The sequence below is a fragment of the Rattus norvegicus genome, chromosome 1 (assembly GCF_036323735.1).
Source record: "Rattus norvegicus strain BN/NHsdMcwi chromosome 1, GRCr8, whole genome shotgun sequence".
NCBI classification, from domain to species: domain Eukaryota; kingdom Metazoa; phylum Chordata; class Mammalia; order Rodentia; family Muridae; genus Rattus; species Rattus norvegicus.
In genome coordinates this window covers 8,001,833-8,146,011 of record NC_086019.1, presented here as the reverse complement: position 1 = coordinate 8,146,011, position 144,179 = coordinate 8,001,833, and the positions used below count along the sequence as shown (strand labels likewise).

Sequence of the window (144,179 nt, the reverse complement as noted above, 5' to 3'; positions counted from 1 at the left end):
GTTCTTACTGTCATGATGCCTCTATTGACTTTACTTTCCCCTTTCCTTCCTCCTCTTTCCATCTCCTCAACCCTCCCATCTTCTTTTAGCTTTCTTCCATATTTGGGACATCTGTGTTCCAAATCGCATATAGTGGCCAAGTTATGAATCAAATCTCTTCTTCAGGTTTAACATATGTGGTCCATAAACATACACTCTCAAAGTGATAGTGAGTTTTGTAAATGAGCCAGTGAGTTTGAGTCACAGAAGAGCAACGGGGAATGTAAGTATGGATGTCTACTGTCCTCTTCCAAGAGACTTAATTTTCTTATTTTCCTTCTTATGATTCCACACAATTTCTATTTCTTTTTGGGCAAAAATCCCACCAATTGCTCATTTTTTTCAGACAAACCAATTATAATGTCCTTCATTACTTTCTATGTTTTCAGATAACATCTTTCTTAAAAGTAAATGTAGTCACTTTGAGTACCATTTCCTAAGAGAAATGTGGTTGGTGGAGAATACTGGGGCTTAAAGGACTCCAAATCTTTTCTAAATTGTTCTAAGCAAATAATAAACCAAATCCCCTGAACCACTTCCTCCCATCATGCCAGCAAATGACTCCATTAGCCCAAACTTGCCTGTTGACCGTCAAATTGCAGATAAATATTTCAATTTGAGTTTCTATATTTGCATGACATTTAGGATAGTAGGCTGAGAACTTGAACATTATATGGCACCATGTCTCATAAGTAATATTTTTAAATGAAATATTTATTAGAATGAGATTCCTTCCTTCTACAATAAATTCCACAGGAGCCCAGCATCTATTTTTATCTTGTCCTTTATCTGGTCCTTGCTAATGATGACTAACTTTCTCTTCTTTTCTGGGGGGGGGGATCTACAGGCCCAATGTTGCTGCAGGCCTGTGGTCTGGAAATTGCTTCCTAGGAGTATTTGACCATGTTAGTTGGTCTAAGTTTAAATAGAAGCACTTTGACTGGGAATCAGAAATATCACATATAGAAAATGCTCCTCTTAACCAAACTTCTTTTACAAAGTCTGTGCTAAATAGACAGTTATTGTGTGGCATAAGAATTTACTTCATCATTATAGCGGCCAAATGCACCATTTTAGAACAGTTGCTATTTTGTTTGGTCATGTTCCCAAATTCATTTTATAACTGAATTAATTCAAGATATAAAAACCTGAAAAACAAGAAAAATGAATGAAATAGTCAGTATCTTAGCATAAAAATACACGATTATATAATATGCCCTGTAAATGCAATATACAATTCAACTATAGAAGTATATTAGAAAAAAAGATTTAATTTCTGTTGGGGGCCCTTTTTGGAGAGTTTAAATATCTCAAACAATCGACATATGGTTTTATATTTGTAGCCTCTGAACCTGGGAGATTGTCTGGCTTAAATTGTCATAACATCATAAATGAAAGGTGAATATAAAATGGAACTGCTCAGCCTTGTGGGTGACACACGGAACACTTTCAGTCAAGTGCTGTGGTAGTTCTGTAAGCACAAAAGCAATTCTTTTCTGTTGGCAATTATGTTCTGTTCATTGGTTGATTCACTGCTGGAAAACATTATGAAACTGTTTCCCCTAAGATCCTCACATATTAAATAGAAGAAAATATGAATTAGGTGGTGGTGGGTGATTGTAAGACAAACCACTATCAGTGGTTGAACATGATTAGTCATGCATATTTTTTCTTATCACCTTTCAACAAAACAGAGAAAATGATGATGAAGAGGAAGAAGAAGAAGAAGAAGAAGAAGAAGAAGAAGAAGAAGGAGAAAAAGAAGAAGAAGATAAAGGAAGAAGAAGAAGAAAAAGGAAGAAGAAGAAGAAAAAGGAAGAAGAAGAAGAAGAAGAAGAAGGAGAAGAAGAAGAAGAAAAAGGAAGAAGAAGAAGAAAAAGGAAGAAGAAGAAGAAGAAGGAGAAGAAGAAGAAGAAGAAGAAGAAGAAGAAGAAGAAGAAGAAGAAGAAGAAGAAGAAGAAGAAGAAGAAGAAGAAATTTCATCCTATTACAATATTCTGGAGACTCCTCTAGAGAAGAAACAAACAAAGCAGGACACCAGCTAAGATAGTGAGGCTGCTTTTTTTTCTTCCCTGTAGAAAGAGACCATAACACCTACTCTATGAGTGGGTGACAATGAGGAATCCCTATACAGGTGCCATTCCTCTGGGAGCCAAAGGTGTTGGTCAGCCTCAGCAATGTCAACGGGGAGTTTTTCTCAATGTCAAGTGACTGCCGTCCCCTACTCTCCTTCCTCTCCTTCTCCTCTCCTCTTTCTTTCTTCTCTAGTCCTTCCTCTTTTTTCCTACCTTCTTTCTCAATCCTCACTACTTTCTTCCCTTCTTGTTTCCTTTCATTCTCTTCCTGCTCTTATTGCTTTGAGCAGGGCTTCCTGTAGCTCAAGATAGCCTCAGACTCTGTGCAATCTAGGATGCCCTTGGGCACTTTTATTTAAGGCCTATGTGTATGGGTGATGAGAATCAAGCCCAGGGCCTGATGGATGCTAAACAGACCCCATCCCAACCCACCCCACCCCACCCCACCCCACCCCATGATCCTTCCCTGTCTGATTCTGAATAAGAAATGAAGACTCAAACTGATGCAGGGCACTAACTGCTTGAAGAGTTCTGAGAGATAAGCAGGAAGAAGAGAGGCCCAAGAGCTTCAGTGCTCTAAGCCTTTAGCTGAGTCCTTGGCACTGGTCTCTCCTTCTGCAGCAAGGCAGGAAGTAGCAAAAAAGCACTCTTGGTAGAAACACAACTGGTTTTGTGTCTGTCTTTGAAGTTGAGGCAGATGGTCTTAAGGAGCCTGTGCTCAGCCATGGCATAATACTGTTAATAAGACAGGTTCTTAGCAGAACCATTATACAAAAGAATTAATGTCCTCTGCTCCCTTGTTCCCTAGCTTCTCGTTTTTCTGCCATAGCATGACTCAACAGGAAGTGGCTAAGTAGACGCTGAGCCCTGGACCTTGGACCCCCCCCCCCCGTCTCAATAACTTTAAGAAACAAATAGATCTCCTTTAAATCAACCTATCTTGGCATTTTTGCATTGGTATAAGAGAGGCTGAAAGAGGTGCTTCAATACTCCTTGGTGTCTTCAAAGCCTTTGAATACCCATGTTTCTCATTTTGAGCATTTCAGAATGGACTGAGGGCTCTGGAGTCTGAGTGGCAAATGGACAAGCAAGTAGCTACACCAGGGTTGTATCTGCAGACAACTATACCTTCAATACAGCTGCTCTTGTGCTACCTTAACATCCTATGTAAATATACTGATAACAATTTAAGGGAGAATAAGGAAAGGGTGCGGAAGAAACTAGGGTACAGTAGTAAAGGTGTGTTTTTCGGTTGTCCTATAGTCTGAGGAAAACAATCTACTCCCTCTTCCTATGTCCGGATTGCATTTCTTAAGAAAACCCTAGTGTGCCATAGTTAAGTATGAAGTCTCTTTCTTATTACTGAAGTCAATATGTCCTACCTTTTCAGCTTGGAATGCAAAATAAAAGCATTCTGCTCTTATTCAAGTTAGGTGGTAACCTTCTGTCTGAGTTGCGAGCATCTCTTCTGCTGTCCACAGTCTTCATGTTACCAAAGCTGCAACAACCTCGGGGTGATTTTGTTTTTTCTTAGCTCAAGTTAATCCCAAGACCTGTTTACTCTTCTGTTTTTCCCTGTATTTTTGCTGTTGGGCTCACCATAACTCAACTGGTGCTGACATCTCAATAGCTATTCTGTTCATTGAAATAAAGAATGCTTCAAGCAGGGCCCCTACATCAAGGCTGACCTAGTAACCCAGGAGAATGGTGTAGCATCTCTCCTCTGAAGTGCATTCTCTGCTAAAGCACTTCCTCAAATAGAAATCTGGTATAACATAGACTCTGGAATGTTAGTTTCCAGGGGGCTGCCATCAGTACTGCGCACTAAGAGGCTTAAAACAACAGAAACTCCTGGTTTTAGAGGCTAGAAATCTAAAACAAGGTATTGGCTTTAGGGAATCTTCCTTCTTCGATGCTGATAATCCTTCGTATCTCTTAGCAAAGTGCATTTATCCACGTTAACACCATCTGAAGCCTTAACGCTTCAAGTGTTGGGTGGTTTGGTTCCCTCTCTCTATGGAGTTTTCAATCTTTCCATGGCGTGGGATCAAACTTGCTTTGGTGTTTCTTATGGCTTCGCACCTAAACACAGACACACAAACACATGAGATAGAGAGACAGACGACACAAGGACAGGCAGACAAGCACACACACACACACACACACACACACACACACACACACAGAGAGAGAGAGACAGACAGACAGACAGACAGAGAGAGAGACAGAGAGAGAGATTGTTTTCCCACTAGTGTATTTTAGTGTAAACTGAGATTGATACAAACCAAATCCTTGTTCTTTAACCTTTTGGTTTTCATACCACAGAATCTAAGCAGATTGTACTTGTCACTGTCACATGCCTATTCTCTGCCCACCATGAGTATCTGCTCAGAGGAAACTTCCTCTGTGTAACATCACCTACTTAACGTATTTGTGTATTTATGGCTATGCTCCTATTTTTGTGTTTATTAATTGATTTAGTGGCTATTTACTGATAGGTTTCAAAAACTTGTCCCACAATCACAACAGAAACATCACTTCAATATATGTTAAGTCTCCATAAGTGCTATAAGAAGAATAATGAAATGCCTGGGTAAAATCTTATTAAAGCTTTACATTACTCCCAAGATGTAGACAGTGAATTTCAAATTGAATTGTCTGATAACCTCAAAATCTCCCTAACCTTTTTCCTTCTTGGCATTTCCATGGCAACACATAAGCCCTCAGCTTCTCTGTATCATATCTCTATGATCCCAATGAAATTGGCTATTCAGTTTATGTCCATTCCCATCTCTGCACTTGCTTCTTTAGTTCATAGTCACGTGTCCAAAGTATGGCAGTGGAGACACAAGGGGTGATGTGGTGGGACCTACAGAGATGCGAGTCATGAAGTTTTCTTCTTGTTCATCCATGAGATCAGAGACATAGGTTGGGTGCATAGGGCAGTGTATTGCTTGTAGGGTTGGGGCAGAAGCCTCATACTCATGTCATCAGGGATTTGGAGCTATCGGCCAGAGTATGAGGAACCATATCTATCCCTGGGAGGAGAACACTATGCACCATTTGCCAATCTTAATAGAGGATTCTAAGTACCTGCCCACTTCTGTTTAGCAAATATTCTGTACCAGCCCTGGAGAACTTCATGCACCAATGATAGGTCCAAAGGAAAGTCTCTAAGCGTCTCTTCAATTTCTTTTAAGATTCTTAGACCTTGAGGTTTGTATCTCTGGCAGGAAGTTTTGCATAGACTCAGCTACTACATTACTTGTCAGGTGAGATGACAACTCAGGCGGACCACTTTTATTACTCACAGATAGGCTGCAAAAATCAACAGAAGCGTAGGCTTTGTGGCAAAGCAGTTTCTGGAGGCTCAAGAGAGCTTTCTACGACATATGGACTGTCATGCGCTCACAATCCGGTTTGCTCTGCAGCCGAGGGACTCTAAAAGCAATCCAATCTGAGTTGTATTCCCTGGCATCGCTGGGTGGCTGAATTGAAGCAGAGCAGAGCAGATAGTTCTGTCCTAGGAGAGATGAGAACAGATGAGGCTACGTTGTTCCCAACATTTCTTCCCTACCTCTGCCTTTAAACTTTTGCTGCTTTATGCCAGAGAATTATAAGTAAAAGAGAGATCGCTTCTCGGCCTTTTGGCTAAGATCAAGTATATAAGTAAAAGAGAGAAGACTCAAATTTGCTGATGTTAGGGTCTGTTGGGTTTTGTTTTGTTTGTTGTTATTGTTTTGTTTTGAGGAAGAAGATGAAATGTGAGGTCACAAAGAGAGGAGATACAAAATGCAAATGAAATCATTAAGTTCTTCTAGGAAACAGAAACAGGAAACAATAGACCTAGCTTAGTGAGTGATTGGTTCCTATATGAGAAGGATGGCAAAGAAAATTACACGAAAGATACAAAGAAAAAAGTATAAGTATTCAGAAAATTGGAATAAAGCAAGATCTTGGAAATTCACCAGATGGGCTACAAATAATTTGGGCAATTTATGCTTAAAAGAGTCTTAAACTACATACCTCTTTCCTCTTGATTTGCTTTTTTCTTTTTTGTTTCATCGACTGTATAAAAATATGTATGTTTTTGGCTATGCAAAGTTTTGGCAAAACTAGTACAAATTTTAAAAAAGCTTAAATGTGAAATTACACGAAACTGGAAAAAGGCTATACTATTTATCTACATTTCTAAAATAGCTGATGGGACACAAAAATTATAATCTCTCAAGTATTGATTCACATATTTAATATAGTATTATGGTCAGTAAACTAATAGGAATCCTTAACAATACTTGGGAACCCATTAGGCATTAGGATTAATTACTTTTCTCATCGTCGTGATGAAATAGCTAATAAAAGAAGTTTAAGGAAGGAAGGGTTTGTTTTTGCTTATGATTTTAGGTAGAGTTTACTCTGGTGGGAAAGGCATGTCAGCAGGGGTTCAAGGCAACTGGTCCATTGCATGTAGAATCAGGAAGCAAAGAGTAATAAATTCTGGTGCTCAGCTCACTTACGCGTATTTGTTGAGTATGGTACTCCAACCCACGAAACAGTGCCACCCATATTCATAATGGGTCTACCTACCTTAGTTAAGTAGCAGAGGAATAATGCTTTTGTACTGTGTAAAGGTTATCCTTGTGTTATTCAGACCTTGATTTCTCTGCATTCATATCTTGTTTTCAAGCCAGACATGGCTTTGTAGTGCTTACATCAAGAATCTCCTGTCTCAAGTTTGAGTAAACAATTCTTACCATTTATTCTCTGTCTTGTCAATTAATGTTGACTAACCAATGACTGGACAAAAGAGAATAGGGCAGAAATACCCACTAGTCAGGGGCAGGAGAGAAAAAGGGAGGGAGATTTAGGTAAGCCATGAGGAGAGGGTCCGAGAAGATACCATGGTAAAAGACATCCTAAGTAGACAGAGCTAGAGCAATACTGAACTGCAAGTATTATTTGGGATCAAGACTGGGAGGTAGCCAGATTAGGATAGGGGTTAATATAAATCAATATTGCCAAGATATGGAGGTATGGCTTGAAATAAATCTTGGTTTCTCTGTGTGGTTACTGGGGACTAGCAAAGGTAAAAGAATACAGCCACTGTATTAATTTGCAAATTATACTTACATTAAAAGAGTTCATTTTACAAAGTACTTCTGGAAGGTTCCTCACAGACATATCTTGCCTTGTAGCTTCTAGGTGATTTTAAATCTTGGCAAGTTAACAAGATTAATAATCATAACTGGGCTGGTTCTAGTATCTTGAGTTGCTAGACTCCAATTCAGTGACAAGAATCAAAAGGAACACTTCAATCAATCGTAAACCACCATACTAAACTCTTCACTAGAAGCTCCACGTTTCTCCATCAGATAGGTTTGCTTTGCCTTGCTTATGTGAGCACATTATATGTCTGTTCCCTCTAGACCTCCTTGATGCCAACCAAGAGCTAGAGCTTGGTTACTGTTTGATTCACGTATCACTGTCTGTGTGAATAAGCTCTTTAAAATGTTAATGTTGATATATTTATCTTTTAACAAAAGCAAAGCATCACTGAGCGTCATCTACTTTAATCCCATTCAGTCAGTGCCCAAGGGCAAAATGCTAAATGGCTGAGAAAAGAACAACAGAAGAACAGCTTTTGAGTCAATGCCATGGCTAAGTATTGAGTCAACAGATTTTCCTGTGACCACAGCGGAAGCCTAGCATTTGGAACTTAATACGTGTGTGAACAATTTCCTCTTGACATAAACAATTGAAAAAGCTTGTGAAATATGGAATATCACAGAGTGATTAGAAAAAGAGATTGTGAGGAAAGAGACAAAGTAGGATGACCTACAAGTGTCTTTTCCCCCGATGATATTGGGAAACACACACACACACACACACACACACACACACACACACACACACCTGCTTTAACACAGTTCCTCATGTTGTGGTGACCCCAAAAATAAAATTATTTTCATTACTATTTCATATCTGTAAGTTTGCTATTGTTATGAATTGTAATGTAAACACCTGATATGTCGATGGTTTTAGGTGATCTGTGTAAAAATATGATTTGAACTCGCAGGTTGAGAAGCATTTTGCTCAATGATCATGTTGTTGTTTTCTAAGTATTTGTGTTTATACCTGTATATTTGGGCTGCTCTCAACCTTGGTCAAAGAAGCTTTTGTATAAAGTTGATAGCAGTCAAGGCTGAGACATGTAGCTAGTCAAAGTACTAAAAATGACAGGCCAAGTTGTTCAGCCCTAAATGGGATAGCTGAATGATCTCCATTACCACCCACACTCAGGGAACACTGCACAAGAAGAAAGGGACAGTGTATGTTGATGTCATTATGCAGGGGAAGGCAAACACAAGATAAAACAAGGCCTGTAATTGGACAAGAAGAAAGGGTAGAAGGGAACAGAGGAGAGAGAGAAGCATAAAGGAGGAGAGGCAACATGGAGGCAGTCATAAATGATCCATCAACCTGCATCTCTACATAGATACAAGTTGTTATGAATATTTCTTAAGGGATGTATTTCTATAGGTCAATTTCTCTTATCTAGGTGGACAGTTTATATCTTTATCACTTGGTTGACTTTATTGTGTGGACTGAGAATTTAACATATAAATCTGATTGTTAAATTACAGTTTATTGAGTCCTGATTTCACTGGGTAGTTGGTACCCTAACTACCAGGGGGCAGTTGCAGAGAGTGTGGGCAGAGTCCTTGGCAGGGAGAAGCAATGGGCTAGCCCTATGCTGGACTTCTTAGCATGGCACGTTGCCATGGTGAAATGGCTTGTGGTCCACATGGGTCTGAGAGTACTTGGGGGCAGCATGAAGCCGCTGAGATAAAAATACCCTCTAGTGCCATGTGGCCCCACAGTTGCCGACACTAGATGAAAGACCAAATATTGTTAAATATTTACCACAACAGGACAGAATGTAAGAGACAGAAGATTTGAAAGAGTACTGTGAAATTCTGTCTTCTGTAGGTGGATGGCATGGTTATCAGATCCATAGGCTCACAGCTGCCGAGGTTTCCCACACAAGACCTGTACACGACCAAGCCAGCCCAACTTCCAGCTTATATTGGGTAGACAGGCTCTAGGTCCCACCCTGTACTAAAGAGCTGTCATCAGTGAATAATGCTGGGGAAAGAAGAACCATTCATTGCTGAGATAGAGTTCCAATGGGTTGTCTACACCCATGCACACAGAGACAGTAGTAACTAAATTCAGTGGCTAAACAAAACAAAACAAAAACATTAACAACAATAATCCAAACAACAACAAGAACAACAACAACAAACAGGATATAAAATTAGTATGTGAACAAATTAGAGCAACACTAGGTAATTAGGGGTAGAAATGGTGTCAGACATGTCACCATATCATCAGATCTCCATATATATATACATATATATATATATATACAATTCTCACATATAAAAATTTAAATTTGATTACTCTAGTGTGTGTGTGTGTGTGTGTGTGTGTGTGTGTGTGTGTGTGTATGTGTGTGTTGTACACATGCCAAGGCACATTTGGGGAGGTCAGAGGACAACCTGAGAGAGTAGGCTCCCTCTTCCCACCATGTATGTCCCAGAAATGAAACTCAGAATATCAGGCTTGGCAGCAAGCACCTTTACCTGCTGAGTTTCTGGCCACTTTGAAATTAAATTGTATTTAATCAAAATTTAATTTTATTTAGCAACTTGTGCCTTGGATCTATTGGATCAAATTAGTGCTCCACACATCTATATCCTGTGACAGAACAACTTTTAAGCCGTTGGAAGCAAAGGATCAAATTGAATTCATTTGTAATAGTAAAACTTCAAGAGGATAAGAATATAAAGACAAAAGGAAACAAAATGCAGATGAACTCAGAGGAGGGAATTTATCCAAGTAGTTGATGGGCAATCAGAAGAGGTGCTCGTTATCAACTATAGATTTTGGTTTAATGTCCGTCTTTCTACTTCTGGCCATCTACGTAAGTACAGAAAACCTGAGGACATTTGAAATTATTGAACTAACATTTGCAGAAGGTACGAGGGATATTGAAGAAGCCAGAGGCTTTCTGTGAGCACCTCAGATAATGCTTTCATTTGAAGACTTTATGGAACAAGTACAGATTAAGGGCTATCTTAACATTTTTCCAATTGTCTCTTTCAATTTCTCTGAGTCCCATTTAGTGTTTACTTCAATTTAATTGCTTCATTAGAGTGCCCGTGTAACATGAATTCAAACTTTAAAAATAGAAGATATCAAAGTAGAAATGATGTGTCTGATTTAGAGACCATCTTGCAGCTGAAGTATAATGCCAAATGAAACAAAAGCACAATAAAATGAAATAAACAGAGAAGGCACTTCAGCAATGGGACACAGTGACTCCAAGGACTAGAGGACTACTCCCCTGAAGGGTGGGGAGTAGGGAGGAGGTTCATAGGGTATATGAAGGAAAATAACTCCATGGAGGATAATCAGCCCAGTTCAGCCTTGAGATGTTGGGGACCTAGGTTTTATTAGCCTCTGTAGTCATTAAGCAATGATTTAACAGTAACATTTTCCACCAGCTAAATTAGGATTAGAACAATTTGTGTTGCCATCTGATGGAGTGATTCTACAAAAGATAAAACAAAAAAATGCAGAAAACACAGGACAAAGAAAATAGTGAACTGAGAAACACTGTAACAACACAAACATCCCAATGTGCAAACCTGATGGAAAATAAGCTAATATACACTCGGATCCCTCCAATGCCTTCTAAACATCCCCCCAAGAAACCAAGTCATCTGTGGCTCCTGTGGTTTTGACTTCATACCCACACAGTGGCTTCCAGTCTTAGTCTGTGATTTCTTATGTTCATTAAATGAAAATCAGCTTCATTGAAACACATTTTAGTCAACTTGCTTTATTAAATAGAATACTGGGTGTGCATATCTTTAGAGCAAAGTAACATTGGCTCTCTCTGCCCGACTTCCTCTCCTTTCGTCTCTTCGCCCTACCTACTCCCATTTCTCTTCCCTTCTTTCCCTTGGTTTGCTGGGTATGGATGGCAATTATAAGACCACCTGAAAAAACTATTATTGTAAGCCTTTGGCTTTCATCGGATTTGTGAACCCTCCTGTTCCCAAGCCAGGCTTTATTTGAAGCATTTGAGGTTTCCAAGGTAAGCTGATATCATGTGATGAACCACCCCCACCTCCAGCCCCTACTCCTATCACCTCTCTGTATCTCCCTTAAACACAGAACAATTTTCTTCTTTCATTCTCAAGCACTTCCTTTACTCATCTTATTGAATCCTTTATAGTTGCATAGAAATGAGGAGACATCTTACTGTTCCCATCTCTGTCACCAGCCAGGCAGCTGATTTATCATAGGTGACAAAAGAAAAAAAAATCACACTAATTTATTTTCATGGTGTTACTATTTGTGCTCTCCAGATATAATATAACCTGTCTAACCTCTCCTGGAAGCTCCAGGGCCCAGTCATTTGGTAACATTTCCTCTCCATTGTAAGGAAAAAAATCATTTATAAGAGGCAAAAATAGACAGACAGACAGATAGAGAGACAGACAGGTAGATAGATAGATGATAGATAGATAGATAGACAGACAGATAGATAGATAGATAGAGAATAGATAAAGCAAATACGTCAAGGGTAAATGAAAAGAAGGAAGAATTGCTAATTAGTGTTTTAGCAATGTAGGGTCTTGAACCTAATTTCATAACACTAAAGATGTAAAGGCAAACGTGGATCTGAAGTGGAAGAATGATCTCAAGTCCCAGTCCGTATCTATTTCAGTCAATGAGCCAAGACAGACCAAAAGACAGCCACCAATAACTCATGTACATCGCTTCTCAGCCCTTTGGCTAAGATCAAGAGATATCTCATGCACAGAGGCTGACCTGTCAGTTCATAACTCACTGAACTTCTTGTTTTTCTTTTCAGAACATCTGCAGATTCTTACCATATCACACTCTAAATAAAAAGAAACTGGAAAAGATAGTGTTTGCTTCTGTTATCTTTTTTAAAGGCATTCCATATCTTCAATTAATATTTTAGCATACAAGATCTCATGGTGACCACACAGATAGGTTAAGAGTTTCAGGACTCAGTTTAATACTTTCTGTTAAGAGCAAGCCTTCTAAGTTCCCAAGTATGGCAAAATTTTCCTCTTAAATAGTTATGCTGCCCTCCTAGAGCATTGGACAGTAGCACTGTAGGCTGCTGTCTTGAAACTTAGTTTCCTGGCCACTAGTAGACTGAATTCCAGGAAAATAGCCACTGTATCAATTCCATTTCCCATGTGACTCAGAACTAGACCCAGTCTCTGGGATATTTTCACCATATTGAATTCATAAGGTGGGTTTTCAAAGTATTTCATCATTTGAAGTTTTTTTTTTTGAGTTGCTGTGCATTATGGTCTGGAGGGGACAGGTTTTAGACTCAACCTAGAAGGCTGGCTTGCACATCACAATATGGTATTCTTTATGGGTCTCTGTTTGCAGCTTATGTCTTGAAAATGCAAACACAGTTGCATGTGGTCAGTGTACACATGCAGTAATGCCATGGTTAGAGTTAGACTGTGAGTAAGGAACTCTTCCTGCAGAAGTTATAGCTGAGGGAAATGAACAAGGTCTAAAATAGAGATGAAGCCATGACTAACCACAGGTTAGAAGGTATGGGGAGTTTCTGTGTTGGAATCCAGCACCAGATAATGTCCAGTCTCAGCAGGTTACAGTCAACAAATTGGAATACATCAAGAACCTTTGGTGGAGAGAGAGGCTGAAAAACAGCTTGCTGGAAAACATTCCTACTAAGTCATTGATGGGTTGGGAGTTTTGGAGTATTGAAAGCTGTCTGGCTTCTTCACTCCCACTGAAATCCCTGACGACAAGATGGATCATATCATTAAGAAGGGATAGGGGTTAGAAGGTATGGGGTTAGGGGCTTTCAGGGTCTAGTTTAAGAGTTAAAGTCAGACCTCCGTTTTATTTTTTCCAGTGTTGAGAATTGAACTCAGGAACTTACATTTGCTAGGTAAGCAATCCACCACTGAGTTAAATAGCCACCACTCAAAAACAAAACAAAACCAAAAAAAAAAAAAAACCAAAAACAAACAAAAAAAGCAACAACAACAACAACAACAACAACAACAACAACAACAACAACAAAAAAACCTTGGAAGAATCATGTAACATTAAGAATTTGTGGTAAGGTTTCCAAGAGTCTCAAAGTGCTGAATCATTTGATACTCTCTGCTGAAAAGCCACGTGGTAGGATGTGAGCAGAATTCAGATCTCTGGAAGTTTCTACAAGGAGTAACGAAATGATCATTAGCTGTTGCCTTCACAGGCCAGAGTTCTCCATAAGGACTGTGGAATATGAGCTCCTGCTGTGGGTCGACAGGGAGCCGGAGCATGGGCAGCCACATTCTTCTGTTGTAGTTAAAAGGGCAGCACTTGGGGGAAATAAACATCAACTTTAGCATGAAATGTAAACAAAAATCAGCGTTGAGGGCTGTTGAGATGTCTCAATGCATAAAGCTGCTTGTTGTGTACACCTGGAGACTGAGGTTTAATCTCTAGGACTCCTGCAAAGGTGAGAGGAGAGAACTGACTCCACAAAGTCATTCCTTGACCGCCATCTTGACCGCCGTAGAAATACTGTGGTCCAAATACACATCACACACACAAACACACACACACACACACACACACACACACCCCACTCAGGGATGGGGCAGACACACATATACACGCTAAATCAATATATAAACAAACAAATAAATAATAATATGTCATCATTGGGATAGAGGTATGCAATCTTTCAGCCTTTAATGAGCAAGACCAATCTCTCAAACTTTATTTTAAAGTGACTATTGGGATTTATGGATCTAAATCCCTTCAGAAATAAACATAGAGCAACGCACAGGTGCCTAAGAAAACCGGTGGGAAAGGACAGATGCTAGAATGGTTTGTTTGATTCTTTTGCTTAGACACTTGCAGAAATATTTGATAAGGTCATTTGATAAGGTCATTTCTAATGGGGGTGGGTAACATGAATTTTTAATGTTAGCTATCAAAGTATTATGTATACTACAATAATAGTATAAGCAGTAAAATATTTCTGATATGTGCAAGGGGGAAATACTATTAAATGGACCAGCTATAATTCGTTTTTGTCTTATTATATGCTTGGTTAAAAATGGCCACTCACATAATCAAATGAATACGAAATGAAGCGAACATTGTGATTCAATTTTAAACATGAAAAATGCTTCCAATAAAATACTTTATTTAAGTTTTTGGGAAAAGATACTGCAACTTGACAAAATGCATTAGCATATTAAACAGAATCTTCTGGAAAGGAAGTCACTATGTCAAGGACTTTCCATGGAATGAAATCAATCCTTCGAATCTGGCTGAACAGACAGGAAAAGCTCATCAAGATGTCCACAGATTATAAAGATCCATATGAACCCACACCCACAGTGATGTCATCTTCATTGTTTTTGTTTTTGTTGTTCGTATTCTGTTGTTTGTATTTATTTGTACAAGAAATTACTGTGTAACTCATACTGGCCTCAAATTCTCAGCATCCTGTCTTATCCTCCCAAGTTCTGGGATCACATGTGTTTAAGTCCTTGCCCACCTTAGTAACATCATAGTTTTCAGTCACTTAGGGAGAAATGGACAATGTAGGATATGTTAATTCCGAAGACTTGAGGAAAAAGACCACTGACTCAAATTGTTACAGCCAAATTAATGGAAGCATGCTTTTTTATTTGTATACTTGGGACATCTCTCCCTAAACCTACAAGTTAAGAAATCTGCATTGGGCATAAGTAAGACAAGTTTGTTTTTGTTTTTTTATATCTCAGGGGTAGAGGGTTTCCAAATGTGGGATTTGGCAGGCAAAATAGGTAGTGTTAAAGGAGCAGAAAGAACATAAGCTTAACAAATTAGTCATAAAGACCTTCTGAAAAGAAAGACACAGTTTCAAGATGGATATAACAAGGCTGGCATGACAACAGGTAGCCATGGCAATGTAGTCATAGGCGGCAATCTAACCTTTTCAAACAAAAGATGGTTATAAACAAGCTTTTTGAAACAAAGGCCTGGAATATGCCGGTAGATCAGGAGACTTCAATTTTTGAAGAAACACAATTCAAAATTCTATATTCCATGTGTTTATTTACAATGTTCTCATGATCAAAAATAACTCCACTTATCTGACAGGTGAGTATGGACTGAGGACTTCATCTTTGTTAAGATCTAAATTCTAAACACAAAATAGTCAATGAACAACCCACTTCTTGTCTGACCCCTCTCTTTGTGTCAGATAGGAGGCCACTGAAACTGTTTGATCTGAAAAGGAACACACTCCTAGAAGCAACTTTATCTATCTATCTATCTATCTATCTATCTATCTATCTATCTATCTATCTATCATCTATCTTTCTATGTATCATCTATCTACCTATCTACTATCTATCTATCTATCTATCTATCTATCTATCTATCTACCTATCTATCTATCTTTCATTCTATCTAACAATATAGCTATCATTCTATCAATAATCTATGTATACATTATCTATCCATCATTCTATCTATCTATCAATCTATCTATCATCTATCTATCTATCTATCTATCTATCTATCTATCTATCCATCCATCATCTATCTTTCTCTCATCTATCTATTTAATTTTTCCAGCTGGACCTAAATGTTGATCCTTATCATTGCTTTTATTTAATCCCTCATTAAACATTAAAAAAATCATTGGGATGATAAAAAACCTAATCACGTAAAATCCTCTGCTGAAACTCATCAACTGATAGATGACAGAAAGAAATGAATGCTCCCAGAAGAGGAGAAGTCTACAGTGTGAAAGAATGAAGACTCCCTGTATTCACGGAAGGAGGGCTTGTCTCAGTCCAGACTGACTCCACTCAGAGTTTCTTACTGAAATGGGGCTGAGACTTCCATTTCTAGCAGGTGATGCTGCTGGTCTTTGAGTACTGCTGTTCTGAGAAATCTGCACATGAAGGCTGTCCTGAATGAGCCATGGACTCTGATAAGCCATGTAGGAGCCAGGACTGGAGAGCCCACAGTATTTTCACTGCTGTGTGATGTTGCCTTGGCTCTAGTGAATGAGCCTGACCCTGAATAACATTTCATACTTTCTGCCAGTTTACACTCATAAAGGATGTATTGACACTTGCTATGTGCCAGCTATTGGGTTAGTCATAGACCCATAAATTAATTAGCTCTTAAACCATCACAGAGCCATTTAAACAAGTATTTATTGAGCACCTAATAGTGGTCACACCAGGCACCAATGGGAAGAAGCTATGACTGGGAAGAGGTGGTCTCCAAGGTAGTGGATCAAGAGAGTTGTTGGCTCTTGGCTTCTCTGGTGTCATTCATATTCAGAAGAGGCCTTGAAGGAAACCTGGGTTGTCTGTGTGTAGGTCAAAGAACACACAAAAGAGCAGGTGGTTGTACTGTCCTGGGGGAGGGGTGTGATGCTCTGCTTACCACTGAAGCACAGCTGCAGAGCTGTCTGTCTCAACTTTGCTGACAGCTTTGTCTCCTCAGGGAACAATGAGTACTTACTTGTTAGTAGAAAGCAGGTTGCACTTTCTCCATAGTTGCCTCTGTGTTTGGCAGCAGGGCTCCAGACATGCTTTTGCTAGAAACAGTGCCTTTCCAATAAAGACAAAAAAGAATGTATGTAAGGCAGCCTGTCAAAGCTACCCTGAGGCAGCTCTCCTGCAGTGTTTTCACCAAAATTATCCTGTGTGCTCTGCAGACATCTGCCCTTTTTTGGGTCTGCAGACAGTGGTTAATAGAGGGTGAAATGTCCTAAACATATCTACTTGCCCAGTCCCCATAATGTCCATATTATACCTGATGACAAATAATTTTTTTCTTCTCTATTTTCTTTTCTTTTTCATTTCATTTCTTTCTTTCTTTCTTTCTTTCTTTCTTTCTTTCTTTCTTTTTTTCTTTGTGGTAAAAGCTAAGCCTGCAGGAGACCTAGACTCTGCTAGTAGTTCTCTATTTTTTCTTGGGTTCTGATCTCTTTTTACTACTGTGATATGATCATACTGAATACCAAATGGGACTCTCGGTGTGGTTTTTGTTGCTTTGCTTTTCTGAGTCTGTCAACTTTTTTTTTAAACCCTAGAGTTTAACTCTATACATCAATCTGGACCACAAAGACAGAAAGGAAGCGCCAGGAGTGGTTTCCTCTGCATCCTAGTGCAGACAACAAGAACAGCCACAAACCATTCTAGGTCTATCAGTGGATGTAGGAGTCTGCTGTGTTGTTTTTATTTTGTTTGGAAGAAAGTTTGAATGATTACTCTCTCTGGCTAGGAGCAGTGGTACACATCTATAATCCCAATATTTAGAAGACCAAGACATGATGATCACAGAAAATTCGAGGCCAGAATCAGTTACACAGTGAATTCCAGGCAGATCCAGAAACAGCGATACCATCTCTCTCTCTCTCTCTCTCTCTCTCTCTCTCTCTATATATATATATATATATATATATATGTATATATATATATACATATATATGAATATGAATGAAACAAATATTGGCAATGCGTTTTAATGGTTGTAAGGTGAAGGTCATGTTGAAACATTATTGGTTTTTGAGTCATTGTACTGATTTTTAAAATAAAAGTTGTCAAGTTTACAATTCTTAAACCTAAAATTCCTTGAGACATGGTTGTAGCTAATTCCTTCTAGTAGCTTTCCAAGAATTCAAATTGTGAACTCAGTGTATACTATTAGATACACAATGAAAGAACATTAGCAAGTGCTTGATATTCCCTCTTCTTTTCTGGATAAAGAAATAGTCTCTGAGAGTCGGTGACATCCTCCAGTTCTTAGGAAGGAAGCAAGAAGAACCCTTCTCTTGCCTTCCAGGACTGTGTTCATCACTATACCTTCAGGGTCCTCCCTGATGCTTCCTGTTGTATACAGCAGAGATTAGAAGAATACAGGAAAAATAAGCTGATGCCGGTGAGTATATATTCCAATAGATCAAGATGCAATTAAAAATAACTCCATAAAAATATAGGTCCCAGAGGACAAATAACAGGAAATTTTGATAGAAATTTTATTAGACTCAGGTAAAATTCTCCATAAAACCTATAAAACCCATTAAGCAGTTTCGGGGAAATATATGCGCATCTTTTACTGCAGTAATCTTAATGAGATTGATAAATTGAGTTCACCAATAGATGCTGAAATCTCTGGCTGGAAGGGAGAACATTTCATTTTCATATGTGCTCAGGAAACTGTTGAAATTTATATTTCTTATCTTTGTTGCTGACAATAAAGATCATTTGACATCAGTGAATATAAAAATGAAATTGGTGGCAATAATTCTCAGTGCTCATCTACCTCTTACTGCATCTCACTGAGAAGAAGACTTGGATCTTCCCCTCTCATGACCTTAGGTACTGCTGCTTGAATTTTCTCACATCCACCCAATGCCTTTTTAATTCTTTCCAGAAAAAATGAAGGCAGTCGTCATTCACTCCGTCTCCTCTTCACTGTGCTCTTGGTTCTTATTTTGAAACTAGAGACATATTGTGTCATTTTCTCAAGTGCCTTCAAAGAAATGTCCTGAACCGAGAGCAAAGTGCTCAAAGCCTTTACAGCTACACTCCTCAGACACTTTGAAACTCATCTGTTACTAACTCTGTCCTCATAAATTCTGTTATACACCTCTAATATGTCCTGTTCACACAGAAATAAAAAACTGGTAGACTGAGGACTCACACTGTCTGCTTTCAAAATCCAGCTCTGCCCTGAACTCAGTGACTTTTCTGAGTCTTAGGACTTTGTGTGTGTGTGTGTGTGTGTGTGTGTGTGTGTGTGAGAGAGAGAGAGAGAGAGAGAGAGAGAGAGAGAGAGAGAGAGAGAGAGAGTTCTGGAGAATATCGCTCACAAGATCAAGAGCTGGGTGATCTGACACAGGCCCAGACTTCCAGCATACAACTTCTTTTGGTCCTGAAGCAAGCTCTCCAATGTTTCATTCGGGCCACTGTTCCTGAGCCCAAGGGGCCATACTCAGCCTACAGACTTGCTCTTGAACTTTCGATTAGAAGCTAACAAGATTGTATTCTGGATTCATGAAGTGCTTGCTCCTCATTTTGTTCCCACTTAAATTTCTCATAGATTTTACAGTCTTCTTCAAGAAGAAGAAATCCCTCAGAGCAGAGGCTGTTTTTGATGGTTTTTCCATCTGTTTCACAGGTGCAGTGCCCAACACTTGACAAGCACCCATATCCACAAAAATACAAGAAAGTGTAGCCCTGCTAATTAAGATAGAAGTCTACCATGGTCCCGGTAGCCTTCTGGGCTCGGTGCAAAATGGTGGACCTCCTTTATCACCAGGGCTTCTCCTTCTCTGACCTTGTCTGCAGAGCTCAAAATGTCCACACACCTCTACCTGAAAAATTTCACATAGCCCTGGTTAAGATTACATGTTCTACTTCCTTTCTCCTGATAAGAACCCATTCATCTAGCACATAGGAGATTCCTAAAATGCTAATGAAGCATCTCAGTACCTTAAACCTTCAGCCAAGAACTGTTACCCACACTGGATATTGTGACCCTGTCCCCAAACTCTATAGTATTTGAATCACCCCAAGTAAAGTGATCTATCTCACTGCAACTGATCCTAGTATCATCATAAACTTTCATACTCACAGGGCTTCCAACCTCCCCACTACCCCCTTCCCCGATATTGGCCAATAATCCCTGGGGAGACACAGAAAGATATATATATATATATATATATATATATATATATACATATATATATATGTATGTATATATATATATATATCATTCAGTGTACTTTATGCTCCAATTCATGCATCATGGGAAAAAGTCTGAATTGAGCCTTCTACTTTTTTATCCCTATGTAAAAGTTAACTCCACTCATCCCATAACTATTAATTGTCTAGCTTCTCAGTCATTCTTCCAGGCACTGAGAACACAGCAATTCAAAAGAGGGAGAGAAAAAAATAACTTGCAAGATGACCTCCCTCGGAGGACTGGTTTTCTTGGTACAAGAAGGCATCATGCAAGCTTCTAAAGACTAGAAGAAAGCAACAGTCCTACACAGCTATGATGCTTATGAACCACAATGACAAACATGGCGGGATCACCCTAAGAATGGAAGAGTGGCACACATGCCTTGGTGATAACCAGCAGACCTCTAATTGGAGTTAATGCCTGTTCATCAAGAGGAAAATCTCGCCCGATGTTAAAAATTTAGTTACCTTGAGTAGTAACTGGATTTTGGAGGAGAACCTACAATCATTGCTTTACTAAACTAGCATAATCCTGAACTAAATTCTAAATATCTGTCCTCATGAGAGATGGATTCCTTACCCATTATCCAAGAAACTTTTTTTTTTGCCTCAGATAGAGATCAGTAAGGAAAACTCCAACCAAATGAATTGCAGAGTTGTGGAGATCAATGCACATCTACAAAAGAATTCCCACAATTAAGGCTTGGAGGTCATTTTGGAAAAGCAGTTGATAAGAACCAGAGAATCAGGAAGTTTGTTATAAAACTGTGCCTCCTGGTCATCTCAGAAGTTATACCTATAAAGTCTTACCAATGACTACCTGAATGTAAACTGAATAAAACCAAGAAGAGATGTGGAAAAGTAGATGGAGAAAAGCCTCCAAGGACTCAACATTACACAAAGAGCTATAGGCAACTAGGAAAGAGTATACCAAATGATCAGGCCTCATAAACATACATGCAAGTAACATTATACAGACTGAAAAGGATGAATTTGAAAAGAGCAGGGATGGGGTTGGGGATTTAGCTCAGTGGTAGAGTGCTCGCCTAGCAAGCAGAAGGCCCTAGGTTCGGTCCTCAGCTCTGGAAAAAAAAAGTTACAAAAATCAACACAACAAAAAAGCAAAAAAAAAAAAAAAGAAAGAAAAGAGCAAGGATAAGTATATGGGAGTGTTTGAGGGAGGAAATGGAAAGAGGAAATGATGTAATTTTTATTATAATATCAAAAATAAAAGGGAAAGAAGGAAAAAAGATGCACATCTTACTATCAAGAACTATTCTTATGGATGGGAAAAATGAAGAAAAATTATTAACATGGAAATTTCCAGGAGAGGGAATAAAAACAATAAAGATGAAAGGTGCTAAGTTAACTCTCATTTTGAAGGTAGACTTCACTAAGTGTTACACTCTAGCAAAGACTTGAAGGTAACTTGTACCTATTCAGAGACAGTTTCCTGGGAAGTGGAGCAGCTATGTGGCAGCATATTCCAGGAGGGTCTGAGGCATAGCAATGTAGCCTACAGCTGGAGCAGAGGAACACAAGGGCAAGCAGCAGAGTGAGATTAGAGGTGGCTGGGGTCAGAGCTTATTGTAGAGACAATGGAGTTCATGCCATTTAATAGTACAGCTTTCCTCTACCACACGCCATTCGTAAGATCAGTCTCTTCCACACCATCAAAGAAAATTTAGGATCTCAGAAAATTGGATGTAGTACTGCCTGAGGACCCAGCTATATCACTCCTGGGCATATACTCAAATGATGTTCCAACACATAACAAAGACACATGCCCCACTATGTTCATAGCAACCTTATTTATAATAGCCAAAAGCGGGAAAGAACCCAGATGTCCTTCAACAGAGGAATGGATACTGAAATGTGGTACATCTACACAATGGAGTACTACTCAGCTATCAAAAACAATGACTTCATGAAATTCCTAGGCAAATGGATGGAACTAGAAAATGTCATCCTGGGTAAGGTAACCCAATCCCAAAAACATACACATGGTATGTACTCACTGCTAAGTGGATATTAGCCCAAAAGCTCGAATTAACAAGATATAATCCACAGACCACATGAAGCTCAAAAGGAAGGACGACAAAAGTGTAGATGCTTCAGTTCTTCTTAAAACGGGGAATAAAAATATTCATAGGAGGAGATATGGAGACAAAGTTTAGAGCAGAGACTGAAGGATATATATATATATATATATATATATATATACATATACATACATACATGCATACATATATATCTATCCACCAAACTTAGACAAGATTGATGAAGCCAAGAAGTGCATGCTGACAGGAGCCTGACATAGTTGTCTCCTGAGAGGCTCAGCCAGAGTGAGACAAATACAAAGGAAAATGCTAGCAGCAAACCATTGAACTGAGAATGGGGTCACCATTGGAGGAGTTAGAGAAAGGATTAAAGGAGCTGAAGGGGTTTGCAACCCGATAAGAACAACACCACCAACCAACCAGAGCTCCCAGGGTCTAAACCACTACCCAAAGAGTGCACATGGGCAGACCCATGGCTCCAGGTGCATATGTAGAAGAGGATGGCCTTATTGGGCACCAATGGGAGAAGAAGCCCTTGGTACTGCCAAGGCTGGACCTCCCAGTGTAGGGGGATGTCAGGGCAGGGAGGTGGGAAGGGAGGTGTTTTAGGGAGGGTGAACACCCTCATAGAAGGAAGGTGAGGGGGGAGTGGGATAGGGGGCTTATGCATGGGAAACTGGGAAAGGGAATAACATTTGAAATATAAATTAAAAAATCCAATAAAAAATAGAGAAAATAGAAGAAAATTTCTGGTCTTAGTTTATGTCAGTCTCTGCTCTCTATCTTTTGCTAATAGTTCTGGAGTCATAGCATACCTTAGAAAGTGCGCTATCAGATACATTTTACTGTTCTTTGAGGACTCTGCCAGACTCACCCCCACTGAGGTCTTTTAGCATTCCTGAAATGCTGATGGTGACTTCTTTCTCACTCATATGCCTTTGGCGTGTCTTCCTTGTCTGTTCAACTCAGACCCCAAACTTCTGGGCTTCTGGACTACCACCATATCTCTATTTTCAACTTATTAACCTTTAATCATTTTGCTATTTCTACCCTGCAAAATTTGGATCATATTTTGAATGCAGAAAAAAAGTCTACCTTCTTCATTGTTAATTTGCAAGATTCCTTAAAGTTTCTGGAAGACAAAAAGACCATCTAATCATCCTGGGTGACATCTCTCTAAATTTGTAGTCTCCAAATTTGAGAGGATCATTAAACCTATTTACAAATTAACTTTATGTTTTTCAACAAGTGACAAGGATATTCTTTAGTCAAAGTAAAAAGGTCATAGTGCTATGTATATTTTAATTTTAAAAAATTAAAGCTTAATACCAAGCCAATAGATACAAGACATCAAAACTCAAAATGCCACATGATGTAGTGCCAAAGTCTTTTGGATCATTGTTTTCAATAAGCAGATTTCCTTTCAGATTATAATTTGTCTTAAATTTCTTACACATTCATGCAGAGGTCTGCTATGAAATATAAACATATATATATATATATAAACCTATAAAGACAACACATAACTGTATGTATTTGGATACTATAGTAAGTAGTTGCCTTTTGTTTCTGTGATAAATACCAGACCAAAAGCAACTTAGGAAAGAGAGAGTTTATGTTCATTTGTGGTTCCAGTGGGGAAGTCTACAGTGATGGTCAGGGCATGACAGCCTGAGCACAAAGCCAATGCATGATATCTTCAACTCTAACCATAAAGTAGAGAGAGAAAACTGCAAGTGGGTCTGGGTGTTCAAGAATGAAATCTCTTACTCAGTGGAATATTTCCTCCATCAATATTGTATCTCCTAAAGATTCTACCATAGTTCCAAATAGAGCGGCCAACTGGAGACCAAGAGTTCAAGTATATGATCTTATTGAAGATATTTCTCACATCATCACATGGACATACATTTGGTAGGATATTATTGTAGGATGATGCCATTATGTAGCAAGGTGGGTCTCATTGGATGAGAAGGAGGGGTAGGCAGGGAAAAGTCTAGAAAGGAGGTAGGAGGAGGAGATGGAGACAATGGAGCAGGATGATCCACATCCAGGTGGAGTAAGTGAATTTTATCTTGTCTAGGTGGGCGGTTTAAATCTTTATTGTGTGGATGTTTTGTAAATGAGTATTTAACATACAAATCTAATTGCTAAATTACAAGTATCTGGAACTTTGATTTTACCCACCAAGGGGGACAGGATGTGAAAGCAGCTGGCAGAGAAACAGCCAGAACTGTGTGTAGTGGGAATGTTTGAGAACTGGGTCCACCACTTTTTAAAATTTTTCCTCAACATATTATAGATACAAACTTTACCTTTCACTGAACTTTTCATGCTATACTATAATTTGGACGTGCCCCTCTCCATTCCTGTCTCTTTCACTCCCCTCTCTAATGGATGTATATACTTAATCATCTCTTATTTAATCACTCACAAGCTACTGAAACTTTGGCCATCACATGCAGTCTCTCCATGCACAATTTTGTGTTATTCTTCATAAGTACTAGTTGCCTATAAGATACTTCTACAAGTAGCATCACTGATTTGGAATCATAAACACTAAAATATTGAAAACGACCTTAAATTTAGACAAATATTACCAAATAATTGTCCACATATATAATTCTCACTTAGACTATTATGAACCATTATATATGAGGGTTCCTGTTGATCTATTACATGGAAGTGAAATCTCAGAGAAAATTTCATTTGTATTACTCCGATTTTTAGCAAGATTGACTCTCTTTTCCTGTTCGTGAGATATTTGTATTTCTTTTTCTATGAGCAGTCTGTTCATGTTGGAATCTGTTTTGGAGTCTGCTTAATTGTCAGATGCTTAGAGTCAAAACTGTGCTAGTTAATATTTCTTCCTCGTTATGTTACAAAATTAAACAATGTCACAGCCTCTGCCATTTTGGAGCTCATCTTCTGAGCAACAGCTCCGCACAGGCATTTTGCTTAATCTGTTGTCTAGTCATTCCTTGTGCATCACACATGGGTAGATAGATGCAGTAGTGTTGTCCCAGGACAGCTGGTTAGGTGGATCTCAGGTCCTTTGTTCAGTAGCCTCTTATATCTCAAAGCTGCTCCTCCTTGTGTTCTCTAATACATGACTCTGGGAAATCCTACACTCTTATGGGTCTCTATTTCTATGCAATGTCTTTGTTTCTACACAATCTTTCATGATAGGCAACAGACTCACACCTCTTAAATCTCAGGTAATTCCACAACAATATTACTTGACATTGACTGGGCTTATTAAAGCTGTATAAAAAAACTGATTATATTTCCATGTGTCATTTCTCCCTTCCCCCCCCCCCCCCGGCTCCCTCTCATAATCTCTTTATGGCAAAATTTTCTCTCAACTCCTCTCAACTCTCTCCTTTCTCCAGCTTTTAAACAAGACTTGTAGGTCAAGGTATCAGATAAGAAGTTGACTCTGCGACACAGTGGATGAAAGGTGTCAGAGTGACTACAGATTTATTATATTCCAAAGCAAATAATTGGAAAAGCCTTGAAACTCCTAAATAGGGTGATCAGACAATTGAAATTTGGAGAGAATCAGGGAGTGGGTTGGGGTGAGTATGTAATGAGAAGGATCAGGCAGGTTTCTACTCCAACCTAGCTTACCGATGGTAGAAGGAAGCACAAATAAAACATCTTTAATAAGGTAGGTCAAGAGACCCTGGTGAAAGGTTACCGGCAGTCTTATCTATAAGATAAGCACTTAGTTTTCACAGCCTTGCTTCCCATTAGGTGTGTTTGTAGTCTATTAATGTCTCTTCTGAGAGTGACTAGGGTCAGAGAGGAGGTTTATTCTGTTCTTGGCCATGTCTCATAAAGTATGTCTATGTGTCATCATTGGAAGAAGTCTAGTGTTTAAGAGAGAGATTACCCAGGGGTCTGAAAACCAGAAGTAATCACAATTCTGAGAGTCTGGGGACAGTTTATGCAGCCTCTGGTTGCTCCCAACTACAGCAACAGAACAATTATAAGATAGTAGGTATGGGGAGACATTGTGACACTAAGAAATTCAGGCAACAGGAAGCTCATTTTGGAGAGTAAAGGGAACAGTGACAAGCTGTAATCTTGGTTTATAGGACCTGAACCTATCACTCAATGGTAAACTGTAGTAGAATTAAATGGCCTCAAGTTTGGGGCTAGAAGGCAGCCCAACCTCTGGAGTCTTTTTTCTTCTCTGAGTTTCACTGCTGATGGAACTGAAAACCCCAAAGCCCCAGTTAATTGCTTGTGTCTACAGCCCTATCCCTCTCACAATATTTAATATGTAGAGAGATTTGAAAGCAGGGATTCTGGCCTCTCAGTTCATATCCCAAAGCTGGTTGCTTTTTCTACCTCTCAACACACCCTGTAAACATCCCTTACCTAGCATATTAGCCACACCGGAGTATACATACTAGAATGTTTCTGGAACGTGAAAAACCTTTCTCATTCACTGCCTGCAAAGCCCAGGGTGTCTAGTATGGCTTCTTCTATGCAAAGAAAAATGTTCTTAAGATGAAAACATCATGCCAGATAGTCGACATTCAGTTGCTGTGAGCTAACCACAGGCCTCAGTGTACATTCTACATACCATGTACATCTCTATCTTATGGCTATTGGCAATGAAGCAGTTGGCTTTCATCAACTTCAAATATATTTTCACATCTTGTTAGGTTTGGGATTGTTATTGCCATAGCAAGCATACCTTTAACTAATGGTATTTTCCCCTTTATGAAGAAGAACCAAAGGAGATATGCATATCAACAAATGGGCAAACCACAGCACAAAAACACAAGAAACATGGAAACATGAGAAAATGGAGTGTAAATGTGATCAGTGACCTCAAAAAATGATGCAAACAGGAAGGGGAATTACATGAAAAAATTCAATCCCAGAACAAGATGTGAAATAAACAGATTTTAAGAAAAGCAACATGTTTAGAAATCAGCTAGGACATTGGAACTTGGAAAGAAGACCCCGTGAGTGTTAGAAATGGAAAAGTCAAGAAAAACTCACAGCAAAATGCATCATATAATTATAGGCAAGATCAAACAGAATTACGCATACCAGGAAAGGAATTCAACACTGTTGAATATTACATCTAGACATCAATAAATAAATACAAATAAACATTACTACACCTTGCAGGAATTTTGGAAATATAATCAGGAGACTAAGCCTAAAAAACTCGGAGACAGAAGAGAAGGAAATAGAAACCAAAGGATAGTTAAATGCAATGCCACCTAATGAAACGAAAACAGAACTTTCTGCAAAGTTTTTAAAAGGGAAATCTAAGGACAAGAAACATTTGAAAACACCTAGGCGAGTCCCAAGGAAGAACTCCCCCAACGAAATTGTTCTGGCTACAGAACAAAGAAGCAGGATCCAAGTCTGCTAGAGAACAACACCAACTGTAAAAACAAATTCGCCAGAACATCATGAGACTTCTCATATGAAATCCCAAAGGCCAGAAAGCACGAAGTGATAGACTGCAAGCCCTGAACGCAAATACCTACCAATTAAGATGTCTGTGTACAGCAAAGTGGTCTTCGAAAGTAGAGGGAGAGATAAAGGAATTTCGAGTATTAAATAAATGTTTCAGAAAAACAGCATCCTCAGCCAAAGGTTAAGTTCAAACCTGAACTACAGTGAGATCTCATTTACTCAAACCAGAGTCGCTGTTATAAAGAAAACCCATTGTGGCAAGTTTGGTGACCAAGAGAAGAGGACATCTTACACATCGCTGATAGAACGTTAAACTACTTAGCCTTTGAAGCACGTAGTTTTCTCAAACTACTGTAATTCAAATGGCTATGGTTCTGCTATATCCAGGGTACATATGCAGAGGATCCCAAGTCAACATTGCAGAGAGAGTCTTGCAAATTCCTACTTATTGTTACATTCTTCACAGTAGCCGAGAATTTCATACACACAATGGAGTTTTATTCAGCCTCAAAGAAGACATGAAGCTTTTTTTTTCTTTTTTTTTATTAACTTGAGTATTTCTTATATACATTTCGAGTGTTATTCCCTTTCCCGGTTTCCGGGCAAACATCCCCCTTCCCCCTCCCCTTCCTTATGGGTGTTCCCCTCCCAACCCTCCCCCCATTGCCGCCCTCCCCCCAATAGTCTAGTTCACTGGGGGTTCAGTCTTAGCAGGACCCAGGGCTTCCCCTTCCACTGGTGCTCTTACTAGGATATTCATTGCTACCTATGAGGTCAGAGTCCAGGGTCAGTCCATGTATAGTCTTTAGGTAGTGGCTTAGTCCCTGGAAGCTCTGGTTGCTTGACATTGTTGTACTTTTGGGGTCTCGAGCCCCTTCAAGCTCTTCCAGTTCTTTCTCTGATTCCTTCAACGGGGGACCTATTCTCAGTTCAGTGGTTTGCTGCTGGCATTCGCCTCTGTGTTTGCTGTATTCTGGCTGTGTCTCTCAGGAGCGATCTACATCCGGCTCCTGTCGGTCTGCACTTCTTTGCTTCATCCATCTTGTCTAATGGGGTGGCTGTATATGTATGGGCCACATGTGGGGCAGGCTCTGAATGGGTGTTCCTTCAGTCTCTGTTTTAATCTTTGCCTCTCCCTTCCCTGCCAAGGGTATTCTTTTTCCTCATTTAAAGAAGGAGTGAAGCATTCACATTTTGATCATCCGTCTTGAGTTTCGTTTGTTCTAGGGATCTAGGGTAATTCAAGCATTTGGGCTAATAGCCACTTATCAATGAGTGCATACCATGTATGTCTTTCTGTGATTGGGTTAGCTCACTCAGGATGATATTTTCCAGTTCCAACCATTTGCCTACGAATTTCATAAACTCGTTGTTTTTGATAGCTGAGTAATATTCCATTGTGTAGATGTACCACATTTTCTGTATCCATTCCTCTGTTGAAGGGCATCTGGGTTCTTTCCAGTTTCTGGCTATTATAAATAAGGCTGCAATGAACATAGTGGAGCACGTGTCTCTTTTATATGTTGAGGCATCTTTTGGGTATATGCCCAAGAGAGGTATAGCTGGATCCTCAGGCAGTTCAATGTCCAATTTTCTGAGGAACCTACAGACTGATTTCCAGAATGGTTGTACCAGTCTGCAATCCCACCAACAATGGAGGAGTGTTCCTCTTTCTCCACATCCTCGCCAGCATCTGCTGTCACCTGAGTTTTTGATCTTAGCCATTCTCACTGGTGTGAGGTGAAATCTCAGGGTTGTTTTGATTTGCATTTCCCTTATGACTAAAGATATTGAACATTTCTTTAGGTGTTTCTCAGCCATTCGGCATTCCTCAGCTGTGAATTCTTTGTTTAGCTCTGAACCCCATTTTTTAATAGGGTTATTTGTTTCCCTGTGAGCTAACTTCTTGAGTTCTTTGTATATTTTGGATATAAGGCCTCTACCTGTTGTAGGATTGGTAAAGATCTTTTCCCAATCTGTTGGTTGCCGTTTTGTCCTAACCACAGTGTCCTTTGCCTTACAGAAGCTTTGCAGTTTTATGAGATCCCATTTGTCGATTCTTGATCTTAGAGCATAAGCCATTGGTGTTTTGTTCAGGAAATTTTTTCCAGTGCCCATGTGTTCCAGATGCTTCCCTAGTTTTTCTTCTATTAGTTTGAGTGTGTCTGGTTTGATGTGGAGGTCCTTGATCCACTTGGACTTAAGCTTTGTACAGGGTGATAAGCATGGATCGATCTGTAATCTTCTACATGTTGACCTCCAGTTGAACCAGCACCATTTGCTGAAAATGCTATCTTTTTGCCACTGGATGGTTTTGGCTCCTTTGTCAAAAATCAAGTGACCATAGGTGTGTGGGTTCATTTCTGGGTCTTCAATTCTATTCCATTGGTCTATCTGTCTGTCTCTGTACCAATACCATGCACTTTTTATCACTATTGCTCTGTAATACTGCTTGAGTTCAGGGATAGTGATTCCCCCTGAAGTCCTTTTATTGTTGAGGATAGCTTTAGCTATCCTGGGTTTTTTGTTATTCCAGATGAATTTGCAAATTTTTCTGTCTAACTCTTTGAAGAAATGGATTGTTATTTTCATGGGGATTGCATTGAATCTGTAGATTGCTTTTGGTAAAATGGCCATTTTTACTATATTAATCCTGCCAATCCATGAGCATGGTAGATCTTTCCATCTTCTGAGGTCTTCTTCAATTTCTTTCCTCAGTGTCTTGAAGTTCTTATTGTACAGATCTTTTACTTGCTTGGTTAAAGTCACACCGAGGTACTTTATATTATTTGGGTCTATTATGAAGGGTGTTGTTTCCCTAATTTCTTTCTCGGCTTGTTTCTCTTTTGTATAGAGGAAGGCAACTGATTTATTTGAGTTAATTTTATACCCAGCCACTTTGCTGAAGTTGTTTATCAGCTTTAGTAGTTCTCTGGTGGAACTTTTGGGATCACCTAAATATACTATCATGTCATCTGCAAATAGTGATATTTTGACCTCTTCCATTCTGATCTGTATCCCCTTGATCTCCTTTTGTTGTCTGATTGCTCTGGCTAGAACTTCAAGAACTATATTGAATAAGTAGGGAGAGAGTGGGCAGCCTTGTCTAGTCCCTGATTTTAGTGGGATTGCTTCAAGTTTCTCTCCATTTATTTTAATGTTAGCAACTGGTTTGCTGTATATGGCTTTTACTATGTTTAGGTATGGGCCTTGAATTCCTATTCTTTCCAGGACTTTTATCATGAAGGGGTGTTGAATTTTGTCAAATGCTTTCTCAGCATCTAATGAAATGATCATGTGGTTCTGTTCTTTCAGTTTGTTTATATAATGGATCACGTTGATGGTTTTCCGTATATTAAACCATCCCTGCATGCCTGGGATGAAACGTACTTGATCATGGTGGATGATTGTTTTGATGTGCTCTTGAATTCAGTTTGCCAGAATTTTGTTGAGTATTTTTAGGTCGATATTCATAAGGGAAATTGGTCTGAAGTTCTCTTTCTTTGTTGTGTCTTTGTGTGGTTTAGGTATAAGAGTAATTGTGGCTTCATAGAAGGTATTCGGTAGTGATCCATCTGTTTCAATTTTGTGGAATAGTTTCGATAATATTGGTATGAGGTCTTCTATGAAGGTTTGATAGAATTCTGCACTAAACCCATCTGGACCTGGGCTCTTTTTGGTTGGGAGACCTTTAATGACTGCTTCTATTTCCTTAGGAGTTATGGGGTTGTTTAACTGGTTTATCTGTTCCTGATTTAACTTCGATACGTGGTATCTGTCTAGGAAATTGTCCATTTCCTGAAGATTTTCAAGTTTTGTTGAATATAGGTTTTTATAGTAAGATCTGATGATTTTTTGAATTTCCTCTGAATCTGTAGTTATGTCTCCCTTTTCATTTCTGATTTTGTTAATTTGGACGCACTCTCTGTGTCCTCTCATTAGTCTGGCTAAGGGTTTATCTATCTTGTTGATTTTTCTCAAAGAACCAACTTTTGGTTCTGTTGATTCTTTCTATGGTCCTTTTTGTTTCTACTTGGTTGATTTCAGCTCTGAGTTTGATTATTTCCTGCCTTCTACTCCTCCTGGGTGTATTTGCTTCTTTTTGTTCTAGAGCTTTTAGGTGTGCTGTCAAGCTGCTGACATATGCTCTTTCCTGTTTCTTTCTGCAGGCACTCAGCAGAGTGAGTATTCCTCTTAGCACAGCTTTCATTGTGTCCCATAAGTTTGGGTATGTTGTACCTTCATTTTCATTAAATTCTAAAAAGTTTTTAATTTCTTTCTTTATTTCTTCCTTGACCAGGTTATCATTGAGTAGAGCATTGTTCAATTTCCACGTATATGTGGGCATTCTTCCCTTATTGTTATTGAAGACCAGTTTTAGGCCGTGGTGGTCCGATAGCACACATGGTATTCTTTCTATCTTTCTGTACCTGTTGAGGCCCGTTTTTTGACCAATTATATGGTCAATTTTGGAGAAAGTACCATGAGGAGCTGAGAAGAAGGTATATCCTTTTGCTTTAGGATAGAATGTTCTACAAATACCTGGTAAGTCCATTTGGCTCATGACTTCTCTTAGTCTGTCTATGTCTCTGTTTAATTTCTGTTTCCATGATCTGTCCATTGATGAGAGTGGGGTGTTGAAATTTCCTACTATTATTGTGTGAGGTGCAATGTGTGTTTTGAGCTTTAGTAAGGTTTCTTTTACGTATGTAGGTGCCCTTGTATTTGGGACATAGATATTTAGGATTGAGAGTTCATCTTGGTGGATTTTTCCTTTGATGAATATGAAGTGTCCTTCCTTATCTTTTTTGATGACTTTTAGTTGAAAATTGATTTCATTTGATATTAGAATGGCTACTCCAGCTTGCTTCTTCTGACCATTTGCTTGGAAAGTTGTTTTCCAGCCTTTCACTCTGAGGTAGTGTCTGTCTTTGTCTCTGAGGTGTGTCCTGTAGGCAGCAGAATGCAGGTTCCTCGTTGTGTATCCAGTTTGTTAATCTATTTCTTTTTATTGGGGAGTTGAGGCCATTGATGTTGAGAGATATTAAGGAATAGTGATTATTGCTTCCCGTTATATTCATATTTGGATGTGAGGTTATGTTTGTGTGCTTTCACTCTCTTTGTTTTGTTGCCAAGACGATTAGTTTCTTGCTTCTTCTAGGGTATAGCTTGCCTCCTTATGTTGGGCTTTACCATTTATTATCCTTTGTAGTGCTGGATTTGTAGAAAGATATTGTGTAAATTTGGTTTTGTCATGGAATATCTTGGTTTCTCCATCTATGTTAATTGAGAGTTTTGCAGGATACAGTAACCTGGGCTGGCATTTGTGTTCTCTTAGGGTCTGTATGACATCAGTCCAGGATCTTCTGGCCTTCATAGTTTCTGGCGAGAAGTCTGGTGTGATTCTGATAGGTCTGCCTTTATATGTTACTTGACCTTTTTCCCTTACTGCTTGTAATATTCTTTCTTTATTTTGTGCGTTTGGTGTTTTGACAATTATGTGATGGGAGGTGTTTCTTTTCTGGTCCAATCTGTTTGGAGTTCTGTAGGCTTCTTGTATGTCTATGGGTATCTCTTTTTTTAGGTTAGGGAAGTTTTCTTCTATGATTTTGTTGAAGATATTTACTGGTCCTTTGAGCTGGGAGTCTTCACTCTCTTCTATACCTATTATCCTTAGGTTTGATCTTCTCATTGAGTCCTGGATTTCCTGTATGTTTTGGACCAGTAGCTTTTTCCGCTTTACATTATCTTTGACAGTTGAGTCAATGATTTCTATGGAATCTTCTGCTCCTGATATTCTCTCTTCCATCTCTTGTATTCTGTTGGTGAAGCTTGTATCTACAGCTCCTTGTCTCTTCTTTTGGTTTTCTATATCCAGGGTTGTTTCCATGTGTTCTTTCTTGATTGCTTCTATTTCCATTTTTAATTCCTTCAACTGTTTGATTGTGTTTTCCTGGAATTCTTTCAGGGATTTTTGCGATTCTTTCAGGGATTTTTGCGATTCCTCTCTGTAGGCTTCTACTTGTTTATTAATGTTTTCCTGTGTTTCCCTAAGGGAGTTCTTCACGTTTTTCTTGAAGTCCTCCAGCATCATGATCAAATATGATTTTGAAACTAGATCTTGCTTTTCTGGTGTTTTTGGATCTTCCATGTTTGTTTTGGTGGGAGAATTGGGCTCTGATGATGCCATGTAGTCTTGGTTTCTGTTGCTTGTGTTCCTGCGCTTGCCTCTCGCCATCAGATTATCTCTAGTGTTACTTTGTTCTGCTATTTCTGACAGTGGCTAGACTGTCCTATAAGCCTGTGTGTCAGGAGTGCGGTAGACCTGTTTTCCTCTCTTTCAGTCAGTTATGGGGACAGAGTGTTCTGCTTTCGGGCGTGTAGTTTTTCCTCTCTACAGGTCTTCAGCTGTTCCTGTGGGCCTGCGTCTTGAGTTCACCAGGCAGCTTTCTTGCAGCAGAAAAGTTGGTCTTACTTGTGGTCCCGAGGCTCAAGTTCGCTCTCGGGGTGCTGCCCATGGGCTCTTTGGGGCGGCAGCAACCAGGAAGCGACATGAAGCTTTTAATAGCTCTCTTTTTCCTGGCACCATTCTTTCCCATTTGCTATAATGTTTCTTCTTGTGTTAGGGCTCTTCTAGGTAAAACTCTGTTCCAACTATCACCTAATGGGTAAGGTGCTGAGTGAAAGCCAAGTGCTCCTTAATTTCCAAAATCCAGGCGGGACATCACACATTCAGGAAGATTCCCCTGTTGTATCTTTTTCTGTCTGTGTCTTGATCTAACCTATCACTTTGCTCTTAATTAGCCACTTTGTTACAGTTATCTGTTTTTACAACTCATTACAATCCATTTAGAGACTTCAAAGGTCTTCATACAGTTGCGTATTTCTAGTGACTCCTATTTCTTATTATGCAGTATACACTTAATGCCATTTAAAACATGCGTGAGGTAATGGTTTGAATTAAGGATTGGACATTGCTGGTCAATAAACTTTAGTTTGCTTTCTGTTGCTGTGAGAAGCATCATGACCAAAAGCAGCTTGAGAAGAGTGAGATTATTTTAGCTGACAGGTTCCAGTCTGTCACAGAGGGAAACTGGGCCAGGAGCGCAAGGAACGAAGGAGCCTAGAGACAGGAAGTGCAGTGGAGACCATGGAGGAGCTATGCTTTCTGGCTGAGTCAGCTGCTTTCCTATAGCTTCACCCATCTTTCCAGAGATGGCACTGCCCACAGTAGCTTTGTTCATATTGCGTCAACTGCAGTCATGAAAATGCTATCCTCTGAACATGCCCATGGGGCCAGTCTGATGAAAATGATTCCTTGTCTAGGGTACCCTTTAACCAAGGAACATATGTCAAGTCAACTACCAATATAATATAACATTCATTTCACTTTCCTTAGTTTTAATTAACTCTATTATAAATGGAGACGTTAGTAATTTAGCATTTGTTGAATGAGTCAACATGCCCGATAAAGTAATTTTCCACTGAACATAGCCATTTCACACTATGGCAAGTGCCCTATTACCAGCTAGCTATAAGAAGTAGTAATCCAGTTGGTTACCATCATCAGGGAAGCCATCCACAAAGTCTATTGGTTTTTTTGTCCTTGCCTCTATTGCTAGTTATAACTAAGGAAACAGGCCTCGAGGTGACTCATTTTCTCAATAAATGAGCTTAAAGGATCACGCTGGCTTTATTACTGTTTTTTAATTATGGAGCTATTTCACTCATTTCCCTTTCAGAAAACAGAATGGAACATCTCATAGCAAATACACTGTCCAAATAAACCACTATCATCACAATGAGATGCCCCACCGTGCTGCATCTTCTGGGACACAGAGACTCCCAGTCTTGAGGCAAGTGTCTCTATTGAACAATGGGGATTTTCTAGCTGCTCTGGTAATGAAGATCTCAGACACACCTCACACTGAAATACCTTGATTTTTCACACGGTGTTGTAAATTTTCAGGGTGTTGTTGTTGTTTTAGCAATAACCATATGTTCCCACCCTCTGGGAGGGAACACCTGCCATTCCTAAAAGTGTTTTTCACAATTGCTCTATTTACGTGCAGATACTAAGTAATAGTGTGGACTTCAGTCAGCTAAATTCGATATCAAGAGAAAAAAATTCATTCATTTATTTATAATTCGTTAATTAACCTGATAATTTTCTACTCTCTAGCTTTTCTGTGCTAGGCACGTGCTGGACTCCAGTTCAACTATGGTAAACTAAGCCAACCTGGGTATCGACATCAGTGCATCCTCGTTAGTCAGGATGCCCATAAGTAACAGGAAGGCAAGCAAATGATTAAACTTTAAGATTGTGATAAACGGTTCAGAGGGGAAACACACATCAGTGAAGGAGAATTAGTTTTGAGGGAATGAATCAAGAGAACTCTATTTTCATCATTAAAGGAGGGATCTTTGAGGACGTGAGAGTTCAGTTGAGAACTCGTAGAATGTAAGGGTCAGGCATGCAGTAAAGTAGTCAGAGAGTGTTCTCCCTCGGTGATGATGAAAAGCTTTCTCAGAGTTCCTCAAAGATGAACAGTGTGCAGACATGGGGTAAGCGCACACACACACACACACACACACACACACACACACACACACACACACACACAAAATGATTGACCCAGGTACGTTTGGACAAGCCAGGAATGATTTCATGAGGCCACGTTAGCCATGACATAGGATTTGGGTGTCTTTAAAATGACTGTGCACAGGCCCTTATTTCTGCCTTACACGGTCTGTTCTAGATTATTGCTGTAATCATTGTCTGCCAAGTACACCTGTGTATAATGTTACCTTGGAGACTTCCTGGCTCTCTATTCCGCTCACCTAGTATGAAAATAGTAGCAGCTTGAATTAGAATGTCTGCTCAGAGACCTGCAAGCATTACAATCCTGTGCAATTCTTAAACCCTGCCAGGCCCATACCCTGTAAAATTATGAAAAGATTTTGATGTAAGAAATAAGTGAAATATTATGTATGAAATCCCCTAACATTGGGGCTGATCAATGGCAGCTGCTGAGGGAATGTGAGTTTCCCTCTATCTGTCTACTTACAAGGCTTCTAGTCATCCCTTTCTGATTTGTTCATTTTGGTGTGTGTGTGTGTGTGTGTGTGTGTGTGTGTGTGTGTGTGTGTGTGTGTATGTGTGTGTGTGTGTCACACATGCTCAAGGTCTGGCACATTTGAGGCAAGCACTACCACTGTGCCACATCCCCAGCCCTTCACTGCTGTTTTCTACGTCAAGTATTTTTGGTTTTGTAGCACTCCTATGACTTTATCCAATACTGTGCTGTATGTTCATTCTTTGCCTGTCTGTTCTATGTATCTTCTTTCTCATTTCAGCCATTAGTCATCCTTGTCCAAATTAGCCTAATGCTGAATATTCCTACCCATCATCCTAGCCATTAGATTAGGGGGAGCCTACCCACAAGACTCCTAGTGATGGTTAAGGTTTAACACAGAGATGAAGTAATGAGCTGTGTAGCGTTTTCTCCACTATAGTCTAAAAGCAAGGTGACTTTTGATTGGCAAAGCCATGTAATGTTGCCAAGTGCAAAATGGAAAACAAGAATGAATCCCATGCTTGAGGAGAAGTTAAGAAATCCTTCTTAGGTAGTGTAGTCTGGAGGCAATGATGTTAGAGAAATAAAGATACCTAGGTTTTTTACCTGAAACAATCTCAAAAGTTGGTTAAGCCAGTTAATGGCATCCCTTGTCAACTAACTAAATCAATATCTATTTGATATTTTCTTTTCATGATGTCATGCCTTGAGCTACAAAGTAACAATTTTTAAATAAATGAACTAATTTCCACAGACAAATATTATATTAGTTTATGTGGCTATATTTGTATGTGATTTTAAAGTAATAAGCCAAGGTGCAGAACTCTTATATTATTCTACCTTAACTATTATGAGATTTAATTATTACATTATCAAATGCATTGGTTTTCCATACAATGTGCTAAATTAAGCAATAAGGATTTCAACTTACAAGTAGAGTGAGCTTTGACATTTTATTAATAAGATAAACAGGGTTTGAAAGAAATTTCTTGAATATTACTTTTGTAGGTACAGTTCTTGATGAATTTTGATAAGCTATATAAACATAAATTATGAAATAAAAGGACTTAGTTTTGACGTTAGTCAAACATCTCTTCTGAATCTATGGAGCAGAAGATTGAAAAACTTGGTTTTCCAATTTGACTTTCAATTCTATTTTTATGCTTTTGTACTTAGAAGATCATGATTCATGGTCGTCTGTTTTTTATCTTCCCAGAGAACTTTTCCTCTTATGTTTAATATTTATTAATGTTTTCTCAATGCAAACACTTAAATGGAGTAGTTTATACAATGCAATATTTTTTTGCATATTTCTGTTGCTCATTTTGGAGGCTATCCCTTTAATCTTTCCTGTGATTATTTCATTTCACTTTCCAATGAGAAAAAAAAATATATATATATTCACTTGATTTAGGTATTCTTCAGAGATAATTTTACTAGAGAGAGAAATAGACTGAAGACCTTCATTATACAGTCATGGCATTTCTCCCAAGTATCAAATTTATCTTCAAGCCCATGGTCCAAGTTCCAAAACATTGCCTGTAATTAAGTGTAATTGCATGTCAAATCAATCAAAATGTGGTATTTTGGGTGACAGTTCTGCTCCTCCTATCCTCCCTCAAACTCCTATGCATTCTCTTCCTGCTCATCTTTTTAGATCCTCTCTTATGATTCCCACCAAGAAAATGTCTCCAAATCACATCTCACTTCTCCAACTGCCTGGAGACCAGCTCCCATGAGAACCTGTAGTCAACTGTGCCAGCAGGAAGCACAATGTTATTAAAATGTTCACGTTCCCGGAGGAAAGAATCTTTCACTTCCAAGTCAAAGCTCAGCTTGATAGATCCTGAAGCTGACCTGGGAGCCCTGCTCTAAAGCCCTTCCCAGCTGCTGTATTTATTGTGGGTACCTGATAAATTTTGGGGTTTTTGTTGTTGTTGTTGTTTTTGTTTTGTTTTTCTCTTGCAGTTTCATGGAGCAACGAGAATGACAGAATAGTTTCTTACAGATCTTATAGATGCCAATGGTACACTTGTTGAACTCCATTTTATTTTTTCTAGACTTAAGTTCAAATAAAAATGTTTGGTTTCTGGACAGTGAGTAGAGTTAAGGTTTAAGTAGGTGTCCACTGTGGGAGGTATCTTCGATGTTTGTTTGCATTATATACTCAAAGTCAGGGATTTTTTTCAAGGTCTCCTCCTAAGAGATCATGAAGAAACAATGGTACTACCAAACCTAATTATCATTTTTATACCCTTTCCCTACAGATTTTTGCTTCTCATTTCTTATTTGTGATACTGCATTTCTTGCCATCTGACTTATTTTGACAGTTCCTGAACACATCAATTAATAAATATCAGTAGTTTGTTTGTTAACTCAGCCTTTAATTTAGAACTCCACATCTATGCCTCCTCTCCCAGTTCGCTAAGTTGCTTTTACTGAGCAGAACCAATTTGGTATTTTCCCAGTATCATAGGAAAGGATGCACAGATATTCTGTTGTCATGGAAACAAGGTAATTGCTCAGGGTATTCATCTTGCATGGGTAACACTGAACTAACTGCTATAGAGTTTCTCATTTATTACAAAACATTTACAGGGAAAATATGATATATTTCATGATATTAAAGTGGTTGCCACTTTCTGAGGAGTTAAGTGAAGTTTTCTGATTAGAATGAATGTTAAATGGGGTGGAAATTTTCCAACAGAAACTGCATGTTATCTACCCAGATGTAACAGACAATAGAGCAGAGCCATTGACCCGGGAGAGTGTGCTAGTCTTCCTTACCTTTCTAGGTTTGGGTATCTATGGTTATACAGTTCTGTAGCCACTGTCATTCATCCTGCCTTACATAACGACCATGGTGGTGCACATGCTCTCTTACAGACATGATTGTTCTTTCTTTCTTTTTGATTAAAAATGGCCTAATTTCTTATTGCCACCTTAAGTTCCTTTCTTTTGGTCAAATTTCCCCATTCACTCATCATATTAACTTCCGTACAAAGGGTAAATAAACTGTTCCTCTTACTGTCCTGGGGCAGAATAGATTTCCCAACACAATCCCATTACAGTCTATAAAGCACTACCTCACGTACAATAAATTTTTGCTAAAAGTACTTTCCGATTAAAGTGCCCCTTCTCCTCTGGGTCCATTTTTTTTTATTCTGAAGGAGAGTCTAGATCAGTGTTACTTAGTTTCTGGCCCTCAGCTTGTCAGTGACTTCCTCTACAGCATGCCTTTTGGCTTAAAGGGATTTTGTTTTGTAATTCTAGGACAATTCTGCCCTTACTTTCAGTTTTGTGAGAGGTTATTATTACTTTCCCAAAGCACAGATTTTCACTCGTACTTGGTGAGCTGCTAAACCTTCAGTCTCTATGACAAAATCCACAAAGGAAATAACATAAAAGGACAAACAATCCGTGTTTGTGAGGTTCTGGTGCATGCCTGTTTGAGCCCACCTCTGCGGACCTGTTGAAAGGCAGAGCATCATAGTGAGACTAACATAATTACCTAATGGCAGCTTAGAAGTAAAAGTGAGTGAATGAACCATATTCCCAGTAACTGCTACAAGGCCATACTTGAAAAGACCCAATTTCCTCCCATTAGCTTTGAAGTTTTAAAGATTTCATACCTTTCACAAGCATTGTAGTCGAGAAGAGTAAATCTTTGGCTTTCTTTCCCAAAGGCATTTGGAAAAACTGAAGATCCAAACCACAGTGCCATTTTGACATTAAGTCATCCAGGAACAGAACTTGAGGACCTCCAGTTTCACTTTCCCACCTGATATCCCCTCAGTTCGGTGACACCAATTTGTACCATAAGTCATTTAGGAAATACTGTCTCTTAGATTTTCAGTGCAATGTCAGATGTATTGGGGAAGTGCCTTGAAAAAGGAAAGATTTGCTTGGGACTCACATTTTCAGAGGTTTCCATATAGTTGATAGCTACTGGCTATCAGCTTCCTAATAGCCAGGAGCAGAGAGAGAAAGGAAAGAGACAGGGAGCAAGACAAGCCCTTCAAAGGAGCCTCCCTTCACTCCATGCTGGGATCTAGTTCTGCTAACCAGGCTTTTGCTCCAAGAGCCCTTTCAGTATGCACTCATCAATGCATTGATAAGGAAGTACCATTGATAAAGACGTAACTTCATGATTTTGTCACGTCTCAGTAGCATAACCAGCTGTGGGCCCGACCTTCAAAACAGTCTTTTGAAGGACATTTCATACTCAAGCAATGACACCTGCTCTGACAAGGTCATCTCAGAACTCTTACATAGTCTGCTCATACTATTATCATGATCCTTGCTGTATTTTATTGGTGTTAATTCTCTCTCTCTCTCTCTCTCTCTCTCTCTCTCTCTCTCGCTCTCGCTCTCGCTCTCCTCCTCCTCCTTCTCCTCCTCCTCCTTCTTCTTCTTCTTCCTCTCTCTCTCTCCCTCTCTCTCTCTCTCTCCCTCTCTCTCTCTCTCTCTCTCTCTCTCTCTCTCTCTCTCTCCTCTTTGCTGTCAACTGAAATAGCTGAGGATGAAGCTATTTTTTTCCTCTATCGTTTATTTATTCACTTTTTATCTCAACTGTACTCCTCCTTCCTCTCTTCCCAGTCCCACCCTTACAAATCCCTTCCCCCATTACCCCCTCCCCTTCTCCTCAGAGAATGGTATCACCCTGTCCTGGGACATCTAGTCTCATGAGGATTAGGCACAGCCTATCCCATTGAGGTCCAACAAAGCAGCCCAGTTAGGGGAAGGGGATCCAATGGCAGGCAGCAGAGTCAGAGACGGCCCCCACATCAATTGTTAGGGGACCCATATGAAGACCAAACTGCATATCTGCTACGAATGTGTAGAGATCCTGGGTCCGTCTCCTGCATTATTGTTGGTTTATGGGTCAGCCTTTGAAAGCCACCACTAGCCCAGATTAGTTGACTCTGTAGGTATGCTTGTGGTGTCCTTGACCCCTCTAGCTCCCACAATTATATGCCAGTCTTCCACAAGACTCCCTGAGCTCCATTTATTCTTTGGCTGTGAGTCTCTGAACCTGTGTGCACCTGCTATTGGAAGTTGTCTTTTGGGATACAGTTATGGTAGGCTCCTGGCTGCAAGCATAGAAGAGTAGCATTAATAGTTTCAGGGGTTGGCTCTCTCACATGGGATGGGTCTCAAGTTGGGGCAGTCACTGGTTCGCTGATTCCTCAATCTCTTCTCCATCTTTATCCCTGTGTGTCCTGTAGGCAGGGCAAATTTGGGGGTGAAGGTTTTGTGGGTGGATTATATCCTATATCCTCCTCTAGATACCTTGCTGGGCTGACGGGTTGTCTCCTTCAGTCTCCATATTTCCCGTTAGTAGGATTCTCAGCTAAGGTCATCCCCCATAGACCCCCTGGAGATTCCCTCATCCTGAGTCTCCAGTTAGTCCCAGAGATGACCCCCTACCCCTTGATGATTTCCATTCTTACTCCTAACCCTCTCCTGCCTCCCCTTTCCCCAAAACTGATGCCTATCCACATTCCCCTCCTCACCTCTTCTCCCACCCAGTTCCCTCTCTCCATCCATCTCTGATGACTAGTGTGTGTCCCCTTCTGAGTGAGACTCACCCATACTCCCTTAGGCTTTTCTTATTACCAAGTTTCTTTGTGTCTGTAGTATGATTATTCTGTACTTTATGGTTAGTGTCCACTTATAAGTGAGTACATACCACATGTGTCTTTCTGGATCTGAGCCACCTCACTCAGGAAGATATTTCCTAGTTCCATCTATTTGCTTGAAAATTTCATAATATCTTTGTTCTTGATAGTTGAATAGCATTCCATTTCATAGGTGTACCATATTTTTTAAAAGAAAAAAACCATTCTTCAGTTGATGGACATCTAGTTTGTTTACAGACTCTGGCTATTAAGAATAAAACTGCTATGAACATAGTTGAGTAAGTGTCCTTGTGGTAGAGTGGGGCATCTTTTAGGTATATGCTCAGGAGTTGTATAGCTGGGTCTTGGGTTAGAACTATATCCAATTTTCTGTGAAGTCGCCAAATTGATTTCCAAAGTGATTGTGCTAGTCTGCACTCCCATCAGGAATGAGTCCCCCTTGCTTCACGTTTTCTCCAGCATGTGCTGTTACCTGAGTTTTAGAACCTAGTCATTCTGACAGATATAAGCGGGAACCTGAGTCATTTTGGTTCGCATTTCCCTGATGACTAAGAATGTTGAACATTTCCTTAAGTGTTTCTTGGACATTAGAGATTCTTCTGTTGAGAATTCTCTGTTTAGGTCTGTACCGCATTTTTAATTGGGATATTTGGCACATTGTTTTCTAATTTCTTGAGTTCTTTACATATTTTGAATATTAACCTTCTGTCAGATGTAGAGTTGGTGAAGAATTTTCCCATTTTATAAGCTAACACTTTGTCCTATAGATGGTGTCCTTAGCCTTGTAAAAGCTTTTCAGTTTCATGAGGTCTCATTTATTCATTGTTGCTCTTAGTGCCTGAGCACTACTGGTGTTCCACTCAGGAATTTATATCTTGTGCCAATGTGTTCAAGGCAGTTTCCCACTTTCTCTTCTATTAGATTTAGTGTGCCTTATTTTATGTTGATCACGTAGACGTTAGTTTTGGGGCAGGCTGATAGGTATGGGGCCATTTGCATTCTTCTATGTGCAGTTAGACACGCAGGTAGATGAGCACCATTTACTGAAGATACCTTCATTTTTTTCCCATTGCACACTATTTTGACTTCTTTGTCAAATATAAAGTATCCGTATGTGAGTGGATTTATTTCTGGGTCTTTGGTTCTATTCCATTGATCAACCTATCTGTTTTTATGTCAATATCACGTGGTTTTTTATTACTATCGCTCTGCAGTGATAGCTTGAAATCATAGACGGTGATGCTGCAAGAAGTTCTGTTAGTGTACAGGATCTTTTTAACTATCCTGGATTTCTTTTTCTTTTCTGTATGAAGTTGAGAATTGCTCTTTCAAGTTCTGTAAGAATTATGTTGGCATTTTGGTGAGAATTGCATTAAATCTGAAGATTGATTTTGGTAAGATGGCCTTTTTTACTATGTTAGTCCTACCCATCCATGAGCATGGGAGATCTTGCCATCTTCTGATATCTTTCTCAATTTCTTTATTCAGAGACTTGAAATTCTTGTCTTACACATTATTCACTTGCTTGGTTAGAATTACACCAAGATATTTTATTTAACTTGTGGCTATTGTAAAAAGTGTTGTTTCCCTAATTTCTTTCTCAGCCTGTTTACCCTTTGTATAAAGGAAGGCTACTGTTTTGTTTTGTTTTGAGTTAATGTTGTATCCAACCACTTTGCTGAAGGTGTTCTCTGGTAAAAGTTTTGGGGTCACTTATGTATACTGTCATGTCATCTATAAATATCGATACTTTGGTGTCTTCCTTTTCAATTTATATCCCCTTGATTTCTTTTAGTTGTTTTATTGCTCTAGCTAGAATTTCAAGTACTATTTTTAATAGATAGGGAGGGAGAGGGCAGCTTTATCTTATCTCTGATTTAAATGGAATTGTTTTAAATTTTCTTTCCATTTAATTTGATTTTGGCTATTGGGTTGCTATGTATTGCTTTTTATTATGTTTAATATACATCTTTTATTCCCTGATATCTCCAAGACTTTTAACATGAGGTGTTGTTGGATTTTCTCAAAGTCTTTTCAAGCATCTAATAAGTTGACAATGTGATTTTTCATTCATTTTATTTATATGGTGGACTACATTGATGGATTTTTTGTATACTGAACCATTCCTCTATCCTTAGGATGAAGCCTACTTGATCATGATAGATGGTGTCTTTGATGTGTTTCTGGATTTGGTTTGTCAGTATCTTATTGAGTATTTTTGCATCAATGTTCGTAAGAGAAATTTGTCTGAAATTCTCTTTGTTGAGTCTTTGTGTGGTTTAGGTATCAGGGTGACAGAGGACTCATAGAATGAGTTTGGCAATGTTTTTTCTGTGTCTGTTTTGTGGAATAGTTTAAGGAGTGTTAGTCATAGCTCACAGCTCTTTGGAAAAATCTGGTAGAATTCTATACTACAGCCATCTAGTCCTTGTTTTTTCTTTTTTCTTTTCTTTCTTTCTTTTCTTTTTTTTTTTTTACTTGGGAGATTTTTAATGATGGATTCAATTACCTTAAGGTTTATAGAAATGTTTAACTTGTTTGCCTAATCTTGTTTTAACTTTGGTCCAGAAAATTATTCATTTCATTTAGTTTTTCCAATTTTTGGAGTATATGCTTCTGAAGTAAGATCTAATGATTCTTTGAATTTCATCAGTGTCTCTTGTTATGTTTTCCCTTTCATTTCTGATTTTGTTAATTAGGATATTTCTCTCTGCCTTTTAGTTAGTTTGACTAAGGGTCTGTCTATCTTGTTCTTTTCTCAAAAACCCAGCTCTTGGTTTCATTGAGTCATAGTTTTCTTTGCTCCTAATTTATTGATTTCAGCCATGAGTTTGATTGGTTCCTGCTGTCTTCTCCTCTTCTTATGTGTTTGCTTCTTTTTTTCCTAGAGCTTTCAGGTGTACTTTTAAATCATTAGTATGAGATCTCTCCAATTTCTTTTTGAGGCACTTAGTGCTATGAACTTTCCTCTTAGCACTGCTTTCTTCATGTCTCATAAATTTGGGTATGTTGTGCCTTCATTTTCACTGAGTTGAAGAATGTCTTTAATATCTTTACTTTTTTCTCTGATCCAGCAATGGCTGAGTAGAGTGTTGACCAGTTTCCATGAGTAGTAGGCTTCCAGATTTAATCTATGGAGGTTGGATAAGACAAAAGGAGTTATTTCAATTTTCTTATGCCAGTTGAGGCTTGCTTTGTGTCTGACTATATGGTCAGTTTTGGAGAAGGTCCCATGAGATGTGAGAATAAGGTAATTTTGTGTTTGGGTGAAATGTTCTGTAGATATTTGTTAAGTCTGTCTGATTCATAACATCTGCTCGTTCCATTATTTGTCTGTTTAGTTTCTGTCTAGTTAACCTGTATATTCATGAGATTTGGGTGTTGAAGACTCACTCCTTTAATATGTATGTTTCAATGTGGAATTTAACCTTAGTATTGCTTCTTTTATGAATGGGGGTACTTGTGTATTTGTTGCATAGATGTTCAGAATTAAGATGTCATCTTGGCAGATTTTTCCTTTCATGAATATGAAGTGTCCTTCTCCACCTCTTTTTAATTTTGTTTGCAAGTACATTTTAATAGATATTAGGATGGCTACTCCAACTTGCTTCTTGGATCCATTTGCTTGGAAAAATTTTCAAACCCTGTGCTTTGAGGTATGTACTTCTTCTAAGTAGCAAAATGTTAGATCCTGATTTCACATTCATTCTGTTAGCCTATGTCTTTTTAATTTGGGCACCAAGTCCACTGATATTGAGAGATAATTATGACAAATTGTGGGATGATGTCACAGATGAGGCAGGTACAAGATAGAATGAGGCCTATCATTGGATGAGAAGGAAGGATAGGTGGGAGAAAAGTTTGAGAGAAGGGGAAGAGTTTGGAACAGAAAGGAGGAAGAGAGAGGAGGAGATTGGGAGAGCCACCACCGAGAGAGAACATGGAGGCTGATGTTAAGATTCCACTCTGTATATTTATGGGTTGTTATGAATGTTATTAAGGGATGGTTGTGTACAGGGCTTTATATGTTTAGGCGGACAATTATATCTTATCAGTTGGGTCAAAGATTATTGTGTTGTGTGTTCTTTCATGTGGCAATTTATGTTTATGAGAGCATGTAGCGGCTGGGACACTGAGCTGCCACGGAATTAAGATGTATATATGTATTATATATGTATTTCTGCATTAGTGGCAACCTGCCTTGGGAAGTAGGTGGGTAGAGAGATTGTTGTCAGGTTCAGCAGTGTGATATGGGATGGAGCAAAGCAGGTGAGAGGCTTTGCTGACTGAGATTAAGATATCTACCAGATATCTTTGGGCACTACGGTGCCAGACCTAAAGTGGGTAAAAAGACTGCATTATTTTTTATAATTTTTACAACAACAACCAATAATTGTTAATTCCTGTTATTTTAATGGTGGTGATAATGTGTGTGTGTATGTGTGTGTGTGTGTGTGTGTGTGTGTGTGTGTGTGTCCATGTGTGCAAGCTTCCCTTATTTTATTTTCCCTGGTGTGGAATTATTTATGTCCTTGGTTTTCTTGGGTGTAGGCATTTTACTTGTGGTATTTTCTGTTGGGCTGGATATGTGGTTAGTTATTGTTTAAATTTGATTTTGTCTTGGAACATCTTGTTTTCTCCATCCATGGTGATTGAGAGTTTTGCTGGATATTGTAGTCTAGGGTGGCAGCTACAGTTTCTCAGAGGTCCCAAGACATCTGTCTAGGTCCTTCTAGCTTATAGAGTCTCTGTTGAGAAGTCAGGTGTAATTCTGATAGGTCTGCCTTTGAATGGTACCTGACATTTTTCCCTTGAAGTTTTTAATATTCTTTCTTTGTTCTAAAGATTTATCATTTTGACTATTATGTGGCCAGAGTATTTTCCTTTCTGGTCCCATTTAATCAGTGCTCTGTAAACTTCTCTTATGTTTATAGGCATCTCTTCCTTTATGCTGGAAAACTTTTCTTCTATGATTTTGTTGAAAATATTTTCTGGACCTTGGAACTGAAATTCTTCACCTTCTTCTATTCCTATTATTCCTAGGTTAGGTCTTTTTATAGCTTTCCAGATTTTCCTGGATATTTTGTGTCAGGAATATTGTAGGTTTAACATTTTCTTTGACTGATGGATCAATTTCTTCTATGCATTTCTCTTCCATCTCTTGTATTCTGTTGGTGATACTTGCATTTGTTTTTTCTCTTCTAGGTTTTCCATCTCCAGGATTCCCTCAGTTTGTGTTTTTTTTTTTACTGCTTCTATTTCTCTTTTCAGGTCTTGAACAGTTTATTTATTTCCTTCACCTGTTTCATTGTATTTTCCTGTATTTCTTCAAGGGATTTATTTGTTTCCTCTTTAAAGGCCTCTACATTTTTATGAGATTGGATTTAAGGTCATTTTCTTGTGCTTCAGTTGTGTTGGGATACCTAGGGCTTGCTGTAGTAGGATAACTGTGCTCCGACGGTGCCAAATGACCATGGGTTTTGTCAATTCTGTCCCTATGCTGGCTTTTAGCTATCTAGTTGTCCCTGGATGTTCCTGGTGTATTAAGTGCTGGGAAGTCTGGCCTAACCTTGATATTCCTGGTATAGCAGCCTTAGCCTGGACAATGGAACTCAGGGGGCAGTGCAAATACCCTCAAAGCTGGATATGCCCTTGGGGACATGGCAGGCAGTATAGGTTCAGAACTAACACGGATATTCCTGGTGATGTGGGCCTGGTGAAGGAGGGCAGAGAAGTTTCGGGCAATGAAGTTTCAGGAGGACTGAAATCATTTGTTACTTAGGGTTGTTTGTGTATAATCTGGTATAGGATACAACACTGAACCTTCAACAAATATTACTGAGCATGACAGCTGCCAGATTGTTTATGAAGTCTTATTATATTAAGAGTGGAGTTTTGGCCATGCATTATGAACAGATCTCATGTAAGGAGGCATCACAAGCCCTTCATTACCGTCACTGACATATCTAAAATGGTGTCAGTTTCACAAGGACTGAGAGAGGTTAATGGAAAGTGGCTGTGCCTGAACGACCTGATTTAGAGGTTTGTTTTTTGTTCTTATTCACACTGTTTCTTACTGGTGCTAAACTTGATTGCCTTGTCTGGGTGTATGGTATCATTTCCTGTGCTTTCCAAAAGCATAGTCAGTTCTTTATTGTGTTGTTTGGTGGATGGCTACTTTGTATTTTGCTTTTCAAGGCCACAGGCTGGAGCCAAATCATGACACCATTATTTCTTTCTTAGATGTTAGCAGAAATTGATTTCTGGTTCTTTTTTGTTTGTTTGTTTTGAAAAACAAATAAAACTAAAATATAGGATACATGCATCAGAATTGTCAATGGGGTCCTACTAGCAATCTACTATTGGTATTACTCAAGTATACCAAGTATTGAGCTATTACTCAAGTGTGAGCTGGATCCAAACAATCAATTAGCAATTGGCTTGTCAAAGTTCAGAGGGCAGAGGTTACTTGATACTCTACCATAGTTTTATTTGTCCTCAGCATTTGAATACGTGAGGTGAAATGTAGACTCAGATCCCTAAATCTTTAATAGATAATTTTTGGACCTCCTGATGCAAAATGTTGGTTATTTTTTCTGCAGCAAACTTTCCCAGTGATTGTCACAGCCTGTAGTCATAAGTGTCTTTTTCTCCCATATGCAACTCTGCCATGGGAGAAAGGACATGCAGGCTGTAGGTTTGTCTGTGAGATGCAGCTGTGTACGCGTTCTTTCTATGGGAAGAAATAGCCTTTTCCAGAGATTTTGCTGGGAACTCCATTGTGCCTAACAACTAGCAGGCATTCAATAAATACTCAGTGGGTTTTACTCTGCTGGTAATCTAGCCATTGCACAGTTTGGGGAGCAGAGTGAAAGAGGTGATGAAGATTGAGGAGTCCACTGGGCTTCTGTACACTGGTAGTCATAGTTAGCAGTCTAGATTGATGGTGGAACCCACAATGTGTAAATGAGCTTCAATGCTACATCTCAATGCTTTTATAATAGGACAGCCTCATCCTGCAAGGAACCAGTAGGAACTCAATACACAGCTCTTATTTCTTCTCTCGCTGAGGGCATAAGGAGTTCCTGCAGACTGGAGGTTTTCTTCATCTTGTCAAGTAAGTTCAAGGCCTAGCAGCCTACAGTTCCCACATCCCAAATGTAGTTTTGCAGATTAGGCGTGAATACAACCAGATACATCATTCCAAATTTATCTTAATACTGCAGTTTCCAAGGAGGTGATACGAGGGGAAGATAGACTGTGTTGTATGTCAGCCCAAGACTGATAAAATCCTTGTCACAGGTCTTAATTTCCATGTCATTTAAATTGCAAAATAGACACACAGATTGCTTGCAATTTTTTTCAATGTCTTTCATTATCACATTGGAAGAGCTTATGGAGGAAGCCAGTCAATAAGGTGAAGGTTTTACCCATGAAGTTCCTAAGATGCCAATCTTAAGAGTCTTCACACTCAACAGCTCACATTTGTCAGTTGCTTGAGCTGAAGCCCCTGGAGCCCTTTTTGTTGCAATTTTCAACTTTTTCTCCTGGTCTGAACACCTCAAAATCTAAGCCAGAGAAATCCCTCCCCTGCCTAGGAATCCATTTACTCTAAATTTGTCTTTGATAACTTTACACTTGTAGCATGAGAGAGTATAAAATGCATATCTGTAGGTATCAACCTACAACTGGATTGAAAAAAAACTTTATTTAAAAGATTGAATTCTGATTTATTTATTTACAATTCAACTTTTTAAATTCAATTGACCCAAACTGAATGCCACTTGAACTCCTCCATTTCTTTAGAAGGGATGGCATTCTGTAAGTGCTAGAATAAGAAATCTAAGCCCTGTTTAAAAATAAAATAAATCATTAATTGTTCTAAGACTTTTCTGTGATTCCTATTCTGAGAGAAGAAATATTAATTTCTTTTTATTTTCAGAGCAAAGCTAAAATTTTGTTATTTTATGTGTGAACTATAGCTGTATAAAGTGTGATGCCTTTTTTGCTCAACACCTACAAAATGGCATATTTTGTACAATTTATTCATTCTAGTATTATTTGCATGTTGACAGTGCTAGCATATGAGACTTACAAAGTTCCTGAAGGTTAAAGCCAGTTTGATTAGAGCCAAATGCATTATATAGTTCATAAAAATCACAAAATGAGATAGTACCCTTGTCTTCAAAGACAAAAAAACATCATTTGTGACATTTTCCCTAGCCAGTTACCAGTATAGAGGATCTGTGAATTCCACATGATTAAGTGGGCACCAAGTACATGATTTTGATGAACTCCAGGACCTATTGAAAGTTGTCGCAAATGAGCCCCTGACCTGAAACGATGCCTGAGAGTATTTTCTGTTACTTTAAAGTTGTCCATAAATATTGCTTTCATTGGCACATTACACCGTGGGATAGGCTTTGGGGATTTAATTAAATAAAAAATAGATTACATTATGATATTGCTCCTATATGGTTATAAATATATTTTAAAGGTATTTGATAGTTGTTCATACACTCAAAGAGTATCAAAAAAACTATCTATATGATTGTATTAATAGAAATAGATGTTTTAATTCATTTTACTACAATAAGAGATTTTTTTATTGAAAGTTTTTTATTTACATTTCAAATGTTATTCCCTTTCCCGGTTTCCCGTCCCCCCTTCCCCCTTTTCTATAAGGGTGTTGCCCCTCCCCAACCATCCCCCATTTCCACCTCCCTACCTGTGGGACTCTGGATCCTAATGGAGATCTCTGGCCTGACTTGGTGCGTGGGTTCAGGAGAAGGGAAGAGAACTCAGGCAGGAGGGAGCACTTTTTCTCTGCCCCTGCTGCTGGCCCTCCTTTCTGCCAGCTTCTTCAGTGGCTCCCTTGGGCTAAGCCATTAGGAGACTGACTAGCTGGTGAGGGGTGCAGGGGGAGGGCAGATCTCTTCCCCAAGAGGTGGTGTTATAGCTCTTATGACAGAAGCTCTCAGACAATGGAATAATTCTGTCCAACTTTAATTCTGAACAAGATACTTAAATACAGTTTTGGGTGGGTCAGTGTCTGGTAGCAGGTACTTCCTATTGGTTTGGCTTGAGAGCTTGGGAAGACCTCAGCTACCTATTTGGGGGCGTGGCCCTGCTTTTATATCTGATCAGTCTTGAGAAGACATGACCTGTGGAGGAGGGGCTTGGGGCATTGCCCTATGTGACTGGTCTGTCTCAAAGTTCTCTACAGGTGTCTGTGGGGTACAGCTGCAGTTAGTGAGGTCTTGCTTTCCTGAGAGACTGGGAATGCACCGTGCCTTCCCTTTTAGGGTCCCCTGGGATTCGAGTCTCTGGACTAGAAATCAGTATAACTTTCACAGCCAGCTGCCCCACACACGAACTGGTATTCCCCTGGACTGGGAGAGGGGGATCGCGCCTTGACAGGACCAAGGTTATCTCCTCCCATTGGTGCCCAACAAAGCCATGCTCTCCTACATATGCAGCTGGAGCCATGGGTCTGTCCATGTATACTCTTTGGGTAGTGGTTTAGTCCCTGGGAGCTCTGATTGGTTGGTATTGGTGTTGTTATGGGGTTGCAAATCCCTTCAGCTCCATCAATCCCTTTTCTAACTCATCCAACAGGGACCCCATTCTCAGTTCAATGGTTTGCTGCTAACATTCACCTCTCTGTATTTGTCATGCTCTGACTGAGCCTCTTAAGAAATAGCTATATCAGGCTCCTGTCAGCATGCACTTCTTGGCTTCATCAATATTGGCTATCTTGGTGGCTGTACGCATATAGGGTCTGGATTCCCAGGTAGAACAGTCTCTGAATGGCCATTCCTTCAGTCTCTGCTCCAAATTGTGTCTCTATTTCTTCTCCTATGAATATTTTTGTTCCCCCTTTTAAGTAGGACTGAAGCATCTGCACTTTGGTTGTCCATCTTGAGCTTCATGTGATCTGTGGATTGTATCTTAGATAATTCGAGCTTTGGACTAATATTAGTGAGTGCACACAATGTGTTTTTGTTTTCCTTCTGAGATTGGATTACCTCATTCAGGATGATACTTCACACTTCCATCCATATGCCTATGAATTTCATTAAGTCATTGTTTTTGGTAGCTGAGTAGGACTCCATTGTGAAAATGTACCACATTTTCTGTATCCATTCCTCTGTTGAAGGGTATCTGAGTTCTTTCCAGCTTCTAGCTATTATAAATAAAGCTGCTAGGAACATAGTGGAACATGTGTCTATGTTATATGTTAGAGCATCATTTGGGTATATGCCCAGGAGTGGTATAGCTGGGCCATCAGGTAGACCAATGTCCAATTTTCAGAGGAACCTCCAGACTGATTTCCAGAGTGGTTGTACCAGCTTGTACTCCCACCAATAATGGAGGAGTGTTTCTCTTTCTCCACATTTTTCGCTAGCATCTGTTTTCACCTGAGTTTTTGATCTTAGCCATTCTGGTTGATGTGAGATAAAATCTCAGGGTTGTTTTGATTTGCTTTTTCCTGATGACTAAGAATGTTGAACATTTCTTTAGGTACTTCTCAGCCATTCAATATTCTTCAGCTGAGAATTCTTTGTTTAGCTCTGTACCCCATTTTTAATAGGGTTATTTGGCTCTCTGGAGTTGAATTTCTTGAGTTCTTTGTATATATCAGATATTAGCACAGATATTAGATGTTGGTTGCCTTTTTGTCCTAATGACAAGGTCTTTTGCCTTACAGGAGCTTTGCAGTTTTATGAGGTACCATTTGTGGACTCTTGATCTTAGGGCATAAGCCATTGGTGTTTTGTTCAGGAAATTTTCCCCAGTGCCCATGTGCTCAAGGATCTTTCCCTTTTTTTCATTTTCTTCGGTTAGTTTGAGTGTATCTGGTTTTTTGTGGAGGTGTTTGATCCACTTGGACTGAAGCTGTGTACAAGGCAATAAGAATGGATTGCTTTGCATTCTTCTACATGCTGATCTCCAGTTGAACAAACACCATTTGTTGAAAATGCTTTTTTTTTCACTGGATGGTTTAGCTCCTTTCCCAAAGGTCAAGTGACCATAGGTGTGTGGGTTCATTTCTGGATCTTCAACTCTATTCTATTGATCTACCTGCATGTCTCTGTACCAATACCATATACTTTTGTTTTCACTATTGCTATGTAATACTGCTTGAGAACATGGATGGTGATTCCCCCAGAAAGTCTTTTATTGATGAAGATAGTTTTCGCTATCCTGGTTTTGTTGTTATTTCAAATGAATTTGTAAATTGCTCTTTCTAACTTTATGAAGAATTGAGTTGGAATTTTGATGGGGATTGCATTGAATCTGTAGACTGCTTTTGGCAAAATGGCCATTTTTACTGTATTAACCCTGCTAATCCATGATCATGGGAGGTCTTTCCTTCTTCTGAGATCTTCTTCAACTTCTTTCTTCAGAGACTTGAAGTTCTTATCATATGGATCTTTCACTTGCTTGTTTAGAGTCACACTGAGGTATTTTATGTTATTTGTGACTGTTGTGAAAGTTGTCAGTTCCATAATTTCTTCCTCAGCCTGTTTATCCTTTGAGTAGAGAAAGGCTACTAATTTGTGGGAGTTAATTTTATACCCAGCCACTTTGCTGAAGTTATTTATTAGGCTTCATAGTTCTCAGGTGGATATTTTGGGATCACTCAAGTATACTATCATATCATCTACAAATAGTGATATTTTGACTTCTTCCTTTCTGATTTGTATCCCTTTGACCTCCTTTTGTGGTCTGATTGCTCTGGCTAGGAATTTGAGTACTATATTGAAAAATAGGGAGAAAGTGAGTGGCCTTGTCTAGTCCCTGATGTTAGTGGGTTTACTTCAAATTTCTCTCCATTTAGTTTGATGTTGGCTACTGGTTTGCTGTATATTGCTTTTATTATGTGTAGGTATGGGCCTTGAATTCCTGATCTTTCCAAGACTTTTAACATGAAGAGGTGTTGAATTTTATCAAATGCTGTCTCAGCATCTAATGAGATGATCATATGTTTTTTTTCATTGAATTTGTTTACACAGTGGATTATGTTGATGGATTTCTTTATATCGAACCATCCTGCATCTCTGGGAAGAAACCTACTTGATCGTGATGGATGATCATTTTGATGTGTTCTTGGGTTCAGTTTGTGAGAATTTTATTGAGTGTACTTCTGTCAATATTCATAAGGGAAATTGGTCTGAAGTGTTCTTTCTTTGTTGGCTCTTGGTGTGGTTTAGGTATACATGCAATTGTGGTTCTACAGATGGAATTGGGCAGAGCTCCTTCAGTTTCTATTTTGTGGAATACTTTGGACAATATTGGCATTAGGTCTTCTATGAAGGTATGATAGAATTCTCACTACACACATCTGGTCCTGGGCTTTATTTTGGTTGGGAGACTTCTAATAACTGCTTCTATTCCTTTAGTAGTTATGAGACTGTTTTCACGGTTTATCTGATCTGATTTAACTTTGGTACCTGGTTTGTGTCTACAAAATTGTCCATTTCATGCAGATTTTTCCAGTTTTGTTGATTATAGGCTTTTGTAGTAGGACCTGATGATTTTTTAAATTTACTCAGATTCTTTTGTTATGTCTTCCTTTTCATTTGGGATTTTGTTAATTTGTATACTTTCTCTGTGCCCTATGGTAAGTCTGGCTAAGGGTTTAATCTGTCTTGCTGATTTTCTCAAAGAACCTGCTCCTGTTTTGTTGATTTTTGTATAGTTGTTTTCGTTTCTACTTGGTTGATTTCAGCCCTGAGTTTTATTATTTCCTGCCGTCTACTACTCTTGTGTTTATTTGCTTCTTTTTGTTCTAGAGCTTTTAGGTGTGCTGTCAAGCTGCTAGTGTATGCTCTCTCCAGTTTCTTTTTGCAGTCACTCAGAGCTATGAGCTTTCCTCTTAGCACTGCTTTCATTGTGTCCCATAAGTTTTGGTATGTTGTGCCTTCATTTTCATTAAATTCTAAAAAGTCTTTAATTTCTTTCTTTGTTTCTTCCTAGACAAAGTTATCATTGAGTAGAGCATTGTTCTACTCCCATGTGTATGTGGGTTTTCTGTAGTTTCTGTTGTTATTGAAAACCAGCCTCAGTCCGTGCTGATCTGATAGGATGCATGGGATTATTTCAATCTTCTTGTGGTTGTTGAGGCCTGTTTTGTGACTGATTACATGGTCAATTTTGGAGAAGGTACCATGAGGTGCTGAGAAGAAGGCATATTCTTTGGTTTTAGGATGAAATGTACTATAAATATCTGTTAAATCCATTTGATTCATAACTTCTTGTAGTTTCTCTATGTCTCTGTTTAGTTTCTGTTTCCATGATCTGTCCATTGATGAAGTGGGGTGTTGAAGTCTTCCACTATATTGTGTGAGGTGCAGTGTGTGCTTTGATCTTTAGTAAGGTTTAGTGGGTGTCCTTGCATTTGGGTCATAGATATTAAGAGGTGAGAGTTCATTTTGGTGGATTTTTTTGTTGATGAATATGAAATGTCCTTTCCTTATCTTTTTTAATAACTTTTGGTTGAAAGTTGATTTTATTCGATACTTGAATGGCTACTCCACCTTGTTTCTTTGAACCATTTGCTTGGAAACTTGTTTCCAGCCTTTTACTCTGAGGTAGTGTCTGTCTTTGTCACTGAAATGTGTTTTCTGTATGCAGCAAAATATTGGGTCTTCTTTACCTATCCAGTCTGTTAGTGTATGTCTTTTTATTGGGGAATTGAGTCCATTGATGTTAAGAGATATTAAGGAATTGCAACGGTTGTTTCCTGTTATTTTTGTTGTTATAGGTAATATTCTGTTTGTATGGCTCTCTTCTATTGGGTTTGTTGCAAGGAGATTACTTTCTTGCTCTTTTTAGGGTTCCCTTTCCCTCCTTGTGTTGGAGTTTTCCATCTATTAATCCTTTTTAGGGCTGGATTTGTGGAAAGATATTGTGTATATTTGGTTTTGTCATGGAATATCTTGGTTTCTCCATGTATATTAATTTAGAGTTTTGCTGGATATAGTAGCCTTGGCTGGCATTTGTGTTCTCTTAGTGTTTGTATGACATCTATCCAGGATTTTCTGGTTTTTATAGTCTCTGCTGTGAAGTCTGGTGTAATTCTTATAAGTCTACCTTTATATGTTACTTGACTTTTCCCTTACTGGTTTAAATATTCTTTCTTTGTTTTGTGCATTTGGTGTTTCAACTATTATGTGACAGCAGGAATTTCTTTTCTTGTCCAATCTATTTGGAGTTCTGTAAGTTTCTTGAATGATTATGGGCATCTCTTTCTTAGGTTAGGGAAGTTTTCTTCTGTAATTTTGTTGAAGATATTTACTGACCCTTTAATTTGAGAGTCTTTGTTCTCTTCTATACCTGTTATCCTTAGGTTTGATCTTCTCATTGTGTCCTGGATTTCCTCCAAGGTGTTGGTTAGGAACTTTATGCCTTTTACATTTTCTTTGACAGTTGTGGCAATATTCTCTATCTCTTGTATTCTCTTGGTGATGCTTGCATCTATGACTCCTGATCTCTTTCCTAGGTTTTCTATCTCCAGGGTTGTTTCTCATTGTGATTTCTTTGTTGTTTCTATTTCCATTTTTAAATACTAGATGTTTTTATTCAATTTCTCCATCTGTTTAGTTGTGTTTTTTTTTCTAATTCTGTAAGGGAATGTTCCATTTCCTCTTCTTGTTTACCTGTGTTGTCCTGTAGTTTTTTTAAGGGAGCTATTTGTTTTCTTCTTAAAGTCCTCTATCATCATCATGAGATGTGATTTTAAATCCAAAACTTGCCTTTCCGGTGTGTATGGATACCCAGTATTTGCTTTGGTGGGAGAACTGGGCTCTGATGATGCCAAGGAGACTTGGTTTCTGTTGCTTAGCTTCCTGTGCTTGCCTCTTGCCATCAGGTTGTCTCTGGTATAAGCTTGTTTTGCTGTCTCTGACAGTGGCTTGACCTTCTGTAAGCCTGTGTCAGCAGTCCTGTAGACCTGTTTTCTTTCATCTGTATCAGTGTACAGAGAGCTGTGGGACAGGGTCAGCTAGAGGTGCAGGCAGAAACTAGAAGGGTCTGGTTCCAGACTGCTTCTGTGTTTCTGTGTCCGAGGCCTCTAGGTGGGTGACTTGGAGCAGAAGAGTTGGTCTTAGGTGTGCTCTGCTCTTAGGTGTGTCAACGCTCCTGGTGACTGGCTTTCAGCTCTGGAAGCAGGCAGAAATCCGATGAGTCCTGTCCCTGACTACTCCTAGTGTTTTGCATCCAGCCGGCACAGAAGGTACTTGGAGGAGGGTGCCTCTTAGGCCATGCATTTGAACAGAAGTAATTTGCTCCTCTGAGCTCTCAGGATTGTCCACACTTCTGATAGTCCAGCTATCTCCTCTATGAGATTTGGTACAGAGAGCTCTGGGACAGGTTCAGGTCTGGGCGCAGGCAGAAACTGTAAGTGTCCTGTTCCAGACTGCTCCTGGGTTTGTGTGTTCTGAGGCCACAAGGCAGGTTGCTTGGAGCAAAAGAGTTAGTCTTACCTCTTCTCTCAGGTGTGTCAGCGCTCCTGGCGACTGGCTTTCCACTCTGGGCACAAGCAGAAACTGGAAGGTTCCTGTCTCTAACTGCTTCTAGGTTCCTGTGTCCAGAGAGCACAGAGGGCACTAGGTGAGTTCCTCTTGGGCCTGGAATATTAGCAGAAGTAGCTGTCTGCCCTGAGCTCTCGGGGTTGTCTACACTTCTGAGAGACCAGCTCTCTCCCTCATGGGATTTGGGTACAGAGAGCTGTGGGCAAAATAATTTCTAAGGTGAATCTGAATCAAGCTTCACTTCAAAACAATGAAGTTATATATTGTCTCTTTCTTAAGCCAGCATCTTCCTATAGTAAAGATGTGTGTTCTTCGTATGTGCTTTCTACTTTATTTCAAATGGAGAATAACTTAAATATGATATCATTACAGAGCACTCACTATTGAAAAATGTACACATCATGCATCATTCATGCCAAATTAGAAAATAAATGTATTGCCCATGTAAGTCAACAGTTTAGGTCCAGATAAAATGAACCCAGATGATTTAAATTATTTGAAATTGTGTCTTGGCATTGCGATCAGATTTATATTGTTCATAGTTCAAACTACTTTATATAGTGTAGCCTCCAATTGACTTGTATTGCTATAATTACCTTCAGTTTGTGACTCATTACTTTGTCAAATTATTTGATATTGATTATTCACTACAATTACTGAACTATTATGAATCACAGACACAAAAATGGTAAGTGCAACTTGTGTGATATCACTACAATATTTTTACAGTGCAAATCTATACGATCACTTAAAGATCCAAGGTTGTTGACTCTACAAATAACAATGGATATATATATTTCAAAATTTTAAAATGTAATAATAATATTCCTATTACCTCTTTAATTCATACCTTCCTAGCCCCAATCTAGGGCTTTCATATCTTCCATTTAAATAACCTTTTCTTTGAATTATTCAGAAGATATCTTTCTCCAGGAGCTAGGGTGCTTGTCTGCTGAGCTTAGGATTCATGCTACCAACTCGCCCAGGTTCTGTGTTTTTGCTTTAAACTGGTGGCTGCACTATTTAACTCTCTTGAGGGGAGGACTCTTTGAAAGCTGAAATCAGTCATACTGTGAGCATTCCAAGGTCTCCAGTGTGTACAGTCTTCCATGAAAGTTCCCAGCTTTCATAACTTCAAGAGTTAATTCCTTCATATATCTATTCTCTCTCAAAACAACTGGACTATTAAAAACAAATACTGTTTTCACTACACTTGTTGGAAGGAAGTTAGGGTGAAAGATATGACACATTTTTGCAGTCACAGGAGGATAACAACCAGGATAAGAATGTCTTCAAATAGGGCCACCACATCAAATTCTTCAGAAGCCAAATTCCTCCATGCATCAAGCTAATGGCCTTTCTGATATGCAAAGATATTCTTGCTCTGTTAAATACAGACCCCTGTTCTTCAGGGAAATTCACCATCATGACTTCTGCCTTGGTACTACAGTCACCAAATGGATTGAGAATTCCTGATGCATTCCAATTTTGTTAATTCATTAAAGAAGGTATGTCATGGTAATTGGATTCCTGGTTTTGAAAGAGAAGATGGGAATGAAAAAATGTATGCCTCAGGAAGACATTCTGTATTTGTAAGTGATTCTCCCTTGACCAGTATCTTACAATTCAGTTCATGTGTCTTCACTGGCCTTTGCACTGAACCAGTGACTAAGCAAGCTGCTATGAAAAGATATAATATTTAAGTGCTAAATTCAACTGCAACTAATTTATTAATATGTCCAGTCTTAGTCTGTAAGATGAGTTATATGAGCACCCAATAATTTCCTTAAAACCATAATGAGAGGGTGAGACTTAGAGAAAGAAATGGCTTTGCATAAAATTAGGAATTAGAGATAAGACAACGTTAAAATAACTCAGACAATAAAATAATATGGTGTTTATTTTGTATAGCAAAATTTGGAAGTATATGAGCACATTTATTTAACCCTGATACTCATAAATATTTATACACCTCTTAGAGCATTTTACTATGGCACACAAAGTTTTTAGACACCTTATAAACACTTGATAGCATTTAAAAATTATGACATCAAAAAGCAAAACTAATTTATTTCTGTCCAATATTCTCTTTAACTTGGGTAATATAGCACCACAGAAAATTGCTGTCAATCAATATGAATAAAAATCTGAACATTTTTAGTCCTTGCAGTATTTTAGAATGTTCTCAGATGCTGAGAAAAACAGCTGTGTCATAATAAAACATTTAGCACAAGTTTTACACCACATACATATACATATTCATGCATAAATTTATGCCAAAGCCTTTAGATTTGGGGTTGCTATAAGTTAAATCATGTTTCCCATTGTATAGGAGCATTGATAAGTATATGGATAATTTGCTGAGTAATTTCACATTAACTTAAAGTTTAATAAAAGTATACTTGCTGATTTGGAAAAAAACCTGTGTTCCTTTAATAAAAAAAGATGAAGGATTAAATAGATGGAAATGCTTAGTACCCTAACTTGATTAGTATATATTGTATCTATGTATTCCATATCCTAATTTGATTAGTGTGCATTATATACATGTATTAAATTACCATAATGCATTCCGTAAAGATGTACAAGTAAATAACATAAGCCCTTGTGTTGTCAAGGAGAGAAGAAAAATGGAAGTCTGCCATTGAGTCTCTGCCTTTTAAGGAAAGAGCCTAAGACTTGAAGCAATATGATGTCATCATTAAAACCAGAAAGGGGATAATAGATAGTTTATCACAGAACCAAATATTAGTGATCATGGCTCCCAAAGACAGATTCAGCTTACCCCAAATTTCTTATTTCAGTGTAGTAACAATTTGATGAAGCTTTTGTAATAGCCAAAGAAATAAAGTTATAAGGTAAGGTGCTTTTAAAGTAAATTAGGAAGACATCCAACAGGTGAGTTACAGCAGAGTAAGGAAATTCACAAATGGGTTTTGGATATTATCTGGTAGCATTCTTAGAACTTTGTTTAGTGGAAACTAGTATTTTGTTCAGTTAATACATTTTTCAAATTTTCATGTATTTGTCACAAGGATGTTAGGTCTTGGACAAGCAATGGCAATTTAAGGGACTAAAAGCTGCCCAAGATAACTTGTAATCAGGCTGTGAAGCTGTAGCGTGCCAACCTCTCCAAAATGATTGGCGTTCTAATCATCTGGAGGCTCAGTGGAAGATGTGAATGTTGTAGGTACTTGCACTCACAGCATTAATATTATAGAGTAAGGAACAAGTCAAAGAAACTTGGTAGTGCACAAATGCAATGCAAAAAAGGAGGCTTTGTCTGAAATCTATACATCTAACAAAACCCACAATGTCAACAACTGATTGTTTAAAGGGAGAAAACTTCCCTCAAAACCAATATCTAATGTTTGAGTGAATCATTAAATGACTGATGGGGATTTATCTCCAAGGCCATTGTTCATGGGAATATATTGTACAGGACATCACTGTTCTCTAAAGCAACATGCATTTCCAATCACATGAAGAAGGCCCCAACCCTGTTTTGTAATCTGCGAGAAAGCTAATGATAGACTCGTCATCAGTAAATGTCAGGTTACATGGGCAAGGGGATGTGTCTCTTTTGGAAACCTGCAAGTCCAAATAGTGATCTTCCAGGGGAGTTCAGTTCAGTTCCCAGGACCCACATAAGCCTCTGTTGTCTCGATTGGAACACACAGTACACTCACATGCATGTGTACACAAATGCATGGGGAGGGGCGAGAGAGAGAGAGAGAGAGAGAGAGAGAGAGAGAGAGAGAGAGAGAGAGACTTATAAAATATTTTTCAGCATCCCACAGCTAACAGTTACCACAGTTTGTAATCCGAAGTTACTTTTCAGAATCGTCGTAGACTAGTGCATCAGCATCAGCAGCTCCCCACAGGGTACAGAGAAGATCCATTTCTGTCATGTGCATCATTTTCCCCTACTTGGATTTGAATATTAAATATAACTTACATGCCTATGTTAGCAAATAATGTTTAGGCCAATTTAACTAGTAAATTGGGACCTAAGGTCAAAGATAGAATAGATAGAGTATCCATAGCAGACTCATGGTCATTTAATGGTACCAATCTCCATCTTGTTGAAAGAGAAGCAGAAGTGCGGAATGGGTGGAGTTTCCATACCCATGGTACCCATGAACAGGTCTGGCCATCCCCTAGACTGCCCAGTCTTAGGGCAATTTCCTATGTCTCCAGCTTGTAAGCCTCCCACATCTGCTGGCTGCACATTTCTCCTTTACTGAGTTTGTGTGAGAACTGTGTTCAGGGCTGTGTTTCATACCCAAACTGCTTCCAGAGTTAGAATCATTGCATTTCAGATGAGTGGGTTGGGACAACATCCATGTCACTCTGCCCCACCATTTAACAGAGAAAAGCAATGCAATTCAAAAGGTTAAGTGGCTATTCCAAAGCCAGGAGGATTTTTCCTGCTTCTTGTGACAAAGCCTAGACATTCGCAATGATAGATCTGCCTCCTTTCCTTTCCACTCTGCAATGGGTCTTAAATAGCTTATAGCATTAAAATCCATATTCAAAGGCCCATATCACTCACAAAAGCTTTATGAAAAAGTTTCAGCCTTGCAGAGTGTATTTTCCCTTGATAAAATATCCATTGAACGATAAAACATGTATAAGCAAGAAGAGCTTCAAACAGACTAATGGGTTTGACATGTCAGAGCCTGGAGTATTAGGAATCAATTATGTGTAAGAACAGAAACAAATTAAAAGCTCAGGTTCCATTTCTGACAAGTTGTAAGCCAAAGAAAACAGAGGCGCATGGGAACATCCTTTAGTTTCTGGTGGCTAACAATGGTTTAACTTCCTTGATCTGTTTGTTGAATGGCTAAAGAAAACTTTTGGGCAGTGAAGAGTCAGAGGGCATTAAAAGCATTCCGTTTATGCTGTTTAAAGACAGTCTGCATTGTAAAGCTACAATGTCAGATTTCTAGAGGTCCCCTCATCAGGGGAACACCTCAAAGAACAGCTCAGAATAATCAGAACAAGCTAGCAACATGGACCAGGAAATACTTTATTATTGAGCAAACTTTAGGTCCCACTGTGTCATATGGTAACTGGCGGAGGGGAGCAGAAATTCTAAAGTGTGAGAAAATGGCATTGAGACAGAGAAAGGGGAAGAAGGGTTGGAGACTTTCTAAGGGGAGGTAAGATGTTAGAATTGTCTTGACGGCAATGAAAACATACTCTGGAGTTGCTCTGCCTCCAAAGCTAGTTCAGTAATCGTGGGACCCTGAAAGAGTCAATACGTGTAGGAGAGAGAAACCTATGCTCCTAAAGGCTTCTGTTCTGCTGCACAAACATTATTTTGTTTACTTTTTTATGGGGCAAGTAATCAAAGTGGTTCTTCATTCCAATCACTTTTATAGACAAGTGTGTTTCCCTAGAGAAATGAATTCAACACAAAGTTACAGGAAAGGCAGAGAGTTGAAACACCAAGGGAACAGTCATTTCTGAGGAAGCCCCCTGTTCGGGATCAGATTGTATGATGTGTAAGCAAGGTCTTACGCTTAGAAACACTATCACGCAGAGCCTGTGGTCTTAGGACAGATATAAGCCATCAGTGTTCACAGGCACTGAAGGAGGACGCTGTGAAATCTCCTTCTTGACCATCTATGACTACTCTGAGGGTAAAAGTCTTCCTGCTAGCTTCTGGACCTACAGAAAGGGAGACAGGATGCAAGGGCAGGAGTCATGGCAACCCCTGGTGATAAAACCTAGGTCGGGGTGCCTTCGAATGCTCAGCTCCCAGGCTCTGTTTGCAGCATGCTATTCCTCTCCACTGCTCCAAACCCCTTTCCACAGCCAGTGATGCTGTAGAGACATTTAAGATTTGTTCCGTTAGCAAAAGCCATGAGGATGGGCTGTAGAGATCAGCAAAGCACAGCAAAGCCAACAGACATAAAACACTACCATCCCCTCATCAATGTATACTCCTTGTCCATGAACACTAATGTGCAAAATTTTCCTAATGAAACACCACGTCCAAGGGAAGCAGGCCTAGTCTGTTTGTGATTTGTCAGCTCTCCAAGGCCTTTAGATGCAGAGCATGAAGGGAGATTTAAAATGGCTGGTATTTCCATAAGATGGGACCACTGGAATGCTCCAGAAGTTTTTTGAGACTGTCCATGAGATAAAAATGCAGAGTTATTAAGACTAAACTCAGAGGAATGTCAGAGCACAGGCAGGGCTTAGTAGCCAGGGATGCAGGAAAGCACGGAGAACGCAAACTGGTGATGCTGGAGCCAGGGTGGGGTCTTCTGCTGTGCTTCCGTTTCCTTTCTGGGAAAAAGCAATGGGATAGAATTGAGTGAAGTCATTTTTATACAGCATCATTTCTCCTGCAGGGTCAGCAAAGACAAAAAAAAAAGAGAGAAAACCAACTTGTAAATGAAATATTTATTTTAGCTAGCCTATATAAAAGACACAAAATCCTGGCATTTTATTTACAAGCTGTAAACCTAAATTAGGCAGGTTATGAGCTATTCTAACTCACGTCCCAGCCATATGTCCCTTGTTATTTTCTGCTTGAGTATCAACTGTTATTTCTGCTCCATCCATGTATCCTCAGGGAGCACTTCTCTAATCATGTACTCCTGGTCCATTTCATCTCCTGGTGGCTTCTTTCTCTCCCCATCTCCTTTTTCTTTCTTCCTCTCTTCTGGACCCTTCTTTCCTTCCCCTTCTTTTACTTTCCTCTCCCCATGGTCCCTTCCTGCAACCCCCAGCCCAGTAACTGAAGTCACCTACCTCTATTCTCCCTATTAATTCACTGTAGCCACTTTTAAGGCTTGCACAACAAGGCTGGTATACATGAGAATTCACTCATCTGAGGGCAATCAGATATTAGGGGCCAGCATTTAGCATCTGAATACAGAGCAGCACCAGACCAACCCCCAACACCAACTTACTTTACCTTCTACTCATCTAAGTTGGATGGGTGTCATTTGATATCTTGCCTGAGGAATATCTGTTTCAGGTTTCAAATTCTGGGGCATTGCCCTTTGATCTGTGGGTAAAGTAAGAACTGTGAAAGCATGAGGAACTAAGTTCAAACCCCAGGCCCTACATTAAAAGTATTAGAAGTACTTACCTGTAATGCATAGTGAATGGAGACACCAGATCCCACTATTCTCTGACAAGCCAGTTTGGTCTAACATTATTTCAAAAGTTAAGATGCAATTGAGGAAAACTTCTCGAGGTTACCTCTCACCTCCAAACACAACAGCACAGATGGGCTCACCTGTACACATGCATACGCAGAGGCATATAGATGTACACTTATACATGCACAACACAAATTTCAACAACAAATGGGATTTTAGGCTTAGATGCATATGTTACTAACTTGTCCATCCATTAATGACTATGGCATTAGCCGTAAACACATGGATGGACATCTAAACATGCATCCACGTGTGTAAGCTCCCACTTTTCTGTTTCTGTCCTTTTCTGGAAGCAGACCTGTGTAAATCATTTTAAGAGGGTTTTGGTCTGTGCTTGCTAGAATTTTATTTCTCCTCATGCTTTATATTTTTCTCATAGGTGAATGTCTATTTTCCCTGGCCTTCTCACAGATAAAATGTTGCTCTGAGGGTTTATAAAAGACGCTATGTGATCCTCTTTTCAGAAGTTAAAGACTGCCAAGAACCAGAAAAGGACAAACATTAAACCCCTTCTATAATCTAAAAGGGAAAAGTACCACGTTCATGTGCCCCATAAAAAGACAGCAGACTCTTGGATCAGAGACTAAGGATGTTTCTACTCCTACCCACAGCACAGCTGCTCTTAGTGCCACCTTGGCTCTTGGCTTCCTTACGCCAGAGCCTCAATCCTGGCTGGTAGTCTCCAGAAGATGGCCATGCTGGACATGAGCTGAGGAAACCCATTCTTTATAAGAACTATCAGCAAATTTGCTTAACTTTTGTGCTAGCAAGATTTTTAGTGTCATAGAAACCATGACAAAATGGTTTCTGTCTTCCACTCCATGAAAAGATTCCCTCTCTACCTATCAAAGTTATTTACTTGAAAAGGCAGTCTAGGACAAAAGACCATGGTGCCTCTCCACAGAAACATGGACAAAATTATCCCTCAAGGCAGACTTGCTTCTAGAGTTCTGAGCAGCTTATCCACGGCCAAAGTGGCCAATGCTGTTTGCCTGCCACTTTCCTCGGAGTTTTCCAGAAGTCTCTCTCTCTCTCTCTCTCTCTCTCTCTCTCTCTCTCTCTCTCTCTCTCTCTCTCCCTCCCTCCCTCCCTCCCTCCCTTCCTCCCTCACTTCTTCCCTCCCTCTCCTTCTCTCCCCCCCTCTCTCTTTGCTCTCCCCTCTCCTTCAGCTAGTACAGCAACATCAACCTTGAACAGACTGTTAACAAACATCTTTAATGTGCCGTTATGTACACCATTTCTTTCCTTTTCTCTTAGGTTGCAGGTCTAGGTTTAGATGAGCGCTCTAGCTCCAAACCTGACTCAATGCCCAATCTGACTCCACTGGTGAGTCTGTGGTCCCCATCTGTTATCCATGCTTTTGATATTGCCGCTGTATGTAGGGATTGGGGCAGTCCTGTTTGATACATGGTGCCCTGCTATCCTCTTTCAAGATCTGTTTGAATACCACCTGTCCACTGTGGGTGGCACCATTCCCTGGCTTTGGGCCCTGGACTGTATTTGACTCATCTCATTTTACACTGACCAATTCTATAAAATAAGACATTCCATAGGCCTCTGGAAAGCAAGTCGTCTATGCTCCTTTTTCTGGGAATGAAATGCAATTTTCTTTTGCCCTGACTTTCTTAAGGAAACAGCAAGAATGAGAGCCATAGCCTGCATTTTACTGAGAGCAGTTTGAGCTGCCCTAACACAAGCTCCCAGGAAGCCACTTGTCTCAGGCTTATCTCAGTTTTTCTAACTTTTCTCAGAATGTCTTTGGAGTTCTATTTTGAATCCAAGACACACTTTAAAAAATTCTATTACAATATCCAATGTTGATCCTTTAATACTGAATTCTAGTTTTGGAAATACCTTCAAGTTATTTAAAACCTAACACCTCAAAAAAAACCAGATTAAGTAAGTCTGGCTAGAAAAAAAACTTGTGAATATAGGCGACGAAACAGATATACATGCATGATTGGTAAATTGGTTTTGGATAAGATTCCAATGGAGAAACTCCAAATATCCCAGGTGTTCACAGCTTTGGGGGATTAAAATAGCCTTTCTTCCTAAAAGAACAGACACTATGTCATTAAAAGTATGTGTGGCAAAGATTTGTTGAAGTGCACTCTTTTTGTGTCATTTCTTTAGTACTATCATTTTTATGCCATACAGATTACAGCAAAGCAAAGAAATTTTATTAGTAGACCCTGTCTGTGCTTTGCCTTGCCGGAGCCTCTGAATTCACATCAAGAGTTTCTACACTGCAAAGTGTGATGGTTAGTCTTCATTTTCAACTGGGCAAGGTCTAGAATCTTCAGGGAAAAGAGTCACAATGAGGGACTGTCCAGATTAGCTGGTCTGGGATGTGTGTGGGAAAATTGAGGTGGGAAGACATGTCCACTGTGGGTGGCACCATTCCCTGGCTTTGAGTCCTAAATTGTATATAAGTGGAGAAAATGGGCTAACCACTAGGAAGTAAGCATACATGTATTCTTTCTGTGTTCTCGACTGTGACTAGCTGTTTCAAGCACTGGCTGCCTTGACGTCCCTGTAATGATAGGATGGAATTGTAAGGCAGATGAACACTTGCTCCCCTAAGTTGATTTTGTCAGGGTGTTTTATCACAACAGCAAAAAAAATTAAACTAGTACCATTAGTACCATGGTACTAATTCGTTTCCATGGTAACGAATCTGCTTATCTCCCCTTCTTTTATATAATACTACTCCCCTTTGCTTTTTCATGATTTTGAAAGCCACTAGGCTTGACATTTGTGAACTAAACCCTGCCATTCATATAATATAGAGTCCAATTTAGGATTATGATGGCTGAACCACCAGGTCTAAAATGTAAGCCTACTCAAGAGAAAGAAGTGTGAGAGGGAAGAGATCTGTTCCTGTTATACTTCCCTGTGGTAGAAGGAATACCCTATCCTGGTGGGAATAGAAACTGAACCCATTCCCAATGATTAGACTGGACTTAATTTCCATGTTAGCCACAATAATAATTTTTAAATAATTTTCTCAGGGCAGTTACCCTTTCAGTGAAGGAACTGTGAAGGAAAACACAAAGCCATTCTCAGATGAAGCATGATGGACAAGGTAAAGCAGAGCTGCAGAGAATTCCATGGACGTTCAAAGCATTCCAGATGTATTCCATGTATATAATCTTATTTTTTTCACTGGAATGGACTGTGAACTTGGATGTGAGGGCAGGGGACTGCATTCAGCAGTGTGTACATTTGGAGAATGTGTAGAGCCAGAGGGACTGAGGTGAAAATTTCCTATCACTTAGGGATATGGTTGTCATTGTGATGTCTCGGTATAAAGCCATTACCATGTTTTGTGGGTACTGGCGTGAATCACACAAGATTATATCAGGTACAGGCACACATAATACACAATATTTGACAATGACCATACATTTCTATGTTTCTAGTTTATACATTTAGCTGACTAACCTTTTTTGGTTTTTGTTTTTTAAGAGACCACTTCTCACAAAATTTATGATGCAAGAGTCTGTCATATCGCTGGCAATACACGTCTTGTGCTAACTCCGTTGGGTGATTGATCTAAACCTTCTAGGTTTGTGGAAGTTTCCCTCAATGGTGTTTGTGTGCAATAAAATCAAGTAAAATAAAAAACCACCATTTTTTTTCGAAGAACATAGCCCATTACTAGGAAGCATGTGACTGAGTGTGCCTGAGTCTCAAGAAAAAACTTAGTGCTGTTGTCTTGGCCTGTGACAGTTGTTGATGCATTTTACCTCCCATCTCTAGCAAGCAGAAATGCCAATCAAGGGTAGACGTGAAGGACAGACACACAGTTCTTAAGCTCATTGTTTCTGCCCGGGACAAGTGGTGCTCGATAGCAAACCAGGAGCATTGTGTCCCCACTAGCCCAAGGAACTAGTGGTTTATACCCTCTGTCTGTTTGTAATGAAGGCTGTGGTACAAGGAGATGTAGTGCCCAGGAGAAGTAGATGCAGCTAATTCACAGGCTGTTTCGGAAGCACAGCACATCTTCTGCCTTTACCATTTTCAAAGCAGCATTTTATGGTAATGGAGATGTCAGTGAGCTGCTCTTGGTGCACATTGCTAAATAATGTGGAAAATGAGTGTGTGGGGTCAGAGGGGTACTTTATTTCTCAGGGCTTTCTTAGATATCCCATTTTCCTTAGAGTGCGGGGAAAACGATAAGACTTTCTAACCCTTTAAATTTTTTAGCAGTGAAATTTTGTAATATGTGTAGTAGAATTTTTCTGAGCCAACCTTCTGTTCAACCAACAGAAGTTGTCAGGACAAATCTTGAGAATGAGATGCTCAGGTTATCTTATTTTTTTTCCCCATTGAAACCACACTTTATGCGCATGTGCCATGTGTTCTGTGCTCATCCACTGGAGTACACGGGACAATAACCTAAGAGCCATAACACGGCCCCCAGCCCTGTATCCAAAATCCAGGAAACCTTCTACTCCGTGCCAGTATAGCCGGGGCTTTCCTATGAACAACACTATCCCATTGGCTCACCATGCATAGGGGAGAAGATGAGAGTCAGAAGCGGAAGAGACGCACTTATTCAAGAAATTGACTGTGACTGTAGGTGTGGGCAAACCTGAAGCTCACAGATCAGACCACAGAGCTGGAAATTCAGGATGGCTTTCTACACTGTAGTTTTGAGGTGGCACCCCTTCTCCTCTATGGAGCCTCATATTTCAATTTCGCAGACCTTCCTCTGAGTGCATGAAGCATGCCTTCATCATGCTTGGTAATCTGCTCTACTTAAATCCAAGTGATGATCGAGACTAATCCCAACATCAAACACAGTCATAGAAACACTCAGCAAAGTATTTAGGCAAGCACTGAAGACAGTTGTCTAGCTAAGTTAACCCATGAGCATCTACTGTCCAAATATGCAGGCCACGTCCAGGCTCTCTTCTTGTCTTTATCATTATTGACGCTACTCGTTTATCAGCCATCAGCGTCTCTTCCCTGGAGAAGCACAGCAGCCGCCTAATTGCTCTGTATCGGTGGTCACATTCCAATGGATGTCATGCAATGACATTACCGGCTCATATTGTTTATATCATTAGATGATATGTTGGCCGTGTTCTAATCCAGACATCTGCTTTACTCAAGGAACTTGGTTGTGAAGGAGACATTGCTCCTTGGGGCACGCTGTTGTCAAGAGCAAGAGGGAAACATGGAAGACCTGTGAGCTGGTGCTCTTTATCTTCATACATTAGAATCAAGCATGATGTCACTGTGTGAAAAGTATCGTCGTTTTGCTAGGCTATTCATTGAATTTCTTAGATGAACACACACACACACACACACACGCATATGCATGCATGTGGATGTGGGGGATGGGATGCTGTAAAGTGTAGCTATAAGGAATTAAGCTCTCATGATAACGGAACCAGGCCGTTGGCATTGTTCCTGTCTGGAAAGCCAGCAGGTTTGATGCCTGCAAAGAGCTACTTACTTGGTTCAGTTCAAAAATTAAACGGGGTTGGGGGCAGATTTCCAATTTGTGTGCTATAAGGACAAGAATCTCTTTTCAAGTTTGAGGAAGACTTTGACTTTATGTATTTGTTTGTGGCTTTACCTGACTAAATGACGTTCACCTGTGCACCGAGGAGGCTCTGTTTTTTCAGTTATCTGACTGAAATGTCCTTTCAGTCAGAGAAAAGCTCGAATAATAATTTAAGGACTATGAAGGCACCCTTTGATCTAGTCAAGTTGACTCAGAAAATTAAACCTCACAGATACATTCACAGATTCCAAACACACTTCACATAGAATCTAAATTCCTCCCCATAGCCCTCACATACCATGCCTTTCCTGCCTCCCAGCCTCATCTCTTGCTGCATTCCTACTCCACGGATCAGTTGTGATCTTGGGGCTGAACTGTGCACTGGAGACTTACCAAACCCTTGATATAATGTCTACTCTCCCAGGATTCCTTCCATGCAGCCCAGTTTTCACACTGCATGATGGGATCGTCGCACCCCCCCTTTTAAATATCAGTGTAAGTGTCTCCTTTAGAAGGAGACATTACACCCTTTGATAATCTCATTTAAAAATCTATGCTTCTAATTGCCAATGGCTGTTTTAAAGTACCTTGCTCATTGTCTGATGGACATTCTTATGACAGAGAACCATTTTACTATTTGCTAAGCTTCGGAAATGTGTTCACAACAATATGCATAAAGTGGTTAATTCCCAGCCTGTGAATATTATTGGAGATGTGGGTACCTTTAGGAGCTGGGGTTTTGTGGAAAGAAGTTAGGTTATTGAGGGCATGACCTTAAAAGTGCTTGGAGACGCCTAGCCCTTCCTTTGCCTGTAATTTTGCTTTTCAGCTATGAAGATATGAACAGCTTGATCTCTGCCATACTATACTACTTCATCTCATGACCCAAAGCAGAGACCAAATGGACTGTCAACTGGGTTGTGACACAATACATTTCCTATTTTTTTTAACTTGATCACCTTAGAGATTCTGTTATAGAAATAGAAATATGAGAAACACAGCTTCTCTCTTCTTTAATAGATCATGTGGTTCTTTGAATATCTAGCAACAACACAGTTCTGAGTGTACTACAGGGACTCCACAGTGTATACTAAATAAACAGGCAATTGAGTTAACCATAAGAACACAACAATCTTAAGGTAAATTTGTTATTACTAAATGTGATGGTTAGTAGATCAAAATGAAAAAATCCCCAATCCCCAGGCAGAAAATAAGCTAAGTGCTTGAGAATGTTCTGTTAAAAACACTTTTAAAATACTAAGTTAGTGACAGGAATTCTTCAGTGAGACTGTAAGTCTGGGGAGCCTGGCTGACTCCCAGTAGGGCTGGTGGAGAGGTTGCAACCAACAGGAACAATGTTAAAACCTCTGTGATCCACTTCTCCTACTGTCCCTGTGTGCTACCTGGATGGATCAGGTTAGAGTTAGACGTGATGTGTTGTGGAGATCTTAGTTTAAGGACAGGTGTCACCTGGGAAGGAGGCAGATTGACTTATCATGAGTTATTAATGCAATCTATCAGGATCAGGAAATTATACTATGACTTGCTATTTAATGGTTTAATGGTTAAGTATAAATGACAGAAGTTGCTATCAGAAGAAAAACAAAATATCCTACTATTCTACGAACTAGATTAAAGTTTTTAATTTGGGCCGCACTTTAAGCCAGAAAGACTGAGAGCTCACCTTCACTTGTTTATTTGTTGAAAGGATTTCATTAGGGGCTTTTATAAAAAGTCTTATGCCAAGCCTACACCCCAGGAACCGTGTGAATTCCTGAATAGAGGATTTGAATCCAATGTTGTTGAACTCAACTCTCAAGGTAATTCCAGCGAGTAGCCACAGCTGAAGACAAATGCCATACATGTTTGCCAGTGTGGGTAAAATAATGTTACTGAGCATATTAAGTTAAATAATTGAATTAATTATGTAAAATATAAAATAAGGGTTGGGTACGTAGCTCGGTGGTAGAGAGCTTGCTAAATTATCTGCTATCATTACCCCTCCCTTTATATTTCTGCCATCAGTGTTTCTAACTCTTAGAAGAGAAATTAACCAAAATGAGGAGAACATTTGAAGCAAGAAGTATATATAAGAGGAAAAAAGTTTAGCAGCAGGAAAGCCTTACTTTTCTTACATGAGGAAGCTTGGCAATGGAATGCTGGTTCTTACACCGAATCTCTTCTTACTTTGCAAAATGAGGACATAATGTGCAGCGTATTCTTCCTGTTCTATCCATTCTAGGAAGTCCAGTTGTAGATCCACCCTATAGAATAATCTTACCACCCTGCAAAACCAGAGCCTTTCAACATCTATCCTTCTAGTTTCTTCTTTTGAGCCCTGGGTTCAACCCCAAGCACTACAAAAGACAAAGTATGTACTTCCCTTGTGTTTCGATGTAACATTATGACAATGTAATTAATGTATCAATGTTTATGCACTCTAACGTGATTGGGTCTCTTTATATGTGAATGGCACCTTACAGTTAACTTAAACCAATTTTATTTGATTGCTATGTGCATCTGTAGGAGGACAGATTGCCAATTAAAGCCAAATTAGGTGATAGAAGAGCTGAGATCAACATTTAGAAATACCAGTCACCTAATTAAACCTAAGGAAATAAAACAAGGAAGAAAAAAGTCAAATGAAACAAAGGATCGTTTTTTTTTCCTGGGTTAGAAATAATACATAACAAAGATAAGGGTGAGTAGAAGTACTTTCCAAACAAGTACAAAAGTGAACCCATGGTGTTTATCAATAATTTAAAAGTATCTCACAATAGTCATATGTACTAAATATGAAATTAAAGAGAAAAAAATGTTACTAATAAAACCTGGATGTTCTGCATGTTATTTCATGAAACAACTTCCTCTTAATCATTTTTCCTGACTTATGCATGAAGTATAGTTTCTTCATACCAATAATATTTAGGTGGGTTTAAGAGTGTGGACTTGGAATCAGGTGGAGCTGATTACTAGAGCCGCTCTCATCCTCTTTGCACAATGTATCCTTGGCAACATATCAAACCTGCAGCTTCGCTCTTCACATTTGCAAAGTGGGGACAATTGTAGTGAACTGAGAGACATGTGGAGAGATTTAAAGATAAAAGGAGCTAGTGACACAAAGCATTGAGCACAGTGCTTGGGAACTAATAGTCAGAAAGTGATTCCTCTAAACGAGCAGCAAAGTCAAGATATAATCAGACTTCGGGTAAGGGGAGAACAGAAAGTTCTCTTCTTGTCACTTCGTAAAACATATCCATGACTCTTCCTGGCTGAAATTTCTCACAGTCCTCATGACTTTTTGGGAAGACTTCAGTAGAGAATGGAGGGACAGTGAAGTTTTGTTTTTATAATTGATCTTCTCTGCCATTGGCATACTATGCAATTCTGTGGCTGAATTCTCCCAATTGAGGAGGGAGGGGAATGTTACATGTGTAGGAAACAGTCTTAAAGTAGTCATTGAGAAATGTGCTGGAGCCAGTGGACAGCTCACTGCCTTTGCTGCCAACAGTTTCTTTGCTTTTTAAACAATCTTTGCCCTCTGTCCTACAACTCTTAAGCCCAGACCTTGGTGATGCCAGCTTGCTTCTAGGAAGCATTTAGGACTTTTTCAAAGCCCAAGGAATATGGCTTTTGCTCCCAGATTCTCAATTCGTTTCTCTGTCTCTTCTTCAGTCATCTTCAACAGTTGGAAAATAGGGTAATGCGCCTCCAGTATTTGAAAGCCCTTCTCTCCCTATGGTCTCTATGAGCCCTGAAGAAGTTCTACTTTAGCACAAGGAAATCTTAGCCTTCCCAACACTGGACACTCTTCCGGCACCTTGACCACTTCTATTAGCAATAATCTAAAATTAATCTTAGATTCTTACCTGCTCATGGCCCAAAGAAGTAAGGATCAAATTTTGGGTCCACAGCAAAAGTCCCCTGGTTCGATAGATCTATTCCATTCTTTTTTTTTCTAGAAATTCATGCCCAATGCCCAATGAAAATACAATGAATCTGTGTGTTTATGGCTGACTGTGGAAATGAACCCATCCTGAGAAAACTTAGCATAATCTATACAATGAACTATTAAATGATTTTTTCCCAAATATTTCAGAGAATCAGTTGCTGTTCAGCAAAATTATATATGCAGTGAGTTTTTTGAACACTAACTCATATGGCCACTGTAACCTTTTCTATTTTCTTTCCTGCTCAAACACTGAGCACTCATTTGCTATTATTGAATAAATGCTCACACAGAATGAAAACCAGGATTGCATGCTAGACACTGGATTTCTGATGATGAAGGACCACCTATCTGTTCAGTAACATGCAGATTGCACTTTCTCCCTGGTGTTAGTGCTGGTCAAAATGTTTCTACAATTTGAGCCAATGCATTATGTAAGTATCTCATCTGAATGAAAGCCTTTGCATTCTGTGACTGTTTTCTTACTGACAATATTTGACCAGAATTGTTTACCACTGTTAGAATGGCTTATGACTTTTCTATTTTTCTCTTTCTCAATAACGAGTCCTCTTAGAAAGCTGGGGGCGGGGAACACAGTGGGTAGAGTCTTTTGTTCACATTCAAGTTGCTTTTGGTGTCTGCAGCTAAGTCTGGCTTATAGTCATGCCCCAGAGACCCTGGATGCTAAGAGGCTTTCTATCTGGAAAGATGCATGCACAAGCCAAGGAACAATTAGACTCAGAAGTTGCAGATGAAAATGTTAAACAAAACCAAAAAAACAAACAAAGCCAAAACAACTAACCAACCCAACCCAAAGGAGACCAAATGAAATGAAACCAAAACAAAACAAAATCCACATTGAAGGCAGTGTTCTTTTGACCTTCCAGAAGCTTTATCTCATGACCTTAGCCTTCATAGGCGCAGAACTATGAATAACCAACTCTTTTACTGTCCTGGTCAGATCAAGCTGTTTTTTCCCATCTTCCCCATCAGCAGGTGAATTTTCAGTAGTTGGTATAGTTGGATAATATTTCAGGAAAATTTAAAGTATTTCCAAATATATTTAAGAGATTCAATAAGTATAAGATATACACGCGCATTTTTAAAAATAGTATGTTGCCTTTCTCTAAGCTGGTTAGAGTTGTTATGGTTCTAAGTATTAGAAAATCAATTGGAATTGATGGGGAAAACTGAAAATGATACTATGTAGATATCCCAAAGGGAATATACACAACCAAGTGTTTACAAAAACCAGATAGGGTAGAGTATACTGAGCTTAAGAATAAAGTCCTTGTGAAAACAGGGGCATTCTGCCCTAGTCCATTTTATGAGGCTGTAATGGACTGCCCCAAAGTGGACCATTTATAGTAAACAGAAATATGTCTGAGTTGTACATTCTAGAGGTGAGGAAGTCATAGATCAAAGATTTGCACATGGTGAGGGCCTGCTTCCTGTGTCATTTTATGGTAGATGGCATCATATGGCTAGAGATGATCATTGCATGCACAAGAAAGGAAGTGGTTCATCAGCAATTGCCCTGAGCTAGACCATCATCAAAGTTTACAGAATCATGCTTTGAAGGTTCCTTCTCCACACCGTAGCACAGGGGATGAAGTCTGTACTCTGTGACTGTTGGAGGACATAATCAAACCACAGGACCTTTATGGTTGCCTTTTTTTCTTTTTTTGGCTCATCATATTAAATATTTTTTATTTTCTTCCTGTGGGCAGCTCCCAAAACTGCATGGTAGAATATGATGTTGAAAATGTATCCATGTTTTCTATGTCATAATTGTGAAACCCTGGGAGAATACTAGTCTCCAAACTCCCAAAGCCAGGATCCATTGGTTCGGTATGCTGTGTACTCATCTCAGGAATAAACTGTGGGGCAGCCTGGATTAATGACAAAATCATTTCACAGGCTTACCTATGGCTTGAGATGGTTTAGGTAATTATCAGAACATTTGAGATATTCCCCATGAATTTTTTTTCTTTTTCTAGAATAGATCATTGGAGACAAAAATTAAATATTGGCTTCCTAGACTTTCAGCTTTTGAGATAGTTTGAGCTAAGTTGCTGAAGTTTTAAGCAGTGTAATAAAAAGATGATATTTCAAGGTGAATTAATAGATGAATTAAATATGTATGATTTGTCATTAAATTAAAATGCTGCTTGGTTTTATCTGAGAAAGATGCATTTATATAAAAATGCTAAATGCTGAGTCATTCTTTCACATCAATTTAAAGTCTGGCTCTGATTACCAGCCATCAGGCTGCTCTGTACCACTGTATGATAAGAATAATGGTATTATCCATATTGATGAGTCCAGAGAGTAAAACAAATTAATTTTTATGTATTCCTTTGGATAACGCCATGCACATAAACACTAAACAATGTTCATGGGCCTCTTTCTTTTTGTTTTAGTGCGGTAAGCATGAGAAATCATTCTTATGCTCACCTCGAGTCATAGAGTTAACATTTGACTTTTGTATTACCCATCCTTTATGTAAGTAGTACTGTTTTTGACTATTACAGTTAGCGGTGGGGAGTTAGAAGATGACTCAACATTGTCAAACTCAGACAGCATAGAAGTTAGCAGCGCCAGTGTTGAGACTTATTTATCCTATTTGTTTCTTTGTTAACTGAAACAGGATCTCACTACGTAGTCCTGGCTGGCCACTATCTAGACCAGACTCAAATTTACAAGCACCTCCCAAGTGCTGAGATTATAGGTAGACACCACTACACATTTGTCTAGCTTTGGAATTCATTTTAAACTGTGACTCTGAACGAATGTAGATGATGTTAGGGCCCTTCTCATGCAGCCATTGTAGAGAGGACAAATACAGGGGAAAATGTTGCCACCAGAAGTCATCGTTATTGTGATGCACACATAAAGTGCGGTGGCCCAAAGCTTTGGAAATGGTAATATGACTGCACCATTATTACTAGGTTTTAATAAAGCATATCTGCAGCGGACCTTTGTAGGCTCATGGATAAATCCTGGGACATGAAACTAGTACAAGTTTCTTATTTAGCGTTTATATGCTTGTCTTTCTGTTGTGTCATTATTGGACTATGATAGGGGATTCAGGCAGCTAAAAGAAGATCAATATCCACTTTCAAATCTGTTCACACAACATACCGGATCTACTTTTTAGGTTGTGTACCATAAGGGTAGTGTGTTGGTGGGATAGGTAACTTAAACAGAGCAAGACTTTCCCTGTCTTCCATGATTTTCCATTCATCCATGGATTCATTCTTTCACTCCCCTTCTCTCTCTCTCTCTCTCTCTCTCTCTCTCACACACACACACACACACACACACACATGCGCGCATACATGCACATGTGCACACACACAGAAGAGAGAGAGAGAAACAGAGAGAGAGAGAGAGAGAGAGAGAGAGAGAGAGAATTTCTATCTCTTACACATATATCAGGAGGTCCACACCTTTCAAGTTATTACTTGAAACCCACGCAAACGCCTGGCAGGTTAAAGAGGCCGTTAGATTGAGCTGTGCCTTCAAACCCACACAGATACATGACAGTTGTGAATTCTTTTTTGACAATCTAGGAGCCATATTTTTTAAAAAAGAATATTAACAATATAGGTCTTGACCAGTAAGAGAAAAGTGTGCTGTTAAGGGGTGTGAAAATTGTGTCTTTGAGAAATAATAGAATGAACCAGATATGTCTCAGGTTCTTGTCACTCAATATAACTCAACAGTAAAACTTTTACCCAGCCTTAAAACTTAACTGTCTACATTTTCATTTACAAATGTGCTTCAAAAATTAGCTTTGTTAGGATGATACACAGTTGTTTAAACTCAACTCTTCATGCATATGCAAATGTATCATTGAATATATAAATTCAATGGTAATATATGTAAATGTCTAACAAGGCATTGTGTTGGGTGCTGGGTATTGTGGGTGAAGAAATATGCTTAGCTTTGAATAGAAAGAATTTGAAGAAGTGTCTGGATAATTATAATAGAAATTAGGCATATTCTGTTCTGAATTGTAATGAGAAAGAAGTCCAAAGGTGAATAGATAGTGATGTAGTTCATGTAGAAGTTAAGACTAATGAAATCACCACAGTATGCTGAAAAGGGGGTTGGGAATAGACCTGGGGTATTGGAGTTGCTTTTATTTGAAGGAAAGCCAAATCGACATACCCTTTGCTCACCTTACTCCATTGATCCAGCCTTTGCCTTTTAGCCAGTCATCTGCATCTGAATAGGTACAGAGCCGGCTTTGGAATGCACACAGAGGTGTGCATACACATGTGTGCACATGCATATGTCCAAGAGTTTTCTCCTAGTCAACAGCTCTTAAGGTTGGAAAAAGTACAAGTTACAGCCTGAACTACAGAACTACGTATGGTGTTATCTTTGGCCAAAGGCAAAGGAAATTTCAGAAGCAGAAAGGGATTGGCGACATCAGACGGTGTAGAGAGGAAGAGGACAATTTCAGATGCAATTGGATGTGATAATGAGTTCATTGAAGCCATTCTTTAAAAATACACAACAGAGTGTAAAGTGGGGGCTCTTTTCAAAGCAGAGGCTGCTACGAGGTGGAGGCTTTGAGCCCAGCCTTTTATTTTCAGGCGTTCTCCACTAAGGGGGAGAGGTGAGATGGAAACAGGATCAAGGGAGGGATTTGTTTTAGGACAGCAAATATATAAATGTGTGATAGATTGTGTATAAAGGGGAAGTCATTACCAATGGGGCAGGTCTGGAGGGATATAAGGATACAGACCTCTAAATAACAAGTAAATAATTATTTGAGTTAAAGAAAAGTAATTATTCCTCTGAGATGGGACTGACAGAAGGAAGCATTGGTATTGATACCCAGAAAATCTGAGGTGAAAAAGAGGATAATTAAAGTGACTGGCTCAAAGACTTGAAGAAATGCATTGTGGGAGGTGTGGTGCTAGGGAAAACACAAGTAGATATTGGCCAAAGTCTCAGGGAGGTATGGGTTTATTACAAATTCTATCCTGAGCTACGTCAGCCCAGAGCTACATTGCTAAAGGCAGTGGTGTTGTTTCTCAGTGAGACCTAATGACCAACTCGAAGGCTGGGTCTTGTAGCATGGCTAGGTCAGCACAGAGGTCATATTACCTTTGCTGCAGGGTTCAGCCTTTCTACATTTAGGGCTGCCCTCATTGACTTGCGAAGCACCTCAGACTGAGGTCTTGTGAGTAAGGTTACTCTTTAAAAGGAGACAATCTTTGGAACACTTTTTTTAATTCTCTGCAATTATTAGTTTATCATCGGGACTCATGTTCAGTATTCCTCCTTAAATTACATAAGAAATGAAAATGTAAAGAACCCAAGTCAAAATTATATAACGGCACTCCGTCACAAAAGTGCATTACAAGAACACTATTTTAAAACACTGGCACTTTCAGAGAACGATAATCTCAAAAAAACACCACAAAATTGCCAAATTGTTTCCTAAACTAAGCAGATTAAGCATGATTAATGAATGAGCTTGGGTTTTATAAAGAAAAAGCAAATGGATTGGACAACTGGTCCTAATATGCAAAGTTTATCCCCTTTTCTTGTATCTGATTTATAAAGAGACAAACTATAATATAGGAACATAAACCCTTCATTTTAAAAGTGGCATGATTTTAAAAGCTGACTCAACTTTAAATAGTCAAGTTTCCTTAGCAATCCATATTTAGATAGAAGGGCAAAGGCATTATAGCCAGCTTCTCATGGTAGCCTTCACTGGGACTAAGGTCAACAAATAGTACAGCTTGTATTTTAAGCTCACAATGTTGGGGATACATTCTCAGGTCTTTAGTAGGGGAAACTTCAAAATACAACTGTCATTACACAGTAATGGCAGTTAAAGGAGAGTCCTTAGGTAAGGAGCAGAACATACTTTTCCATTAGTCCTTCAAGGACAGACTTTCAGATTGTTTGATACTAATAATCCCATGGTGGGACAGAATTGATCACTCCTTGCTTTGAGAAGTAGGTTATAGAATACCTCTTATCCAGCTGATCACTATTTTGGACAATTCTTCAACTGTGGATGAAAATGTTACCCCTCCCAAAGCAGACAGGGGGTTTGAACAAAAGCTTTTTCCCAGCTAACTATATGAAAAGACACACACTGTAATGATCCATGTGACCCAGAGTGGGCAAAAGCAAAAGACTAGCTTCCCCTCCAGAGAAGAAAACGTTCAGACCTATGAAAAGGACAACAATACTAATTAAAAAGTTGTACTTACTTAGAAGCATTCGGAATGTCAACAGAACAGTGGCATTTTTTTTCACAATTACAGAGTGGTATTCAGTTAACGCAACAACGATTATCTTAATATAAACTGCGTTAGAGACAACTGAAGATGAAAAAGCAAACAAAAATCAAAATAAAATAAAACAAAAAATCCACCTAAAATACTGCTCCATAGATAACCAATTTGTGCAGTACACCAGCATGAACCTGCTTTAAATTTCTGTGCCAACTTACAACCCCCAGACTGTACCAGGCAAGGTTAGTGGCTATTGAAAATACCATCAGGACAGGGCTAGCTAAAGACACATTCGGTAGTGTTAAATATATATATATATAAACACTGTACAGTTTAAAAACAAATCTTACACAGCCCTACATTTCAATTTTTTTTATTTAAAAGGAATGAGTTGTATATGGGGGGGGGTAAATGCTTCATAGACAAGAAAAAAACTGCGCTAGAACCAACTTATTCATCATCTATCTTCATCTTCCTCCTCTTCCTCATCCTCATCATCTTCCTCTTCCTTCATTTTCTTCCTCTTTTCAGCCTTGACCAACCCCCTTTTTCGCTGCATCAGATTTTCCTTTAGCTCTGTAGGCAGCAATATCCTTCTCATACTTCTCCTCCAGTTTGGCAGCCTTCTTCTCACAGGGCTGCTTGTCATCCGCGGCCCTGTTGTTCTACATCTCTACTAGTTTCTTTGCAAAGGATAAGCCAGGATGCTCGCCTTTGATTTTTGGGCGGTACTCACAACAAGAAGGCCGAAGGAGGCCTCTTGGGTGCATTTGGGGTCCTTGAACTTCATTTTGGTCTCCCCTTTGTGGAGGATGTAGGTTTTCATTTCTCTTTCACAACGAGCCTTGTCAGCCTTTGTCATATCTTCAAATTTCCCCTCTTCTTTAGCAGACATGGTTTCCCACCTCTCTGGGCACTTCTAGGAGTACTCTGAGAAGTTGACAGAATCATCTGGTTGCTTCTTCCTGTGCTCCTCCTGGCAGGTTTGCACAAAGAATGCAGACGAGGACATTTTGCCTCTCGGCTTCTGAGGGTCTCATTTGCCCACGTTTAGTTGATTTTCCTCTGCGAGGCAGAGTCGCCTGGTGTCTGCCCACCTTTCGCTTGCCCTGGCGCTGTCTCTACAGAGCTCAATGTACTGCAATGGCTGTTTTGGAACACTTTTTAAAGTTTGTCGGAACAAGTGTCCAGACAACCTGACATGCATATGAGAGTATGCAAAACAACACCAAAGCACAACTTTAATAAGCCTCACATAATACTGAGTTCTATTTCAATGGTGAATTTAAAGAAAGCAAGGCTATTGTGCATGGTCTGATACACACTGGATAAATTTTAATAAGTTAGCAACTCTTGTTTACATCAAAACATAGAACAGTTAAGTCAAATTCCGAGACACTCATGCTAATATGTTAACCAATATTTAGATTTGCTTCTTCATCTTTGTTTTATGCAGGACATCATTATTTTGGTAATCTAAATTTTGTCCTCTGTCAACTCCCTAGAGTCATCTTTGATGGATGTTGCTTTGGTATTCTGGATGGAGAGACAATAGAGGGATTCACAAAGCATGCCCCTTGTACCCCTTGCAGAAATATTGCTGGAATTATTTCTTCCTGTAGAAATATCTCTTCTGTGCGAGCCTCTGGGGGAAATTTTTCTTTGGCCTCTGGGCTAAAGTTGAATTTCATTGAAGCAACTAAAACATCTTGATTCTAAGGCATTGAGAATTGTGTAATTGTCTTTGATTTCTTTGGGACTTTGGCTGTGTATCAACCAAGAATGCTTTCGGCTACAATTTCTTACAATAAAGTCAAGAAATGCATTTTTCTTTTGATATAGGAAGATGTCTAAAGGTGAACAACCCCTGAGATTATCTCTAAATAGTATTTTGTCTGATAGTATTCAGACACAGGATGACTAAAGTCAAACTTCTCAACCTTTGGGGTGCAACCAGTTACCTGGTAGATCTGGTGGAGTAGAGGGGCCCAGGCTTCTTGGCAAATAGAAACTTTGCTTCTCTGTTTTCACCATGTTAGTTGTGCAACTCTACTATGAACCCTGGCTGAAGGTCAGTGTCCACTGCTCTCATGCCTACCCGTTGAGGAAAAAAGGTATCAGAGTCACGTTAGTCAACTTCTGCTTATCTGTGCTTTAAGGAAGAGTTTTGAAGGATGTAACTGTTCAAAAAAGTGCCAAAATTGGTGTAAACACAGAAGGAGAGAAATAGGCATTAGCTGGGCAAAAGTCATTGGTTTGGAGTCAAATTGATAAATTGATTACAAAATTTCTATGTAAATCAACACTTTTACATAAAACAAAAACTATGTTTTTTTTTGTATAGAAATAGATTCCTGAGTTATTTTGAGTTTTCTAGATTTCTCTGTGGAATTTTACCTTGTTGTGCTTGACTTGGTTTGGTTTAGTTGTTTGTTTGGGGTGTTTATTTGAATTTTTTTAATGAAGGATACTAGTAATCTGTTCCCAGATCTTCACAGAACACACAGGGGAAGGTATCAGTGATGAAATCCCTCTATTCTGCTTCAGGATGCCCACCTGCCTTGTTAACAAAAAATCAGGTCTGGTATAGTAATTTCCAAGCTGCTTTAGAGCCCCAGTTAGGAAGGAGCACTTGTGTTATTTCTTCTTGTTCGCATTAAATGTGATGCAGCCTGAATGAGTGATTCGCAGAAGCCAAGTAAAGCTGCTTGATAAAAAGTAGAATTGACCTCCATTCACATTGTAGCCTGAATATGAATCTGGTCACTTTCCCACAATTTATGGCTCTCACTCATTATATCCCAACCTCAAAGAAAACAGTTATATTTTAAAACATGTTTGTTTGAAGACAGGGCCTGTGTATTCATATAATAATTTTAAAGCTCTCCAGATATCTCCTATAGGTAGTCACGTTGAAGAACTTCTATCCTGCCTTACTGGTTGATCTAACTTGACTGCTTATGGATCTGTCTGGATGTGGTTCTCTTGATTTCATTCCCACTTCCCCATCCCTGACCCTTTTGCCCTATTTCTGTAGATCTCACAGCCTAAATATCCTTCCTCTTTCTTTAAATGTTAAACTGAGAGAAAAAACTTGGAGGTCACAGACTGAGCAAAGCAATGATGGGGTCAAATTTGAAAGAGCATTTGTCCCAAGAAATTAGATGGTGGAAACATTTAACTGCCCACAAAAAACTGATACACAGTAACTACTAATAGTTAACTGATAACTGCTCACAGCCCTGGCAGGTGTTTCTTGTTGATATTCAGATGGGATTTAGGTCAGATGTACTTATTTGGGATCATTAGCTGTGACAGGCTATAGGAAGTAGATGAGGTCTTGAGTGCATGCCTATTGTTGACATAGAAATTGCTATGTCAAGGACCCCAGTGACCTAGATTAGCAGGACCTGCCCTGGATCAGGCTCCATAGAATGGTATGACTTTTCCTTGGTCCAAGTAGAGATGTTAGTAAGACATGTAGAAAGTACCAATCACAGCTTGCTCCTCCTGGATGACTGCAGCCTGAAACTGTTCCCAGAGACCCTCTGCAGAGATTAGCTAGACTGCCTCCTGGTTCAGCCATATAATAAACACCATGTGTTACTTGGCTGCTGATACATGTCTAAGATTGTGAGCTGCCCATCTGTTTCTGGCATTTCTCCATGTGTATCTTGTTTCTTCATCCCATGTTAGCTCAAGCAGGTCAACTCCAAAGCTGTGCAGGTCACAGAAAAAGAAACTCAGCAGAGACATTGCCCTGGATGAGTCTTTGAGTCAATAGTTTCTGTTACGGTCATATTGTGTGCTGTAGAAATGCCTGGAACTTTAGACCCTCAACTTGTCAGCCCTACAGTGCGTAGTCCCAGAGAGGTTCATAGGCTTGCATAAGGAAGCGCTGGAGAGCAGTCTGAAAACAAATGCAGAGCGCTGGAGGCTGTTTGCTCTGCAACAAAGTCTTCCTGGGAGGACGGTTGGCACCTTTCCACACCTACCACAGGGTTCCCATACATTCTCATGGTAAGGGAAATTGTACATATGTGTGTCCTGCCCTGAACCAGGTGAGGTCATTGCTCCTCTTACTGCTTGCATTAAGACATAATATGGTCTCTAAGACTGCTTTTTTATTGTTGGATATTTTTAAATTTACATTTCAAATGTTATCCCCTTTCCCAGTTTCCCATCTATAAACCTCCTATCCTATTTTTTCTTCTATGAGGGTGTTTCCCACCTACCCACCTACTTCTTCCCACCTCTCCACCCTGACATTCCCCAATACTGAGGGGTACAGACTTGGCAGGACCAAGGGCTTCTCCTCTTATTGGTGTCAAACAAGGCCATCCTCTGTTACATATGCAGCTGGAGCCATGTGTATTCTTTGGATGATGGTTCAGTGCCTGGGAGCTCTAGTTTGTTGGTATTGTTCTTATGGGGTTGCGAACCCTTTCAGCCCCTTCAATCCTTTAACTCCTACAATTGTACCCCGTTCTCAGTTCAATGGTTGGTTGTAGACATCTGCCTCTGTATTTGTCATGTTCTGGCAGAGCCTCTCAGAAGACAGCTATATCAGGCTCCTGTCAGCATGTACTTCTTGGCATCTGCAATATTGTCTGGGTTTGGTGGCTGTATATGGGCTGGATCGCCAGGTGGGGCAGTCTCTAGATGGCCTTTCCTTCAGTCTCTGCTCCAAACTTTATTTCCATATCTCCTCCTATGAATATTTTTGTTCCCTCTTCTAAGAAGGACTGAAGCATCCACACTTTGGTAGTTCTTCCTGAGCTTCATGTGGTCTGTGGATTGTATCTTGAGTAATCCAAGCTTTTGGTCTAATATCCACTTATCAGTGAGTGCATACCATGTGAGTTCTTATGTGACTGGGTTATCTCACTCAGGATGATATTTTCTAGTTCCATCCATTTGCCTATGAATGTCATGAAGTGATTGTTTTTAATAGCTGAGTAGTACTCCATTGTGCAAATGTACCATATTTTCTGTATCCATTCGTCTGTTGAAGGGCATCTGGGTTCTTTCCAGCTTCTGGCTATTATAAATAAGGCTGCTATGAACATAGTGGAGCATGTGTTCTTGTTATACGTTGGGGCATCTTTTGGGTATATGCCCAGGAGTGGTATAGCTGGATCCTCAGGTAGTGGAATGTCCAATTTTCTGAGGAACCCCCAGACTGAGTCCATTCAGAAGGCTCAGACATCATGCCATGTAGGATGGGGCTTACCATTTATCAGAGTCTGTAGCTGTAAGTTCAGGCTCAAGATTCTGGCAGATTTGAGAGGCAGCTTTCTGATTCACAGATGGTGCCATCGTATGTGGTGCAACCACCAGTGCAGATCTTTGAGGCATTTTTCATAAGGGTGCTAATCTCATTCGTGTATGCTTCACCCCCACGGTCTAAGTATCTGTTAACTAACGTTGTCACTTGGAGGTTAGTATTTCAAAATATGAACTGGAGCAGGGGTTATAGACAGACTGTATTACTTAGCATCAAGCATTTGCATAGCAAGTATTTCAGGAAGGCTGCCATGCATAACTATGGGATAGTAGACTCCTAACCTGCAGGTTATGGCTTTTCTGATTTATTTTTTGTTTGTTTGGTTTTGTTGTTGTTGGTTTTGTCACAAATAAAAGAAAGCAATAAAACAAGACTTAAGGTGGGAAGGAGGCAAGTTGGGGTGTGCATTAATCTCCAAGAGGTTTTTTGGTTTTTGTTTTTGTTTTGGTTTTGGTTTTTTTTTTTTAGCTTCTTCCAGAGATTTTGAAAGCAGTATCTGTACACAGAGATTCTGAGACTGCATTTTCCAAACTCACCCAGGCAATTACATTATTATTTACAAAGAACCCAGCTCTCATAACCTATAAGATATTTTGAAAGAACAATCTGAGTACTGATTTCTTGCAGCTAATTTTCCTGGGTAACCAAACTCTACCCTTACTTGCGTTGGCTTCCTGAATCCTGATGAATGTTTAATTTGTCAGATGCTGCGGTCCCTTCATCTTCATTATTTACTTTGAATCCTGCAGGAATTGAATTAATTCCTGAAACAAAATAAACAAAAATGCTTTTTTCAGTAGGCTGGAGTGAATATTTTCTGGGCATTTGGGAATAAAGAGAGCAACCAGAACACTGTGGAATGTGATACACAGAGAACAAGAGACCATTGGCCTCCGTCCAGCAATCACAGGACATTTATCCCTGATGCTATTCTTGGTAGCTCCTCCAAGGATTCTGAAGCCAAGTGAGTTACACAGGAAACGTAGCTTTGCTAACAACACCTTTTACTAAGGATGGAATGATTTCCTCACTAGCACTCAAAGGGAGAATAATTTGTCAATGAGAAATTCATGTGTTGGGAGCAACAAAGAACTGGGTTTGAATCCCGCTGCTGAAAGAATGGCTGACAGAAGGGGGTCTTTACGGAAATCACTTTGCTTCAGAAAGCCCTTGTTTTGTTTGTTTGTTTGTTTGATTGATTGATTTTTACACTCTATATTTTATTCCCCTCCCAGTCCACACCCCCCCAACTGTTCCATATCCCATACCTCTCCCCAACCTCAAGTCTCTACAAGGATGTTCCCACCCCACCCACCCCACCTACCTCATCAGACCTCTAAACTTCCGGAGGCCTCCAGTCTCTTGAGGGTTAGGTGCATCTTCTCTGACTGAACCCAGACCTGGGGAGTCCTCTGCTGTATATGTATTGGGGCCCTCATCTCAGCTGGTGTATGCTGCCTGGTTGGTGATCCAGTCTCTGAGAGATCTTGGGGTTCCAGGTTAATTGAGACTGCTGGTCCTCCTACAAGGTTGCCCTCCCCCTCAGCTTCCTCCAGCTTCTCCCTAATTCAATCAGAGGGGTCAGCAGCTTCTGTTCATTGGTTGGGTGCACACATCTGCATCTGACTCTTCCAGCTGCTTGTTGGGTCTTTCGGAGGGCAGTCTTGGTAGGTCCTTTTTTGTGAATGCCCCTTAGCCTCAGTAAGATGTCAGGTCTTGGGGCCTCCCCTTGAGCTGGATCCCTCTTTGGGCCTGTCGTTGGACCTTCTTTTTGTCAGGCTCTTCTCCATTTCTAACCCTGCATTTCTTTCAGACAGGAAAGAGCTTTGACTGTGGAATAGCAACTCCATCCCTCACTGGATGCCCTGTCTTTCTGCTGGAGGTGGGGGTCAATAAGTTCCCTCTCCCCACTGTAGGGCATTTCTTCTAGGTCCCCTTTGAGTCCTGAGGGTCTCTCACTTCCCAGGTCTCTGGTACATTCTAGAAGATCCTCCCAACCTCCTTCCTCCCAAGGTTACCAGTTTCCATGCTATCTGCTGGCCCTCAGGACTTTAGTCCTTTCTCCCCACTAAGCCCTTGGTTTTCTATCCAAAGAAAACGCAATCATAATTGCTGACTCCGGACTTCAGTATTTACTGTCATGGTGAGTTCATTCAGTGTTTAATAAATAGCCCATCAGCCTTACTCTTGTCAGCATCTTTCTTTTCATTAACACTTGTAACGTTAAAAAGAAGGCTGTGTTTTATCCCGAGTTTCATATTTTAGTCCTCAGCGAGTTCAGTTTCTGGCCCCATTGTCTTTTCTGTTGTTTAAGTGACAGCTTTCATATCCCCACTCTAGTTTCTTCTTCTCTATTTTTCACTGCTGGGAGTATTGTGGTGTGCAATAGCTCTTGGGCTGAGAGCCAGGATCATGGCCCGTCCTCATCCTCAGGGACATTTCTTCAGATTCCTTATCCCCAGCTCTTGCTCTGCTTTTGCGTGTTTTCTGTTTAGACTGAAGCAGATTCGACATGTAAAAGGCCGTGAGGGAGGCTTGTGATTTGGTAGCCGAATGCGTGTCAAACCAGAGAGTCAGCGATGACCTCAGGAAGCCTCTGATGCGCGAGCACTTCCATTACAACTCTCTTCTTCTTCCCGTAGAACGGAATTATATGTTTTTGTATATATTCATTGCTCGGTTCTCCTCGATTCTCTGTCATTGCTATCTGGTTCAAACCGGCCTTCAGGAAGATTCCCTTGTGCAGGAGAAACGCTCATGAGGACCAAGTTTGGGTCCACAGCATTCATGTAAAAATCCAGGCATATTAGCACACACCTATAATCTCAGGGCTATGGGAGCAGGAAAGAGAACAGAGACATGTGAATCCTGGATGGCTTACTGGCCAGCCAGTCCAGCCAATGCGGTGAGCTGCAGGTTCATGAGAGACCATGTCTCAAAATAGTAGAATCTAGAGAGATAGGTGAAGTCAGCTTGTTAGCTTCTGGCCTCCACATGTACATACAAGTTTACCTGCATAAAGTGTAGCACACACACACACACACACACACAGAGAGAGAGAGAGAGAGAGAGAGAGAGAGAGAGAGAGAGAGAGAGAAGGCATTATCTAAAACCAGATGGGTTTGTTTTAAATCCTTTTGCTACTTCAGTTTCTAAAAGAGGGGCTACACCTATTCCAGAGAATCATTTCAATGGTGCCTGTACTATACTTAAGATATTGGCTGGTGATAGCTTGTGATAAAATCACATGCAACAACTCCCTAAGCTCAAAATATATAATATATTTAGAATTAGGTTCCTTTTAGTGATCAATTGATTGATGAACAATCATCCTCTAATGTAGGCAGGAAGAGATTTCACCATAATAAAAAGAGGGCAAAGCTCAACGTCACCCATAGTGCTATGAAACGTGTACAAATGTAATCACTTCTATGTGTAGAATCCTCATTCATTCCCCTGATCACCATCAATGGGTTTTAATGCAAAAATAATTCAGAGGACTGAGCTGTTACTAGAGAGTATGAGACCTTGTAAAAGAAGATAACAAAATGGAATGTTTGCTCTTTAGTTGTCTTTGTGAAGAATTGTGAGGTCCCTATTAACTGTTACTCTGCTAAAAAAAAAATGGCAAAGATGTCCTAGAAGTCACCTGTCATCTGTTGCAATCTTCTTTGGTTTAAAATTTTCTATCAGTTGAGACTTTGGAGACAATAAATATGTAACTGAAATGTAATACAAAACAAATCTACTAATAATATTGGCATACTCTAACATTTCTACTAACTAACCAAATTACATAGTCAATCTGTGTTAAAACAAAAGTCATAAAATGACCCAGAGTGTCTGTAGATGTAAAATAGCATATTACCTCAATGGCCAAGCTATCTATGAGTAAAGCAGCTGTAATAGGAGTCAGGCAAAAGGCACGCAAAGACCAGCGCTGTTGTGGTCTTGGGGTACTCCATTCCAGCATGAACACATCAGTTTTTTGTCATAGCAGTAGATAAATCTGTATCATAATTTAGATCATTGGTTCATTTCCCAAAATCTGCCTCTTTCACACCCAATTCTAATTAAAATAAATTCCTGTTAATCATAAGAATATGCCTAAAGTATCTTAGTGGAATAAAGTTAAAGAACAAAATATGAAACATTGCACCCCTTAATTCAACCTATTGACTGCATTTTGGGATACCTGCATAGAGAAACATGAAAATACTAACTATAGTATATTTCTCCCAATTCACAGAAGATGAGGTTACCACTACCATTGAAGGTGTGCATTATACACATATAAGCAGTACTCACTGACATTAAATAAAGATGTTTTTTGAAAGGATGTGCATAATTTGCAAGAAAGGAAAAAAATCCCATTTTAATGGGGTCTGAAAACACTGTAGTATACTACCAATGCTCCATAGATGTTGCTGCAATAAGACTTCCCCCAATAAAATGGCTGCATCAGCAAAGATCTCACAACTGGCTATTTTCATAATGATGAGAGAGAGAGAGAGAGAGAGAGAGAGAGAGAGAGAGAGAGAGAGAGAGAGAGAGAGAGAGTTCTGTATGCCACCCGTAGTGAACAAACAATTGACCTTGAGGGACATACTCTATGAATTACAGGAGTATGCTTCAAGGCATCTTAATGGGATAAGCTTGAACATTAAAGTGTGGAATACTCTATAAACATAAACTTGTCCCTGGAAGGCATGAATATTTTCTCCCTCATTTGCTTTTGTTTTTCGATACATTTCATCTGTGATTTTATATCATACTTTATATTCCATTCTAGCTAATAATTAACTTATTGGTGGTAACATAGCCAACAAAGTGATGAAATAGGGATGCTAATGGTGCCTCTGAGAGACTAGGCATTGGTTTCTTTCGGGTGTTTGAAGAATAAAAGCAAGGACAAAGTGAATCTGATGAGAAGTGAACAGCAGAGTTGCTTTTCGGAAGGAAACAGTATGAATAATTTACCAGACACATGAGAGAATATATCTAGCTATTCCCTGTGAAGCAGAGTGCCCCAGCTTCCAGATCCTTCTGTATCACCCGAGCTAACAACCACCAACATTTGATCACTGGCCTTTCTAAGAAGCATTTTTAAAGAAATATGCTAATGCTTTTTTCTAACACAGTAACCAAAACTATGGAAAAGGTTTTGTTAACTGAATTTACATATGCTTTATTCAAGAGAGGCGAAATCTTCAGCAAAATGATAGTTCAGAAAGAGGGTATATTGTATTCTTTAAAAGAAATAATCATTTTATGTATTTATATCCCAAAATGCTGCTTCCTTTCCTGGTCTCTCTTGTAAAGTTCTCCCTCCATTCCTATTCCCTTTGCCTCTGAGAGGGTGCATTCCCCGAGGTATTCCTCTAAACCTGGGCCATCAAATCTCTACAGAATTAGGCACATCCTTTCCCACTGAGAGCAGAGAAGGCAGCCCTCTGCTACATACGTTCTGGGCTTTGGACCAACCCGTGCATGCTCTTTGGTTCGTGGCTCAGTCTCTTGGAGTTCCCAGGGATCCAGGTTAGTTGGTCTTCCTGTAGGCTTACCATCCTCTTCGGTTCCTTCAATCCTTAACCTAACTCTTCCATAGGAGTCCCTGACTTCCATCCAATGCATGTCTGTGGGTATATGCATCTGTCTCAGTCAGTCGCTGGATAGGCCTCTCAAAGGATAGCCATGCTAGGCTTCTGTCTTCAAGCACAACATAGTTATCAGTAATAGTGTCAAGGATTGGTGCCTGCTCATAGGATGGACCCCAAGTTGGCTATTCCTCCAGTCTCTGCTCCATTTTTGTCCCTGCATTGCTTTTAGATAGGAGCAATTTTGGGTCTAAAGGTTTGTGGGTGGATTGGTGACTTCATCCCTCCACAGGGAGTCATGTCTGGCTACTGGAGGTGGTCTCGTTAGGTTCCATGTCTCCATTGTTGAACATCTCTGTTAAGGTCATCTACATTGAGACTACCTAGAGATTCCACTGAGCCCCCACCCCTAACAACTGCATATTTTCATTCATTCTCCTGGCCTTCTAGGCCTCTCTCCTGTCTCTCCCCACACCTGATTCTGTCCCCATATTCCTCCATAATGTGTTGATCCTTGTTCATATTTCTCCATGATGGGTGGAACTACCTCTGTGCTTTGTAGGTCTTCACTGTCCTCCTTCGGTATTCTCTTGCTGGTCCCTCTAGTAGTCTGTTTGTCCTGGAAGTAACAACAATACCAAAACTGAAAAACTACACTCAACTGTGTCCTCGGACTATATTGTATACCTTCATAATACATGTGGAGGTCATAATCCCAACTACCCAAGAATGGGCTAAGTCTTAGCTGATGTATCCAAGTTAAGAACATGCCACTGGATGCTACTCCAATATGACCAGTGCCTTTATAAGGAGAGAAGAGACACAGCACAGGGAGATGACCATGTGAGAGTGAAACTTGACTTAAAGTTTTACAATCCAAGGGATGCCAAGAATTGCTAGCAATCAAGCAGCTAAGGGAAATAAATGCACAGAACACTGTCGCCTATACCCTTCAGAGAGAATAGCTTGACCTTATGCCTTTAAATCATACGTCAGCCTCCAGAACTATAAAAGCATGACATTTTATGGGTTAAACCTATCTGACTTGTGCTATTTTCTTATTGTAGCTGAGAAAACTCATTTATGTTTTAAATCAAATTTTCTAGGATGGAGGGCAACAGGCTAACGAACATGCAAAGAAGAGCTACTGATGAGTAATGCAGATTATTCTGACCTAAATGTAGATGTTTCAGCACTCATATTAGCTGGACAGTGTTTTGTAATGATTACCACACATGTAGGGGACGGATTGAACATGTTTGCCTGATCTGTGAGAAGGACTGGTCTATACTTTGAAGGCATGAAAAGTAAGAAGCCTTTGATCCTTTCACAATATCCAGTCTAGTTTCATCTCTGTTGCCGTGATAAGATACCCTGACTGAAAGCAACGCAGAGAAGAAACATAGATTTACTTGCCTTACAATTCCAGATTACAGTCCATTATAGTGGGGAAGCAACTTGAAGCAGCCAGTCCCACCCATAGACAAGAGCACAAAGAATAAAATTATGGATTCTTGATTGGTTGCTTCATCCAGATTTCTCCTGTATTATATATTTCAGGGTTCCCTGTCTACAGAATGCTACCATTTACAATAGGCTAGATCATCCTCCATTAATTAATAATCAAGACAATTCCTTATAGACATGCCCAGAGCTCAACCTGAATTTGATAATTCCTTAATTAAAACTCTCCTCTCAAGTGATTTTAGGTAATGTCGAGCTGGCATTAAAACTAACCACTACAAAATCCCAACATAGATGATAAAGAAATAATGGAAGTTCTACTTATGCACATATTATTATTAAATAGGGAAATGAGGGATTTTCATCCTGCTGCTTAGAAATTTGGAATAAAATAATCTCTAGTGAAGCACGTGTCTTTGTTGTATGTTGGGGCATCTTTTGGGTATATGCCCATGAGTGGGATAGCTTAGTCCTCAGGTAGCACTATGTCCAGTTTTCTGAGGAACCCCCAGACTGATTTCCAGAGTGGTTGTTCAAGCTTGCAATCCCACCAACCATGGAGGAGTGTTTTCCACATCCTCACCAGCATCTGCTGACACTTGAGTTTTTTGATCTGAGCCATTCTAACTGGTAGGAAGTGAAATCTCAGTGTTGTTTTGATTTGCATTCCCTGATGATTAAGTATGTTGAACATTTTCTTTAGGTGCTTCTAGGCCATTTGATATTCCTCGGTTAAGAATTTTTTGTTTAGCTCTGAACCTCATTTTTAAATAGGATTATTTGGTTCTCTGGAGTCTAACTTTTTGAGTTCTTATATATATTAGATATTAATCCTCTATGGGATACAAGATTGGTAAAGATCTTTTCCCAATCTGTTGGTTGCCATTTTTTCATATTGATGGTATCTTTTGCCTTACAGAAGCTTTGTAAATTTATGAGGTCCCATTTGTCAATTCTTGTTCTTAGAACACAAGCCCCATGTGCCCATGTGGGGCTCTTTCCCTCTTTCTCTTCTATTAGTTTCAGTGTATCTGGTTTTAGGTGGAGGTCCTTGATCCATAGCAGCCTTATTTATAATAGCCAGAAGCTGGAAAGAACTCAGATGTCCTTCAACAGAGGAATGGATACAGAATATGTAGTACATTTACACAATGGAGTAATACTCAGCTACTAAAAACAATGACTTCAAAACAACAACAACAACAACAAAAACCAATGACTTAATGAAATTCTTAGGCAAATGGATGGAACTAGAAAATATCCTGAGTGAGGGAACCCAGTTACAAAAGAATATACGTGGTTTGCACTCACTGATAAGTGGATATTAGCCAAAAAGCTTGGAATACCCAAGATACAATTCACAGACCATATGATGGTCAGGAAGAAGGAAGACCAACATGTGGATACTTCAGTCCTTCTTAGAAGGGAGAACAAAATACAGGAGGGAATACAGAGACAAAGAGTGGAGTAGAGACTGAAGGAAAGGCCATCCAGAGACTGCCACACCTAGGGATAGCTCCGATATGTAGCCACCAAACCCAATCACTATTGCTAATGCCAAGAAGTGCTTGCTGATGGGATCCTGATATGGGTGTCTCCTGAGAGGCTCTTACTGATACAGATGAGGATGCTTGCTGCTAACTCTCAGACTGAGCATGAGGACCCCAATGGAGGTGTTGGAGAAAGGACTGAAAGAGCTGAAGGCGTTTACAACCCCATAGGAAGAAAAATATCATACGCCCCAGGGACTAAACCACCAACCAAAGAGTACACATGGAGGGGCCATGGCTCTAGAGGATGGCATTGTCTGGCATCAATAAGAGGAGAAACCATTGGTCCTGTGAAGGCTCATTTACCCAGGGAAGGGGAATGCCAGGGTGTTGAGGTGGAAGTGGATGTGTAGGAAAGGGAGCACTCTCATAGAGGCAGGGAGAAGAGAGATGGGGGAAGGGAACCAGGAAAGTGGATAACATTTGAAATGTAAATACATAAAATATCCAATAAAAAGAGGTTTAAAAAAAGAAAGTGGTTTTACAAGCTGCCTGGTTAAATCTGATGACCCAAGAGTTTAGAATACAATTCATTTTTTGAAAAAAAAAATCTCTAGCATTCTACTCAGCATCCCTCCAAGACTGCAGTGAGTTAGAGATTTAAGATTCTAGGAGCTTGATTAGGCTTAAACTTAGTTAAGTTTAGTAGCACACAGTTTCACCTCTCCTGCCAGTATACTCAGGAAAGGTAATTGATATAAATACAACTATTACTACATGGAGTGGGGAAAAGACTTGGGCAGCAGATAGCACTGAGTTCGATAGGACACATGTACTCAGACAGTTCTCTCAGCTCTTCACTACAGGAAGATGATTGAGATCGACGATATGGAGTCTAAAGAAAAAAATCAGGGGAAAAAAGTCTACGTAGTATTCCTATTTCTTCTCCACATCCATCCTTCCCAGACCTTGAATCAAGGTTTATCTTCTTTCAGTTCTCTCTGTTGAAAAAAATAATTGGTCTTATTTAGATGTATATTAAGTAAAGAATGCTGCCGAAATGGCCTGTGCAGCCTAGAAACTTATGACCAGTGCCTCTACGGTGAACCTTATTCAGAACTTTACCAGGCAGCATCGAGATTAATCCCTAGTTCTAGTATCCTGGTTATATTGCCATCCATCCTCCTACTGATCCTATATAGTAAAGAAACAACAGCTTTTCACTGTGCCTATGAATCGTTTCTGTCTCCCTGGGCTTTGTCCATTTACCACAATGACCTAGAAATAAAGCAGAGGTGCAACAGTCTTCTGGTGAGCGCTTTTACTTCAGCTCTGGCTTCTGAAGAGGAAATTCTGTTTCTTTCTATGGTTACAACCATTCCTCTTTGGGTGCATTTATCTGATGGCAGGGCCATTGCTATCTGCTACAAGAACACTGGAAGTGGATCATGCTAGGTAGGTGTAGCATGTCCCTGGATATATGTAGGCAAGCCAGTCTACTGCACCTTCTGATTCTGGTCTTCTGCAGCCTTACCCCTTTGTGTTTCTATGCCATCCCATGAATGCCAATGCCATTGCCATGCCATCACAGTTTTGTGTTAGTAGAATAATTCCTTCCACTTGATAGTGACTTTCTGACATTCAAGACAGTACTTGTCCATTTTATGTTCAGTACTTTCCCAAGTATTGAACAGTAAGTGACACAAAATTCACATTTGTTGAAAAGCAATATTTTTTCTCTTTCTGTGTGTGGTGCATGTATATGAGATAGATGGATGGAGAGAGAGAGAGAGAGAGAGAGAGAGAGAGAGAGAGAGAGAGGGAGGGAGGGAGGGAGGGAGAGAGAGAGAGAGAGAGAGAGAGAGAGAGAGAGAGAGAGAGAGAACAGCCATGAATGGGTATGTAGAAGCCACCGCAGGATATTGACATTGTCTTTTCTTCTCTGCCAGATGGCCTCGATCCAGAGTCTCCTACTCACCTGAAAGCTCATTGATTTTTAATAGGCTGACTCTTCACTGAATTCTCTGGGTCCTGCTTAACTATGCCTGTCAATTTTGAGGTTGCAAGTGGCACAGTTATCCATCTCCATTATAGGTGAGTGTGCAAGTATATTCACAAATATGTGCGTGAGTTTGTGTGTATAACTCAGAGACTGACTGAGTTAACTAGTGTATAAATATTCAAATGTGCATGTTAGCATATGTATTAACAGGGTGACAATATATCTACATGTCGGTATGATAGTGAAAGCTGGTAACTTGTGGGTGTGCAGGTGTGCATGAGACTGTGAATATGTGTTTCCAAATGTGTCTGTATGTGAATACATGCATGCAAGAGTGGGAAATGTGTAAGTGTTAGGGTATGAGTGTGTAGGCATTAGATTTTGGGTACATTAGGATGCAAATCTGTAGGAGTGTGAATATGTATGTGTTAATGCAAAAGACTGTTGTTTGAACTGTGTGTTTATGCAAGTGTAGAAGTGTATATACGGGTTTATTGTCCATCATTTTGAATATGTGGCTGTGAACATGCATGAATATGTAAGAGTATGTTTGTGTGACCATGTGTCAGTATTTGAAGATATACAAGTGTATGAATTGTGTAAATGTATGCTTCTGTGGCAGTGTGTGAGAATACTGTCAATTGTGTGTAAATGTGTGAGAATGTCGTCGGTGTATGTGAATAGGTGGGTGTCTGTGTGACAGTAGGCGAGAAGGCTGTTAGTGTGTGATGGTGTGAGCGTGCGAGTATGTGAGTGTGCAAATGTATAAGAATGTTGTCAGTGTGTATGAGTCAGAAGTATGTGAGGACTTAATATTTAGGAACACAGAATGAGGAGACTCTGTCATCAAGAAATGGCTTCTGAAGTCTTCCTAAGTCAGAACTTCCCAGACAGCGAAGAGGCAATAGGCTAGAAAATGTCCGCCTATGTCCTTACCTCACTCACAGGGCATGCCCCTAATCCACTGGAGAGAACTGAATCTGCCTCTTCCCTAAAAAGACTGTGGCAGTTCTGGGAAATGGGAACAGGGAGTCGCTCTTTTCTAATTCAGCTACATTATGGGGAAAGGGTTTAAATGTTGGGGAAAACACTGGCTTCCACTTTGCTGCAGGATCGTATGTTTAATGCCATTAACTCAGAAAGCATCTTGATTTTGGTTTTGAATTTCCCCATGTTTTCCACCTTGCTTGAGCATTGGCCTGGGGTAGTGACGACGGGGTTGAATACCAGCCAAGTCAGGGAAGGCAACACAGCTTACTGCCACCTGAGAGAATCTGGCCCCTGGAGCTCAAACTGAAACTGAAATAAGCACTTGAAATTCAATACTAAGTGCCAACATTTCTAGCCTACATCTGATTAGTTCTTGGCCCCAGCTCCTGAATGCAACAGCCTCCCTCAGTCCCCTTGTCTGGAGCTGACAAGAGTAGCTATCACTGAATTTTGTTCCAGGTTTGGTTTATGCACATTGATATAAGTTGGTTGATTGAGTTTATGGGCCTCTTACTGTCCCTCTAGATTTGGTAGAATCTGTGTGTAGGGGAAAGAAACTTTCAAATCTTATTCTGTATTCATTTTAAAAAATGCCTGATATTAAGTACTTTGAATTCCTGCAAAAAAGTAATCATAGATTTGCAATACGGAAAGCAAACATCTAATTAGAACTCACATATGTTTACTTTTCCACTTACTCACTTGTGTATAAAATTTTTTTTCATTTCATTTGCTTCTATTTCAATTTTCAAATTTGGTGTTTTCTCCTTATGCGTATTTCATTAGCTAAAAGTTTGTGATCTACTGTAACTCAAAAAAAAAGAACTATCAAAAAGGGGCTAATTAACAGGTTCATCATGAATGCAACAAGTTATACATTTGCTGAAGATCTCTTTTAAGGAAACACTGTTTTAAATTATTAACAAGATGCAAGTTTAATATAAAATTCTGCAATTATGTTAAATTTACAATACTATAAAAGTAACATGTAGCAGCTGTTTATATGGAAAATATCGTGCTTTCTATCTGTAAATTCAATATAAAAAGGCAGAGAAATGATTAACACAAATTTAGATTTTACTAATTAAAGGATGGGATTTTTTACCAGGAATGAATTTGTACTGTAATTTGAGCTGGTGACATCTAAAGTCTTAGATTCATAGGTAAAATATCAAGTTGCCCATTGTAGGTTATGCAGCTTCTGTCTGGTTAACCCTTCTGAAGATACCCAGTAACACGTGGACAGCCAATGAAGACAACGAACACAGACACTCCTGTCTCAACACAACAGAGTCTTTTCTAGGCAGCCAGGACTTCAGGTACCACAAGTCCAAATGACCTGAGATAAGCTTCAAGTTTTATGCATTCCCCTGTGGCCACTTTAGTGAATGTCTAAGATGCTAAGACTCCATGGAAGAAAGAGTGGGCACCTTGAGCTGGGCTCACCAGCTTCCCCCACTCATCTGACCTAGTGCAAAATGGGTCAGAGCAGCCAGTCAGGAAGTCTCAGGGCTGGGAATCCAGGATCAGGGAGGGGTGAGAGCCAGGTGCAAGCTTCCATGGGTTGATCATGGAGCAGTCAGAGTTTAACAGACTAGGAGATCAAGTAATTTAGAGAGGGGAGGGGTTAGATCAGAGAACAGGTTAACATGATCAGAGAGGCTGAAGTACACTATTCTGTCAGCAAGTTGAAGAGGAAAGCATTAGTTTCTCAGAACTGGTGAGCTGCCAGTCTTCGGAGTCTTGCTACAATTTGAGGAGGCATCAACTGAAATGTGCAAGTCTGCGAACCTGACACTGCCATCCGAGGACAGGGTCCCCCACACTCAACTATACTGCTCCGTTTCATCTTTCCATGTGTATCAGCCAGGGTTCCCTAGAGGAGCAAAGATGACAGAAATTCAAATTCAAAATAATAATTTTGAAGTATATGCCATAGAGGAAAATCAATAGAACCAAATGTCACTTCTTTGAGAAGTTTAATAAAAATGGGAAAACAACCAGAAATTGGTCAAGAAATGAAAAAAATGAAAACATAATAACAGAAACAAATAATTTATATACTATAAATAATTACCATAACCAATCTTATATAATAATAAATTTGAAATTTTAAGTAAAATGGAAACACTTCTTAAACAAAGCATATCATAAAATATCAACAAATAATTGTTTAATAAAGTCTTGATGTGATTAAAAACAAGGTAACAAAATTCTCAGATGGCTTTTGTCATGAATTCCTCAGATACTTCAGTAAAAAATAATGTGCATAAACTCCTTTAGAGAATAAAAAAAGAACCATTTCTCAAGTCTATTTTAGTATCACATAATATATACCAAGACTTAGAAACATAACAAGGGGGAAAAAAACCAACAAATGCAAAAATCCTAAACAAAATATTAGCAAATCAAATTCAGAAATATGCAGAAAAGATAATTTATCATAAAAAATTGGGTTCATTCCCAGAACCTGAGTTTGGTTTCACATTAAAAATCAGTTGACATAATTTAGCACAATTATGAAACAAAGGAAAGGAGCACGTGACCATGCCACATTTGAAAATGTAACTGAACGAATTCCAACTTTTCTTTGTGCATCGCTGCATGACCAATGTAGCATCCATTTAGAGGACATTATTTCTGGAGATGTGCTAACGAAGAGTGTATTAGTAAGAGGCAATGTCTGTAGAGGCCATCCATCCAGTGTCCAGCTTCAGCAACACCCATCCCACGTTGTAGGAACACATGTATGATGAAAAAAGAAAAGTCTACTCTAGTCTCCCCATTAGACAAAGTCTGGTGCTTGTCCTGTGGCCATCTTCCTTGTGTGAAGACACTGGTTCCAGAGTGCTACACTCTCCTGCATTTGTCTCTTCCTATGGGAATGAAGAAAGAAGTTAAGCCTTGAGTGCACGCTAGTTGATCTAATGAGGTGTGTGAATATTTAGAAGCAGATGCCCATGGGAATGCTATGCAAACATAGTTGAATCATTGTGCCTTTCTAAAATGCATAGCTAGGGACATCAGACCTAATAGCAATAGAGGCAAACACTTTCCTGTGAGCAGAGTCAGGAAGCAATGGAGAAGCAATTAAAGAAATCTCTAAAAACAAAATAAAAACATAATCTGCACTTGAAGAGAGCTCAAGGAACACTTTCAGTGAACTGGGGAAACAACCTTAGGGTTAAAACAGCATTATGGTCTCAGCTGCAGAAGTAGAAGAAGGTGATTTACTCTGTACAAGAGCGCCATCTCACATTAAAACAGCAATTCCACATATTTTCACGTCAGAGTTTTCAAACAGTTTAACAGCTGCCTATCTAGCCTATAGAAACATTTGAGAATCCAATGCCTACTTTTAGAATGAAGTAAAGCAACTGAAAGTATATATAAACATTAGTGGAATACTTATATTAATGAATGCAGAATCCAAAGCAACTATGTATATGGAGGGGGTGGGAGTTAGGGGGTGGGGGTGCGGGGAGGGGATGCAGTGGTTACTATGACATATGCAGTCAGCGCTGTTCTCTTCTTACCATACAAATCGCAGTATCTCATCACTGGGCTCTTTGTGTGTTTGTTTGTTTGTTTGTTTGTTTTCTGCTATTGTAAATAAAGAAATGTCCTGAGGAAGGGAAGAAGTTTGTTTTTGTTTAACGCTTTAGACACATGCAGCAGATATCAATCAAGTGAGCATCTGCCTCTCACTAAACACAATGAGACAGAAGGAAGAGGTGAAGAAAAACTGAAGCTTGGCTGTGATTTTGTAGGAATTTATGAGCTTTCCAGACCTGTGAAGAGCACACATTTGGAAGAGCTAACTGGCAGCTAACTCGCTGTTTTGTGGGAGCCCCTGAATCATTGTGGCTTTCATTGCGATTGTTATGAATACTGATGTGTTGCAATTACTAATGTGAATATTAGTGGGTTATGAACAGCAATCTATTAAACAGTCTGGTTTGGCTTCCAGTGACAAGCTCAGTAATAAGTTAGGAAGATGACTTTAAAGTCAAGAAATTTAAGCACAATGGCAGACAGGGGGCTAGAGAAGTTGTGTCTGTCTGCCAGGTATGGGTGACCCAATGGTGTCATCAGCCCATTAAAGGACATACTCAGGTGACTGACTTATTAGGGAGGATCATCCCCCAGCTGATCCACAGTAAAAAATACTGAGAAAGAGAAATCCAAGTTGCATTCAGAGTTCATGGTAGAAGGGCCACAAGGAATTTTGCCTCCACATTTTACAAAAGATTGCTAGTTTCTCAGAACCGTAGACTGAAAGGCTTGAGTTCATCAGGGAGTTTTGCAAATTTTGGCTGATGAGTGAAAAAAGGTGTTGTTGAAAAAGTTTGATGTGTGTGAAAGAAACTGACTAAAGTTGAGACGAGTTCACCAGAAAGCTTGAGGATATAATAAAAAAAGTCATATAAAATGTGGTCATTGATTAAATATTAGACAGAACCGTAGAAAAAAGGAAGCATTAAGTTCAAAGACCAAGAGTAAGTCTTTTTTTTTTTTTCGGAGCTGGGGACCAAACCCAGGGCCTTGCGCTCGCTAGGCAAGCGCTCTACCGCTGAGCTAAATCCCCAACCCCTAAGAGTAAGTCTTAATATTCTGTTTGAATAGATATTATATAGGCTGGTGATGAATGAATAGCTTTTCTAAACATTGAAAGAAAAAGCTAACACCTATCAAATAGGAAGATACAAGTAATGAGTTCTAGTGTTTTATAGAGCACTATAACAACTATAGTTTAAAATATAGTTATAGTTTATACTTTACACACATACTCTCTCTATATATAATATATATACAGATATATAATATAATATATATTATATACATATGATAAAAAGTTATGGGATATAAATTCAAAGGTTTCCAGCAAAAGAAGTGGTAATTGTCCAAGGAGGTGCAAATGTTAATTATTTTGATCATTACATGTATAAATAGTTTAAATTGCTACATTATACTACATATGCTGATTAGGTAGTTATAAGGGTCATATTGACAACCTTAGAATCACCCGAGAAGATAGCCTCAACTGGGGAGCTAGCTAGCTCAGTTTGATCTACAAACATGTCTGTGGGGGACAGTGTTGATTGTTGATTGGAGTAGGAAGACCCACCTGGATGTGCTTTGGACCACTTAGTGGGGTGGATCACAGTCTGAATGCAGAAAGGTCGATAAGCGCAGGAAGCAAGTAACACGGGTGCCTTTGTTTCTTTCTGCTTTTGACTATATGTGACACGTTTAGCTGCACAGGTCTTGACTTCTTTCAATGATCGACTGTGATCTGGAAGTTGCATTTGCCACTTTGTTTTATCAAAGCGACAGGCGTGAAGTAGACCACCACAAAAATGGACCCAGTCCTTAAAACATCAATTAAGATGACACTTCCTACTCAAAATCCTTTAACAGTTAAGACGTTTTTTAATAATGAAGGTAAATAGATGATTTGCACTCCAGAAAAATATTTAAAAATATCTTTTGAGGCTGAAGGAATGGGGATTCCCAATGGATGCACAAAACTAAACAATAACAACAACAACAACAACAACAAAAGCAGACTGGGTAAACGTGTGGGTGGTTCCAAATGCTTTGAGCAATAACAACACTATCTATGGAAAAGGAAAATTTATGATAATAATATCACAAAGGTGGAAGAAAAATGGATAAACGGAGTTGAAGTTTTACAGGTTGGCATCTGTGGTGGTAGGAAAATATTAACAGGAGACCCGTTATTAGGAGGTATATTGTCTCTAAGTAACCACTGGCAGAAAACTTGAAAATATGTACCTAAAAGATAAAGATCAATATAAAGAACTTGATAGAAACAATACCCGAAAGAAAGCCAGCAAGGATCAAAAACAATGACTTTATGAAATTCATAGGCAAATGATGGAACTGGAAAATATCATCCTGAGTGAGGTAACCCAATCACAGAAAAACCCACATGGTATGCACTCATTGATAAGTGGCTATTAGCCTAAATGCTTGAATTACCCTAGATGCACAGAACACAGGAAACTCAAGACTGATGATCAAAATGCGAATGCTTCACTCCTTCTTTACAAGGATACCCTTGGCAGGGAATAGGAAGGCAAAGTTTAGAACAGAGGCAGAAGGAACACCCATTCAGAGCCTGCCCCACATGTGGCCCATACATATACAGCCACCCAATTAGACAAGATGGATGAAGCAAAGAAGTACAGGCCGACAGGAACCGGATGTAGATCTCTCCTGAGAGACACAGCCAGAATACAGCAAATGCATAGGTGAATGCCAGCAGCAAACCACTGAACTGAGAACGGGACGCCCATTGAAGGAATCAGAGAAAGGACTGGAAGAGCTTGAAGGGGCTCGAGACCCCATATGAACAACAATTCCAACCAACCAGAGCTTCCAGGGACTAAGCCACTACCCAAAGACTATACATGAACTGACCCTGGGCTCCAACCTCACAGGTAGCATTGAATAGCCTAGTAAGAGCACCAGTGGAAGGGAAGCCCTTGGTCCTGCCAAGACTGAACCCCCAGTGAACGTGATTGTTGTGGGGAGGGCAGTAATGGGAGGAGGATGGGGAGGGGAACACCCATAATGAAGGGGAGGGGGAGGGGTTAGGGGGATGTTGGCCCAGAAACCGGGAAAGGGAATAACATTCGAAAAGTTAATAAAAAAAAAAAAAAGAAAGAAAGAAAGCCAGCAAGGATCGAAGAACCATAGGACAAGACATACAAGCAGAGACAATGGCAGAAAGGTTTGAGTAAATCCCTATAATAGTAACTAAAATACAGGTACGTGGGTTAATATCACAAGGCTAGGACTAACCGAGTAGCTGTTTATAACCAGTTAAGGATGCTGTGGTCCTGCTTTACCATTTCGCGGCAGTTGAATAATCCCTGCCCAGATACATCACCGAGACCATGAGAAAACCATCCAATTTTCTTTGCACCCTTCTCAACTCTCACCCCACCCTTCTCCTTAACTAAACATACTCTTTCAAATTATTCTCTACAATGTCTTTTACTTCCTAGGTTCACAAAGTAAGCTGGGTATGCTTAAATCAAATACAGTCTTTGGTTGCTTAAGTTTAAAAACTTTATGCAAATGGGACATGCTGTATGTTCATCTTCAATTCTCCTTTTCTGTTCAATATTATGTTCCTGGCATATATCTACATTTCTATAAGTAGCTGGAATGCTCTAGTCCCATGGTGTTCCCAGCAATCGATTGCATTATTCCTTGTTCTTCGCCATTCTATGGTAGATGAATGTTTGTACAAGTCCAAATGTGTCTCTAGGATGCACATCCAGAGTGGAATGACAGAGTCGCACTCAAGCACAAGATCAATTTTGTCAGGAACTCGATGCTGTTTTCTGGGAAGGATGATACACTATCGGTCATACATGGGTACACGAGCTTTTCCATATGCGCAACAGCACCCACGCTCTGCAAATCTGTTATGAAAAATGGATCGTGGCTCATTTTCATGCAGTTTGCTAATGAGACTGAAACCGTCTTCATAAGATCCGTTCTGTGCTGCAGAAGCTCCTTTTGGGAAATAAATGTGTCCTTGGGGCTCCTGTCAAGATTTTAGGCCATTTTTCTCTCATTGATTTGTAGAAGTTATTTTCTTCAATTAATTTTTTTTAAAGAAGCTTCATTTTTTTTAAGGCAATTAAACCCAACTTTTTCATTTAAATTGCAGTTTTCAGTTTGGATCATGCCTTGATAAGTAATATACCTTTAACAATGTATTTTGCATTTAACAAATTTACTAAATTCCTATAATCCTAGAATGTGTACAGGTTTTGATTTTATTATGTTGTGTGTAAATGATGGGGCTTTTTTCATCTTTTTTTTACAGCTTTCATTTTCCAGCTCCATTGGGCTTGCAGCTCAATAAATAGTTAGGGAGAATGCATTTTTTTTTCTTGTTCTAAATCTTAAAGGCAAGATGTTTCCACATTGCAACACACTATGATTTTGTCCCAGTATATTTAACACCTTGAGATGTTGTATTTTTATGTGTATGAGTATTTTGCCTGCATGTATGTCTATGTTCTATGCATGTTCTGTGTCCACAGAAGCACAAGGACATTAGTTCCCCTGAAACTAGTTATAGATCCTTGTTAGCCACCATGTGGGGGAATGGGAGTGGGAATTGAACCTGGGTCCTCCAGAAAAGCAGTCAGTCAGAGCTCTGAACTACCTAGTGAACTCTCCAACCCCTTGAGACCAGCAACATGTCAATAAGTTGAAGTTCTTTTTCTTTTCTTGTTGATGGTGGTTTGTTTGTTTGGTTGGTTTGGTTTATTTTGTGTGTGTGATTTTTTTTTGTTTTTTGTTTTTTTTTTTTTTGGTTTTTGTTTTTGTTTTGCTTCCAGATTGCAAAGGTGATAGAAAAATTACAGTAAATTAAACAGTCAATCCTCAACCACTTCAGAATATCATTCTCTTTTCTCCTTTACACTTTCTTTGTTGTTAATACATGAATACATTTTCTGATTTTATGACACCTTTGGTATTTTGAGATGAAATCATCATTTAAAAAATAAAGGGAACTATAGTTTTGTTTCTAAAGTGTTGTGCCCATTTCCCCGTCAGTTAAAGGCTTCCTGTGCTTTGGGAAAGTGGTGGAACTTTGAAGTGAGATGAGGCCTACTGTAAAGAAGCTGAACCATGAGGGAGGGGCTAGCAGTTGTGACAAAATATATCAACGTATGAGACTTATTGGGCTCTCATGGCTTCAGACCATTGCTACTGGGCCCCATTTCTAAGAGCTTTTGGTAAGATACAGAGCATCATGTTGGTGACACCGTGGGCAAAAGTTGTCCATCTCATAGTGGAATAAAAAGGGAAGGGAGAGGGAGAGGGAGAGGGAGAGGGAGAGGGGAAGGGAGAGAAGGAGGGGAGGGAGAGGGAGAAGGAGAGGGGGAAGGGAGGCAGAGAGGGAGATGGAGAGAGAATGGAGATCATTCCTCATGTACATTCCTTAACAGGAGGTAGCATTTAAACAAAGAAATATGTCTTACAGTTTAGAAGATAATGAGTCCACAAATAAGAAAACAGTAGGTCTGCTATTTGGTAAGGGCCTCTTTCTGCTTCACAGGGATCCTTTCTTCTATTCTTACCAAATTGTAGAAGGAAAAAGTGATTCCTTCAGAAATCTTTTACAAAGATATTAACCCTACTTGGAACACAAGGACCTCTCAAAAGCCCTAAAACATTACCCCAACAGCAGGGTTTCAACATGGATTTTAATAGATGTGAATATGTAGTTTTGAATCAAACCTCTAACCTTTATGTCTTAGTTACATGAGAGATATCTTTGTTACACTATGATAGTCTCAAAAAATTTAATTTATCTAAATATAACTTTAAATTCTAGGTACAAAGTCTCACCTAGATACCATGTAAGTCAGGTCTGTGTGAGACTCAAGGTGCAGTGTACCCCAAGCTAGACTGGAAAAATCAGTCACTAATTCTAAAATACCACAGGGAGATGGGCTGGTGTAGGTCATCTATTACCATTCTAAAAGTAGGCAAAACAAGGGTGAAGAAAGGATTCCAGTCTACAAGTAAACCTGAAAACCAGTTAAGTGAATCTCATTCAACCATAAAGATTGGGCTCAATGGTCTTACAAGTCCTCCCTGGCAGAAGTCCTCTCTTTAAGATGCACTGGAGTAGAGAGCCTGCTTTTCACATACATCTGAGACAGTAGATCTGCCACCATAGTTCTGAACAGCTTTGTCTCTGGGGTAGCTTTGTGCCTATGTCACCTGGTCATGGTTCCCACAGGCCAAAATTGCGAATCAGCAATATTGCTAATCTGAATAGCTTTACCTTTAAATTCTAGGTAGGTGAAGCCATGATTCTCTTTGCTGTGTGTTCTTTCTGAGTTGGCAAAGAAGGCACTGAGTGCCTGGGTGCCGCCAGAACTCTCTTTAAAGGGCAGTTACTATAGCTCACAGGTCACACTTGTGTCTACTAGTATCCTACTTGTCGCAGCCATGACCATGTGACAAAACATGCGAATTAAAAGTGTGAAATTGTTGTGTGCCTATGTCCCTGTACTCTGGACCCTATGTGGGAAGGGCATCCAGCGTGGCCTCCAAAATGCCTTCGGTACCATTCTTCCATCACCTCCATGCTTAGCAATCATTTCTATCAAGCTGGCTCATCCCTGGCAGTCTGATCTCAGAATCATTTGGCCAGAGTTGTGTTTGTTTGTATCTCATTTTATCCACCAAGGACAGGCCCAGACCTTTTCATCTTTTGCTTCCCTTTTGCTTAGCAGTTCAATATTAAGTTGAATTCTTCTTCTTGAATTTCATTATACAGACTCAGGAGAAGTCAAGTAAGAATTTCAACGTACAGCTTTCAGTTTTCATTTGTCAAATACCTGATCTCATTATTCACAACATCTACTTTTCATAAAGGGCTAGGGCCTGAGAACAACTGAGCCAAGGTGCATCACATCACAATCAAGATGAGGTTTCCTTAAGTTATTGATAACATGTTCTTCATTCCCAACTGAGACTCATCAGAATGACCCTTAGCATTTCTTCCAGATTGTGTCCCGAACCACTTAGACATTCTCTAAGAAGACTAATCCTTTCACTGCACCTCTCCTTTTCTTCCCTCTCAGCTCTCATCAGAACTGTCTTTAGCAGCCTAAGTTGCGGTACTAAATAATTTGATTCTGGGTACAATATAAATAAAAGATTTAGCATTCTCCTTCTTTGGTGGTTTTAAGAGCATGGAGACATTGTCAGCTTGGTTCTGATTTGTGACAGCTGTACTGTGTTGACATCATCACATGACAGAAGAGTATATGTGCTGCTCAGTTTTGCCAATTTGACATGAGTAGTCACTTTAGAATAAGGAGTCTCAACTAAGAATTGCCCAGATTAAGACTGGCCTGTGGCCATGTGTATAAGGCATCTTCTTAACTGCTAGCTGATGTGTGAACATCTAGTTCTCTGTTAAAGGTGCTATCTCTGGGCAAGTAGCCCTGGGTTATATAAGAAAGGTAGCTAAGCAAATCAAGAAAGCAAACAAGTATATTGGTCTTTAGTTTCTGCTTTAAGCTTCTGCCTCTAGTTCATGTCTTGGCTTCTATTTATGGTAGACTATACCTGTAAGCTAAAATAAGCTCCATCCTCTCCCTAAGATGACATTGGCCATGACACTTATCACAGCAACACAAAACAAACTAGGGTATATGCAAGAATGAAATTCCATATGTGAAAATGGGAGCAAGACTGTGCCAAGAGCCTAGTCTTTCCCTTATAACAGTCTACTCTACTGGAACTAATTGACCCCTGCAAGATGCAACTTGTTCTGCAAGACTAGGATTAATCCCCTCCTGATGACAATCATGAACCAGTGACTCTACCTGTTAATGGTTTTACAAGCCTTCAGAACTCTTATATTTTGAAATTAAACCTAATGTGAGTTTTGTGGACAAACCATATACAAGCCATAATAGTCCACTTACTGTAATGTAGGATTCTTCTAGAACATTCCTCTAAACTCTTAAGTTTTTAAAAACAATATAGTTCTAAAACCTTTATATTTATGAATTTATTATATTATTGTATGTGTATTGTGTATATGTGTTCACACGTATGTTGTCATTCATTTGTATTTGCATGTATGAAAGTATAAATATTGTATGTTTCCCTTATCACTTACATACTGACACAGTCTCTTACTTGAACCTATTGAATGAGTCTAGTCAGTCAGTTTCTAGTGAACTTCTGTTTTCAACTCCCAAGCACTGGGATTACAGATGGGTCACTATACCTTTTAGACATATGTAGAGGCAGCAGGGGTCCAAACCCTTATTTGAACAAACACTATCCACTGAGCTGTCTCCCCTGCCCTGTGTACATTGTTAGGTAGGTGTTCTGATCTTGGTGCTGGCGTCATCTTTTTCTCCAGATGAATTATTAGAACAGACTACCACAAGTCAGATGGCATAGAAACAAACAAGATTTTTTTCCTTACAATCCTGAAAGCTGGAAAGTACAAGATCAATGTAATAAGGAGGACTTACTTTTCATTTCAAAATGTTACCATGTTACGTCTCACATGCAGAAGGATTAGAGGAATTGCTATGCTTTAAGAGTTCCTTTCCTCCAGAGCATATAATGAGCTTTGAGTCCCTTTTAACATTGACTGCAACCTTTAATAGCTGAATAGGCCATTAGGAGTCTAGCCTCATGAATGGGCTTATTACATTCCTAAAGGGGTTTTGGTGGGTAGATCTTCTCCATCTCTCTGTCTTTGTATCTTTCTTCTTGTCCTGTTCTCTCTCCCACTTCTCTTCTCTCCCCATGTCCCTCTTCTCCTCTCCTTCTCCTGATGTAATGAGATGATACAGTCAGAAAGTCTTTGGGATGTGCAACTTTTGATATTGTTCTGCCCAGCTTTCTGAACTATATGCCAATAAATTTCTATTATACCACAAGCACTGGAGGAAGATCTCAAATTGATCTTTAGGAGTATAACTAATTCAATAGCAAATGCAAATGAAATGTCAAAGGAGGTCTAACTGGGCTGTGAGTAGATGCTAAAAATATTTTAAAAGACACGACGTGCTGGGTACAACCTGGATGGCTAGAGTTGGAACACCGGTGGAGGTTCTGGCAAGGCTCAGAAGGAAAAAGCTGCATGCAAAGCCATGATCAGAATGTACCAGAATATAGACAGTAAAACCATTTAGGTGAGGTCTCTAATGAGAATGAGAAAGGGGGCATCAGAAACCAGGAGAAGGTCATCCTTGTTCCAAAGTGGTAAAAATGTTGATTGAATTGAGTCTGTGTCCTAGGGCTTCATGGAAGACAGCACTTAAGAATGATGAACTAGGATTTCTTGAGAAGAAACATCTAAGCAGCAAAGTGTTCAAAGTGCTGCATGGCTTCTTTTAACTGCATGTAATAAAACACAAGAAGAGAGAAGCGATTTACATAAAGAATCCATCATTAAAAGACAAGCAGAAGACAAAGACATGAATCCTCTTGCCCTAACTGTGTAACAAATAAGCAAGTGTTTGTGAGAAAAAAACCCAAGGTGCTGCCAACAGATGGTCTGGTAAGGAGGTTAATATGTGTGGAAGGACGTGGGGGACAGCTCATGGAGACTTTAGAAGAATGACCCTGACCCAGAAACAGTTCAGAGATACTAAGCTTCCTTTCCTATCAAAGTCCCAAAACAGGACTTTGAGGATAAAACCTAAGGTTCTCACAGGTCATGTTGCCCTCTATCATCTAATAATTTACCCTCCAAATTCTGGCTCAGTACTTCTCTCGATCCAACTATGACTCACTTGTCCCAGATGCTGCCTGGGCCCTGCTCTGGAAGGTTTGAGCTGTGACTCTTGCCAACATCTATATGTTAGTGACCTTGCCAAAGAGCACAGCACATGCAGAGCCTCCTCCTAGATCCAAAGGATATTTAGGACAACCTAGGAGACCATGCAAACTGCTGCTCTAGCTGAGGCTGGTGAACCCATAGAACATAGCCACCCACAGGATCTCAGAACTGGCGTACTGCCAGAGTACAAAGGCAGCCTGAGAAGGCTGTGAGCATGAGTCTCTAACCTGGGAAAGTGACCATGTAGCCTAATCCTAACAAAGCTTCAGAGGCTGGGAATCTTGAAGCCTTGGAAGCAGAGTGTATACAGAAGTAAGATTGGGTAGTTTAAGGAAGGATGATTTAGAAAACATCATTTTATGATACTTACTTTATTGGGTTTTGGATCTTTCTCTGACCTTCTTTTAAAAGTGGCTAATCACACTTGTGACAATGTCATCCTCATGATCTAACCACTTGCCCAGAATTCTACATCCTGATACCACACCCTCCCAGAGATGAGGGTTTCAGTGTGCAGATTCGGAGAACTCCAACATTCAGAATATTGTATATCTTGACTCATCCTGGCGTGAATCTGTGTGTCAGTCTTTAAGATTACTTGATGAATGTAGTAAGAGTTATGAGGGGGAAAGGCCATAAACAAAAGACTGTGTTTTAATTCTGCAGCCTATTTGCAAACTGGTGAAATTTCCAATCAAGTAAGTTCTATTTGAATTGTCACACATTGATGTTACAAATAAGACAATGGGCTAAGCCTTGTCCTTACTTCTCTGTGCTGTCTTTAACTTTGACTTCCTTCCCTGGTGATATTATATTTTCTTCAGCTCTTTGTCTTCACAGTCTACATTCCTCTTTTATTATACTTATTATAATTCATTAATGTCTAGGTGATTATTCATATGTTACCTTTGTCCTCTACTAAACTATAAGCTTCTTGAGACCAGAGACTCTTTAGTGTCCTATTGGCTACGATTACAGTTCTCATTACAATGCCTGGGCACTCACTGATAAGTGGATATCAGCCGAAAAGCTTGGAATACCCAAGATACAACCCATAGACTACATGAAGCTCAAGAAGTTGGAAGACCAAAGAGTAGATGCTTCAGTCCTTCTTAGAAGGGAGAACAAAATATACCCAGGAGGAAATACAGAGACAAACTGTGGAACAGAGACTGAAGGAAAGGTCATCTAGAGATGACCCCACCTGGGGGTACATCCCATATACTATCACCAAACCCAGACAATATTGTGGATGCCAAGAAGTGCATACTGGCAGGAGCCTGATAGAGCTGTCTCCTGAGACGCTCTGCCAGAGCCAGACAAATACAGAGGTGGATGCTCACAGCCAACCCTTGAACTGAGAACAGGGTCTCTAATGGAGGAGTTACAGAAAGGACTTAAGGAGGTGAAAGGGTTTTCAACCCCATAGGAAGAACAATATCAATCAGCCAGACCCTCCAGTGATCCCAGAGACTAAACCACCAACCAAAGAATACACATGGAGGGACCCATGGCTCCAACCACATATGTAGCAGAGGATGGCCTTATTGGCTATCAATGAGAGGAGAGGCCCTTGACCCTGTGAAGGCTCAGTGCCCTCATGTAGGGTAAAGTCAGGGCGGGGAAATGGGAGGGAGTGGGTAGGTGGGGGAACACTCTCATAGAGGCAGGGGGAGGGGGAAGAGATAGGGGGACTCGAGAGGGGAAATCAGGAAAGGGGATAACATTTGAAATGCAAGTTTAAAAAATTCCCAATTAAAAAAAAGAATAAAAAATAAAAAATAATGCCTGGTATAGGGTATGCTTGAGAGAAATCTTTGACAAATGAATTCTAAATGGTAATGGCCAGAATATTCTTACAAATAAATATAAAGGAAGAAAAAGACTTAGTCTATGTACCTAGAATCCAGGACAACCTCTGGACAAGGTGACACAGTACTGGAGCACAGAATGACTGAGGTGCCAGGAATGATAGTCAAAAGAGAAATGCTGCATGGAAAAGAGAAATGTGCTTGCTGTGACTGGAGTTTGCTGGACTGGTAAAAATTAATTTAGCTATGCAGTTCTTTCTCTGTCTTTGTCTCTGTCTGTCTGTCTCTCTCTCTCTCTATATATATATATATATACATATATATATTCATGTGTGTGCATGTATATGCATATATACTTATACAATATCTACACATATGTATGACAAGAAAAATATATGTATGCATATGTATTAAACTTCAACAACTTTTCTATGAGAAAATGGCTAAGGAAATGTCTCAGTCAATAAAATATTTTGAGCTAACACAAAGACCTGACTTTGGACTCCTACCAACTAGCTAAAAAAACCTAAGGGTCACGTCATGTGCCTAGAATACTGGGGAGACAGAGACAGAGTTCAGATGACCAGCCAGCATAGGTGAGCTAATGAGCTCCCCATTCAGTGAGAAACTCTACAAAATAAGGTGGAAGTCGGCTTTGGTGGCATATGCAAATGGGCTTCTGGCCAGTCTGGCCTACAGAGCTGTTTCCAGGTCACTCAGGGCCACAGAGTGAGAGTCTGCTACAAGAACAAAAGACAGAGAATGATAGAAGCAGATGCCAGACAGAGACATCCATGTCTAGCCTTTCTATGCACATGTACACACACGTGCACATAGGAACACACACAGGGACAATAACAATAGTAACAACAGGATAGTAATAGTAGAGTAATATGAACTGAGAGGCAGAAGACATGGGTTTATATGTACATTTCTGCCATTAGGAAGTATATGAGCTAACTGACTTAATTTTTTTGTTTTCTAAGTCTAATTGTATTTATGTATAGCATAAAGGAATATCTGCTATATTTGATTACAATGAGTGATTTAAACCAATTTGTTTCTGGAGATTTCCCCTGAAAGATTAAATTATGAACCACTATGTGATGGATCAGGAGAGAATCGTAGCTCTCAGGGGGGCAAAATGTGAGGGTAATCAGGGATGTGACTGGAGGTGTATAGTATCTCAAGCAGAACAGGCTCTGGAGTTAGGCGTCTGCTCGGCGAGGACAGCAAGTCACAGGCCTAAATGAAACTGTGGATCACCTGAGACAGGAGCAGATCAAGGGCCGTGTGCCTCGCCATGAAGGTTCTGTGACTTGACAGTTATGCTTCCTGTGAGAACCTAGTAAGTTGACAACGTGTTTCTGGCTTTCAGAATCTGGTGACATTTGTTAACAAGACTGAACTTCTCCCAACTGAATGTGTGCATTCATTCATGATTTCTTAAACATGTATTGACAGTGCAGAGGTTCAGAATATGCTGCCCTGACATATGGATTACTTTGAAGGAGAGGAAATTGAAAATCCACCAACAGAAAAAAAAAATGAAAAGGAAAAAAAAAATAAAAACCCTCTTCACCTCCCTTCACTCTCCTAAAACGAAGCACAAAATTCCCTTCAACTCCCTTCGGTGAGTTGAAATTTACGTTTACATTAGGAGAGGTGTCTGTACCAGTTGGAGAGCTATGAGACCACTCGAATCCAGGGAGACTGCAGCTGCACAACTAGGAGTCCTCTACACACTGCGGATCTCCTCCTTCACACTTCTGTGCGCCATCTCCATGTTCCCAATTCCTGTAACTCGTTCAAGGACATCTCCTTCGGGTTCCTATAAATCAGTCCCCTCAGTAATCACTGCTCTTGAATTTTCATTTTCAAAGAGGCTACATCTCTGTTCAACAAAACTTACATATTCAAGTTCTGTTTGCTCCAGCTTACGGAAAAAGCTCAGGAAGCAATTCCCGAGTACCTCAGAATCCTCGCTTTGCTAGACAGAGGACCCAGAGATTAAAGAGTGAGTGACTTCTGACCTTTATGTCCAAATGGAAGACATACATAAAGCATGTGCTGTACAGACAGCTATTCAGGGAACAGTTGTCACCACCACTGCAAAATATGTATTAGCATCCCCAAAATACTCAAATACTCATACAGGTTATGGAAGACAGTATGTTGCTAAATAACTACAGCCTAAAATAATTATCATAATCCTAAACACTCTCTTTGAGCAAGTGTAAGGGCAAATAACACCCTCTTTATCTTGAGGTAGATCAATATATGAATTAGTGATAAGCTAGCCACAGATGGATTAGCAGGGTGAAAGGCCTGACTTTAATACATCCAGGAATTATAGGAAGGAATCAACAAGTCACACCCCCCCACATACACACCCCCCCCACACACCCATACACCCATACACACAGACCCTACATACACATATCATACGCACATATATACATACATATATATTTGTCTATATGTGTCTTAGTTAGGGTTTTACTGCTGTGAACAGATACCATGACCAAGGCAACTCTCATAAGCACAACATGTAATTGGGGCTGGCTTACAGGTTCAGAGGTTCAGTCCATTATCATCAAGGCAGGAACATGGCAGCGTCCAGGCAGGCGTGGTGCAGGAGGAGCTGAGAGTTCTGCATCTTCATCTGAAGGCCACTAGGAGAAGACTGACTTCCAGACAAGGGTATTAAAACACATTAATGCACCGGCTCCAACAAGGCCACACCTCCTAATGGTGCCATGCCCTAGGCCAAACATATACAAACCATCACAATGTGTATATTTGTATATCTGTATATATACATATATGTGTTTATATGTATGCATATATATATACATATATGTGCATGTAAAGATACCAAGCAAAGTCAACACCCCAGGGAAAAGTTTGCTCCAGCTCTGGATATAAAGTTTAACTGTCAGCCTGTCATGTAATATGAGCTGGCTCTTCCCCGGTGGGTGGAGCACCAGGTTTGTTCCCATTAGTTTGTTCCAGTCTTTGGGGTTATGGGAATTGAGGGGAAAGCCCATCCCTGTACTTGTTCTATGAGCAACACCAGTCTCCAGACCGAAATGGCATATTTGGTTTTATCATTTCCCTGAGGCTCAACAGTACCTGTCTAGATCCCCTCCACTGACCACAGAGTGTGACGGGTACAACATAACCTTAAAGGAGGAAAAACATAAAAAGGAATCCAGGCAAAAAATCTTTACCTGCAGGTCCACACAAGAAGGAAAGTTCCTAGGTACTGGATTCAAAAAGTGATCTATGCTTCTCTCTCCAGAGATGAGGGTGGGGTTTAGTGATGGCCAGAGTAGGACACGCTCCTCATATGGATCTATAGAGAGAAACAAAGCTGAGGACACTGAGAAAAAAAAAACTTAAAACCTTAGGCTTAATCGCTTCATACCTGGGTAACCTCTAGAAATTTCTATTAAAACAATCTAAAGATGAATACTTGGGAATCAGTGGAGACCACGCTGATAGGTGGAGTCTGGGGGAACAAAGACAAATTGAGGCAATCAAATGCCATGTGCAGTTTGCTGTTAACGAGTTCTCTGCTCCTGCAATTCACATTAAAAGCTTCAAGGCACGGCCAAACTTTTGCATAGGCTACAGATCATCTCACCTTTCCAGATTCTTCTTGCACCAATTACATTAGTACTATGAGTGCTGTGCACCTCTACAATACTGGCTGTTGTGGTTGCATCTTTAAGCAACATTGCAGAGGTCTTTATGAGTTTGCACGCTCACTGCCAATTTGGCAAAAGCAGATTTTGGGGCCATCTCCCTGGATTGGGTCTTTTAATCAGTGCAGTTGTTTGATGATAGGAAAAAGATCTTGAGATTTTCGTTTTATTATGATGGGCCATAAAAACAGCCACTCATTTAATACGTAATGCAGCAAGGCCCTGGGAAGCCTCTGTGGTTAATGAATGTGACAAGATTCTTTCCAAATCAGCAGCTCTGAGCAGGGGACAAACAGCTAGTGTTTAAACAATGAAGAACTTTGAATGAAGAATTAATGAGGTGGAGAATCACTGCTTTAAAGCTGAAAGAATTTCATAACCACCCCCACAATCAAACAATTTCTATTCAAAATGGTCTCTCGGACTGAAGGATGCATCTGATGTTTTCAGATTTAAGTGGGCCCCCACCTCCACTACCCCTACTTCCGCTCATGCCACCTCCGCACCCGGGACAAGGCTCACAAAAGCCAATTTCCAGAGAATGAAGATGTAGTGGTACTTTCTGGAATTATCGATCACAGTGAAACTCGGTTGAGCTCAAGCAATTTCTCATATTTAATGTCCATTTCTCAAGACTTGGCCCAGGATCCAAGGCAACACTTCCTCTCTCTGCAACTTGCTTTAATCAGAATCATGAACAATGCTGCAAACAAGTCGTGAGCTCGCTCTTTCTACCAACCCCAATGTTAAATAGTGCACCGCTGCCTCGTTTTAGCCAATAAGCCTTTGCATTGGAGCCTCTGGCTTTCCTGGTTGTCCTTAATTAGAGCTCTTCATCGTTTCCAAGATCTCAAAAGACAAAGTGAGAAGACTTCACTGCTTTAAACCTAAGTTCAACAGATAGGAAATTTATAGCCTGCAAAATAAGTAGCCAGTGTCTAGTACACAGACGGATGAAGTTAGAACCCCTTCAAGAGAACAGTGAAGAGAGAAAAAGGCAAGAAAAGGGCTTCCATAGTCATTTATTGACTATTAAAGTACTACCTCAGTCTCAGGTAGGTTTTTCATTATCCAATATCATTCCTTTCTTCCTATGTCAAAGGAAAAAAATACATAACAACATGTTTTGGAATAATGTATAGGGCATCATATCCTCGCCCCCCAACTGTTCATTAGAATTATGAACGTATATTATTTGCATGAATTAATAGGAATCTCTGACATTCTCATGATGACATAGATTTACAGGATTGTTCCGTCTTCACTATTCTCTTGTGCCCTCCCCTTCTCCTCCCTGATACGCTATCATGTACTTGCAGGTTAGTTATTCCTTTTTGCTTGATTGCTTGTTTGTTTTCACAGATGAGAGAAAACCTTCTACAGCTGGCTTCTTTTGCCTACCACGATAGCCTCCATTTCTATTCATTTCCTCACAAACAGCGTGATTTCATTCTTCCTGGCTGAAAAGAACGCCTTGCTTGTACACACACACACACACACACACACACACACACACACACACACACACACACACATCTATTTTCTTTACCCACTCATTTGCTGGCAGCCACCTGGTCTAAATCCATAACTTAGCCACATTAGGCATAGGTATGCAGGCATTGATATTCTGTGGCGACTTCTTTTCTCTGGGGTATATATTCCTAAAACCATCTGCAATGTTTGTTTGTTTGTTTCTGTCTTTGAAACATCAGCTCATGGAATGCTGGCTAGTTTTGAATTCACCAGGTAGCATAGGTTGACCTTAAAATCTTGATCCTTCTCATCCCACTACCTAAGTGCTAAGGTGACATGTGCTACCACACTTGGCTCCAAATTTCTATTTTATTAAAAAAAAAAAAAACCTAACGAGGACTCTTTTCCTAACATATGACAGGGATTTTAGTTGACCACTAAAGCATTTTAATAAATTAACTACCAGCTGATGATGCCTCATTTTTAGAAGAAAAAAGTACTTGCTCATACCTGAGTTAGACATCATCTCTTACGTGCATCATTTTCCTGTGCTGTTTCTACTCACTATGAAAAGTCTATAGAACTAGAGGATTATCATCGTCATATCCAAGTGTGCGCACATGCATGTGGGCGTGTTGCACACCTCTGGAGCCAGCCACACAGAGGGAAAGGTGCTTACGGAAATGTTTGACTGAGGACAGAAGACCCGAGCTGGATGAGGGCAGCCCCACCTCACAGGTTGATGTACCAGAGAATAAATGAAATGGAGAATACAAGCTGGCCTCTGGCGTCCACCTCTCTCTGCTTCCTGATTCTGATGCAACCTACCTCGTACTCCTATTGGCAACTACTCTGTGCCATCAGGGACCAGCCCATCGTCAAACTAGTAGCCCAAATGCTGGCTTCTAAAACTTCGTAGGCAGACTTTTTACCATAGCTGCTAACAAAGTGTCTAACACAGAGCTCCTCTCCTGGAGATAGGAGTGGGTTTCAGCTTCTATCTTGAGTCTCACTAACAACTTCTGATGCTGCCACCTGGTCATATTATTAAAGTGTTAGGGTCACCCATGTGTAACCTCTTCAAATTTATCCCTGTAGTTGACACCATGAGTGGATTTTACTTCTCAGGCTATCGGAGACTAAGTGTGCCACAGTCAGAGGCAGCCCCTCAGCACTGTCCTGGCAAACTCCAGCTCATTAGAGCTTTTAGCTGTGCACACATTCACTCATAACCGCTTTGCTTACAAGCTAAATTGCCATGTCTAGAATATTTCTACTGCCACCTCCACCCATATGACTGTGATCATACTCTAGAAAGGACAGTGGCAAAGCAGATTGCCATTAATGGAGGTCATAACTGTCAGCGCTGACCTGCCCTTGGGGTAATGTAGCTTTGCTCTAGTCATTAGTTGTGTGTGGCTAAATTTAGCAGAGACTGATTATGGTTGCAGTGAGTTTTCCTATCAGGATGTAGCAGGCTGTTTATCCTTAAATTTAAAGCATCATTGCCTGATTATTCATGCATGCTCTTTGATAGCAACCAAATACCACAGAAGTGTTATCCCACACTCAGTCCTGTGATTGGTATGAGAAGGCAGCAGTGGCTTGGGGTTTCCACCTAGTGCAGTGTCCAACAGCAACAAAAGATATGCCCCTGATGGAAAATCAGAGGGACCTCGTAGGTGAAGTTGAAATGTTATGATTTTTAGCTGGTCTACTCTCCGTTTAAAGACTTATTTTATTTATGTGTATTTTTGTGTGCACCTGTGTGTGCACACCTGTAGGGGGGCTGTGATGTATGTCATATGTGTGTTGATGTTTCAGAGGCCAGATGAAAATATTGGATCCCCCAGAGCTTGCGTTACAGACAACTGTGGACCCCCTGACATGAGTGCTGGGAACCATATCATTCTTCAGCAAGGGCAGCAAGCTCTTGATCAAAGAGCCATCCTTCAATCCCCATTAGTTCCCCTCCGTTTTTGTTCCCTCTAGAAAGCAAGCCAAGAATCAGTTACTGCCACCTCTTTACAGTGTCTCTCTGGGCTGGAGAGATGGCTCAGTGGTTAAGAGCACTGACTGCTCTTCCAGAGGTCCTGAGTTCAAATCCCAGCAACCACATGGTGGCTCACAACCATCTGTAATGATATCAGATGCCCTCTTCTGGTGTGTCTGAAGACAGCAACAGTGTACTTATATATACTAAATAAATAAATCTTCACAGTGTTTCTCACTAACACGTGTTCCTTGTGTCACAGACTCTGAACATGTTACCTCTGTATAAATGTTCGGCTTAACAAGAGATTCAGTTGAGTCATGATTTGAAATATGAGGGTATAATTATGTTAATGCATTAAAATGAAATCACAAATGGCCAGAATCATCCCAAGGAAGAGGGACTGGAAGGCAGGAAGGCCGTGGAAAGAATTTGGATAAAGTATTTCTGAATTTCTGCAGCTCATACCCACATCTTTGTCAGAAATCTTTTTCCAGTCGCAAGTCTAGAATGTTCTTCCTGTTGTACTAGGGTACTTGATATGGAGGAAGTATGGTTCCTTCCCCAAAGGTGGTGGGAGATTCACTGGGCTCATAGCTTCTGGGTCCCTTCATCAGAGAAGGTAGAATTTATGTGGAGTCTGGAGTGGGGTCTTTCCTGAGGAGAGAAGACAGGGTGCTCACCTGCCTGGTCTCTCAACCTAGCTCAGTAAAGTGTAGGGAAAACGGGGGGAGAATATCTTTAGAATTTTCTATCAAGCAGAGCACAGTTCTGCATTAGTGTATAGCTGGGTTTAAACTCATTTATGTATCAGAGATTTAGTGAAGGTTGTATTAAGCAATAAATATTTGGAGATTTTAAAAAATGCAGAAAAAAATCACCATAGCTTTGAAAGCACATATTTCGGATTAATGTGATGCTGCTTTTCCACTGCAAGTGGTGTTCCCAAGTGAAGCAGGGTCTTTGGGGATTATTTTACTTCCCTGAGTGCAGAACACAGCAGAAAATACGGTAGCAAGAAGACATGTAGCATGCATCACTTTAGCTGCCTTTGTTCTCCCTACTCCCATATATAATAATACACAGTCTAAGAAAGGATTTATTTGTTATGTATTTCAAAGCAGACTCTATCCTGTAGGGAATTTTACTTCTACACAGGCATATGGATGACAGACAACATGTACTGTTGCAAAATATCTGGAGAGTTTTATATCAAAATTTTAAACTCCTTCCTCCCCAGACTCCAGGCTTCTCTAGCTGGGGAATAAGAATCCTTGTTAGTGACTTTTCCCTTTCACATGACCGCCATGACAGAAACAAATGATGATGATTTGGAGAACACAAGATGCTAACCAACTCCCAATGCTGTGTTCATGCACGTGTATGTGTGTGCCTGTGTGTGTGTGTGTGTGTGTGTGTGTGTGTGTGTGTGTGTGTGTTATGCGAGCTATATGCTATTTCAGTAACAAAAAATGAACGCTGAGAACATGTAACCAGGATTTCACAGTGAGAGGAAAGAAAACTTGTAACAACTGTTACCTTGATTCCAATTGTGTTGTGTCTCATTTGGTCTGTTCTATAAGACAAATTTTACTCAACCATTGACTACATATGCAAGAGTGGTGGGTTCCCTAAGGTGACATCGTTTAAAATATAACCATCTTAGTTTTTGCAGGTGCATTCTATAACATTCATATAGTGACAAAATTGCTTAGTGACACATTTCTCAGAATGTATCCCTACCTGATTGCAGACAATAAATCTGTTCTTCTGATGTCTATATGAATAAGCAAATGAAACGCTTCTGATATAAATGGAAGGAATGATTGTTGAGTCAGTCCCTCTCGCAACCAGGAGGAAAACAACCTGTTTTGGTTATTTTCTCCTCTTTCTTTGGGGCTTTAGGAAAGAACACTGCTGAAAGTCCACAGCTCTGGGCCTGGGGAAAGAGCCCAGTGCCAAGACATGTCTCTAGGAAGTGACACTTTATTAGGAACTTCCAGAGTCCATATGATACTCTTCAGGAAAAAAAGCAAAGCAGATACCTATTTTTAAATAATATTGTATTTATCCTCCTAAAATTCTATACATGAGTGCAATGTATTTAATCTTATCTATATCTACTACCTCCTCACCCAGAATTCTCCCAACCACTTCATGTTCTCTCTCTCTCTCTCTCTCTCTCTCTCTCTCTCTCTCTCTCTCCACTAAGTCCTATTATTATTGCTCACATGTTCTTTATGTGGGAAACCTATTAGTGCCCACACTCTCAAAAACAATTATTCCTCCACTACCTATGTGCCAACCACTCCTCAGTAAGGGGTTTGGTTCTAGATGTCATCTACCTGTAAGGTTTTTGTGCCTTGTCCCTAAATACAGACATTTACTTTGATGACTCTTGCTAACCTGGACAGTAAATGATGCCTCTCTACTGTAAAGTACTCAGTAAAAGAAAGACCCCTTGAGTTCTCCCCTTATTTGTTGAACCACAAACCCAGCTAGCTCTGTTTTTAACTGCAGGTTTAGCATTATTTTTGAAATGCTGTGAGGCTGATGGGATCCAAGGAGTGAGATATGGTGGTTTGAGTGAAATTGTCCCGCATAGACTCAGGTATGTGCACACTTGGTCCACACTGTTTTGAGGTACGTACATACTGGAGAAAGCACGTCACTGTGGGTGGATTTTTGAAAGCTGAAATGTCCCACCTGCTTCTAGTTTGTTTTTTCTGCTTTATCACTGAGACATAACAGTTCTTTGCCCTGTGCATTTCGCACAATTGTGCTGTCTTTAAAATGTCAGCACTAATGTAGTAAATTTTTGGAGGAGCAAGCAAAACGAGAAAAACATGAGGTAAACCTAAAAAGACGTAGTGTATAAGTAATGAACATGTGTGCTTATGCGGCTCATATGTTCCAAATGAGGGACTGCAGAGATGGCTCGGGGGTTAAAAGAGCTTCTAGAAGACCCAAATTCTGCTCTCAGCACACATGATGTACAACTCAAAACTCTATGTAACTCCACAACCAAACGGTCCAATGCCTTCTCCTGGCTACCTGCACTTAAATGTACAAAATGGTGGCCATATATGCACATGAGAATAACAACAGAAAGTCTTTTACAAAATGACAGTGCACTATGAGTGAACCATAAGTAACTGAGTTACTTCCTTATTGATAGGCACTTACATGGCTTCCAACTTTTTGCTTTTACAAAATGTAAAATTATGAGTATTCAAAATATATGATATGCATATAAAACATTTACACATATGGGATTGTATTAAAATGATGGCATTCTGTGTGAAGTTGTTACAGGAAAGAAGAGTAGGTGCTTTCCTTTAATTTGCTTCTAGATATTTATCACCCAATCATTCTCTGTGTAAATTATATCAATTATCTGGCAAATAAACTGTTTCTCCACATTCTTTTCAGTATGATTCATCCATACATTTTAATAAGTATTTATACATGTTTAAACAAGACTTCTTAATGTTGCCCATCGAACACAAATAATTGGCATCTTAATGCGATGTCAAAGATGGTATCTTTCTTTAAGAATTTTTTTTAAATTACTTATTTTGTGTATGTGTTGGTCTGTGTTTGTGCTAGTCGGTTGGTGCACACAAATCACAAACTCCTTGTGGAGATCAGAGAAGCACTTGCACAAGGCGTGTCTCGCCTTCCAACCCGTAAGTTCTGGACAGTGCCAGGCTTGTTGGGCACACACCTTATACGCTGAGCCATCCCTCTGGCCCTGTGTTCTGTATTACAAGTAAGTTTCAACACTTTTTTTAATATGTAAGAATTCTTTCCATCTTTGTTTCCAGTATAAACTCCCTCTTCTTGGACACTGTGCACACTTCTGTTGGGTTGTACAGCATGGCATTGCTACATTTTACACACAAATGATCTGACAAATCTCAATACTCTTTCCCGTGAATGTATTCTCTTTATATTTGCTTGAAGTGGCTATGTTAGTCTTAATTTATCAAGATTTCTTAAAGTAGAAAGAGGCGAGTCTACCAATCTTTAATACTCTTTTGGGTTTTAAGTCATTCTTGAGAAGGAAGGGCTTGTCCTATTGTAAGATTATCAAATAGTTTACATTCTCCCTTGAGTACTTTTTACTTTTTAGTTTTTAACACAAAATGGAATAAAATTGGTAAAAATGATAAGGACACCTTCCTCCATCTCTCTCTCTCTCTCTCTCTCTCTCTCTCTCTCTCTCTCTCTTCCCCTCCTTCCCCTTCCCTCCCCTGTGCATCTCTGTATATGCTACAGGATCTAGCATATTCTATAATTTTCCTGAACACTGATGGCATACCTCATTTCCAATCTGAAATTTTTTGTATCTTTTTTTTACACAATGTTACTTATTAAGACATCCATATTTTTCACAAAATTCTAACAGTTTAACATTTTATCAAATTTAACAGGGTAAAATATTTGAGTGTGGTAAAACTGGAAGCTGAAATCTCTTATCTGGAGATTACTTTAGAAATTCTGACAGCTCTCTGTACCCAAATCCCTTGAAGGAGACAGTTGGACTCTCAGAAGTACAGACAATCCTGAGAGCTCAGAGGAGAGAACTACTGCTGCTAACATTCCTGGCCCAAGAGGAACCTGCCTAGTGCCCTTTGGGCACAGGAAGTTGGTAGCAGTCAGGGGCAGGACCCTTTCTGTTTATGCTGGTGCTCATAGCTGAAAGCTAGTCACCAGGAGAGCTGAAACACCTGAGAGCAGAGGGAAGACCAACTCTTCTGCTCCAAGCAATCTGTCTGGAGGCCTCAAGACACACAAACCCAGGAGCAGTCTGGGACAGGACACTTCTAGTTTCTGCCTGTGCATACAGCTCTCTGTACCCAGATCCAGGTGTAAGAAAACAGGTCTACAGAAGTGCTGACACACAGGCTTACAGAAGGGTGAAACCATTGTGAGAGACAGCAAAGCAAGCTAATACCAAGAGACAACCTGATGATGAGAAGCAAGCATAGGACCCTAAGAAACAGAAACCAAGACTACTTGGCATCATCAAAGCCCAGTTCTCCCACCAAAGCAAATAATGAATATCCAAACACACCAGAAAGCAAGATTTAGATTAAAAATCACATCTTATGATGATGATAGAGGACTTCAAGAAGGACATAAATAAATCCCTTAAAGGCATACAGGACAACACAGGTAAACAAGTAGAAACCCTTAAAGAGGAAACACAAAAATTCTTTAAAGAATTACCGGAAAATACAACAAAACAGGTAAAGGAATTGAAAAAATACAATCCATGATTAAAAAATGGAAAAAGATAAAATCACAGAGGGAGACAACTCTGGAGAGAGAAAACCTAGGAAAGTTATCAGAAGTCATAGATGCAAGCATCACCAACAGAATACAAGGGATAGAATAGAGAAACTGAGGAGCAGAAGATACCATAAAAAACATTGATACAACTGTCAAAGAAAATGTAAAATGCAAAAAGCTCTTAACCCAAACCATACAAGAAATCCAGGACACAATGAGAAGATCAAACCTAAGGATAATAGGTATATAAGAGAGCGAAGACTCTAAATTAAAGGACCAGTAAATATCTTTAACAAAACTATGCAAGAAAACTTCCCTAAGCTAAAGAAAGACATGCCCATAATCATACAAGAAGCCTATAGAACTCCAAATAGATTGGACAAGAGAAGAAATTCCTCCCATCACATAATAGTCAAAACACCAAACATACAAAACAAAGAAAGAATATTAAAAGCAGTAAGGGGAAAATATCAAGTAACCTAGAAAGGCAGACCTATCAAAATTATACAAGACTTCTCACCAGAGACTATGAAAGCCAGATGATCCTGCCCAGATGTCATACAGACCCTAAGAGAACACAAATGCCAGCCCAGGTTACTGTATCCAGCAAAACTCTCAATTAACATAGATGGAGAAACCAAGATATTCCATGACAAAACAAAATTTACACAATATCTTTCTTCAAATCCAGCCCTAAAAAAGTTAATAGTCAGAAAACTCTAACACAAGGATGGAAAGTACACCCTACAAAAAGCAAGAGAGTAATCTCCTTGCAACAAACACAAAAGAGAGCCGTACAAACAGAATTCCACCTCTAACAACAGAAATAACAGGAAACAACAATCACTTTTCCTTAATATCTCTTAACATCAATACACTGAATTTCCCAGTAAAAAGACTTAGATCAACACACTGGATATATGAAGAGGACTCAGCATTTTGCTACATACAGGAAACACACCTCAGTGACAAAGGTAGACACTACCTTAGAGTAAAAGGCTAGAAAACAATTTTCCAAGCAAATCTTTCCAAGAAACTGGAGTAGCCATTCAAATATTAAATAAAATCCACTTTCAACCAAAAGTTATCAAAAAAGATAAGGAAGGAAACTTCATATTCATCAAAGGAAAAATCCACCAAGATGAACTCTCAATACTAAATATATATGCTCCAAATGTAAGTGTACCTACATTCACAAAAGAAACCTTACTAAAGCTCAAAGCATACATTATACCTCACACTGTAATAGTGGAAGATTTAAACACCCTACTCTCATCAATGGGCAGATCATGGAAACAGAAACTAAACAGAGACATAGAGAAGCTGACAGAAGTATAAACCAAATGGATTTAACAGATATGTATAGAACATTTCATCCCAAAACAAAAGTATATGCCTCCTCAGTACCTCATGGTACCTTCTCCAAAACTGACCACAATTTTTTTTACAAAACAGGCCTCAACAAGATGATTGAAATAATCCCATGCATCCTATCAGATCACCATGGACGAAGGCTGCTCTTCAAAAACAACAATAATGAGAAAGACCACATATACACGGAAGCTGAACAATGCTCTACTCAATGATAACATAGTCAAGGAAGCAATAAAGAAAGAAATTAAAGACTTTTCAGAATTTAATAAAAATGAAGGTATAACATACCCAAACTTATGGGACACAATGAAAGCAGTTCTAAGAGGAAAACTCATTGCTCTGAGAGACTCCAAAAAGAAACTGGACAGAGTATACATTAGCAGTTTGACAGCACACCTGAAAGCTCTAGAACAAAGAAAGTAACAAAGAAGCAAGTAACACCCAAGAGGAGTAGATGGCAGAAAATAACCAAATTCAGGGCTGAAATCAACCAATAGAAACAAAAAGAACTATACAAAGAATCAACAAAACTAGGAACTGGTTCTTTGAGAAAATCAACAAGATAAATAAACCTTTAGCCTGTCTAACCAGAGAGCACAGAGTGTGTGTCCAAATTAACAAAATTAGAAAGGAAAAGGGAGACGTAACAGAATCTGAGCAAATTCAAAAATCATCAAATCCTACTACAAAAGTCTATATTCAACAAAACTGAAAAATTTGGATGAAATGAACAATTTCTAGAGAGATACTAGGTACCAAATTAAATCAGGATCAAATAAACCATCTAAACAGTCCCATAACTCCTAAAGAAAAAGAAGCAGTTATTAAAAGTCTCCCAACTGGGGTTGGGGATTTAGCTTAGCGGTAGAGCGCTTGCCTAGCAAGCGCAAGGCCCTGGGTTTGGTCCCCAGCTCCGAAAAAAAGAAAAAAAAAGATAGGTACACATTAAAAGTCTCCCAACCAAAAAGAGTCCAGGACAAGATGGGTTTAGTGTAGAAGTCTATCAGACCTTCATAGAAGACTTAATACCAATACTGTCCAAACTATTCCACAAAATAGAAACAGAAGGAAAACTACCCAATTCCTTCTTTGCTTATACCTAAACAACACAAAGACCCGACAACTAAAGAGAACTTCAGATCAATTTCTCTTATAAATATCGAGGCAAAAATTCTCAATAAAATTCTTGCAAACCGAATCCAAGAACACATCAAAAGGACCATTCACGGTGATCGAGTAGGCTTCATCCCAGTGCTGCAGGGATGGTTCAATACAGGGAAATCCATCAACTTAATCCTCTATGTAAACTAAGTCAAAGATGAAAAGCATATGATCATCTCATTAGACGCTGAGAAAGCATGTGGCAAAATTCAACAGTCCTTCATGTTAAAAGTCTTGGAAAGATCAAGAATTCAAGGCCCATACTTAACATAGTAAAAGTAATATACAGCAAAACAGTAGCCAAAATCAAACCAAATCGAGAGAAACTTGAAGCAATTCCACTAAAATCAGGGACTAGACAAAGCTTCCCACTCTCTCCCTACTTATTTATAGTAGTACTTGAAGCCCTAGCCAGAGCAATCAGACAGCAAAAGAAGCTCAAAGGGATACAAATTGGAAAGGAAGAAGTCAAAATATCACTATATGCATATGATAGCATACGTAAGTGACCCCAAAACATTCACCTAGAACTATTAAGCCTGATAAACAACTTCAGCAAAGTGGCTGGGTATAAAATTAACACAAACAAATCAGTAGCATTCCTCTACTTAAAAGATAAACAGGCTGAGGAAAAAAATTAGGAAAATGACACCCTTCACAACAGTCCCAAATAACATGAAATACCTCAGTGTTACTGTAACCAAGCAAGTGAAAGATCTGTATGACAAGAACTTTAAGTCTTTGAAGAAAGAAATTGAAGAAGATCTCAGAAGATGACCTCCCATGCTCATGGATTGGCAGATTAATATAGTAAAAATGGTCATTTTGTCAAAAGCTATCTACAGATTAAATGCAATCCCCATCAAAATTCTAACTCAATTTTCATAGAGTTAGAAAGAGCAATTCACTAGGAATAACAACAACAACAACAAAAACAAAAACAGTTTAGTGAAAACTAGCCTCAACAATAAAAGAACTTCTGGGAGAATAACCATCCCTGTCCTCAAGCGGAATTACAGAGCAATAGTGAAAAAACTGTATGGTATTGGTACAGAAACATGTAGGCAGATCAGTGGAATAGAATTGAAGACACAGAAATGAACCCACATGCCTATGGTCACTTGATCTTTGACAAAGGAGCTAAAACCATCCAATGGAAAAAAGATAGAATGTTCTACAAATGGTGCTGGTTCAACTGGAGGTCAGCATGTAGAAGAATGCAAACTGACCCATTCTTATCACCCTGTACAAAGCTTAAGTACAAGTGGATCAAGGACCTCCATGTAAAACCAGATACACTCAAACTAATAGAAGAAAAATGGGGAAGAGCCTTGAACACATGGGCATAGGGAAAAATTTCCTGAACAAAACACCAATGGCTTATGCTCCAAGATGAAGAATCGACAAACGGGACCTAATAAAATTGCAAAGCTTCTCTAAGGCAAAGGACACTGTCGTTAGGACAAAGCAGTAACCAACAAATTGGGAAAAGATCTTTACCAATCCTACATTCAATAGATGGCTAACATTCAATATATCCAAAGAACTCAAGAAGTTAGACTCCAGAGAGCCAAAACCCTATTTAAAAAGGGGTATAGTGCTAAACAAAGAATTCTCAACTGAGGAATATCAAATGACTGAGAAGTTTCTAAAGAAATGTTCAACATCCTTAGTCATCTGGGAAATGCAAATCAAAACAACCCTGAAATTCCACCTCACACCAGTCAGAGTAGCTAAGATCAAAAACACAGATGACAACAGATTCTGGTGAGGATGTGGAGAAAGAGGAACACTCCTTCCCTTTTGGTGGGATTGCAAGCTGGTACAACTGCTCTGGAAATCGGTCTGGAGATTCCTCAGAAAATTGGCTATAGTACTACCTGAGGACCCAGCTATACCACTCCTGGGTACATACCCAAATGATGCTCCAACATATAACAAGGACACATGCTCCACTAGCAGCCTTATTTATAATAGCCGGAAGATAGAAAGAACCCAGATGCCCTTCAAGAGAGGAATGGATACAGAAAATGTACATCTAGACAATGGAGTACTACTCAGCTACTAAAAACAATGACTTCATGCAACACATGGGGAAATGGATGAAACTAGAAAATGTCATCCTGAGTGAGGTAACCCAATCTACAAAAACAAAACAAACAAACAAACAAAAAAACAAAAAAAAACACATATGGTATGCACTCACTTATAAGATAGAATTACCCAAAATAGTATCCATAGACCACATAAAGCTCAAGGAAAAGGATGACTCAAGTGCAGATGCTTCAGTCCTTCTTAAAAGGGGGAACAAAAATATCCATAGCAGGGGACGTGGATACAAAGTTTGGAGCAGAGACTGAAGGAATGGCCATTCAGAACCTGCTCAACCTGGGGATCCAGCCCATATATATGCAGCCACCAAACCTAGACAATATTGATATAGCCAAGAAGTGCATGCTGATAGGAGCCTGATATAGCTGTCTCCTGAGAGAATCAGTGAGAGCTTGACAAATACAGAGGTGAATGCTAGCAGCAAACCATTGAAGTGAGAACAGGGTCCCCACTGGAGGAGTTAGAGAAAGAATTGAAGGAGCTGAAGGGGCTTGCAACCCCATAAATACAATACCAACCAACCAGAGCTCCATGGAACTAAACCACTATCCAAAGAGCACACATGGACAGACCCATGGCTCCAGCTGCATATGTAGCAGAGGATGGCCTTGTTGGGCACCAATGGGAGGAGAAGCCCTTGGTCCTGCCAAGGCTGGACCCCCCAGTGTAGGGGCAATGTCAGAGTGGAAAGGCAGGAAGGGGGTTTGTTTGGGGAGGGTAACACCCTCATAGAAGAAGGGGGAGTGGGGAAAGGATAGGGGGCTTGTGGCCAGGAAACCGAGAAAAGGAATAACATTTGAAATGTAAATGAAAAAGTTCCAATAAAAATAAAATAAAATAAAATTAGAAATAGAACGAAAAGAAAGAAAAAGATAGACACAGGTGGCAAAAGAGAATAAATTTCAAGTTACCAATTAAAAAAAAAACAAAGAAATTCAGTCCCCAAATATTCCCATCTCTACTGCTTTCAGATGTAAAAATGTTTGTCTGAACTCAAATTCAAATCCTCTCCCATACACTTATGAATTACGTAGCTCCAGACAAGGAAACTTTCCTGAGAATATAGCATTGTTTTGAGTGTGAGAAGATGTGCAAATATATTAATGTTCATTATTAAAATTAGTGATTACTGAATTCTTCTAAAGTCTTAGCCCGTCAACTGGTTGCAAGCAGCAGTTGTAATTCTCTTCTAGTGTTTCTGGAACCCCAAACAAGGCACTGAGAAGTTTCAGAATCTTCACCATGGAGATGTTGTACCAGAAATAGCTCTGCTCCAGATTTCCTTGGGGCAAATTACGAGATTCATGTGACAAAGTTTAGTTATAGCCTAGTGGCAGCTATGTTTAACATTCTTACTTCATGCACCTACTCAAAAATAGGACCCCAGCCTTTGCAGAATAAATGGTTGGAAAGGTGTTCTTGATTCTATTTGAATTTTGATGTCGAGAGTCTCAGTGCTGTAAGACTTAGAGCTGGTGGAGTGATCTTTTCTACATATCTTTGCAAATACAATTGCATTTTTGGGGTGACTATCTAGAAGAGCAAAGCAAGTAGACCATTTGTATGTGTATGTCTTGTACCTCCAGAGGTACAAGATCTTCCAAAAATGGCCACTTGTACAATGGTAAGCCTAGGAGCCTGGAAAGGGATGAGCTCAACCAACCGCAAATGTCAGAATAAGAGGAATCAATGGTCTCCTACCAGTCCTGAAGGCCTGGGAATGACCGGCAGAGCTACTGGTGTGAGAGCATGATGAGAGGAGGCAGGAGCCCAAGGGTGTTGGTGGCTGTGATAGGTGTACTGGCCTGTGGATTGTGCATGTGCTGGCAGGCTGCCTTCCTCTCTTTACCTCAGCTGAGTTTTGAGTCGCAGACCATTGGCTTGCTGTTCCAACTAAGGGAAGGTCTCTCTCTAAGTTTCTGTACCACATGTTCTCCGGAAGGACCCTAAGAGTCACACACAGAGGTGTGCCTGACTAATCTAGATGCCTTCCAAACCAAATGGACAATCAAAACGAACCGTTACTAACTCAAGAGAAACCAATTTCTTATATTGTTTTCAAGTGGCCCTTCAACGAAACCACCTCACATGTATCTCTTATTTTTTTCAAGTTATACCTAGAACAAAGGCTTGGGTAATTTTTCTCAGTATCAAACTCTAGAGAGCAAAATAAGAGAAATGACTATAACTTTCTTTTGGTGATTATAATGTTTCTTTTGGTTTCAGTTTTTTTCCTCCATTGTGGAAATGATAAATTGCTGATCATTACCCATGTTTTGTATTCCAGAAAACTAATGATTGATTGTATTATATTTATCTTTTTCTTATGAAAATACCAGTTCCTTTAATGTTCTCCCCAAATGTTTATTAAGATTATTCAGCTAGGAAAGAATGAGAGAATTAGAACCAATTATGTTAATAAGACATGAGGTGGGTTAATCAGGGCAACGCAAAGAGGAATAATAAATAGATTTTGATGCATGCACTTCATGGGAAATTCAATATCCAGACTTTCTAATTACTTTAGACACCAACTCTTGATAAAATACAGCACTTACAGGTAAGCCAGTAGCTGTTTGATGGTAACTACGTAAGTTGAATGTAAGAATTAATGACAAAAGAGAAATGTCAATCTTGATATTTAATTCCCTTTCCATGGTGGATGGGCATCTAATAAAATCACAGAATTTAAGTCCTAGACTAAATATTTAGGCTTTGCACCTGGAAAATTTAAAACTCAACTGTTTGCCTATTTTCCCAGATGAGTCAATGTTGGAGAAGAACCAACCTTTAGCCTCATGTTAATTTCATCCTATCGAGTTATTAATGCAAAGTGTTCCTGCAGGGCAATTAGAACTGCAGACTTGACTTTTGCTATATCTAGAAAATATTAGGAAACAGATATTAGGTAAAGGATAGCGGATTTACTTTGTTTCTCTCCACTTTCCCTCTAACAGTGTTCCAACTGTGTAGAAAAGAACAAACGAAAAGCCAAGGCACACAAATGAATTCATTTCCTTCCAAGGGAAGATGACCGGAAGTGTGTGGCATCTCATTGGAGGCTAGATGATGGGAGTGTGTGGAATCTCCTCTTTGGAGGCTATGAAGGGAGTGTGTGGGAATTCCTCATTGGAGGCTGATTAGGGAAGTGTGTGGGATCTCCTCATTGGAGGCTATGAAGGGAGTGTGTGGGAATTCCTCCTTAGAGGCTGATTAGGGAAGTGTGTGGGATCTCCTCATTGGAGGCTGATCTGTCCTTTGGCATTCTGGACGAAGAGCTTTTCATTGTTTCTGTTTCCCCAACATGATTCCTGAGGATGTTTTAGTTTGATATCTATTGCTTTGGAGTCCTTCCTTTAAGAGTCCCAGAGTCAAGGGGGGTTCTCTTTACAGTATGTCCCACTCTCCCACTCCCGCTGGGACTTTAGCACAGGCTCACAGTGACAAGTGTGCTTATATTACACACTTCTTTTGTTTTGTATGGTTTTGCCCCTTTACTTAGGATAACAATTTAAGAGTGCTTTAAGAGTGGTCCCTGGCAGCCAGTGTGCATATGCCGATATCACACCACCCAGGTACTACAAGACGATTTCATTTCCAATTCTCTGTTCTACTTGAGTCTAAGTAAAGCTTTGCTCTGAATTTAGCTTCTCTGACCTCTTACCTACAGTAGTCAACCCATAACCTTCTCCAGACTGGTATCATGATATGGCTGAGTGCAGATAGCCACCAATTTTCTCCATAATAAGCTGAGTCAGAGAAGTGGCTCTTTCATGGATTGAGTTTCATGGATTGGAATTGGGATAAATAATCAGAAGTCCTGTGTTGAAATGGGCTCACAATTAGCAAGCCTCCTTCTAAACATGTCCCTAGAATCTTGATAACCCCCAATCAAAGGTCTTTAAGTACATCCCTCAAGTCACATGGGGATTCCTTTTTGACACAAAGTACAAGCTATTGTTCCAGATGGTGGATGGGTATTCTGTTGAGAGCAGAACATAGACACCCTAAATGGGAGGCAATTTTGCATACTGAAGTATTCCAGACAAACACACCATGTGACTCTTCTTCCCAGGTGCCAGCAAAGCTTTATTTTCCTTCGTGGCTGAAGAATTAATTATTTATAAACCTGATACATGAGTGCCAGGGCAGATAACATTCTTCTCTGGTAAGCAGGGTAAGGCTCATGGGTGGATTGAGTGGCAGATACTGGTATTGATTAATGACTTGTTTAGAGCAGCTCTCTGCCGTACTCCTATCTCTTCCCTGACACATCCCAGACTTTCTTTACAGTGATCTTAGCTGTTGCTCTGGAAGAGGGCAGACATAGAAGGCTTATTGTAGCTACCTCCTCATCGATCCAATTTTCAGCCACTTCAGTAATTTTGTTCTAAACCTGTCTGCTCTCTGTGCTACTCCAAACTGAGGGGTAGGGATGGTATTAGGAGTGAATGTTGGGGTTGACTTATCAGGAATGTGTTTATTCATAACTGTCCCCTGCTTCCAACGCACACTTGTAAATGAGGAGTTTGCGAGACAGAAAGGAGATGGCTTTCTCAATATACCCCTCACTCCAAGGATAGTTTGTTGGAACAAAGTTACTTAGTGTTTGGTAACTATGATCTAAAAGACATGTCCTAAGGCAATGCCTCTGTAAAGTTTTAGAATGGGTTAAAGAGGTATAATTTATCATCCATTAATCATCGATTAGTCAGGGCTTTATATGAGACGATGGTTATAAGGTATCCGGCTCCAGGAATGCTTGCTTTTCCTGGCAATCTTCTTGTGAGATGAAAACTCCTAAAAGCAACCCAGCCACATTCTTGACATCCAAAGCTGGCTTTTGACTGACAGAAGGTACCTGTCTGTCTCTGATGCACAAAGATGGAGCTTAGCCTTTTGCCAGCCTCTCTTTTTCCCTCCTTTTTTGACAAGCCCGCATGCTCGAGGAGGCCAGTGGGCTGGCATAATGCCTAAAGCAACAGGTAACAAGTTTCTTTGATATAAGAAAATAATTTACATAGCATTTCATATCCATAGATCCTAATTATATTTTTGCCAATTCTCTGTGCATATGTCTTCTCTGGAAAATTGGGTTAAATGAAAAGAATAATGATTTATGAAGGTAGAGAGTCTGGAAGTTTCCAAATCCATATTTGGAGACTATAAGAAACCCTGTACATTTGGGGGAAGTCTCTTGAGTCTCTGTGTCTTTTCTTTCCTGACATGAATGAAGAAGAACTGAAGTGTCCAGTGTGGTTAAATCATAAAGTTCTGTGTAATCTATTGGGGGGGGGGGTGCAGCCCATTTTTCTTTCCATAACTTCAACCTTACTTCTTGTAAAGGATTTATATTCAGAATAGCCTACTTATAAGTTGGAAAGAGGAGATAAAAGAAAGGATTTTCTTCTGATGACCAACACAAACTCAAATCAGAAATAATTGTATATGCTGAAAATGTCTCCTATTTAAAAAAAAAAAACTCTCAAACTCCAGGCTAGCATGGCCGCAGGGTCTAGGAGGAAAAAAATTTTTTTTCAGCCAGCTACCTCCTCCTGTCAATCCAGGTGGCTTAGGTAACAGTCTAAAAAACAACGGCAAAAACTGCCTCAAATGGTTTTCCCAGTAGCTAGGTAACATCATCTTTATCTCTTAATGCAGAACACTGTTGAGCAGTCAGACATTTACAAATTACCTTTTACTCGAGATGCCGTATGTATTATAGGTGTGGTTACCAGAGGCTGAAGAGTCTAATGAACAGCTGGACAGCCCGGCTTCAGGTAAGCCTCCATCTCGATTGCTTTAGTCTTGCTGTGACTAAACTATGTGACACAAATCATTTAGGTAGTAAAGGAGCGCTAGTTTGCCTCACCGTTTCGAAGAGAGTTCAGTGGGAACATGTATTAGAGAGAACTTACATCTTAATAGACCTGGAAGCAAAAAAACTTGAAAACCAGGAATAATTACAGCCCCTACAGCTCTCCTTTAGTAGCGCCCTGCTGGCACCCAGGCCTAACTTCCTCAGGATGCCACAGCATTTTAAACAGAGCCACAGGCTGTGGATAAAGCATTCAAAAATATAAGCCTATAGGATTTATTTCAGATTTAAAATGACAGTTTGTCCCTACCTAATGCCACTGGATACCAGTGTCCAGAGCTTAGAGACATTGTTGATGTCTACAGTGTAGAACAAGATGGTAAATGGTTTCTGGCTAATGAGGACCACAGTTGTTGGAAACAATTCACAGACACCTGACATGCATAGAGTCAGTAGCTGAAGTGTGTCTAGTTACATCACGCAAAGTAAGAGTTCAAATTTTTGAGATCAACCAATTATGCTTCTCTTTTTTATCCAATGGAAATGATGAAGCACAGATAAGATAAATATAACCTACATGGTCACTTTTCTTGTATGGAAGCTAGGCATGGGGTAAGCCTTCTAAAAGTCTATTCACCTTCCTCCGTAGACATAATTCCTCTCCTTCCAAGGGCCTCTTTTCTCAGCCACTTTCCTCCTCCATTTTAGGGTCACTGAGAGATGCAGATCACACCCAGTTTTCTACTTTTTGCTTTCAATGCCTCCGTTGATGTGACAAGGTGTGTGAGTGGTGCCAAAATTAACACATCACAACTCCATGTCTTACAGCAAGTACTACCTGGTATCTGCTTCCTGTTGTTTCTTGTTTCTATGGCAATGAGGGTGTTGACTGCCTCTATGGCCTGTTCTCCTCCTTTGCTATTTTAGTCAAGGTACATGTAGGTCTATATTTCTCACTTGCTAATCAGAGTCACATTTGTCTTTCGATCATTCAGAGGGCACGCAGCAGCTGATGTTTCTGTGGGCAGGTGAGAAGAGCCCCGATTGTCTAGAGAACTCAGGCTTCACTTGGACTTTCTAGTTCAGGCTCTATCTCTCTACGTCCCTGTTTTCTTTCCTGTGTACCTTTAATGCCAAATTCAAAATTTTGTAACGAGAGTGCTGTATTTATTCATAAAAGAATAACACTCTTTAGAAATATATAAAACTCGTACCTACAATGCAGTATCTAGAATGAAGAAGAGGAAGCCTAGATGAGTTGTCTGTATAATCTCACAGCCACCAAGCTAGAGAAGGTCCTGAACTTGGGAGAGAGAGAGAAAGCAGAAGTGGCGGATTGGTAAATGCAGGCTAAGCTTTGGGCTGGGTCAGAGCGGGATGCAGCTGGACCACATTGGAGCCAACAGCGGATTTTTGCTTCACAAAGCTCACAGCCCATGGCTTTTGCTCTTCCAGACCAGAGGCTAATTCTTCCTGCTCTTCACTTTTCATTTCTCTTTCCATTTTCACCTTTATGGTTTCCTGGTGAATTACAAACAAGAACCTCTTTATAGTCTGTCTTGACTTTACATCATCCACCTCATTAAAACCTTTTCCTAATGCATATGATTCCCAATAGACTTCCATATTTTCTATCAGAATCTCTTTCTTCCATTAAAGCAGACCCTATTCCCTTTTCAGTTCCAGTCTCGGATTCAGGTCTATCATCCTTGCAAAGAGGATGATGGTAACTCAGATCTGAATACATACCACGTGACCCCTGCTTCCCCTATCAAGAGTTAACACTTGTTTCCCCATGGTTTGAGTACAGACTGGTCTTATGATTTGATTTTGGGGCAATAGAATATGGGAGACCCTGCATCAGAAGAATTGTGAGATTTCTGCTCTCACCCTTTGGCCACTCTGAAACCACCATACCAAGAAGCCTAGAGAGGCTACACTACTCAGCTACCTACTGTACAGAGCGATGCTAATTGACAGAGACAAGGAAAGGGCTATCCTCCAGCTGTCAAGTGAGGGCAATGGGAGAACGATCCTTCAAAGATAGCAAATCTCGGAAGCATGAGCAAGTAACAGCGAGCTATTTTAGGCAGCTGTGCTTGGGGTGGTGTGGTAAGGCCTCCAAGCCAAAACTGAGGCAAGATCTCTGGTTGCGTGTGACTTTCAACGTTCTCATTTGTTTGTCTTTGAGTATAACTGTGAATTCACCAACGGGCAGGTGGCAGTCACAATTAAGGGAGAAAATAGCAGCTGAGTGGGTAGAACCCCTGGGCCTGCCCCTGCTGAAGCAATTCCTCCCCTGAAATAGCAACAGAGTTGGCAGCAGCAGTTTTCCTGTGGAAGACAGATTTTTTTTTCACTTACGGAACAAATATATTTAGCAGCAGTCCCAATTTTATTCCTGTCCATAATTGGTAATTAATATCAAGATTAATGTTCAAGTTGCTCCCCCATTCTAGGTTTTCTCTTGTGGAACTTGGGTATTATGGGGATTAAATTGCCCACATTTCAGGTCTGTCTGCAAAGTCCAAATGTGCCATCTTGAGGTAGAAGGAGAAGGAGATGACCACTAGAAACAGATTTACCAATGAGTCAGGAGGCACAGCTAGAGTGTTGTCAGACAAATGACCTGTAAGTCTAGAACCAAGCAGTTCCCAGCGGTGGGATTTGAGGTATTTATGGAACCAGTCAGAGAAAAGTAAAGATCCTCAGAGTCAAGGCTCTGAAGGTTAAAAGCTTCAGCCCTTTCAGTGAACGGTAGAAGAACGGATTCTGCTGAGCTGAGAGCGCTCACACTGTCTGAAAGTGAGGAATTATTGCCCTGCTCACTCTGTGAGGTTTCAGGAATAAAAGTCTAGCATTCCTAGGACCTCCCCACCCTAATCTTTCAAGTGAGGCAGAAATTTTTATTATTACACTAAATAATTGAGTTTCTAATGTTACCTGGTGATTTAAAGAATATAAAGTCTTAGGAGGGCTTCACACATGTCTGAGGGAGACTAGTTTGTCACTTTGAGAAATACTGTCAAATGAGATTCACAGGATTGAGAGCTGGTAGACCCACTATGGGTACCCATTGCCTGATAGACCCATAGTGCTGGGTCTGGCTTGACTAGGAAGCTGTTAACTTTTATCTGCTACTGTATTGTTTGCTTTTCTATCTCCATTATGGAATCGCAACACCTGAGCAAACATCTTAATGTGAGAAGGATTTGGTATAACTCATGGTTTCAAATATTTAGTTCACATTTGGGCCCACTGATTCCAAGCTACAGTAGAACACCATAGTAGCTGCAGTATGTGGTTGGGTAACTGCCCCACTTGACAAAGACAAGAAGGAGGAAGAGAAGGAGGAGGAGGAGTATAAGGAGGAGGAGTATAAAGAGGAGGAGGTGGAGGAGGAGGAAGCAAAGGATAAAGAGGAGGAGAAGGAAAGACGAAAGGAGAAAAAAGACAGGAGGAGGAGGAGAGATAATGAGAGAGAAAGAGGGAGATGGGGGAGGAAGGGGAGGGGGGAGGGAGGAGGGAGAGGGAGGGAAACACAGAGGGACAGGAAAGGACAAGGGACAAAACCTCCCAAGGACTCAAACCCTCATTGTCTGCTTTTTTCCAGCTAGGTTGTCCCTTCTAAAGTTTGGAGAACTTCCCAAGATAACACCACCATATGGGAATCAAGTGTTCATCACATGAGCCTGGAAGGACCTTTCCGGTCAAACCAAAATGGCTGGATTAGAAGAGGTTCTCAAAGGTGCAGGGTCTGAGAGGACGTAGCTGAGATAATAGACTAGGACTCTGGGGGAAGTCCTGAAGTCGATGACTGTTTCCCAATGAGTGTGTAATCATTTCAATATCCCAACAAGCTGTGGAGCTTACTATAAATAAGATGATGGTCAGCCCCGATTTTATTGAAAGCAAAAGAGATTAATGTAAAATGTGGCTGTTGTCGAATACAGTAGCTCTCGCTGCTGTTCTCAGGCGGCGCCTCTAGTGCCCAGCAATTGTCTCCACGGCAACTACTTAACGTTTTTCTAAGTCTCAGATTGTAAGCAGGTGGTGAAGAAGTAAGAGTGAAGGCAAGATTTTACAAGACAAGAATTTCTTTTAAACACACACAAAAAAGTTTCTAATAAAAACGCAGATTCTTTGATTTCTATCTATAAAGACTCGGCTTGCTGAAGAGAAAGCCGAACCCAAGCTGGGAAAGCAGAGAGGGCTGCTGGGAGCAGAGGTGCAGGCTGAGGAGGGGCAGAGATAGGTGAGCAGAGGAAGAAGAGACAGACTGAGTGCCACTGATGCTAGCTGAACCTCATCAGTTCCCACTCCATCAGACACAGCCAGGGACATTCCCACCCTGCTTCCTGGTGGCAGAAAGCGACTCGCTGAAGAGCAGAGTAAGTCAGGGACATGTCTCTGATAAACCTGTCTCCTTTTGTTATGTGGCCTTCTTTATCTAGTTCTTACTGAGTTCAGCTCATGCCTGAGTACATTGTTGAACTCGAAGTGCCGTCAGGTAAAGGTTTCTCCCTTTTCTTTCACCTCCAAACTCTGTCTACCACAGAGCGCGACAAATTTATGGCATAGCTCCTCATTTACTTCTTAAACGTCTTTTCCCTCTTGCTTCTTTAAGCAAATGAGATGGCAGAGTGAACGCTGTAAGTACATGTCTCTGAGCTCACTTTGCTTCCTAGCTCCTCAGCAGAAATGAACACTGAGCAATGATCACCAAGTAGAGTCATCCAAGATGTGGAAGATCAGAATCTTCGGTGGCAGGTCACATCAGGTCTATCCCAGAAATGTAGTAGACCACCTGCACCTGAACAAGGGAAGGCGTCAGCTAAAAACATCCCCTAACTTGGAAGACCTCTGTGGAAGCTGGTAAACGTTCAGACGGAAAAGAAGTTTACACTTTTGAGAGCGACTGGAGCAAAGTCAACATCAGTTACTACAATGGCGGTACATCTCCTTTGAGACTCATAGGACAAGGAGGGTAAGAGGAACCATTCAACTGCAGCCCATCTGATACAAATATGTGGTCTCTAGTTACATTGTGTCTGTTGTGCACCGTGAGGAAAGGGAGAGAATACACCAGTGGACATCTGGACCAACAAAATCTTTTCTATTCCCACTATATATGCAGAGTCACTGACTGATCTTCAGAGCCACATAAGGATTCCAGAGCCGTGTTTTTTCTGGGAACCCGGAGTAGGGGCTGAAGCACTGTTTATAAGCATAAAATCCACAGTTATCTGAGACATGTTACAGTTATAATTTTACCAATCAGAACTCTGAGATTAGGGACTTTCCCAAGTATTAAGTGGGATTGAATGTTAAGTGTTCTTGCCCAACCAACAAATTCATTTGTTTATTTTCTGTTGATTGGAACAGGCGTTGTATTTTGGGTAACGATTGTTGCTTAAGGAGGGGGTGGGTAACAGGTCTGATTTGAGGAACTATTGTTGCTTACAAAGGGAGTTGATCATCTTAGATATAATGAAATCTGAAGTGAAAATGGCAGTACTTGAGACAAGTTCCTTCTGTCTGTTCCCAACATAGTAGGTAGAAATCATATTACCACTGCACATTTATCTGCTTCTCAGGTTCAGGGATTTTTTGATATCCTACTGGACACTTGCATGCAATTGTCCTGATGTGGATTAGGAAAAATATCTCAGAATGCAACAAATTCACACTATCTCAGTGGCTGGTGGTGGAGCCAAGAGCAACCTTAATACAGACCAGGTCAATGGACTTTTCCCTGCTTCACAAGAAATGGAAGGTCCATGAAATAGACTACAGGAAGGAAGTAGGAGACCTAGAGGAGCAGGTGGCTATCTTCAAGGATGATGTGTCCAGTCCTGTGGCAATCTCTCAGTTGGAGCTACCCTCCACTATGCTCTCTTAACTCACGGATACATTCCTGGCCCAATCACTTTACACCTCAACAATGTAAATGTTGGAGCAGTAGTAGTTGCCAGTACCATACCACGAGGGGACATGATAAAGCAAAAGAGTGGTCAACAAACCCCTCGTCTTTGCAGAGCCATCATGAGAATTTACACTGGGAAGTCTATGACCTGTCTGTCTAGTCATGGCCTTTTATTGTCAAATAATTTCTGAGGATTTCAAGAATAAAATCAGTCTCACCCCTCGTAACAAGAAAAAGATAACACAAGGTGAAAAATTTGAGGGTATTTCAAACTTCTAAACTGGCTGGAGACATGGCTAATGGTTAAGAACACTGAACTCAAGACAACCTGGGTCCACTTCCCACCATCTACATGGCAGAGAAAAGGAAGGAAGGAAGAAGGGAGGAAAAGAGGGAGGGAGGGGAAGGAGGGAGGGAGGGGAAGGAGGGAAGGAGGGAGGGAGGGAGGGAAGGAGGGAAGGAGGGAGAAGGAATATGGAAGAAGGAAAGGATATGACTTCTCCTAGGAATGGTAGAAGAGAAAGTTCACTATAAACATAGTGGGAGAGCATAGCCAGAGGCAAAGACATCTGAGAGTCCAGAGTGAACAGGATCCTGAGCCCTGTGAGGAAGGACAGGGGCTGGGAGAGGCGAGAGAGACAAGCGGGTGCAGCAGCCAGGAGGCCCCAAAGAGAGTAGAGGAAAACACAAGGTAATCAATATGGAGGAAAGGGCAGCCCATCTCCTGGGCTACAGAATGCAGGATAGAGGATGAAGCTCTGCCTGCCAGAAGGACCCTGTAACAGAGAGGGACTGAGGGATGCAAAGAGAACCTGGAGGCCAACTCTGCTTTGATATGTTTAATAGTCACCACAACCATTATTCTCCAGGTCTGAAACCTAACAATAACCATGAGTAACTCTGGTCTCTGGGGATTCAACATCCTCTTCTGGCCTCTGTGGGCAGCAGGAATGCTCACTGGGCACATACATACCATTCAAGCAACAATTTTAAAGCATCATCATTACAACTTTTTATGCAACTTAAAAACATACAGGTATAACTAACCAGCCCCCCTTCCTTCTTCTCTCTCTCCCTCTCCTGTTCCCTTCCACCGTCCCTTCTTACCTCCCTCCCTTCCTTCTTTCTTCTTTTCCCTGCATCACAATTAGATGATAGTTTAATCCACTTATATTCCATTAAGTTCCTGGGGCACTTGTATTTTTTGCATTATATTTTCTGCGATTTTTTTAATTGCCTTATTTTGGACTAATCTTTTCCCTTTTCTTTTGAGCTATCCTCCACAGTTGCTTATATTCCATTTCAATTTTATAAGTAATTTCTAAAACGTCAGCAACCTGAACTTGCGAGTACAAGGATTTTTGCTTTCCTTCTACCGAATATGAAAACATCCGTACCCCTTAATGTTCTCTGCCTTGACTCATTGTTTCCGAACAATTGGTTCCCATACTTGGACTCCTTAGATTTGATACCCTCTGTGGTTTTACATCAAATGCTGGCTGAAAAACAGCCCTGTTTTTTCCTGAGTTCTTGCCATCGATTTTTGCATAACAGATTTCTTTCTGCAGTCATTTCATCACTTTGACATATATTCTTAAAAGTTTTCATTAAAAAGTTATTTGTTTGCAAATTCAGTGTTCAGAAAAATGTCTTTCTTTTAGATTTCTTATAGTATCTAGAAGCCTATACAGTTTTTCAACCACCCTTTGGAAGTGTGATTTTATTTTATTTTTTTATTTTTGTCATTACAGTTGAGAATTCAACTAGTGGTGTGTGTGTATGACATTTTTGTTTTGTTTTGTTTTGTTTTTTAGGATATCGTGTCAGCTTTCTACAGCTACTTTTGAGATATTGAGTTCCATTCCTTGATATCTTATAATTGTCATAAATATAGAGTTAACTTTGGATCAGTTGACCATCCCTAGAGCTCATACACACATGTGTGTGCACACACATTCTATATACAGACTGAAGATATATCAAAAATACTATGAATAGGGCTTAGTCCCCAAGTCTTAGGATGTTGCTTTACCTTTCTCTTAAGTTCTTTCTTACCTTCTTAAGTTTCAGTTAGACATGTGTTAGGCTTTCTCATTAACCCCTGTGGTGCTCATTGCTTTTCAAAATCCCCAGGCTGCCCCTCAGTGTTGCTTCTGTTCTGAACTGTTCTTTGGGACTGGCATGCATTAGCACATGTGATGCAGTAGGCTACTGATAATACAGTTGTTAGGAGCGATGCTCTCAAACACGGTCAGCTCCACATGGAGAAGCTAAACTGGTCTCCTTGAGAATGAAGGGCATGTAAAGAGGGGTCTAGCCATTCTACTCATTTCAGCTGGGCCTGTTCACCAGTTAAACGCCAACACATGCGTATGTATACAGCTGAAAGCAGCGAAAAGGCCGTCTCAATCCAGTAGAGCTGTGATTCTCAACCTTCCTAATCTGTGACCCTTTAATACAGTTCCTCATATTGTGGTGTCCCCCCAACGCTAACCATAAAATTATTTTAGTTGCTGCTCCGTGACTGTAACTTTGCTAGTGTTATAAACTGTCATGTAAATAGATACCTGACATGCAGGATATCTAATACATGACCCATGTGAAAAGGTTGCTCAATCCCTCAATGGG

General features: G+C 39.9%; 1 long non-coding RNA gene and 1 other non-coding gene across 4 annotated transcripts; one reads left to right on the top strand and one right to left on the bottom strand.

Moving 5' to 3' along the window:
* Nucleotides 1-17,313: 17,313 nt before the first annotated feature.
* LOC120100351 (small nucleolar RNA SNORA31) lies at nt 17,314-17,440 on the bottom strand. Its single transcript, XR_005500119.1, has one exon. It is a non-coding gene; the product is annotated as a small nucleolar RNA SNORA31 (small nucleolar RNA).
* Nucleotides 17,441-84,365: 66,925 nt separating this feature from the next.
* Nucleotides 84,366-138,993, top strand: LOC120098779 (uncharacterized). Of its 3 annotated transcripts, none has more exons than XR_005497192.2 (3): nt 84,366-84,678; nt 86,743-86,909; nt 96,446-100,908. It is a non-coding gene; the product is annotated as an uncharacterized LOC120098779 (long non-coding RNA). The 3 variants fall into 3 exon arrangements; XR_005497191.2 differs by lacking the exon at nt 86,743-86,909 and having other exon boundaries at nt 84,426-84,678; nt 96,446-96,590; nt 98,678-100,908; XR_005497190.2 differs by lacking the exon at nt 86,743-86,909 and adding an exon at nt 122,383-138,993 and having other exon boundaries at nt 84,428-84,678; nt 96,446-96,590.
* The last annotated feature ends 5,186 nt before the right edge of the window (nt 138,994-144,179 follow it).